This window comes from Triticum urartu, chromosome 2A, assembly GCF_056163025.1.
Source record: "Triticum urartu cultivar PI428250 chromosome 2A, HENAU_Tu73, whole genome shotgun sequence".
Taxonomy (NCBI): domain Eukaryota; kingdom Viridiplantae; phylum Streptophyta; class Magnoliopsida; order Poales; family Poaceae; genus Triticum; species Triticum urartu.
This window is the reverse complement of record NC_141874.1, coordinates 23,792,246-23,936,110: the sequence shown is the minus strand read 5'-3', so window position 1 is coordinate 23,936,110 and position 143,865 is coordinate 23,792,246. Positions and strand designations below refer to the sequence as shown.

Genomic DNA, 143,865 nt, shown 5'->3' with positions numbered 1-143,865 from the left:
CTAATCAACTACCCTAAACCCTATACACTTAATTATTAACATCTAGCTAGCTAGTAAGCAAAAACAGAATTTGTAGTACAAGACAGTGTGACTCACAAGAAGTTGTAAGGAAGTAGTATATCTTCATTGGTATTGAGGTGCTTCAATAACTCTAGCATGCTTTCCTCTAAACTTGCTCGATAACTTGGAATATTCCATGTGTACTCATTAACGGTATTTGGGTCAATGAACCCAATGCCATAGCGTCCAGATTTTTTTATTTCATACATCTTCATCCTGCATAATACCACAGAAAAGAATATAGTGAGGATAATTACAGGTAATGATTGATCAAAATGATCACTACATGCTAGCTTGAGAATTGAATTACAGAAAGAAATCACTTACAGACAATAGCAACTAACGATAGATTTGTCGAGTGCATCTTGATTGAATAACTGAAATAATTCTGAATACTCAACGGACACAGCTTTCTCATGGAAGTAATGATCCCCCTTGACATTCACCATGAGGGACTCTCGATTGGAAATCTTGGTAATGTTCATGTACCATTGATGCAATTCATACATTCTCGTTGGGAGGTTCTTGATCTCGTCTGGCTTGACCAAAGGTTGGACCCGGACATATTTCCGTTTTATTTCCTCCTCTCTAAGCGGAGACATGGGCTCGATATCAAGGAGTTGTCCAACAGTGATCTTGAGCATTTCAGCCTGCATTATATGCTCCTCGGTTATTACCACATTGCCTAGCTGGGGAACATTAACATTTTGCCCACAATAATATTGGGCGCGCGTACTCTCATGTGTTGTTGGCACAACAAGCGGGGGGATCGATTGCGCCGCCTATTCTCCCAACTGGGGAACGGTTTTCCCGCATTTTTTGACAGCTGCTTGTAATTGGCTCGAGCTCGAACTCGCTTATTTCTGTAGTCGACTAGTCGTGCTCGATGTGCCTTCCTTATTTGGCGCTCATAGTCTGAGTCAACGGGCTTGGGAGCTGGTGATCTAGCCATACGAATAAAGTGGTCAATCTTTTCCTTAGGCACCTTCTCCCTTGGCGGTGGTGCCGGTTTCGGTCCAAAATGGGCGTCCACTTGGGCCTTCACTATGGCTTCGTTTTGCTCCTCGGTCATGTCGTAAGGCCTCTGAGGAAGAGGAGCGAGGCTTGGACCATATTTATATCGCTTGCCTCCGCCTGTACCTCCTGTACTACCTCGACTCGTACCGCTACGCACCATAGCTGCGGTGTGTCTCTTCCCCGATTGCTGAGGCGGCGGAGAAGGCTGACGTGGCTGAGTTGGAGCAGGAGTCTGCTCACGCATTGGTGGACTTGGAGGAGCGGGAGTCTGCTGACACAGTGGCGGACTTCGAGGAGGAGCCGGCTCACGCGTTCGTGGACTTGGAGGAGCGGGACTCTGCTAACACGATGGCGGACTTCGAGGAGGAGTCGGCTCACGCGTTCGTGGACTTGAAGGAGCGGGAGTCTGCTGACTCGGTGGCGGACTTCGAGGAGGAGTCGGCTGACGCGGTGTCAGTGGCCTTCAAAAGATGATACAATCCTTTCTCCATAGGATGATACGATGTATGGCCTCTCCCAGTGTGTGCTCGTCGTCACCTCCAGGAATGTCAAGCTCTAGCCCCGAATATTAGTCCACCACCTCATCAACCAAGACACGAGCATAGCCCGCTGGAATCGGGGTGTAATTGAAGGTTGCTTCGGGGGTATTTGTAAAAGCAACGGCCTCCGCCACCTTGATGGATATGTTCTTCATTTTGAAGTGTAGCTCACAGTTAGTGTTCTCTATGATGTCATCGACAGGGTATGTATCCAGCAGTGCGTCGCTCGGGGTGGAACCAACGCTGCTTCTCGGCATGGATGGGACGGTGCTATCCAATGCTGGACGATCATCCGCTTACCGCTGCCGCTGCTGAGACCCCCTTTCCTGGCTAAGTGAGTTGATCTGCTGCTGCTGCTGGAATTTGAGTGCCAAGTCCGCGTGCCTTGCTTCTAGGCCTTGAAGGCGTTCTGCGTCCTGCTTCCTCTGCTCCTCCTCCAGCTTCCTCTTCTTCTCCTCCTCCATCTTCTTTCTTGCACGGCTCCTGTAGTCGTCGTTCCATTCCGAAAAGCCCTCATACCAGGGAATAACGCCCTTGCCTCGTGTTCTTCCCGGGTGTTCAGGATTTCCCAGGGCGCGCATAAGCTCGCCGTTCTCTCTGTTGGGCGTGAACACCCCCTTTCGAGCATCTTCTATTGTGTCAAGTAACTTTTGTTTGGCTCCTTTTAGACTTGCATTCTTCGGAACCAGGCCTGTCTTCGGGTCCAATGCCCCCCATGCGCATAGAACCAAGTTCTGCACCTGGGGGACCAGCTCCTAGTAACCGGAGTGACCCCTGCATCCTCCATCTCTTGATCAGACTTATCCCACTTAGGCATTGCCATCGCGTAGCCACCTGGCCCCAGCCTATGGAACTACGTCTTTTTTGCGGCATTGGCCTTGTTTTTTCTCGACCGTTCCTTAGATAATTCTAATTCCTTGAATTTCACGAAAGCGGGCCAGTGTTCTCTTTGCTTCTCCAGTGTTCCCTTGAATTCTGGAGTCTTCCTTTCTGCAGCGACGTAGTTGGCCCATACAGTTTTCTTGTGGGTATTGAATGCAATTGTCATCTTATTAAGAGCAGCGACCTTGACTTTCTGCACATCTGCATCAGTGAAATAATCTGGTAGGGTGAAATGTTCCATCAGAGATTCCCAAAGCTTTTCTTTTGCTCTGTCGTTGACCCAAGTAACATCTGGACGTTTAGTTTTTGGCTCTTTCCATTCTTGAATGGAGATCGGGAGTTGGTCCTTCACAAGAACTCCGCACTGACGAGTCCACTTGTTCGCAATGTTCTTAGGCGTGAGGGGTTCGCCACTAGCTTTGATGGAATCGATGTTGTACTTTACACCCTCCTTCAACTTTTTGCCCGGGCCTCGCTTTGTCCTGTTGTCTGTAGAAGCATATTTGCTCGATCCAGAGGGCTGAAAGAAGAAAGATCGATTCGTTAATATATCTTCAAACAAAAAAACATGTGATGATCACTAGATGCCTGCTTATATAAATGTACCTCGCCGGTAGTCTTTGTTATTTAAAGATCAACATTGTATTCGTGACCATAATCATTGTCTGCGTCATCATAATCATAATCATAGTTCATGACTTCATCAGCTCGGTCGTCGAGATCGAATATCTTATCATACTCTACTGTAGCAAATCACTCAAAATTATTATTCAACATTGCATACTAAATGCCTCTACATATTTAATAGTCCTATCCTCACATAGAATCATTGAACAAGCAAACATATGCAAACAATGCAAACATAACAGCAATGTGCCTAAACAGGACAGTCTGTAAAGAATGCAGCAAGATCCATACTTCCCTAGCTCCAAAAATTATGAAAGAAAATTCCCACTGTAGTAAATTTATCAGAGATTATTATGAAAAAGGTTTCAACATTTTATCACATTCTGACTTTTCTAAGGAATTTTTGCAAGAGCGGTAAACTTTCTGTTTTCGAACAGCAACAAGTAGACTTGTAAAATAAGCATAGTAAAGGCTATCAATGCCACTTTTATTGAAATAAAATATGCAAAACATTGTTCTTAATAACATCAAGCAAAAAAAATGACGCTCCAAGTAAAACACATATCATGTGGTGAATAAAAATATAGCTCCAAGTAAAAATACCGATGAACGAAGACGGAAGAGGGGATGCCATCCGGGGCATCCCCAAGCTTAGGCTCTTCGTTGTCCTTGAATATTACCTTGGGGTGCCTTGGGCATTCCCAAGCTTAGGATCTTGCCACTCCTTATTCCATAGTCCATCGAATCTTTACCCAAAACTTGAAAACTTCACAACACAAAACTTAACAGAAAACTCGTAAGCTCCGTTAGTATAAGAAAATAAATCACCACTTTTGGTACTGTTGTGAACTCATTCTAAATTCATATTGGTGTAATATCTACTGTATTCCAACTTCTCTATGGTTCGTACCCTCCGATACTACTCATAGATTCATCAAAATAAGCAAACAACACAATGAAAACAGAATCTGTCAAAAACAGAACAGTCTGTAGTAATCTGTATCAAACTCATACTTCTGGAACTCCAAAAATTCTAAAATAAATTTCCAGACGTGAGAAATTTATCTATTAATCATCTGCAAAAAGAATCAACTACATATCACTCTCCAGTAAAAAGTTGTAGCTAATCTCGTGAGCGCTAAAGTTTCTATTTTTACAGCAAGATCAAAAAGACTTCACCCAAGTCTTCCCAAAGGTTCTACTTGGCACAAACACTAATTAAAACCTAAAACCACATCTAAACAGAGGCTAGATGGATTATTTATTACTAAACAGGATCAAAAGCAAAGGACAAAAATAAAATTGGGTTGCCTCCCAACAAGCGCTAACGTTTAACGCCCCTAGCTCGGCATGATGATTTCAATGGTGCTCACATAAAAGATAAGAATTGAAACATAAAGAGAGAATCATGAAGAATATGACTAGCACATTTAAGTCTAACCCACTTCCTATGCATAGGGATTTTGTGAGTAAACAACTTGTGAGAACAATAATCAACTAGCATAGGAAGGCAAAACAAGCATAACTTCAAGATTTTCAACACATAGAGAGGAAACTTGATATTATTGCAACTCCTACAAGCATATGTTCCTTCCTCATAATAATTTTCAGTAGCATCATGAATGTATTCAACAATATAACCATCACATAAAGCATTCTTTTCATGATCTACAAGCATAGAAAATTTACTACTCTCTACATAAGCAAAATTCTTCTTATGAATAGTAGTGGGAGCAAACTCAACAAAATAACTACCACGTGAAGCATAATCCAATTGAAAATTAAAATCATGATGACAAGTTTCATGGTTATCATTAATCTTTATAGCATACATTTCATCACAATAATCATCATAGATAGGAACTTTATTCTCATAATCAATTGGAACCTCTTCCGAAATAGTGGATTCATCACTAAATAAAGTCATGACCTCTCCAAATCCAATTTCATCAATATAATCATCATAAATAGGAGGCATGCTTTCACCATAATAAATATTCTCATCAAAACTTGGGGGACAAAAATATCATCTTCATCTAACATAGTTTCCCCAAGCTTGTGGCTTTGCATATCATTAGCATCATGAGCATTCAAAGAATTCATACTAACAACATTGTAATCATGCTCATCATCCAAAGATTTAGTGCCAAACATTCTAATGCATTCTTCTTCTAGCAATTGAGCACAATTATCGGAATCCTTATTCTCATGAAAGATATTAAAAAGATGAAGCATATGAGGCACCCTCAATTCCATTTTTTTGTAGTTTTATTTTATAAAGTAAACTAGTGATAAAACAAGAAAAAAAAGATTTGATTGCAAGATCTAAAGATATACCTTCAAGCACTCACCTCCCCGGCAACGGCGCCAGAAAAGAGCTTGATGTCTACTACACAACCTTCTTCTTGTAGATGTTGTTGGGCCTCCAACTGCAGAGGTTTGTAGGACAGTAGCAAATTTCCCTCAAGTGGATGACCTAAGGTTTATCAATCCGTGGGAGGTGTAGGATGAAGATGGTCTCTCTCAAGCAACCCTGCAACCAAATAACAAAGAGTCTCTTGTGTCCCCAACACACCTAATACAATGGTAAATTGTATAGGTGCACTAGTTCGGCGAAGAGATGGTGATACAAGTGCAATATGGATGGTAGATAATGGTATTTGTAATCTGAAAATATAAAAACAGCAAGGTAACTAATGATAAAAGTGAGCACAAATGGTATTGCAATGCTTAGGAACAAGGTCTAAGGTTCATACTTTCACTGGTGCAAGTTCTCTCAACAATAATAACATAATTGGATCATATAAATATCCCTCAACATGCAACAAAGAGTCACTCCAAAGTCACTAATAGCGGAGAACAAATGAAGAGATTATTGTAGGGTACAAAACCAAATCAAAGTTATCCTTTCTGATCGATCTATTCAAGAGTCCGTAGTAAAATTACACGAAGCTATTCATTCCATTCGATCTATCATAGAGTTCGTACTAGAATAACACCTTAAGACACTGAAAGTGCAACTGTCCCTGGGTGGTTTTGGTAATTCCTAACAACATATAGCTCATTGAGCTAACATTATTCCAAGATTAATATTTCAGGAAAAGCTTAATGTATGGCATGGCATGGATGAGGAAAGTGGATCCCTCAAAATTCTAAGGACAAAAAGTTTGGCTCAAGCTTGAAGCTCAAGACTCTACATTTCATATTTTAGTGATCCAAGATCACATTGAGTCCATAGGAAAAGCCAATACTATCAAGGAGGGATGAGGTGTTGCTTAATGAGTTTATTGCTCTTCAGTGCTTAGTGATATGCTCCAAAACCCTTAACTACCTTCCCACATCCACATATGACCTAAACCAAAAGTCAAACTCGGCCCCACTGATTCTTTCTATTCGGCGCCACCGAGTTTCAAATGTCATAGCCACTGCCACAAACCCTAGGCAAATCGGTTTCACCGATAGGGATCTCGGTCTCACTGAGATGGGATTGAATCTCTCTGTTTCCCTTCGCAACGCTTCGGTCTTATCGAGATGAGCGATCGGTCCCACCGAGATTGCAATGTAAACTCTCTGTTTCCCTTTTGTAACATTTCGGTCTCACCGAGATGAGCGAATCGGTCCCACCAAGTTTACCTGACCAACTCTCTGGTTAGCTTATTACCAAAATCGGTCCCACCGAGTTTGTGTAATCGGTCACACCGAGACTATGTTATGCCCTAACCCTAACCATATCGGTCCTACCGAGCTGCATCTCAGTCCCACCGAAAATCCTAAAGGTCACTAGGTTTGCTGAATCGGTCCGACCGAGTTTAACCATTCGGTCCCACCGAGTTTGGCAAACTGTGTGTAATGGTTAGATTTTGTGTGGAGGCTATATATACCCCTCCACCCACTCTTCATTCATGGAGAGATCCATCAGAACATACCTACACTTCCAATACACATTTTTCTGAAAGAGAACCACCTACACTTATATTGAGGTCAAGATATTCCATTCCTACCATATGAATCTTGATCTCTAGCCTTCCCAAGTTGCTTTCCACTCAAATCTTCTTTCCACCAAATCCAAATCCTGTGAGAGAGAGTTGAGTGTTGGGGAGACTATCATTTGAAGCACAAGAGCAAGGAGTTCATCATCAACACACCATTTGTTACTTCTTGGAGAGTGGTGTCTCCTAGATTGGCTAGTTGTCACTTGGGAGCCTCCGACAAGATTGTGGAGTTGAACCAAGGAGTTTGTAAGGGCAAGGAGATCGCCTACTTCGTGAAGATCTATCGCTAGCGAGGCAAGTCCTTCGTGGGCGACGACCGTGATGGAATAGACAAGGTTGCTTCTTCGTGGACCCTTCGTGGGTGGAGCCCTCCGTGGACTCGCGCAACCATTACCCTGCGTGGGTTGAAGTCTCCATCAACATGGATGTACGATAGCACCACCTATCGGAACCACGACAAAAACATCCGTGTCTCCAATTCCGTTTGAATCCTCCAAACCCTTCCCTTTACATTCTTGCAAGTTGCATGCTTTATTTTCCGCTACTCATATACTCTTTTGCATGCTTGCTTGAATTGTGTGGAGATTGCTTGACTTGTGCTAAGATAGCTAAAATCTGCCAAGAACTAAAATTGGGAAAAGGCTAGATTTTTATTTGGTCAAGTAGTCTAATAACCCCCCTCCGGATCGTCCTCCTCGTCGCCAGCCGCCGTCAACGGAATTCCTTCCTACCGTTGCCGCCGTAGCGAGTTCATCGCCGAACTAGGGTATGGACTCGATCACAGTGCTATCCTCGTCCGATTCCTAGCACATTGTGTTCATTATGATTCTTACCACGATTGAAACGCCTCTATCCAGTCAAAACACTACGTAGATTAGAGTTGAATCGAAAATTTAGGGTTAGGTTTCCGCCGAAACCATCTCGGACCCACCGGGTTGCAGAACTCGGTTCCACCGATTTGGCCAAGGCCATTGCACATGTGGTTCTCGGTCTGACCGAGAATTGCAAATCGGTGTGATCGAGTTCAGGACTTTGTGAAACCCTAGCAGTCTCGGTGCCACCGAACTGTGACTCGGTCTGACCGAGTTCACTAGTTTTGGTTCCAATAGCTGCTTCGGTATCACCGAGTTTGCAAATTGGTTGATCCGAAATGCTTTCTGTAGAAAACTAAAACTAAGTTTTTAACTCATTTTTTTGCAAAAATCTCTGTATTTTGTGATGCTCATCCACTCTATCTCATCTACAATCTATTCACAGGGTCTGCAGTTAGTGTTTGCAACATGTCTGACCAGAGTGACAGCCAGAACAAGTCAGAGGAGCAGGTGCACATGAGTGAGGGCACTAGTCCCTCTAGCAGCTCAGATGAGGGTAGCAGAAGCACCCCAATCAATTTGCCAAAGGCTGCCACTAGAGCAAGAAAGAAAAGAACTTTAGAGTCTGAGGATGAAGATTATGTGGCAGAGGAAGAGGAAGCCACATCAAAGAAGAAGGTGCTTAAGAAGGAATATGGCACAGCTGCAGCCACTAAGCTAGGTCTGAAGACCAAAAGGACAGCAGGAAGACAGCCAATGTCCAAAGCCAGGGCATCTTCTCAGAAACCCTCCAAGTCAACTATAGGAGATGAGGCTGCAAAAGAGAAGAAGGAAAGAAAGAGGGGCAGATGGTGCAAGAAAGTTGATCCAATGGCTGAATTTGAGAAGCACTCCTCTAAAGAAGAAGAGGAAGGGGAAGAGGTTGCTGCACCAGCACCCAAGGCACAAAAGCTGATGGGTGATGCTATAAAGTCAGGGGCTGCTTCATCAAAGCCCAAAGAAGCATCCAAAGCTTCCTCCAAGCCCAAGAGTGCACCTAAGAGGAATACCAGGAACATATCTGCTGCTGAGAAGAACAAGGCCCTAGTACCTGAAGTTGCTGCTGATGAAGATGATGAAGGACAAGTCCTAAGGAAGCTCAAACCCAAGATTCCAGACCACAATGATGCTCATCCTGTGGCTGAGAACATGAAGATCAGGAGAGACTCGGGACTGAGGAAATGGAGAGAGACAGATCCATATGCTACCAGGAGAAGGACTGTTGTTGATTACATGTTCCACACAAAGGAACATCAAGATTTCTAGGAGACTGTGCTGCTGGACAAGAAACCCATAGTGTGTGATATGAGGTGGGTCGACTGGACCTACATGAAGGAGAATGAGGAACACTATCCTGGTGTGTTTGACAGTTTCAGTGCTTGTGGAGTTGCAGACTTTGTTGGGTAGAAGCTCACAAAGTGGAATGAGGAGCTCATAATGCAATTCTACTCCACAACACACTTCTATCCAGATGGCAGGATAGTATGGATGTCTGAAGGTACAAGGTACCAATCAACTATTGACGAATGGGAAAATCTGATCAATGCCCCAAAGGAAAGTGAAGATGACTTGGATGTCTATGCCAAGAATAAGATGGATCACAATTCTATGTCAAACATGTACAAGGAGATCCCAGACAAAGCTCTTGAGACTTTCAAGTTTGGGTCAGTCCATTTTCTTCTGTCAGGACTGCCAATGATCAACTGGATCCTAAGGCACACTCTTTTGCCAAGTCAGGTGACCACAACATGATCAGAGGGCATGCAATTAATTTGCTACACATATTTGATGTGCCACAGAAATTCAAGGTCATGAGCCTTATAGTTGAGACTATCAAGAGGACAGCAGCTGACCAGAAGAGAAGTTGTGGATATGCCCCACAAATTCAGGAGTTGATTAACTCAAAGATGGGCACAGGCACATACTTATTGGATAAGGAACACCTGCCTATCTATCCTGACTTTGAGGACAATCAAGTTGTGATGAATGAGAATGAACCATCATCAGTACAAGCTCAAGCAAAGAAGGAGAAGGCAAATATGGAGAAAGCTGCCAAGATGCCAACTCAAGAGGAGGCATCTGAGTACTTTTTGAAAAGCAAGCAAGACCAGCTCGGTTATTTGATAGCATCAACTCTGCAGATTGAGAAGGGGTTGGCCACCCTAACTCAAAACCAGGAGAGCCTGGAAAGAATCATGGAACAAAAATTCTATGATTTAGATGTGAAAGTAACAGAGATTCAGTCAGTTGTGGAGCAGCTACAGGATGACATGCAGGAGAGGAAGGGCAAGACAACCACTGATGCATTTGCCAGAGTTCCTCGAGCTCAGAGATCAACTGCAGTGCCAGTATCAGACACTAGAGCCACTTCATCTGCACCAGCTACAGCTTCAGTGCCACCAGCTCCAGCACCTACCCCAGCAGCTCCATCTACATCTACAGAAGCCTTCGTCCTTGGCGTTATCCGGACTCCACCACCTGAAGATCAAGCCTGAGAGTCGTTTTAGTTCTATGCATTTTCTATGAACTTTTTGGTAACTTGTTGCCAAAGGGGGAGAAAAATGTATAGATCATAGGCTGAGAGAGAGAGAGAGAGAGTTTGCTTTTGTTCTCTCTTGTCTTCTTGGTTGAACTTTGTTTGCTTTTGATTGCTTGAGATACCATGCTTGTTTGTGATACTTGGATGATCATGTGTGTTTGATCATATGCTACATTAATGCTTGTTGGATGATACTATCATTTTATCTCTATTTGATCATTCACTTTGCTTGGTGATTAGTGCATGCATTTAATTCTTATCATTTTGAGCGCTCCACCAAGATGTATGTGACATGGAAGAGTAACCTATGATCCTAACTCATTGTGCATTTGCAGTCCAAAGCAAATCTTAAGATATGCACAAATTTAGGGGGAGTTCTTGCTTTTCACATACTTCTCAAAGCGACAATATCTTTCACTCTTATTATCATTTGTCGAAGCTTTGATCTATATGTTGTCATCAATTACCAAAAAGGGGGAGATTGAAAGTGCAACTATCCTTGGGTGGTTTTGGTAATTACTAACAACATATAGCTCATTGAGCTAACATTATTCCAAGATTAATATTTCAGGAAAAGCTCAATGAATGGCATGGCATGGATGAGGAAATTGGATCCCTCAAAATTCTAAGGACAAAAAGTTTGGCTCAAGCTTGAAGCTCAAGACTCTACATTTCATATTTTAGTGATCCAAGATCACATTGAGTCCATAGGAAAAGCCAATACTATCAAGAAGGGATGAGGTGTTTCTTAATGAGTTTCTTGCTCTTCAGTGCTTAGTGATATGCTCCAAAACCATCAACTACCTTCCCACATCCACATATGACCTAAACCAAAAGTCAAACTCGGCCACACAATGGTGGTATCCGGCGCCACCGAGTTTCAAATGTCATAGCCACTGCCACAAACCCTAGGCAAATCGGTTTCACCGATAGGGATCTCGGTCTCACCGAGATGGGATTGTAATCTCTCTGTTTCCCTTCGTAACGTTTCGGTCTTGCCGAGATGAGCGATTGATCCCACCGAGATTGCAATGTAAACTCTCTGTTTCCCTTTTGTAACATTTCGGTCTCACCGAGATGAGCGAATCGGTCCCATCGAGTTTACCTGACCAACTCTCTGGTTAGCTTATTACCAAAATCGGTCCCACCGAGTTTGTGTAATCGGTCACACCGAGACTACGTTATGCCCTAACCCTAACCATATCGGTCCTACCGAGCTGCATCTCAGTCCCACCGAAAATCCTAACGGTCACTAGGTTTGTTGAATCGGTCCGACCGAGTTTAACCATTCGGTCCCATCGAGTTTGGCAAACTGTGTGTAACGATTAGATTTTGTGGAGGCTATATATACCCCTCCACCCACTCTTCATTCATGGAGAGAGCCATCAGAACATACCTACACTTCCAATACACATTTTTCTGAAAGAGAACCACCTACACTTGTGTTGAGGTCAAGATATTCCATTCCTACCATATGAATCTTGATCTCTAGCCTTCCCAAGTTGCTTTCCACTCAAATCTTCTTTCCACCAAATCCAAATCCTGTGAGAGAGAGTTGAGTGTTGGGGAGACTATCATTTGAAGCACAAGAGCAAGGAGTTCATCATCGACACACCATTTGTTACTTCTTGGAGAGTGGTGTCTCCTAGATTGGCTAGGTGTCACTTGGGAGCCTCCGACAAGATTGTGGAGTTGAACCAAGGAGTTTGTAAGGGCAAGGAGATCGCCTACTTCATGAAGATCTACCGCTAGTGAGGCAAGTCCTTCGTGGGCGACGGCCGTGATGGAATAGACAAGGTTGCTTCTTCGTGGACCCTTCGTGGGTGGAGCCCTCCGTGGACTCACGCAACCGTTACCCTTCGTGGGTTGAAGTCTCCATCAACGTGGATGTACGATAGCACCACCTATCGGAACCACGACAAAAACATCCGTGTCTCCAATTGCGTTTGAATCCTCCAAACCCTTCCCTTTACATTCTTGCAAGTTGCATGCTTTATTTTCCGCTGCTCATATACTCTTTTGCATGCTTGCTTGAATTGTGTGGAGATTGCTTGACTTGTGCTAAGATAGCTAAAATCTGCCAAGAACTAAAATTGGGAAAAGGCTAGATTTTTATTTGGTCAAGTAGTCTAATCACCCCCCCCCCTCTACACATACTTTCGATCCTACAGACACAAATCAACCAAAACCCTAATGTCACCTAGATACTCCAATGTCACCTCAAGTATCCGTGGGTATGCTATGCATCACACAATCTTAGATTCATCTATTCAAACCAACACAGAGTACTTCAAAGAGTGCCCCAAAGTTTCTACCGGAGAGTCAAGACGAAAACGTGTGCCAACTCCTATGCATGAGTTCACAAGGTCACTGAACCCGCAAGTTGATCACCAAAACATACATCAAGTAGATCACTTGAATATCCCACTGTCACCACAGATAAGCACATGCAAGACATACATCAAGTGTTCTCAAATCCTTAAAGACTCAATCCGATAAGATAACTTCAAAGGGAAAACTCAATCCATTACAAGAGAGTAGAGGGGGAGAAACATCATAAGATCCAACTATAATAACAAAGCTCGCGATACATCAAGATCGTGCCGAATCAAGATCACGAGAGAGAGAGAGAGAGAGATCAAACACATAGCTACTGGTACATACCCTCAGCCCCAAGGTGAACTACTCCCTCCTCGTCATGGAGAGCGCCGGGATGATGAAGATGGCCACCGGTGAGGGATCCCCCCTCTGGCAGGGTGCCGAACAGGGTCCCGATTGGTTTTTGGTGGCTACAGAGGCTTGTGGCGGCGGAACTCCCGATCTATTGTGTTTTTCGATGTTTTAGGGTATATGGACATATATAGGTGAAAGAAGTCGGTCAGGGGAGCCACGAGGGGCCCACGAGGGTGGGGGCGCGCCCAGGGGGGTAGGGCGCGCCTCCCTGCCTCGTGGCTTCCTTGAAGCTTTCCTGACGTCTACTCCAAGTCTCCTGGATTGCTTCCGTTCCAAAAATAACTCTCCCGAAGGTTTCATTCCGTTTGGACTCCGTTTGATATTCCTTTTCTTCGAAACACTGAAATAGGCAAGAAAACAGCAATTTGGGCTGGGCCTCTGGTTAATAGGTTAGTCCCAAAAATAATATAAAGTGTTTAGTAAAGCCCATAAACATCCAAAACAGATAATATAATAGCATGAACACTTCATAAATTATAGATACGTTGGAGACGTATCAAGGTCGAGCGTGAATCATATAGTAGATATGATCAACATAGTGATGTTCACCATTGAAAATTACTCCATCTCACGTGATGATCGAACATGGTTTAGTTGATATGGATCACGTGATCACTTAGATTATTAGAGGAATGTCTATCTAAGTGGGAGTTCTTAAGTAATTTGATTAATTGAACTTTAATTTATCATGAACTTAGTACCTGATAGTATTTTGCATGTCTATGTTGTTGTAGATAGATGGCCCGTGCTGTTGTTCTGTTGAATTTTAATGCGTTCCTTGAGAAAGCAAAGTTGAAAGATGATGGTAGCAATTATACGGACTGGGTCCGTAACTTGAGGTTTATCCTCATTGCTGCACAGAAGAATTACGTCCTGGAAGCACCGCTGGGTGCCAAACCTGCTGCAGGAGCTGAACCAGATGTTATGAACGTCTGGCAAAGCAAAACTGATGACTACTCGATAGTTCAGTGTGCCATGCTTTACGGCTTAGAACCGGGACTTCAACGACGTTTTGAATGTCATGGAGCATATGAGATGTTCCAGGAGTTGAAGTTAATATTTCAAGCAAATGCCCGGATTGAGAGATATGAAGTCTCCAATAAGTTCTACAGCTGCAAAATGGAGGAGAATAGTTCTGTCAGTGAGCATATACTCAAAATGTCTGGGTATAACAATCACTTGATTCAACTGGGACTTAATCTTCCAGATGATAGTGTCATTGACAGAATTCTTCAATCACTGCCACCAAGCTACAAGAGCTTCGTGATGAACTATAACATGCAAGGGATGGATAAGACAATTCTCGAGCTCTTCACAATGCTAAAGGCTATGGAGGTAGAAATCAAGAAAGAGCATCAAGTGTTGATGGTCAACAAGACCACCAGTTTCAAGAAAAAGGGCAAAGGGAAGAAGAAGGGGAACTTCAAGAAGAACGGCAAACAAGTTGCTGCTCAGGAGAAGAAACCCAAGTCTTGACCTAAGCCTGAGACTGAGTGCTTCTACTGCAAAGGGACTGGTCACTGGAAGCGGAACTGCCCCAAGTATTTGGCGGATAAGAAGGATGGCAAGGTGAACAGAGGTATATGTGATATACATGTTATTGATGTGTACCTTACTAATTCTCGTAGTAGTGCCTAGGTATTTGATACTGGTTCTGTTGCTAATATTTGCAACTCGAAACAGGGACTACGGATTAAGCGAAGATTGGCTAAGGACGAGGTGACGATGCACGTGGGAAATGGTTCCAAAGTCGATGTGATCGCGGTCGGCACGCTACCTCTACATCTACCTTTGGGATTAGTTTTAGACCTGAATAATTGTTATTTGGTGCCAGCATTGAGCATGAACATTATATCTCGATCTTGTTTGATGCGAGACGGTTATTCATTTAAATCGGAGAATAATGGTTGTTCTATTTATATGAATAATATCTTTTATGGTCATGCACCCTTGAAGAGTGGTCTATTCTTTTTGAATCTCGATAGTAGTGATACACATATTCATAATATTGAAGCCAAAAGATGCAGAGGTTATAATGATAGTGCAAATTATTTGTGGCACTGCCGTTTAGGTCATATTGGTGTAAAGCGCATGAAGAAACTCCATTCCGATGGACTTTTGGAATCACTTGATTATGAATCACTTGGTAATTGCGAACCATGCCTCATGGGCAAGATGACTAAAACTCCGTTCTCCGGAACAATGGAGCGAGCAACAGAGTTGTTGGAGATCATACATACTGATGTATGTGGTCCAATGAATGTTGAGGCTCACGGCGGGTATCGTTATTTTCTCACCTTCACAGATGATTTAAGCAGATATGGGTATATCTACTTAATGAAAAATAAGTCTGAAACATTTGAAAAGTTCAAAGAATTTCAGAGTGAAGTGGAAAATCATCATAACAAGAAAATAAAGTTTCTACGATCTGATCGTGGAGGAGAATATTTGAGTTAAGAGTTTGGTCTTCATTTGAAACAACGTAGAATAGTTTCGCAACTCACGCCACCCGGAACACCACAGCGTAATGGTGTGTCTGAACGTCGTAATCGTACTTTACTAGATATGGTGCGATCTATGATGTCTCTTACTGATTTACCGCTATCGTTTTGGGGTTATGCTCTAGAGACAGCTGCATTCATGTTAAATAGGGCACCATCTAAATCCGTTAAGACGACTCCTTATGAACTGTGGTTTGGCAAGAAACCAAAGTTGTCGTTTCTTAAAGTTTGGGGTTGCGATGCTTATGTGAAAAAGCTTCAACCTGATAAGCTCGAACCCAAATCGGAGAAATGTGTCTTCATATGATACCCAAAGGAGACAGTTGGGTACACCTTCTATCATAGATCCGAAGGCAAGACTTTCGTTGCCAAAAATGAATCCTTTCTAGAGAAGGAGTTTCTCTCGAAAGAAGTGAGTGGGAGGAAAGTAGAACTTGATGAGGTAACTGTACCTTCTCCCTTATTGGGAAGTAGTTCATCACAGAAACCAGTTCCTGTGACGTCTATACCAATTAATGAGGAAGCTAATGATGATGATCATGAAACTTCAGATCAAGTTGCTACTGAACCTCGTAGGTCAACCAGAGTAAGATCCGCACCAGAGTGGTACGGTAATCCTGTTCTAGAGGTCATGTTACTTGACCATGACGAACCTACGAACTATGAGGAAGCGATGATGAGCCCAGATTCCGCAAAATGGCTTGAGGCCATGAAATCTGAGATGGGATCCATGTATGAGAACAAAGTGTGGACTTTGGTTGACTTGCCCGATGATCGGCAAGCCATCGAGAATAAATGGATCTTCAAGAAGAAGACAGACGCTGATGGTAATGTTACTGTCTACAAAGCTCGACTTGTTGCGAAAGGTTTTCGACAAGTTCAAGGAGTTGACTACGATGAGACCTTCTCACCCGTAGCGATGCTTAAGTCCGTCCGAATCATGTTAGCAATTGCCGCATTTTATGATTATGAAATTTGGCAAATGGATGTAAAGACTGCATTCCTAAATGGATTTCTGGAAGAAGAGTTGTATATGATGCAACCCGAAGGTTTTATTGATCCAAAGGGTGCTAATAAAGTGTGCAAGCTCCAGCGATCCATTTATGGACTGGTGCAAGCATCTCAGAGTTGGAATAAACGTTTTGATAGTGTGATCAAAGCATATGGTTTTATACAGACTTTTGGAGAAGCCTGTATTTACAAGAAAGTGAGTGGGAGCTCTGTAGCATTTCTATTATTATATGTGGATGACATATTGTTGATTGGAAATGATATAGACTTTCTGGATGGCATAAAAGGATATTTGAACAAGAGTTTTTCAATGAAAGACCTCGGTGAAGCTGCTTATATATTGGGCATCAAGATCTATATAGATAGATCAAGACGCTTAATTGGACTTTCACAAAGCACATACCTTGATAAAGTTTTGAAGAAGTTCAAAATGGATCAGGCAAAGAAAGGGTTCTTGCCTGTGTTACAAGGTGTGAAGTTGAGTAAGACTCAAAGCCCAACCACTGCAGAAGATAGAGAGAAAATGAAAAGTGTTCCCTATGCTTCAGCCATAGGCTCTATCATGTATGCAATGCTGTGTACCAGACCTGATGTGTGCCTTGCTATTAGTTTAGCAGGGAGGTACCAAAGTAATCCAGGAGTGGATCACTGGACAGCGGTCAAGGACATCCTGAAATACCTGAAAAGGACGAAGGATATGTTTCTCGTTTATGGAGGTGACAAAGAGCTCGTCGTAAATGGTTATGTCGATGCAAGCTTTGACACTGATTCGGATGACTCTAAGTCACAAACCGGATATGTATTTATATTGAACGGTGGAGCTGTCAATTGGTGCAGTTATAAACAAAGTGTCGTGGCGGGATCTACGTGTGAAGCGGAGTACATAGCTGCTTTGGAAGCAACAAATGAAGGAGTCTGGATGAAGGAGTTCATATCCGATCTAGGTGTCATACCTAGTGCATCGGGTCCAATGAAAATCTTTTGTGACAATACTGGTGCAATTGCCTTGGCAAAGGAATCCAGATTTCACAAGAGAACCAAGCACATCAAGAGACGCTTCAATTCCATCCGCGATTAAGTCAAGGAGGGGGACATACAGATTTGCAAGATACATACATATATGAATGTTGCAGACCCGTTGACTAAGCCTCTCTCATGGGCAAAACATGATCATCACCAAGACTCCACGGGTGTTAGAATCATTACTGTGTAATCTAGATTATTGACTCTAGTGCAAGTGGGAGACTGAAGGAAATATGCCCTAGAGGCAATAATAAAGTTGTTATTTATATTTCCTTATATCATGATAAATGTTTATTATTCATGCTAGAATTGTATTAACCGGAAACTTAGTACATGTGTGAATACATAGACAAACTGAGTGTCACTAGTATGGCTCTACTTGACTAGCTCGTTGGATCAAAGATGGTTAAGTTTCCTAGCCATAGACATGAGTTGTCATTTGATCAACGGGATCACATCATTAGAGAATGATGTGATTGACTTGACCCATTCCGTTAGCTTAGCACTTGATTGTTTAGTATGTTGCTATTGCTTTCTTCATGACTTATACATGTTCCTATGACTATGAGATTATGCAACTCCCGAATACCGGAGGAACACTTTCTGTGCTACCAAACATCACAATGTAACTGGGTGATTATAAAGGTGCTCTACAGGTGTCTCCGAAGGTACTTGTTGAGTTGGCATAGATCGAGATTAGGATTTGTCACTCTGATTGTCGGAGAGGTATCTCTGGGCCCTCTCAGTAATGCACATCACTATAAGCCTTGCAAGCATTGTAACTAATGAGTTAGTTGTGGGATGATGTATTATAGAATGAGTAAAGAGACTTGCCGGTAACGAGATTGAATTAGGTATTGAGATACCGACGATCGAATCTCGGGCAAGTAACATACCGATGACAAAGGGAACAACGTATGTTGTTATGCGGTTTGACCGATAAAGATCTTCGTAGAATATGTGGGAGCCAATATGAGCATCCAGGTTCCGCTATTGGTTATTTACCAGAGGCGTGTCTCGGTCATGTCTACATAGTTCTCGAACCCGTAGGGTCCGCACGCTTAAAGTTCGGTGACGATCGGTATTATGAGTTTATGTGTTTTTATGTATCGAAGGTAGTTCGGAGTCCCGGATGTGATCACGGACATGACGAGGAGTCTCGAAATGGTCGAGACGTAAAGATTGATATATTGGACGACTATATTCGGACACCAGAAGTGTTCCGGATGATTTCGGAGAAAACAGGAGTGCCGGAGGGTTACCGGAACCCCCCGGGAACTAATGGGCCTTGTTGGGCCCTAGTGGAGAGAGAGAGGGGCCGGCCAAGGCAAGAGGCGCGCCCCCTCCCCTTGAGTTAGAATAGGACAAGGAAGGGGGGCAGCGCCCCCCTTGCCTTTCCCCTCTCCCACTCCTTCCTTCCCCCTCCTAGTGGGACTAGGAAAGGGGAGTCCTACTCCCACTAGGAGGAGGACTACTCCTCCTGGCGCACCCACTAGGGCCGGCCGGCCTCCCCCCTTGCTCCTTTATATATGGGGGCAGGGGGGCACCTCTAGACACAACAATTGATCATTGATCTCTTAGCCGTGTGCGGTGCCCCCCTCCACCATAATCCACCTCGGTAATATCATAGCGGTGCTTAGGCGAAGCCCTGCGTCGGTAGCATCATCATCACCATCATCACACCGTCGAGCTGACGAAACTCTCCTGTGAAGCTCTACTGGATCGTGAGTTCGCGGGACGTCTCCGACCTGAACGTGTGCAGAATACGGAAGTGCCGTACGTTCGGTACTGAGGATTGGTCGATCATGAAGACGTACGACTACATCAACCGCGTTGTCATAACGCGTCCGCTATCGGTCTACGAGGGTACGTGGACACACTCTCCCCTCTCTTTGCTATGCATCACCATGATCTTGCATGTGCATAGGATTTTTTTTTGAAATTACTACGTTCCCCAACACTAATTTCTCCCGAATTCTTTCTTTTTTCCTCGAATTAGGGTGGTGGATCTGGGTGGTGGATCTAGGATTCATGCGCCGCCGGCCCCCTATTTTTCAGGTTTTGGAGAAATGTGGGCATTTTGAGTGGCTCGATGACTATGTTGAAATGTTGAAATTGGAGGCATCAACCCCAACCCAAGAGCTCAATTTTGGGGGGCGTGTTGGGGATATAACTATTTGTGTAAATCGCCCATAAGGGGCCAGGTTACGCAAAGAGGGATTCATCTAAAGAAGCCCAAGACCAAGCATGAAGATGGCGGTTCAATAAAGGGTCTAGAGCCCACTGGCGACTTAAGGCCCATAGTAGTAAACCGCCGTAATGGCTTGACTTGTATCGTAAGATAGATTTAACTAGTCACCGAGCCGCACACTGTTTATGAGCCGGCCGGGACTCTGTAGACCGCAGGGCGTCAACCCGTATATATAAGGGGACGACCCGCTGGCGGCTTAGGGCAAGAAACAACTCATCAAGAACCGGGCATAGCGTATCTCGCTCCCTGGTCATCGAAACCTTATCAATACCAACCCAACTAGATGTAGTCCTTCCTTCACCGTAAGGGGCTGAACTAGTATAACTCTCTCGTGTCCTTTGTCCCGATAAACCCCTTTAAGCTTCCTAGTTGCGATGGCTCCACGACTAAGTCCTTGCAAGAGGACATCTGCCGTGACAATTCCATGATAGTTGGCGCCCACCGTGGGGCCCGCACACGGTGGATTTGAGTTCTTGAAGGGCAGCTTCGAAGGGCTCAAGGGATACGCGGTCGGCCGGATGACCAAGAGTCGTCGCGGCAAGATCTACATCGACGGTGAAGGCTGGGGCCCCGACGCCGGCTCAATTGAGTACGGGTACCGGGTCCCCTTCGATGGAATCCACGTCTTCATCGGCCGGATTGGTGAGCCGGGCCCTAAGTCGGACTACTGCACCGACCTCGTCGAGATGGCTCAGCGTGCGAAACCCGCCCGAGCTCAACCCGTCATGAAGCGTGCCTTCGTGGGTTGCATCCACGGAGGGGAACTTTCTGAAGGATCGAAATATGGTGGTGAGACGGTCGTCCTCTCCGACGGTGATTCGTCTGCCGGCTCAACAGATTCGCTGTATCCGTTACAAGACGGAGGGCTTGGGGGCTGTTCCAATGGCAGCAGTATTCCGGACCCCTATGAGCCGCTAAGCTGGGCAGGAGTCTTCATGGCTGGTACTCAACCCGGTCAAAACTCAACGGCTACAGCAGCAATAACGTCCGGGTCAGGAGCAGCCGGGGCAGGAGGCCCTGTGCGCCCGCCGGCTCAAGTGCTGATGGATCTCATGGATAAACTGACGGCCCTGTTAACCGCCACAGTCATCCCTGCGAATCAAGATGAGCATAACGTGGAGGTGGCACAGGTGCGTGAGGAGATAGCTCGGGCCAAGGAGGCCTTGGCAGCTGAGGACACCAGGTTAGCCACAGAACGGGCGGCTTTGGACGCACGGGCGCAACAGCTACAGTCGGAGGCTTTCCAGCTTACAATGAGCCTGAATGCATCTAACGAGGTGATGAGGAGGAGACATCAGAAAACCCAATCCCGTTTGCCTCCGGTTTACGATCCACGAAACCTCTTCGCTACACCCAGAGCCGGTCCAAGTAACCCGCCAGAAGTCAATCAGTTCATGACATCCGGGGGACCGGTTCAGCCTTAGGTGACAATACCTCCTCATGGGAATATGGCACCGCCCCGTTATGTGCCGATACCACCGGGTCACTTTTCCAACCCCATGGAGAACTTGATCGCAGCATCCGCACGTCTGGCGGCTCTCCCAGTGGACAGTGACGATCCAACAGCAGTAGAGACCCGGAGGATCAGAGACCTCGTTCAGACAGCCCTGGCTCAGCAAGAGACTTATTCTTACAGCCGGGACAGGATTCATTCAACTCCTCCGCCTTGGTTGGCACCGACTCGTCCAAATCGGAGTCCGAGTTACAGCAGGCACATGGAGTCAGAAGCTTTGTCAAGCAACGCCCAGCGCCGTAACCAGCCCAGTGGTTATAACCCGGTGCAGGACCGAATACGTCAGGAGGACGAGCGGGCGGCTCAGCTAGCGGCTCAACAGACGGCTCATCAGGACTTTCCAGATTATCCGACGACTTCCGTTGAGGCGGGAGTAGCTACCAGAACCGGCGGTGTTCCTTGTTTGGTGCCGGCTCTATGTAATGTACGTTTACCCAAGGACTTCGAGGGACCTCGGAAGGTGCCGAATTACACGGCTGACTTACAGCCCAGAGCGTGGATCGAAAGTTATGAGATGGCCATGGAGCTATTGGAAGTCAGCGACGCAGCAATGGCTAAGTACTTCACCATGATGTTGGATGGAACGGCCCGGTCTTGGTTAAAGGGTTTGCCACCCAATTCCATTAGTTCATGGGCAGAGCTAAAAGCCCGATTCATCCAGAACTTCAAGGACACTTGCAAGCAATCTATGTCGATTGTGGACTTGACAAATTGTAAGCAGGAGGAGGGTGAATCCACAACTCATTGGGTGCGCCGGGTCAAGGAGATAATACATTCATCTGACAAGATGGATGTCGGCTCTGCAGTCCTCATGTTGGAGAAGAATTGCCGCTTTGAGCCGCTGAGACAGAAACTGGGGCGCCTTAAACGTGATTGCAATAATATGGGTACGCTGATGGCGGCTTTAGTCAAATACGCCGACTCTGATAGTACCAAGGATCCCGCGTCTGATGAGGAAAAGACGGGGAAGGGAAAGAAGAACGGCAATGGAAAGGGTCAGCAACATAACCCAATCAATCAAGGAGGCAATAAGCATAAGGCGGAGGGTAACCCAGAGTTTGCGGCCAACGCCAATGCACAGGGTAACAATCAGAGGCGTAAGGGAAAACCGCCCCCTCGATCTGGCGGGTCAAGCCCATCTCTTGAGCAGTTACTCAATGAGCCTTGCCCGAGACACGGCACCCGGGAACGGCCCGCCACCCACTTGTGGAAAGATTGCGCGATCATGAAGGCTTTCAAGAATTCCAACACGTTTGACGGTAATCATGGGTCGGGCGGCGGCTTAGGTGCCGGCGGCGGTTCAAGTTCCGGCTTTCAGGGGAATCAAGGCGGCTATAATCAACAGCAGTCTGGTCAAGGGGGACAATAGCAGCAGCAGTCGGGTTATCAAAGCCATCCGAAGCAGCTAAATAGTGGGCAGTATCATGTGTTCACCACTAGCTTATGCAAGCGTGACCAGAAAGTTCATAAGAGGGCCGTGAATTCTGTTGAGCCGGCGGTTCCCCGTTATTTGAGGTGGTCAGAATAGCCCATTGTCTGGAGCAGGGAGGATCACCCCCTCCGGGTTGATAATCCGGGTCAGTTAGCCCTAGTGGTAGCACCTCAGGTTGGTGGATATAAATTCACTAAGGTACTCATGGACGGAGGTAGCAGCATCAATATCCTCTATTATGAGACCTTTCGACGCATGGGGTTGACTGATAAGAATTTGAAGACGTCCAACACTTTTTTCCATGGAGTGGTGCCTGGTAAGTCGGCTTACCCAGTCGGCAAGATTGAACTGGAAGTGGCCTTTGGAGATGAGTATGATTCTAGGGCTGAGAAATTAACTTTTGAGGTGGTCAAAATCAAGAGTCCATATCATGCTCTGTTTGGGCGGCCGGCTTATGCCAAGTTCATGGCACGGCCGTGTTATGTTTATCTGTAGCTTAAGATGCCGGGTCACAAGGGCACCATCACCGTGCATGGAAGTCGAAAGGTAGCCCTGTAATGTGAGGAGGGCGATGCGGCTTATGCTGAGTCTATTTGTGCAGCAGAGGAGCTGAAATTTTATCAAGACAATGTTGACCCGGCGGATATGACCTCCCTGAAGAAGCCAACCACGGAGCACGACCCAGCAATGAAGTTTAAGTCGGCTGCTGAAACTAAGCTCATTGATTTTACTCTGGGTGATTCATCTAAGCAGTTCAGTATCAGTGCCAATTTCGATCCTAAATAGGAAAGCGCTCTCATCGAGTTCATCCGTGAGAACCTGGACATCTTTGCATGGAAGCCTTCTGACATGCCGGGTGTACCGAGAGGACTCGCTGAGCACACTCTCAATATTGATCCTAAGTATAAGCCGGTCAGGCAGTTTCTTCGGCGGTTCAACGAAGAGAGACGGAAAGCTATTGGAGAGGAGGTCGCCCGGCTCTTAGCGGCCGGGTTCATTGTTGAAGTTTTTCACCCGGAGTGGTTGGCAAACCCGGTGCTTGTCCCCAAGAAGAACGGCACCTGACGGATGTGTGTGGACTACACGGACTTAAATAAGGCTTGTCCGGCTGATCCCTTTGCTCTCCCCCATATTGATCAAATCATTGATGCTACGGCGGGTTGCGAGCGTTTGAGCTTTTTGGATTCTTACTCTGGTTATCATCAGATCAAGATGGTAGTTAAGGACCAGCAGAAGACGGCTTTCATCACTCCGTTTGGAGCCTTCTGCTATGTATCTATGCCATTTGGGCTCAAGAGTGCCCAGATCAGCGATGTGTACAGAACTGTGTCCACGATCAAATTGGGCGCAATGTTCACACCTATGTGGATGACATCGTGGTGAAGTCCAGAGAGAAGGAAACCTTGATATCTGATTTGAAAGAGACCTTTGATAACCTCCAGGTCTATAAGATGATGCTTAACCCGGCCAAATGTGTATTTGGTGTACCTGCAGGCAAGCTTTTGGGTTTTCTGGTCTCAAACAGAGGCATTGAAGCTAATCCGGAGAAGATCAAGGCAATTACCTCTTTGGCTAAACCGGCATGCATCAATGATGTTCAGCGACTGGCGGGTCGTGTTGCTGCTTTAAGCCGGTTCATAAGCCGGTTAGGTGAGAAGGCCCTACCGCTGTATCAGATGATGAAGAAAACAGACACCTTTGTCTGGAGTGATGCTGCTAATATTGCCTTTGAAGATTTAAAGAGACAGTTGTCTGAGCCGCCAGTCCTTGCGGCTCCCATTGATAGAGAGCCATTGCTGTTATATGTGGCTGCTAACTTACGAGCCGTCAGTGTTGCCATCATGGTGGAGCGCAAGGAGGCCGGCAAGGAGAATCCGGTTCAACGGCCAGTTTACTACATCAGTGAGGTGCTCATTGAGTCTAAACAAAGGTATCCACATTGGCAGAAACTTGTTTACGGGGTGTTCATGGCAAGCCGGAAGCTGAAGCAGTACTTCCAAGGCCATCCTATCACTGTGGTAAGTTCTGCCCCCTTGGGAGACATCATCCAGAATAGGGAGGCCACAGGACGAGTCGCCAAGTGGGCCATTGAGCTTGGGCCTCATGGTTTGAAGTACATGCCACGTACTGCTATTAAGTCTCAAGCCTTGGTGGATTTTATCAATGATTGGACAGAGTTGCAGGCACCTGAGGAGAAGCCAGATAACACATATTGGACTATTCACTTTGATGGGTCCAGGCAGTTAGAAGGCTCGGGGGCTAGAGTTGTTTTAACTTCCCCTCGAGGTGACAAATTTTGTTATGTGCTCCGGCTTATGTTTCCTTGTACTAATAATGCAGCTGAGTATGAGGCATTACTCCATGGTCTCAGGATGGCCAAAGAGATGAATTTGAGCCGGGTAAGGTGCTTGGGTGACTCAGATCTCGTGGCTCAACAAGTGTCAGGCAAGTGGGACTCCAAGGACCCCCTAATGGCGGCTTACCATCATGAAGTTGATGTTGTGGCTGGGCACTTCAAAGGTAATCAAGTGGAGCACATTGATCGAAGGAAGAATGAGGCGGGTGATGCTTTAAGCCGGCTGGGATCTCAGTGTAAGCCAGTGCCGCCTAACACCTTTCTTGATGTTTTGCATAATCCTTCTGTCAAGGTACCCACAGAGGAAGACCTAGCAGTGCCAGACCCGGAGGCACAGCTGGTAGCAGCTCTTCACGTTATCCCGGATTGGACAGTGCCATATTTGGCTTACATGGCCCGGGGAGAGTTGCCTGAGGATGAGACCTTGGTGAGACAAATCATCCAGCAGTCCAAATCCATGACAATTGTTCATGGCGAGTTACATCATCGCAGTGTCACTGGGGCGTTTCAACATTGTGTATCACCTGCGGAGGGCCAGGAGATACTTCGTGAGATCCATGAAGGGGATTGTGGTCATCACGCCGGCTCAAAATCTCTTGTGGCCAAGGCTTTCCATCATGGCTTCTATTGGCTGATGGCTCATGCTGATGCGGAGGATCTGGTCAGTAAATGTGACAGATGTCTGAAATTCTCAAGACGAGTTCATGTGCCGGCTCAAGAGCTGAGGATGATTCCAATTACTTGGCCGTTCGCAGTCTGGGGGCTTGATATGGTCGGGCCTTTCTAAAGGTCTAAGGATAAAAAGACACACCTCCTGGTGGCAGTGGACAAGTTTACAAAGTGGGTTGAGGCAGAGCCGGTCAGTAAGTGTGATGCAGCCACGACGGTTCAGTTCATGAAAAAGGTGATCTTTCGTTTTGGTTTTCCACACAGCATCATAACTGATAATGGCACTAATCTCTCCAAGGGTGCCACGGAAGAGTTCTGTCAGCGAGAACATATCCGGCTTGATGTTTCGGCTGTTGCTCATCCTCAATCCAATGGTCAAGCAGAAAGAGCAAATCAGGAGATTTTGAAGGGTATCAAACCCCGGCTCTTGGTCCCCTTACGGCGGACGCCGGGTTGTTGGGTGGAGGAGCTACCCTCTGTGCTTTGGAGCATCAACACTACGCCCAACAGATCTACGGGTTACACACCTTTCTTCATGGTGTACGGAGCAGAGGCGGTCCTGCCAAGTGACACCCGGCATGACCCACCCCGCGTGGCGACTTAGGTTGAGGCTGATAACGAAAAAGCTCGTCAGGATGCACTTGACTTGTTGGATGAGGAGCGAGACTTGGCAATAGCCCGCTCGGCCATTTACCAGCAAGACCTGCGCCCCTATCACAGCCGCCGGGTTAGAAGCAGAACCTTTTAGGAAGGCGACTTAGTGCTCCGGCTCATCCAGGATCAGTCTGATATGCACAAGCTATCCCCTCCTTGGGAAGGACCTTTTGGGGTCAGCAAGAATCTGAACAACGGGTCATACTACCTTATCGATGTTTGAGAGCACAAAGACTCACGTAAGTCGAAGGAGGAGACCCGCCGGCCGTGGAATATCGCTCATCTTTGGCCTTACTATACTTGAGCCGCCGGCTCTCAGGATGTATATATTTTGACGATGTATATATTATATAAAGCAATAATGCAGGACCTCTGTCCTTTTCACCCTCAAAGGTTTACATGTCTTCTTTATCAGGTGATGGAAACAACCAACAGGGAGCGGATCATATCTGAATCCGGCTTTCCCTTTGGTCCGGCTTATGATCATATCTGAATCTAGCCATGATCACTTGGGGGCTTCCTGTTCAAACATAGGTCGTATTCAAACCAAAGAGAACATAGCTGTCGATACCCACTTGATCGACATACTGCCAAACCCACTTGGGGGCTTCTTGATCATATTTGAATCATAGCTTAACCCCTTTGGGTCTGACGTGGATCGTATTCGAATCAGCGTCATTAAACAACTGATATGGTCACTTGGGGGCTTCCTGTTCAAACATAGGTCGTATTCGAACCAAAGAGAACATAGTTGTCGATACCCACTTGATCGGCATCGCCAAAGCCACTGGGGGCTATATGATCGTATCCGAATCTTAGCTTAACCCCTTTGGAACGGTTCACTGATCATATTCGAATCAGAAGCCTTTGAATTTTGTTTATTACTCATCATACTTTGTAAGTGTAAGTATTTAACTATCTTAAGGCCCTCTTGAAAGTACTATGGAGTGATACTTGTTCCACCGGTTTAATATTGGTCACCTCAGGTTGTCAAGTGCCAGATGAACATTATATGTGCCAACTTTCAGGGGTTAAATTTACCCTCATGGGTCGGGTCATATAAGCCGGCGAAATTACCAAAAGGATCGCAGGTATGCTGTTGTGATTATGTTAATAGAGGTAATCGTAAACCGACCTTTATGTGATGTTTTGGTTCACACTCCGGGTTATCAGTACCTTATGTGACCCCTGGTGCGATAAGTCGCCAAGGGAATTCTATTTGTGTTATATGTAGGATAAGGCAAACAATTTTTTGTTTAAATGACATAGAAGATCAATATAAGCCAGAAGTGTATAGCGATGGCGGCTTAAGAAAGTATTGAGCGCCATAAACATGCGCGAAGGCATGGCAAAATCGAGAGGTTTTTCTACCCTATTACAAGACTCCCCGAGTCTGAATAATGAAGTATTGTTTTTCATAAGGACATAAACATATGACGCCTGGCGGTTCACTCCTTTGGTTGGCTTGAAGATTCCGGGTTATCCTTCTCCGCCTCTCCATCGGCTGCCCTGTCCTGGAAGGTGGACGACGCCCAGTCAATGCCACTCAAGGCTTCAAACTCAGCTTCATCATCTATTAAACCGGCTGGGTCGACTTCAGGGGCAAATGTATGCTTACGAGTTGGAGGGATCAGGCTGACTTCATCATAGTGAGGTGTTGGAATTCTCCAGTTCTCGCTGTCATATCCCGGCTAATACTTGGTAAGGTCAGTATCGTTCCCAATGAGAGTAGCCACAGGGCGTATGTCTTTCACACAGGCGGTGAAGTCTGTCTCATTGAATAAGGTGTCGTCTTCCTTCAAGCTGGGATACCCAAGAGCAATGTCTGTCGGGTCTAGCTCTGGAAGCCACGCCTTGGCCCGGCTCAATGCGGCTATAGCTCCGGCTCTTGCAGATGCCCGTCTTAGTTCTTGGACCTGCTGAGGCAGAACAGCAAGCCGTTTTAGCACATCTTGCAGGAGATAGGGATCATCGTTTTATAAAGCCACAACGGCCAAGGCACGTTGTGACCCGGTGTAGAGTTGCTCCACCAAAGTATAAACCGCCTTCAGTTTGATCAACATGTTCTGCTTGAGGTTTGTACTCCTGGGGCCTGCAGTCATAAACATAAGATAAACCGGGGATAACAATTGAAATAGTCATCAAAAGAAGGTTTGCAGTATTTAAAAGTTTATATAAAGTGACTTACCGAAGATTGCTGAGACCATCTGAGATATCTGGTGCTTTAAGCCGGACAGCTCGGCTGTTACTTCCGCAAGTGATGTTTCTGCTGTTTCAGCCCGGGTCATCAGTGAGTTTTTTTCATCAGCCCAAGTTTTCTTTTCTGAGTCAAAGTTCTTCTTCAACTTCTCTTGTTCAGAGACGCTGAATTCAAACTTGGAATTGGCTTTTTGGATTTCAAGTTCTTGAGCTGCCAGGCGGCTCTTCAGGTCAGCAATCTCCGACTCAAATTGGCTCATGGTGGCCTGCAGTGATGCCGGGTTATAGTCAGGGTCATTATAAAAGAACATTAAGTCCCAAGCACTTTACAAGCAAAGGTACTTGACACTTGGGGGCTAATGTGTGCTGAAGAACTCAAAATTACTACGCCGGCTCATGAAAATTAAGTCCCAAGCACTTTGCAAGCAAAGATACTTGGCACTTGGGGGCTAATGTGTATCGCAAGTTCAAAATATCATGCCACAACTGGGTTACATATCTTCTTTCTAAACCGGACAAGCAGTGCTAGGCAGTTTTCTAAACTCTATAGCATATTTACTTATAAGCAATAGACTTGGGGGCTGGTACAGTAAGTATGGTTAAGGAAAAGCATACCTCAGATTTTTGCTGTATCTGCTTCACCATGTCAATTTCCAGGTCACGGCTGTTATGCACTTGACTGATGTAGCCAGAAACGATCTCCCCAATACTCAAGTGAGTGTAGTCAGCAATGTCTAACATGGCCTTTCGGCGCTCCAAAAGCTCTTCTTTGGCAGAGCACTTGGCAAGGACAGTGGGCTGACCCGGCTCAACAAACTGAGTCTTGAGAATCTCAACTTCGGGATCAATCGTCTTGGCCGGGCTAGGAGCTTCCGGGTGATCAGAACTGTTGAGAGTTTCTTTGGCGGGCAAATCAGAGTTTGGTGCTGGAATGTCATAAGCCGGTTCAGGCGGCGGCTGATGGGTAGAACTATCAAGGGCAGCCGTGCCAAGCTCCGGCCCAGTCACGACCGGCTCTTGGGACGGCTTACTCTTTTTTGCCCTCTTGCTGGGCTTCACTTGTATGATGTGGACAAGGCAGAAGGATGAGTACAAAAGCATGAGTAAGGTAAAGCATAAAGTAAACAAATTTACATTACCCGGGGGCGGTTTTGAAAGCCGGCATGTTTGATTGCATAGACTCGCCGGAGGAAGGAGAGGTATCCTGATAATTGGAGTCAGAGGAATTGAGAGGTTGACGAATTAAACCCGCCAAAGGTAAAACAGAATGTAAGTCGGAGGTAACCTCATTCCGACGCTTCCTGGTTACGTCAGGTAAGCCGGAGGAGAGCTCTGCATCCTTGTTGGTCCGGGTCTGCCTCCGGCTTTCAAATTGTTGTTGCTTCAAAAGAAATTAAGGATCTTGGTAAGCCAAAGGATGTGAAAATCTTACTTTCCGGGTCACTCTTCGAATTTTCTGACGCGGTAGAGGCTCGGAGTTGGAGGAGATTATAGTCACCTCTTCCTCGATGGCTTGGCTGTTTCCCGTGTCTTCCTGAAAAGACTTGAATGTCAGTAAGGTGATGATAAAAGAAGTCAAGGGAGTTAAAGTTACCTCTTCTTCATCGTCATCAGTATCATCAAGTTTAAACATATCTGAAGCACTTGGCTTCCTCTTCTTTGAAGTTCCAGTCTTGGTGGCCTTTCTTTCGGCTCTCTTGGCCGCTCTGGCTTGCTTGGCCGCCTCATGGTCATACTTGACCTTCCAGAAGTTGTCATTGGCCTGTGAAAAATGATAAAGGGTTACGAGTAAAAGCAAGGTATAACATAACTAAAGACTATTTACTGAGGTTGGTTACTCACTGCAGGGGCCGGGTTCTTCTTGCAGAAGGGAAGTAAGCCAAAGGCATTACTAGTCACCGTGCCCTCTTTCAACAAGGTCTGGGTCATAACTTCAACCATGTCATCTGGTAAGTCATCTGAGCTATGGCGCAGTGGGTCATCCTTCTCGCCAGAGTAAGAGCACATTAAGCCGGGGCGGCGGCTTAACGGGATCACCCGCCAGGAGATCCAGACTCGCACCAAGTCAATGCCACTCAAGCCATTGCCTAAGAGGGCTTTGATCTTCTTGATGGTAGGGGCAAGTGATAGACGTTCAACTTCGGTTAATTTATCTGGCAGCGGGTGATTGGATTCAAGGCGTAGAGCGCGGAAGCCGGGCAGAGGGTTCTCATCAGCCGGAGAAGTGTCCTGGCAATAAAACCATGTCTGGTTCCAGTCCTTTGGGTGGCTGGGCAGTTCGGCATAAGGAAAGAGGCAGTCTCTCCGCCTCTGAATTGAGATGCCGCCGAGTTCCAGACTGGGCCCGTTGGCACGTTCGTTCTGCCGGTTTAAATAGAACAACTCTCTGAACAAAAGTAGATTGGGCTCTTCTCCAAGGTACACTTCACAGAAAACTTGGAAGTTGCAAATATTTGACACGGAGTTGGGTCCAATGTCTTGAGGTCTGAGGTCAAAGAAATGCAAAATATCCCTGAAGAATTTTGAACCGGGTGGAGCAAGTCCCCGGCTCATATGATCCATAAAAACAATCACCTCCCCTTCTTTGGGTTGAGGTTTCTCCTCGGACGGGCCAGGAGCACGATAAGACATGACTTCCTTCTTGGGTAGATGGCCAGACTTCACAAATTCAGACAGCTTGCTTTCTGTGACAATGGACGGGACCCAATTACAGGTCACAGGAGCCTTGGGAGCCTTAGGTGCCATGGCGTAAGTGGAAGCCTATGACAAAGTAAAAAAATTCCGGTTTAACTCATAACCCGGAGGAGAGCATTATTAATTTATTCAAGGTGGCGGCTTAAGAAGGGGCCTAATGACATATGGTAACTATGCAGTGGTATTTAAGCCGTTACAGGTTTCAGAAACAGTTAAATTATTTAAAGTCGTCAGAAGCAAGCAAGACTGACAACCGGGTTGTCTTAAGCCGGCCACATGGACTACCGTGGTTAAACAGATTCAACAGAGGCAGTTTTTTGGCTAAGTATGGAACAAACAGGTTTCACAAGCTGCGGCTATTATTTTGGATCAAATGGTCGTTCTAAATAGAAAAATTTCTAGACCTAAAAACAGGGCAGAGAAGTTCATACACTCTAAGGAGGCTTCTAAACAGGGGGAAAGAGATCTGTTTGTATTCGAGATAAAGCAAAACAATTACCGCAGCAGTCCTACGCTATTTGATGATCCGAACAGAGCATCGGAGGTGAAAACGATCAAGGTTTTGGCTCAGACGTGGACGAACACCGACGAACTCGAAGAAGCTCCAATGTAGATCTAAGAAAGGGAAAGAAGGGAACTTACGTATGTGGACGGGCTGCGGAAGTTTGCCGTTGGTTTCTGGTCAGATTCAGGTTGATGCAGCGGCCTGAGTCGGTGAAGACGAGGAGCTCGACGGCGGCGGCGGCGGAGCTCGAGTGGCAGAGAGACAGCGAGAGGAAGAGGATGACCGAAAGGGGGAGAATGAAAGAGCTAGGTCATGCCTATTTATAAGGAAGACCGACTGAGACGGCGCGAGAAACGAGGAGACCAAACATCATTATCCAGCGGCCCCGACGCCTCGGTTTTCGGAATGTCAGTAAAGGCAAAGATCCATTGGAGGATATGACGGAGTAAAAATATGAATTTAATTGAAGATGACGTCACGACGGGTTAACACGGATCCAGAAGATGATTTCATGGCGGGTTAAAACCTTTGTGCAGACAGACGACTGAAGGCTTGTTTCTTTAAGGTATTTTAAGATTAACATGAACCGGTTCAAATCAATCTGGGGCCTAATGTTGGGGACATAACTATTTGTGTAAACCGCCCATAACGGGTCGGGTTACGCAAAGAGGGATTCATCTGAAGAAGCCCAAGACCAAGCATGAAGATGGCGGTTCAATAAAGGGTCTAGAGCCCACTGGGGACTTAAGGCCCATAGTAGTAAACCGCCATAATGGCATGACTTGTATCGTAAGATAGATTTAACTAGTCACCGAGCCGGACACTGTTTATGAGCCGGCCGGGACTCTGTAGACCGCAAGACGTCAATCCGTGTATATAAGGGGACGACCCGCTGGCGGCTTAGGGCAAGAAACAACTCATCGAGAACCGGGCATAGCGTATCTCGCTCCCTGGTCATCGAAACCTCATCAATACCAACCCAACTAGACGTAGGCCTTCCTTCACTGTAAGGGGCTGAACTAGTATAACTCTCTCGTGTCCTTTGTCCCGATTAACCCCTTTAAGCTTCCTAGTTGCGATGGCTCCACGACTAAGTCCTTGCAAGAGGACATCTACCGTGACAATTCCATGACAGGGCGGCTTGCCATGGAACAAGCCCCCATTTTGGCAGACAGAGCCGATCCGATGATGCACAGTGCAGAACTGAAGTGTGAATTGAAGAAAATGGGAAAGCAACTAAAGCATCTGATCAATTTGAAGCAGCAAGCAAATATGATGGCTAGAGCATTTTATTGTTGTGTCATTGCTATGGGTTTATTTTACTTGATGTTCACCAATCGCTAGAATTTGTTAGAGTTTCAGTTAGTGTGTCAGCTAGTTTCAGGGGTTCTCTAATTTCAGTTATTGTGTCTATAGCTAGTAGTGCCTAGTAGTTTGAGTTAGCCAGCGATCATTTGTTAGATGAATTTGAATTTGTGTGAAGCAAAACTTGCTTGAATTATTGTAATGATATTCTCAAGGGCCCTATTCAGTGTTCATGCTCTGTTTCCTCTGTTTTTGTTCTTCAATTAACAAAGTACACACCCAAATTCAGTTTCTAGTAAAAAATAAAACTGGGCTGCCGAATAGATGTTGGGCCTTGAGAAAATAACCATGCCCAAATAGAGACCAGCCCATCCGCGTAGGGGCACTAGCCCACCCGCGTAGGGGCACCAGCCCACCTCTAACTTCAGCAAATAAAAGGTTACTTGTTTTTACTTTAGCCTTTTTCTTTCACTAAATTTTGTGATGGGTCATTTTTGATGCACTAAAACTAAATGTTACCTGTTTTTATGCATGTCTACGGTTCCATGAACTAAATGAGTTGCATGCTTGCATGAAGTAAATTAGTTTGCATTTCCTAGTTGCATGTCCATAGTGGGTTTGCATGGGGCTCCTAGTTGCATGTCCATGGTTTGGGTCATGACCCATTATTTGGCCAATATTTTGAAGATGGTGTGTGTGGTGATCGGGGTGCAGCAACCCAGGCCCGTAGCAACCCATAGCAATACACAAATAATAGCAAGAACAACCCATAGCAATCTACAAATAATAGCATGAAACACACAATATATATAGTAACATAACGATTATATAGAAGCATAACGATTGCAACCCATAGTTCCACGATAGCCTTACAACTTAAAATAGTAATACAATTTAATAATAGTAGCATAACGATTACAACTTAAAATACTAATATGATAGATATATAGCAAGCTAGATAGATCGGGGGGCACCAAACGTGGGTTCTTCTTCGAGTTCTTCTTCTCCTCCTCCTCCGGGTGAACGCCACCTCGCTCCTCCGGGCGCCCTTCACTCCTTCCTGTTGTTGATGGGGTACGGGAGCATTTGCATAATGCCGTTGTTGGGGAAGATGATGTTGAAGTCGGTGAAGATGTTATGGGTGGTGAAAGCTATGAACTCACAACCAACCCAATACACTCGCCTGAGGAGGTGGAAAGCATCGAAGGGGTTAGTGAACGTAGCGAGGAGCCCAACCACAACGCCATTGTGGTTAACCTCCTCAACATGGTACATCCTTGGAGAGCCGGGGGGAGGTGGCAGAAGCTGGCCACAAGGAAGAACTCTGTTAACTCCCTTGCGCCCCTCCACCTTGAGATCGCCCACACCCTAAGGGTTCTCTCCACGTAGACTCTGGCCGGGTAGAGCCTTTCCGGCACAGTTGGGGGGAAGTGGTAGGTGGGGGCGTTGTACTGCATGGTGGCTCGATCGGGTTTGATTTGTGGAGAAGAAGGAAGAAGGAGGGCAGAGGAGGCAGAGGATGGGGTATGGATGAGAAGGGAGAGGAAGACGATAGTGCCCAGCTTAAATAGCCCAAGTGCAACGTGGTTTTTGATTTCTTCGAGTGGTTTCACCGGGTAGAATTAATGGGCGGGCGGCGTTTGGTGGCGCCCCATCGAAGTGTGTACACGAGCGTGGGAAACAAAGGCTGCCATCAAACACTGGATCAATAGCCAGGCTGCGACGCTTCTGTGCCACTGGTCGCGGGTGAAGGGGTCACGCCTGCCCTTCTTCTATCCCGTGCATCAATTGCCATGCTACGACGTCCCGCACACGTCTGTGCCGTCGTGGGTCAAGGGGACACGCCTGCCCAATTTTCTCTGTGTGTGCCTCCCGTGCATGCATGCATGGCAATGTAGCCTGCTTGCTAGGGCCTGGCTAGAGGGCAACGTTCGCTCGGGTGGGCTTGTTTTACCAGAGCCCAATGGAACAATAATGGACGCGATGGGAGACGTGACAATAATGGACGCCTTAATTTGCCCATCTTGTAACGAGCAGTACACCATTTGAACGTCCTTTGAGCGGCCCCTTTGAACTGCATCGATACCCATCATGCCAGTATTGTGTCGCTCAAAGAGGAGCACGCCATGCACCGTTGGCTTTTTGGTTGTCTCTGCATCGGGGTCTACCTGCTGCATTGTGACCGGGTGCATGCTTTGATGCGACGCTGCATCGGTGCTAATGGTAGGCATGCGACAGCTTACTGCGTCGAGAGGGGTGGCGGAGTAGGGCTACGTTGAGCGCATGCATGCAACGCACGGGCGCAGTGCTGCGGGTGGGCATGCATGCTGCAACGGGCGCCGGTGCTGCGGGCAGGCATGCATGCAATGATGGAAAGGGCACTGCGTAGGCTTGGTCCATGCACCGCATCAACTCGAGCCGTTGGATTCAAATGAACGGTCCTGATGCCCCAACGAGAGAGGCTGATCCAAACCCCACTGATTCAACCAATCAGCGTGTCTCATGCGGATCGAAGGACACTGTAGCTAACCCTAGCACCTGATCTCAACCTTCCATGCACAACGATCGACGACCCGGGAGTGTGCGGGGTTTTGAGGGGTTTTGAGAGGTTTTGAGTGATTAGGGTTGAGCATAACTAATTCGAAAAAAATCAAAAAATATAAAACTTGCGCACATAGTCTTATTATGTCGTATAGTAACGAGAAAAATATATGTATGGTTTACATACATTTTTACGAAAAATCCTTCACTAAATTGTCATTCCTCGAACAATGTAGTATGGAGTTCAAGGGAGAGAGTAGTGGGCACCCGAGAGTAGGTGGGGTTTTGAAAATGAGAAGTGTGAAAACCTCACCAAAACTTCATTTTGGATTGACTAAGAAAGATCTTAATTTACTTTCTCATTTTCATGTTTTAAACTTGTTTTATATTTAATTTTCTATTAAACCTTGTTTTTTCAAAAAGAAAATAAGATAATAGAAAATTAATTCAGTAAATAGTGAGACTTTAGGTTTACACTATATAGGTAGAATAGATGTGTAGAAAAATTATTTGGCTGGTTTAGACAAGGTGCCAAAAAAACTTGCTTAAATATGAGGCCGTTTACCCTACCTTTGGAGGTCATTTGAAACACACTTTTCATGACTATGAGTTCAACTTACCAAAAGGGCTCGGATTCAGCAAGCAAACATATTTCAATTGAGGTACTTTAGATAGCATTAAAACATCAATACCCCATCCCTAACTCAAATTTGAGCCCAAATTTGAATCCAAATTTGAATTTAAAACAATGACCAACAAACAAGTTCGAATAGAAATACGGGGATACATAGTGACTACCAGTACACACCAAGTTACAAATATTATTACATGACGCAAATTTTCAAACAGTTCTATGTTCTACCTCTTCCTACCACGTCATGTGCCCTTCTTCGCCTTAGCACTTCTTGTTTTTGGTTCTACTACACACACAAGTTCACTGATCATCTTGGTTTTCTTCACTGGTCTTTTCAACACCTCGCCAACACCCTCGAGATTAGTGTCTTCAGTCTGAATGTTGAAAGCAGTTTCAGTTTCTTCGGTGTGTACCTCAACATGGGTTTCTTCAGTCTGAACCTAAACACGCTCAGGTTCAGTTTCAACCTCAAGAGCAGTTTCTTCAGTCTGAATGTTGACTGCAATTTCAGTTTCTTCGGTGTGCACCTCGACATCAGTTTCTTCAGTCTGAATGTTGACTGCAGTAGGATTTTCTTCAGTCTGCACATCCACACGCTCAGGCTCAGGTACACTTCTCTTCTTTCTACTGCCACTGGCTCTTGCTTTTTTTGTTGGCCAACACTGTTCAACAACAAGGGGTTCACTTGCGCGCTTCCTCCTGGCCATTGGGAAAATGTTATAGATATAGTAATTGGAAAAAAGCACCAAATCAAAACACAGACAAGTAAACAAGAACATACTTTGGCTTTTCAGGAGTGTAACGGCATTTGATAGATCCCACTCTATGCCCAAGTTCCTGGCACAACTTGCATCTGTTTTTGTTACCTTTTGGGCCCTTTTTGGCTTTCCATCTTTCTTTCCCTTCTTAATACTCCCACCTTTCTCAAACCATGCCTTGAATCTACTCTGTTTAGGCCTGCCAGCCTTTCTTTTCGTCAAGGAAGGACACATGAAAAATTCAATCTCCACTTCAGGCCACTGAGACTGATCTGTAAGTGCTGGAATTAGAGTAGCATATGCAGCTTTGAATTTTGCTACCGAATAATATTCATGCAAATATGGGTGCATGTTTATCTTCGGTTGGGATGCTAAGAAAAGAATGGCATGCTCACATGGTTTACCAGTGTGTTGCCACTCGAGGCAAGTGCAATCATGCAATTCAGTGTTAACAACATGTCTCCTTCCAGTTTTTTTATCTCTAACTTCAGCACCCCAAGGTGAAGATTTTTCAACAAACAAATGTGAAAGACTTCTTCTCCTATTGACCACCTGTTGTACCACTGCTGGAAGCTTATCACCTTGCAGACAATCACCTATCCTTCTTCTCAATTCCCACAACCGCATGAGCATGATCCTGATTTGGTCAACCATGTCATCCACAGCCAAATGTTTTAACTCCTTCACCTTGTTGTTGAAACTCTCTGCCAAATTGTCACACTTGATGGCAGTGTTGAATCCTGACCTGTACCATAACAAAGAATGGTAGGTGTTCATCCATGGACCAAACTCATCGCATGCTTCCATTATCTTATCAAGATGATATTTATGTGTCTATCTAGTGTAAGATCTTGCTGCTGGCCACATGCGCCCAAATTCTTCTCCTCTAAATTTTTTGATCAAACTCATCCACAAATGACCGAAGCACTCCCTCTGCTCAGCATGTGGGAAAACATTTTTCACTGCATTTTCCTGCCCCTTACATGCATCTGTGTGTATAGCCAAAGGTGACACTAGCCCTAGGCATCTTTTCAACTAGATCATGAACCATGTCCATGAAGCCTCTGTTTCTGACTGAAACAAGCCAACAGCAATAGGAAACATCCAGTTGTGTCCATCTAGAGCATTGCATGCTACCAACTGACCATTCCACTTGCCAGTCAAAAATGATGAGTCTATGCTCAAATATGGACGGCACCCTTCTTTGAAGCCATCGATGCAAGGCTTCAAATCCATAAAAAAAACTTGGAGAACTTGACTTCACCTTCGGCTGATACCTTAGTATCTATCTCCACAACACTGCCAGGTGACCTCTTTTCCACCTCTTCTTTGAAGTTGTAAAGCATCCTAAATGTATTTTCCCAATCACCATATAAATTTTTCATTGCCCTTTGTTTTGCCTTCCACACTGTGGTATATTTCAGTCTAATGGGGTACATCTTTTCCAAGTCTACTTTGAGTTTCTTGGCAGTAGTGTTTGGTGTTTTGGCTACAATTGGGGTGATCTTTTCTGCAACCCAAAGTTGTGATGTCATGGTTGACACTCTCTATGAACTTGTAATACAAGTATGTTGATTGGGGATTTGGTTAACCCTAACAGTACTTCCATCAGGTTGCAGTCTAGCAGATATGTACCAATTGCAAAGCTTGACACTACCATCAAATTATCTTCACCTCGCATAAAACTTCTTTTTATCAGTCCAAACAGTCTTGGCATCAAACTCATGTTTCACTGCATAATTCTTGAAACACATTCTAAATTCATCCATGTTTGGCCACAACTTCCCCACTTCAATGACAGGGTTTTCTTTGTCATACACATGCACTAGCTCATCATCATGTGCATCATCTACTTCATCTGCAGCTTGTTCCATCAACTGTCCATCTACATCTTCATCAGCATTAGCAGGCAAACTAGATTCACCCCTCTCCTCCTTATCTCTGTCATCGACTGGAATGCCAAAAAGTTTGGTCATCTCAATGTCAGGCATTGGTGCAATGACCAAATCAGTAGGCTCATCTAATTCAACTACATTCCAATCAACAGTAGCTGCAGTTTCAGTTCCAATCACCTGTCCCTCTCGGCTATTACTGTAAGTTCAGTACACATGGGAATCATGGCCTCTGTGAAGCCCAATCATCATCTACCATCTGCGCAACCAAGTGTGATGACACATATCCAACCTTCGAAAAAAATATTCAGATCAACGAGCTCAGCAAAAAAATTAGCCCGTTTGCTTGTCCAGCCGTTTTCCGATCGATTTATTCAACAATCTGTTCACCATCTTCTATTCTCGCATACTCTCATTTCCAATCATCAAACCGCAACAGTGATACTTCTTGCTCTGGACACCAAACAATATTCTCCCCAATTTTTTCCACCCATTTCTTCACTGCCTTCTCTTCCATGTTCTGTAGAACTTGTGGATCAATCTCTGTAAACTCAACCTCCCATTTAACAATTGTGTCTCTCTCAATGTTTTGTATGCTACCATCAACTAATTTTGCCTTTGATGGAAAGAAATTGACCGTCAATTTGAACGTCCGAGCGGCAGCATCCCCTCTGTCAGTGGTGGACAATGTGAGCCCGTGAGAAAGAGTAGACGAGGCCCTAATTGCATTCAAAATTGGATCAGAGAGAGGCGCATTACCTATTCGAAGTTGAATCTTGTGGCTCCATCTCAGTATGCCCACGGGCTCCCCTCACAACATATCGATTCAACAAGCGAAAATAAAGGAAACGAGTTGAGATCTACGTGCCCGAGAGAGAAACGGGACTAGGGTTCGAATTCACTCACCATTTTCTGAGGACGAAGGGAACGGGCGCCCGGTGAGAACGAGGGCTCTGCCGCCGCCGCCGAGAATGCAAGATCCACCGCCGCCGGAGAAGAAGTAGGGTGGGGGGGCAGAGTGGCAGTGGGGGCGGACGGGGGTGGCAGGGCACGATCAGCTATTTTGAGGACCAATTAAGTTGGACCCACATGTCCTAACATAAACGGGCTTGGTTGACGACCAATTTAACCCCATTTAACACCCCATGTGGCCCTGGGCTATTTACACGCTAAAATGTGTCGCACCACAGCCATTCATTCGAACTACATCGCACTCCTTCCAATTCACATGAAAAACGTCGCACAAGAGCTATTGGCCCAGGATCGGTCGGGCCGTGAAGACGTACGACTACATCAACCGCGTTGTCATAACGCTTCCGCTTACTGTCTACGAGAGTACGTAGACAACACTCTCCCCTCTCGTTGCTATGCATCACCATGATCTTGTGTGTGCGTAGGAAATTTTTTGAAATTACTGCGTTCCCCAACAAAAAGCCACATGTCCGGCGATCAGCGGCCCAGTTCGGCGATCGCCACAGTTCAGTTCAGCGATCGGATGAAAAGTTTGGCGTACAAAAAAGGTAAGAACCACCATGTACCACGCATCAAACGGTGTGGTCGTCCTCTTGCATCGGCGGAGTTGGCGTGCGCGGGCTTGGCGGAGCTGCTTCGGTGCTGGGCGGCGCCGTCGAGGGCGGATGGTTCAGGATGAGGGCGCACCCCGCCAGGTACCACGCCCTGACCTACGGGTCTTCACTCCGGAGCATGTACGCCCCGCCCATCAGGAAAGCCAGGTCGGTGTTCCTCTTCTTCACGGCGACGGTGGTCCGGAGCAGGTTGAGCTTGACGACGCTGTTCGTCATCAGCGCCGACCACCGCGCCGCGATCTTCTCTTCACGCAGGACGGCCCAGACCTGTGCGTCGGTGAGGCAATGCTCAATGGACTCATGCACTCGCGCCGGCTCGTCCTCCTCCTCTGGCTTCGCCTCCTTCTCGCCGTAGTCGAGTTCGCCGTCCATGTTGTGTCATCCTGGGTAGTGAACCCGGGGGACACGGCGGCGGCGGCCGAGCCGGCCGTGATGATGTCGTCCATGTCGACTTCGGCCGCGTCGGTGTCGCCGAGATGCGACGTGGAGGCTTGGGAAAGGGCAGCGCACCACGGCGGAGAGGGGGCGTCGGGGAGGATGCGAGTAGTTGTAGGGAGGATACTGCATGCCGGCGAAGGCGGGCGAGGGCGTGCGCTGGGCCGGGTGACCGTGTGGGAAGGTGATGTTGGGGTTGAACCCGCCGTGCGCGTCACCGTCGGTGTAGCCCGGAGACAGCGTGCAGCACCAAGGTTGGGGCGACGACGAGAAGCCGTCCAGGAGAACCGACGCTTTGCTGGATCCAGGGCACGTACGAGGCGTGACCGACGGGGGGATTCATCATCCCCGCGCGGGCCGCCTCGGCTTGTTCGGCCGAGCGCTCTGCCTGCTCCGCCGCCGTCGCAGCCGCGATGTCCCGGGCCTTATTGGCGTTGGCCCTGTTCCGCCGGTCGGTGGTGACGGCCTCCCGGCGCTGAACTTCCGCCCTCCAGTCGGCGTTCGACATGCCCGGTGGCTTGGACGGCGGCGCCCTTGGCTTCCTCTGCTTCGGCTGGGCTACAACGGCGGTGGCACTCGTCGCGGCGCGGGGCACCACGTACTTCTTCGGCGGCATGGCGGCCGGCTGCGAGGAGGAGTTTGGCGGGAGAAGTGGAGAGAATGGAGGGAATGAAGAGAGAAGCCGGGGGAAAAGTGGCAAGAAATGGCGGGAAAAGGCCCTCCTCTCGCCGACACATTGGCCCCACGCCCCTTTTCGCTTGTGCCGACGCCCCCAGGCGCTCCCCAACACGCCGGGTTCCGCTCGGATGTGTCGGCTGTTATTTCGGCCCAACCCGGCGAAAAAATGACTTCTGAGGATGTGACTGGACCGATTTTCGTCCGCTAATGCTATAAATTCGCCTACGAGGGTCTGTTGGGGACACGACCGAAGATGCTCTAAGCGAAGAAGCGATCGTGGCCTAGACCTCACACGGAGTCTCTCCGGAAAGTTCCCATCTTGAAACGTGATACGTCCTAGTTCCAATCCGAGCCGTTTACCTACCATTAATGTGTACGTGCTAGTAATCATATTTTTCTAATTCATATTTAGATGTTTTTTAAAAATGTTACATCTAAGCTCTCACAAATATATAATATAGTAATAAGAAATAAAAAAACTAGAACGAAAAAAATAGACCACAAATAAAGTGGATATCAGTTTAGATGTGACATAGTTATGTCACATTTAGATGTGTCCTAAACAGACCCGTAATCATAATCAGTATATAAACAGATAAGACACGTTCCCGTCCACTAGTGTTCCGATCCCACGCACGTCAACTAGCTAGGGTTAGATGGGAGCAAATCATAAGCCCCTTGGGCGGCGCCGACGCGGACGCGCGGACGCTGGAGTTGCGCTGCCGCCCGAGTTGGTCCTGGAGATCCTGGAGCGCGCCTCGCCGTCCGCGGCCGTGCGCTGCGCCGCCACTCGCAGGCCGTGGCGCCGCCTGGTCTCGCGCCGCTCCTTCGTCCGCCGCGCCTCCCGTCCCCGCCGCGCCCTCCTGCTCGGGTTCTTCGTCTTCGACCACACCGCCGGCGACGACGACGAGGAGCAGGACCAGCACCAGCCAGGCCGCTTCGTCCCGAGACCGGGCGGCTCGGCTGATTGGGGATGCCCCTGCAGCCCGCGACTGGACCCTCGCTGCCTAGACCCGGACCTGGACCGCGTCCTGTCTCGCAACGGGTACCTCGTGCTCAGCCGCGTCGCCCTGGCCAAGCCCGGCGACCGCATGCCGACCGCCGCCATCAACTACTGCGTCTGCAACCCCGCGACGGGCAGCTGCTGCTTCCTCCCGCCATACCACGTCGACGCGGACATCGGCTTCTGGGAGTACACCTGCGCGTTGCTCACCGGCAGGGACTTGAAAAGATTGAACCGGGACGTCTCGTCGTCGTCGTTCGAGCTCGTGGTCGCAGCGATCCGCCCCGGGCGACAAGAGCTGTTGGTCAGCATTTTCTCCTCCCGCACGATGCAATGGAGCTCCACGCGCACCCTCGAGATCCCGCCGTGCTTCGTCGACAGCGAGCAGGCGCGCCACCCGGACATGGTTCACGGAGACGGCAGAGCGTGGTCGGTTCTGGAGATGCACCCACGGAACCCCCCGGCCGTCCGCGGCGGCAGCATCATCTGGCAGTGCACCTGCGACTGCACCGAGCGGGCCATGCTCGCGTTGGACCTGGACGTGCGAGGGCCGCGGTGTGTCACCTTGCTCGATCTCCCCAACGACAGCCGTTGCTCTGGAAGGTACTGGGACTTCGGGCTCGTGCTCGGCTGCCGCGGCGGCGACGACGACGTGCTTCGCGCCTACTCCTTGGAGGAGGGCGGCTTGTGGCTCGGGATATGGGCCTGGGCGAGCGTCGCGTCCAGGTATGGGGACGTCTGGATGTGGCGCCAGAGCGGCGAGATTGGCCTGCGCAGGGCTATCTCCTCCGAGCCCGAGACCTTGGAATTGGGCGGCGACCTTGGCATCAAGCTCTTGTGGTACTGCGACAAGAGCAATGTGTTGGTGTTCACCACGGCTGCCTTGGGCAGCTTCGCCCTCGATCTCGATACCGGCCGTGCCGACTCGCTCGGCAACATCTTGCAGTGCAAGTCGGAATTCTGTGCCAAGAATGCTTGCATATGGTGGAGGGCTTGCCCGTATGAGATCGACTGCCTACCTTGCTGGATCACTCCAAAATGATTTTTTTCTTCTTCTTTTGCGTGATTGCTACGGACTGGCCAGCAAGCTCCGAGCAGCGCCGACACACACACACACTATTTACTGTTCACGCACTGTTCTGACCCGATTTGTCTTTTTTACCGAGAGCTACTCAGATGTCCAGATGAGTTGAAATTTGGAGCGGACCTCACACGGCAAAATATCTATCACACAAAAAAAATTGAATTTTTTTGAATTTCTCAAGTATTTATTTTGATTTTTTTCTGAGCGGGAGCAGATGAGCCTGGGCACCGAATTGGATATCCGGCTAATTAGTTCTTTCTTTCGGGTAAAAACTTGTACTACCTCCGTTCAGGATTGTTGTCACTGAAATGGATGTATCTAGACATATTTCAATGCTAGATGCATCCGTTTGAGCGATAATTAATTTCGGAAGGAGGGTACTCAACTCATAATAGTCTTATACAGTCATCAGCAGCTAGCTGGACAGTTTCTCAGGTCCAGAACCAATCCATGTGACGATGGTTTTTCTTTCGATATGCGCAAATTTAGCTAAACTGCCACTAACTCTATTTTAGGAACGAGAAATATGAGTAATACAAGAATCATGAAGACTCAAAAGATGTCTAATTTCTATAACTAGCGACGAATAAACTAATCTATCAACTTCTTTAGCTTAAACCATCTTGACTGCCATAATTGAGTCCATCTCCTTAGCAACTAGAAGATCACTTCTCTGCAAGGAAAAGGAAAGACCATCTATGCATGCACACGACTCCGCTTCAAGAGCACCATGCCTGCTCCAGCAGTATCATCATCGGAAAATGAGCCATCACAATTAACTTTGACCCAGCCTGAACAAGGAGGACGCCAAGTATCCAAAGATCGATCAGGACAATCCGTCCGAATGTATGAGACGGGTTTGAAGCTGTAGATGCTCTTACAGAGACAAATCCATGTCGAAACACTCGTCACTCATCCTCCCATCATTTGACATCATGAGGGGGAGGGGTGGTTGGCCGTCGAGGTGGCGTAGCTATTCGGTGCCTCTGTTTGTACTGAACAAATTGTTTTTTGAGGGAACTGTACTGAACAATGTTTGATTTTGGTTTCTCAAAAAAAAGTATTTGATTTTGGTTTATAATGGAGCAGCGGTGTTTTTTATCAGAAAGGGAAAAAAGTGGTTGGTGCGTTCTGGTCCGGTCCGGCGCTCCCTCTCCGTTTCGGACCCAAGCCATCACAGCTCGGCTCTATATATGTCTACCGGTGGGTGCTTGTACCTCTCTGTACGTGTAAACTCTCGCGGCATCCGCTGCCTGTCGTTCCGAGAGGCCGAGAGAGTACACAAGTCACGCCTCGCCATCCCGTCCCACGATCCACGGTCGCCAGCGATGAACCAACCAGCGAAGTCCATGTTGTCGCCGACGTCAATCCCGCCGTGGTCTGAGCTTCCCGAGGAGCTCCTAGGCCTTATCATCGACCGCCTCCCCGGCTCCTCCGGTGACCGCGGTCTGCTATCCGCGGCGTGGTCTAAGGTTCGGCGGTTTCTTCTCTCCATGGCCTCTCCCCGCGCCCAGTTCCAGGAGGCGTGCCGTCCTTGTCGGCACTCGGCCTCGGCCGACTGCGCTCGGTTCCGGGCGGTGTGCCGTTCATGGAAGACGGCGCTACGCGAGCACATGCGGGTTCCGGCGCCTCGGCAGGTGCCCTGGATCGTCTTGTCGGATGGCTACTTGTTGACGCCCGACGGCACCGATCTCCTGTACCGGCTGCCCTCTTTGCCCGAGGATGCAACGTGCATCGGCTCCACGGATGAATGGCTCGCCATCGACTGCATCGGCGCCGGGAACCAGCATAGTTACTCCATGCACAATCCTTTCTCCGGCACGACGGTGCCGCTCCACGAGCTGCAGAATATCATCCGCGAGCGTTCCAAGTTTTTCAAGATCCACAAGGTGCTCATGCGGTCGACCCCTGATGACGTCATCGCTGTCCTGACCAACAACTGGAATTACCCACTCATCTTAATCCGGCCAGGAAAAGGGGCGTGGACACCCAAGCCACGAACGCCTCCCTATGTGTACATAATCGACATTGCCTTTCTCGGAGATGAACTTTATGGCATCACCCAGGCCTATGACCTTGTCTCCCTCAGTATCGCCTTCGATAGCAATGGGATACCCGGTGTTGCTGGCATTGATCGTGTCATCATGCATATAGAGGATTATGATTTTCATTTTCATGTGTGGGATGACAATGAAGACGACGGTGAGTATGAGCGCAAGATGGCCACGAATCCTGAGGCGAGTGAAGATGATGATGACAGGCATGCCGTTTACGAACTGAGGAAGAGCACTGGAGATAGCATGATTATGGACGCCGTACATTGGTGGGACGATGAGGAGGTGCCCCACGAACCCAAGGATCTCGTCACCGTAAGCTGGCACCTTGTGGAGTCGTGTGGAAAGCTACTCATGGTGATGCGTCAATTGCAAATACCTGAATATACCATGAAGTTCACTCGCAAGGTGGAAGTATTCGAAGCGAAGGTCAATGCAGACGGGTGGTTGCCAGTTACTAATGGGCTTGATGGCCAGGCACTTTTTATCAGCAGGCGCTTTTGCAAATCTATTCCTGCTCATGGGGAGATAGAAGCGGATGTTATCTATTTTGTCGACACGGGCGATATGTTCAACATGAGATCTCAAACCATGGGCCCACCAACGAGGGCCATTGATCATCGTTCCTCGACTTGGATATTTTTCTCAGAGCTGGTGGTTTAAGAATTATTTACATCACAATATAAGATTAGATGTAAAGGCAGCATGATGTGCTGGGCTTGGGGACATGTAAATTGTTTCTCTTACTTCAGATCTTCTAGGCTATGTCAAACTAATGAATCCTACCACGTTGATTTTACGGTTTTGCTTTTCATTCGACTGATTACAATTCGGCTTCAGTCAAATTTTATAGCCATTTGATCTTGCGTTGTGATCTCGATCGATGGAGGATGTCTGTTTTTCCTATCGGGCCGATTACTTATTCCAGTAGCTATTTACCGCCCGTTATGTCGCGGGTATCTTTTTTGCCTTTATATTATAAGTTTCATTTCCGGACGCTTCACTTGGTGCCAAGTAGCCATTGTACAACGGGGAGAGAGGAGGTGAGGGGGAGCGGGATATTCTCTCGGGGTTTTTGTTGCAACTTCCATGGCGATTTCGAGTACGAGGTTCCACTCCATTCGTGATTGCTGACTTTTGCTTTGCTCCCGTTGTGGATTGAACAACTGACGTACTATTTGTCGTTGTTGGCTGCTCTAGCTTGTTCTTTGATTAGTGACGTTCTTCCTTTTTCTACATCTTTTCGTTCCAATTTTACTTTGTTTGCCTTCCCCAACTCCCCAATCATAGCTCTGTGTTCATGTTTATGAAATATTCGTGTTTTATAGCTTAGCAAATGGATTTTTTGGCCCCTGGTGGAGGAGCGACAAAGGTGGATGCGCTGGACGCGAGGTCGCAGCCGCCGGACAGGCGTGACGGAGTTGGATGGGGTATAGAGATAAACAGATGCTTCATATGCAGCAACTATTGTATACTCTCTTATACGCTCAGCATAAAGCAATTTTGCTTGCTCTGTTGTATCTTGATGTTGCTCTCCTTTGTTTGTGTGTTGTGCTATTGCGGTACAGATAGAAGATACAATGAGAGAGATGGAGATGAATTGCTAGATTTTTGTGCTGTTGTAATTGCTATTTTTCTGGTTATGGCTTATTGTTTGTTGGTTATTGTTGCAGATTTTTAAAATTGTGTCTGTGTTTTGGCTTGTGTCCACCTCATATCAAGATCCAAAACATGAAGTGTTTTTTTCCTAGGCCCTAGCGGCGGCTAGGTTACACCTTCCCACCAAGTAACACCGACGAGTCCGTGGATTCGCCTCCCCTCTAACCCGCCGCTCCGGCAGCCAGCGGTGGGGAGGTGACTTCCAGTGCCTCGGCTCCCACTACTCGTTTAAGTTAGGGTTTTAGTCGCGGGGGGGGGGGGGGGGGCAGCGTTCAGGCAGATGGAGGCGCTTCTCCTATGAGTTAGTCTTTCGGGTTCCGATCCTCCTTGAGTTCGCCTGCCTTTACAGAACCAACAGAGCTCCAGTGTAAATTCCCTTCCTCTATGGCACGGTGAAGTTAGGGTTCCTCGCGTGTGCGACGGCGAGATACAATGTCAGATACTTCAGATCGATTCAAGGGTTCAACGACGGTGACAACGGCCCCAGGGCGCTACTCCTTAGGGATAGTGCACGAAGACTTGCCGATTGTCATTGACAATGTGAGGCTGACTCCAACAGGGGAGTGGCAACAGTGGCGTGTCGGCGGCTCGTTCTGACGATGGTAGTGGTTGTTCGGTGATCCAGAGGCATCGATGCAATTTTTATTATATTTTGGGTGCTTTATACTTCTTGTGAACTTTTTTTGATAAATTTGAATGTTTTCTTCTGCAAAAGGTGCTCATGTATTTCTGATCTTTTTTGCGGTAATTTCAGTGGTTCTCTAACGAAATAGGCTCTCGCCTGTTTTATAGATAAATCACGGATACGTCTCTAACGTGTCTATAGCTTTTGATTGTTAAATGCTATTATATTATCACTTTATATGCTTTCTATGTCATTTTATATTATTTTTATACGTCTCTAACATCTCTCACCCCATTTTACATGCCTTTTATGCCATGTCGACGAATATTCAGTGTATAGGTTGTGATACAGTTGGTCTTGTAAGTTGTAATTAGCGGTAGGTTAGTTCTTTGAGTCGGACATGTGTAACCCGAGACTATTATATATATATAGTCACCACGGGTAGCCAAATAGACTAGACATAAGTTATAGGCTAAGATAGAAATCACAAGAGGGATAGCCCAGGCATCCGTGACAGGGATGGCCGGACCCGCTGTGGCGGTCGGAGCACTGTCTCGTGGCCTTGGAGGCTAATCGTAGATTGTATCATGTGATTTGGTACATGGGGAGGTGTGCCTGTAGTCATGTTGCGAAGATGTAGCCATGTTGGTGAGTCTCGTTAACAAATCTAGGTGTCATTGCTCGTGCTTGTGTGATTGTTTGTCCTGGACGGATCGACGATGTCCTCGCAAGGTATGGTCAGTAGATTGAAAGAAACTTGTATCTAGTGTTTTTTTTTACTTTCAGTTTCAGAAATATTACCACCACAACCGAAATCACAGAAACACTGTGAGTTTTAGTGTTTTTAGTTTGCATTTTGCCGAGAGGGCTGAAACATTCACCTGAAATTCAACAAAATATTTGGAAACTTTAAAAATATCTGAATTCCTGTGTATTGCTAAAATTGATAAAATGTTGTCCAAAAGGTAAATATTTCGGTGTCCACTAAAATTACTTGAATTCATCGACGTTTCACTTAAAGTGAAAACCAACTATACTTCAACTAGTGGTATGGTTCCACTGGCTCTTCCGAATAGATATTGGTCCCCTAAAAAATAAACAATAGATGTTGCTGTAGCAAGGTGTCATGAATACACAATGAATCAGTCTTGAAATAAACATCTTGAGGATACAAGACACGTAGGAGACTTGAGCCAAGCATCAATTTATTTCTTCTGCCATCATCCTGTCATGAGATCGCACCTTAAAGACTTAGTACAAAGACACGCATATGTACGTATCATAAGAGGGATCATGTATATCTATTGGACAGTGATGGCTATCTTCATGCCATTCTCACAGTGTAAAGGAGTTTTCACATAACATATGAAGAAGAATCTGCCACTGCTGGTGACCTTAATGTGGTCATTGCCGGAGCGGTAGGTCGGCGATGGGCGAGAGACCGTGCATGCGTTGTAGTCTTCTTCTGAGACCTGCACCACGTTGTGTGCAATTGCCTTGTACTTGAACACTGCATGCATCAGTATTAGTTACAAACACAAGATTACATATCAGAATTAAAAATAGCTAATCACTTGATTTAGAGTTCTCACCAAGCACATCGCCGACCTTGATTGGCTTGTCGTCCCCCCAATTGGAGATGCTGAAGAACCATCCGTCCTGGCGACCGACGATCCATTCCTTGCTGTGGACGACGGTGGTCGCGCAAAAAATAGCCAGAAGCAGCACTAGAAGGGTGGGTACCATGGTTCCTCGTGCCATCAATGGTGTTTCCCTCGACTTGTTCTCGTTACCGCAGATCACAAGAACAACAAAATGAAACAGTAGTCGATTCCTCAATTGATTGCTTGCATTCGGTGAAGGACGTCTCCTTATCATATATACAGGCCTCATCGGCTAGTAGTATTTTATGAGTATTGTTCCTAATGAGGTAATTCTTAATGTTCTCAAATAAATAGTGATGATAATATTCCTTCAAATGAGACGAATCCGATGTGCAATATTAATTTGTAGACTATCAAATCCTATCAATGCAAATGGATGAGGATGCATTTTATTTCCTTCTTGAAGATAGAGTGAATTTTTTTTACATGTGTTAATTGTATGTCAAATATTTATGTATACTAGTAGTATTTAATGATATATTTATAGTAACCCAAAATTTGGAATGCAGAAATATCTTTAGTACACAGAGGTTGCTAAGGTCGACATTTAAAACGTGCTAACAAAGGATGGTCGGAAACCATGAGTTGCAATTGTGTACCCAAATCAGTTGACATTGACATAAAGATTCTAATAAATGGAGTTTGAATAACGTGTCGGGTTCATATAAGAATTTTATACTAGGGTAGTTTGGAATGTTGGGAATAAAAATATAGATTAACTTTATTTTAAATTATTATATGATTTTTCCCTCCTTGAATGGTGAAATATGCCACATAGTTTTACCGTCAACCAGTTGAGCACTTGTAAGGAACAAAATACAGATTCACTCAAGAAAGATCAATCAACATTTATACCATCTCATCATGTAGCAGTGCTAACGAAGAATAATTGCTTTATACTCCCTCCGTCCGGAAATACTTGTCATCAAAATGAATAAAACGGAATGTATCTAGATTTTTAGTTCTAGATACATCCCTTTTTGTCCATTTTGATGACAAGTTTTTTCGGACGGAGGGAGTAGATCCTTATCTGAGTTATGGTTCTAAGATGCATGTGCAAGTGCGAACTAAGTGTAGCTCAGATGATCAGGTTTCTTGTGATGAAACCAACCCACCAAGCTTCAAGTCTACTGTTCATATTTTTCTGAATTTATTTCAAATTTTTCAATGATATTCATTCAGTGGTAGAGGACATTCTAGTCAACTATGGGATGTCTATGATGAATTTTTCAAACTTAACATGTTGTGCCGACTCACTATCTTGAGATGGAGTGCTCATAGGATAGGGCTCCCGAAATAAATTTATATGGACTACTTGGACCATTGCGTACATGGGCTGAAAGCATGAAGTCTATAATGGGCTTGTCCATTCGTACTATAAACAACTGTAGATCCAGAATCTCCGCTCACTCCACTCACGAGCAATGAGCAGCGAACTGCCGCCGCCGCCGGCGACTGCGCCAGCGAAACCTCCGTTGATCCCCGCTGCCGCCGCCGCCGCCACCACCACCACCACCCTCGCCACCGCTGGCGACGGAACCACAACCATATCCTCGCTCGGCCAAGACCAGCTCCTCGAGATCTTCCTCCGGCTGCCGAACCTGCCGGCCCTCGTCCGCGCCGCGCTCACCTGCCGCTCGTGGCTCGGCGCCGTCCGCTCCTCCCGGCGCTTCCGCCGCCTCTTCCGCGCCCTCCACCCGGCGCCCCTCCTCGGGATCTTTCTCGAGGTCGACAACACCACCGCCCCCTCCTTCGCCCCCCTGCGCCGCTCAGATCCGGACGTCTCCGCCGCCCTCCGCCGCGGCGACTTCTTCCTCACCTCCCTCCCGCCGGACGACGGCGCGCGCACGTGCTGGACCGTCACGGACTGCCGCGACGGCTACATCCTCATGTGGAACTCGCTCTGGGCCGTGGCCGTGGTGAATCCCATGACCTGGGCTGCGGACATCATCTCGCTGCCCGACGATGTCGCGGTCGGGAGCCTCACCGGCTTCGTTTTCCTTGGCTTCCATCTGCTGTGTCCCGAGGAGAGCTCCAGGTCGTTCGGCGTGGTCTGCGTCGGCGCCGACGTGTCTAGGGTTCGCGCCGCCGTCTTCTCGTCGGCGACGAGGGATTGGGTCGTCCACCCGTGGGTGGAAATCGGCGGTGAGTACGGCCTAAATTACGGTGCTGGGGCGCTGGTGAATGGCTCTGTTTACTGCCCTTTCTATGAGGACAGACGTGTGATTAGGATAAACACAGCCACCATGGATGTCTCCTCTCTGGATCTGCCCTCATTACCCTCATGGATAATTGATTACGGGCAGGTCGATTTCATCGTTGGGGACACTAAGGATGGAGAGCTCTGCATGCTATATGCATCTGATGATTTTCACCTCCATGTTTGGATCCGTGGTGTGGACGGTGATGGAATTGGGGTTTGGGTGCAGCAGCTCATACCCTCTTTGAGCGCACAGATTGAGCGGACAACCGGGGAATCGGAGGGCAAACTCAGAGTTGTGCAAGCTAGGTCTGGATGTGTGTACTTGTACATGACATGCATAACCCCTGCTGGCAGACAACGCAGCTGGTTATTCTACCATTCATTGGGGACCACGGAGATTGAGTTACTGATCCATGGGACATTTCATGACCGTGCCTATCCGTATATTATGGCCTGGCCTCCGTGTTTGATTGGTGATGATGAGGGCACTGGGCATGAAGTTGAAGGTTCTCACTGAAATCTGCAGCTGTTCGTCGTATGCGGAAATGAATGTAAAGTTGTCAGTATGAATTTACAATTATTAGTTACTTTGTTGATGCAAAATAAGTATCTAGTTGGCATTGAAATCTGGAAGATAGTGCCTTTGTATATTAAGTAATGGTTATGCTCATACAAACCTTTAGGTGCTTTAAGACTATTGCTACAAATCTGGAGATAATGAATCTTGTTGTAGATTGGATTTTCATCTGTTGTAACTTTCTATGGAATACTGCTATGGTATCTTTGCTTCTAAGTCCCATTGCTTAATTTGTGTCTACCGTTTGTGTTCTTTATTTACAGAGAGAAAAACACAGGACTGCTAGTTCTGGGAAGTAATCATAATAAACTCTGAATGAAATGAACTTTCGGACATGCATATGTGATTCTAACAAGGATCCCGTCATAAACTTGTTCTTTTCGCTGTAAAATCTCTTTGTCTTTTAGGTTGCAAATTTTATTTTATTTCAACCTTTGTTGTTCTTTGTTGCGTGCACAGCTAATAATATAAATCAGCTTTTAAGTGCTTAATTATTTTTTAGTATGTTCCCGACCTAACTTTAGTGGTGATATAGTTACTTGCTACTCCCTCTGTAAGGAAATATAGTTGTATTCCAGTTCACAATGTTAGGCAGTTGGTCCCTTGCTTGACTGGACATCGACGAGTTTAGAAAAATAGTTATTTGCCTTAATTCTGCATCTGGTGTAGCTCGGCGGTACTGTCTTGCTCTTACCTGCAATTTACGTCCAGTTCTTAAAATGGTCGTATAAGAGATCACATTGTTGCAAGAAAACTGAATTTGAAAATGTCAAGTGTCAACTATGTTCCAGTTTCTTCAGAGTATAAATCACCTTATTGCAAGAAATTTGTTGCGTTTTTCAATTGGTTGTTTAGAAGAGTAGAATCGCACAAGTTGCATCCTAAAGCATTGCACCAAAAGGGTAGGATTTGCACAAGATTAACATGTCGCTTTGGTGTAGACTAACACACTGCTTTTGTGACAGCAGCAGCAGCAGCAGCAGCAGGGGAGATTTACGTGTAAGCTGCAAGGTTGTCGTGCTCGGTGTCGAACGCATTCATGTTGACTGATCATGGAAAGTTGGGAATCAAATCATGCATTTGATTTGATTGGTTTGTATGAAGAATGTATTGCCAGATTGTCTCAGGTAGTGAGTGGTCAATGCTTAGATGATATAGTGAGCCTGCTGCTTTGCCAAATATCATGAATCGTGTAATCTACTGTCGTTTCAGAACATTCGGTTATATAGCAAGTTCAAGCTTCAGTATGTTGTTTTCAAATAGAACATTTTTTGGCAAAGATTTCAGAATGGTACACAGACGGGTTCAGGGGAATAGTGATTTCACTTGCAGAGATGTGAATTTGAGGGAATTCTCACCTATGAATCTGTGATATTCAGATACGTCGAACTTATTGGCGCGATACAGGAGTTTAATGAGTTTTATGGAGGTTTGCATATTTTTTGTTTCCATCTGCTGCATACTTTGTGTGGAACACTGCTATGTTGCATTGGCAGCTATGGCTCATTGAATCTTTGAACATTCATGTGTGCTTTTAACAAGAATCTTTGAACATGCATGTGTGCTTTTTAACAAGAATCCCTTCACACATATTATTGTTTTACTAGCAAGATCTGCTAACTTGAGGCAACAACTTCCTTGTGACTTCTTATACTTGTATTTCTGGTGGCTTTTGTTGTGACTAGTTCTAATTTTCATTTCAGCAGTTGATTGACGCATTGGTGGAATAGATATCAAGCTATCTTGGAAGTTATAGCAAAAATTGAGTTAAATGGAATTCTAAACATGTATCCGTGCTTCTAACAGGAATTCTAAATATACCATTTACTAGCAAGAATTGTGAATTGTCATCTTTGTATTGCAGAAGCTCTTGAATTCTTTAGCATGAGTTTCTTCAAGTTTGGTTGTTCCTGCTGCACATGCCCAGCTAATATCATGATTTAGCTTGTACCGAGTGCTTGACTAGTAAAATTCGAATATCATGATTTAGCTTGTACCAAGTGCTCTTGCCGAGGCTTATTGGTGACTTGTCATACTCCCTCCAGTCCGAATTAATTATTGACGCTAAGTCGGTACAACTTTGTACTAAAGTTATACCAAGTCAGCGTCAATTAATTTGGATCGGATGTGGTACTTGTATTTGGTGGCTTTTCATTTTTTTTCCGCATCTGTATGTATATGTAGATATCTTTAGGGATGAAATCCATGCCATGTGTTGTGACAGATATGTATTTACAAGAATTGTTTTATTTCCCCCTCAAGTAGGTAGTTTTGAGGTGCTATACTGTTTGTACTGCTTTGCTGACCAGCATGTGATGTATCTATGTAACCTATCACTCTTTTAACGCTGCAGCTAGGATTAATTGTTTGTTTCATTTCTGTTGAAATACAACAGTGGGAAAGGGCCATATTATCCCATTTTAAGTTGCGAGATCAGTTCTTGGATGCCCCTTCTCGGCGGCATCCACCTGTAATGGAATGATGATACTGAACCTGCTAGTTTTTTGAGAGACACTTATGAAATGATTGAAACTGCAATGGAATGATACTGAACCTGCTAGTTGCCGTTGGTGGCTCTCTGAAGAACAGGTACGCTGGATTCTCTCGATCAATCTCGTGCACATCAACGCTTTATGGTATCAGTCTTTTTATTGAATTCGATCCTCAACTTGCGGTCAGTTTTTATTTTGAGTAATCTGCGTCAGGCCAGGATGTGTTTTTTTTTAGGATCCTGCTTCAGGTCAGGTCGTTGAGATGGGAGAGCGCGCGAGTAAATATATTGGGCCAGCCCATTTAGCGATAGCATGTACCACAATGTTCCTGTTTTTAATTCTAAAAAAAACAATGTTGCTGTTTTTTTCTCTAACGTCCCAGTTCAATTTTTTTCATTACTGCCTTTTCTGTTTTATCTTATTATTTATTCTCACATTTGTATTTCCAAAAAATGTTCACAAAATTTTGAAAATATTCATGTTTCAAAAAAGGTTCCCAAAGTTTTGAAAAAAGATTCACATCAATGAAACATATTCACAAATTTTACGAAATGTTTAAATAAACTAGAAAACCATTTTTAAGTAAATTTTCAGATTTTTTATTAAATGGTCATAAAAGTTCTAAGAAATTTCATGTTTTGCAAAAGAAAAGTTCAAACACATCTTAAAAAATGTTCCCGAATTTTACAAAATGGCTTAGAAAAATTCTTACAATTTTAATGAATGTTCATTTTCTAAAAAAAATGAACTCGAACTATTTTAAAAAGTTCACTTCCATTAAATGGTCATAAAATGATCCCAAATTTTATGAAATGATTGAAGGAACCAGGTGAAAACAAAAAATCGATAAAAAAACAACCAGCGAAAAAAAAATGAGGCGTTAACCAACTCGACTGAGTCGCTACAGTACTTTGAGCGCTTGGTAAGGCTCAAGTTCCAACTTGCCAACTTTATCGATGACGTTAGACAAGATGATAGATTCAGATGTGTCAATAATATTGGTGAGCTCTCTATTATGCATGTTGAAACAGAAAAGTGTGTTCTTTATTATTTGATCTACTTGCATGTCAAATAGGTATTGATCTTACCAGTGCCGATCGAGAATCTTGTGAGAATATTTTCGGCGATGAGTCTAGTGGAATTGAAGTTGAGAAATAGTATGGGTGATGATCTCTTGGACCATTGCCCAATGAGATTTATTGAGTGAGATGTATTCTCGAGAGTAAATGAGAAGACATAGTTAGACCTTTTTATGGCAATGCGAAAGCGCAGAGTGGCATAGTGTTGTCGTTTCTACATGGTGTTGGGGTCGGGTAGGAGAGTATTAGAGAGATACAACGGTCATAACCGGTGGCTTATTAGAGGCACTCAACGCGGTTGTTGCTCAACATTGGGCGATTTTAAATAATTAGATTTCATGGTTAGACATCTGAGATGGTGATTCAGATATGCAATTTTGGTGCTTTTACAGGGGCATTTGCACGGGTGGATTTGGTTCTATAGGACTGGGCGACTGACCCCAATGGTTTTTGCAAGTCCTCCAATAAATGAACACTAAGCATAGTTCATTTGTTAACATAGAGCCCAATGTAATAGCCATACAATTTATTTTCCAGCTTTCCTGCCTCAGCTATTTGAATTTGAATTTTTCAAATATGAAATATATTTCCTAAATGATAACTTTTTTATTGCAAACACCTAAACTATAATATTGTGAGACTTCCTTGCGTTTTCTTAATAAAGACACCCAAAGTGCATCTTAAATGTATTTAATATCGAGTAAAACAAAGGCCGGTACAATGGATAGACAACTAGAAGTAGAACGACCAGTAAAAAAATAAAATTACATTAAAGGGCACATTATTCTTCTTCTTTCTCCAATTGAATGTCGACTGGCGGAGGTTGAAAGTTGCACCGAACCAACAGCAAAGGAAAGTGACACTGTGACACCTATGAACGCCCTCGCCGTACCAGGCGTTGAAGAGCGCAAGAGCCACTCGCCTCTTGAGATTTGATCTAAAAACCGTTGAAACAACATCAGTTGGAGCATCACCCCATGCAGAACAAGCTTCACCACCACAGAGGTTTGGAGATGCCGGGTGAAGCCACATATCAGCGCAAACAAAGATTTGTCGTAATCGCCACACCAAAAGCTCCGCTTTTACCAAATATCACCCTCCATTTTTGTTTCTGGGTCTGCCACTGCCACTACAAACGTCTCGGCCGGTTCAAAACAAATAATAACCTGATGCCGTGCTAGACGCCAGCGCGCACTCACCAACCCTGGAATTTTCTACGGGTATGGACAGCTGCACCCACCCACACACAAACCCAACTCGACCACTCCCACACGCAGCCTGCCGTTGCTTCCCTCCCTCTCCTCGCGCCAATTGTCTTGACCGATCCCGATCCCAACAACCCCACGCCACGACCGCCTCCATTATTCTCCCCACCCCGACAACTCGCTCGCCGCCGCGCTTGAACCTCTCCCTGCACATGCCCACGCTGCCACGGCCAGCGCCTTATGCACAGCCGTAGCCGCCATAGAGCACCATCCGTCTCTCTTCCTGGTCTGGCAGCCTGGCTACCTCGCTGCTGCGTCGCGTGCGCGCTTCGTCGTCGATGAAGTCGGCCACCTCCCTCCTCCTCGGCGCCGCGCTCGCCACTGCCTGCTTCCTCCTCTACACGTCCGTGGGCCGCGACCTCGGCGCGAGGACGCCGCCGGCGCCACGGTGGGCGCCGGAGAAGGGGGCAGGCGGGGCTGATCGGCCCAACCAAGAGGTCGTCGTGAAAGAGAAGGATGTGATTAAGGGCGTGGTTGCCAGCAACGACGGCGGCGGCGGAGATGGTTCGTCGTCGGAGCAGAAAAAGCAGCGGCAGATCGTGATGCGTGCGAACAAGCAACAGGTTCGTCTTTGCTTTAGCTATATCACACAATTATATCAATAAAATGTTACGTAATTAGGAAACATAAACTTTTTTATCTCTGGTTTATATTCTGCATAGCTTGTTTTGTGCTTGGTCAGAGTGAACGTTGACTAATCAAGTGTCATTCCGTGCTTTGTGCTAAGAAACTTAATTAACACACCCATTTGGCCATTTCTTAGTAATTAGATAACCCACACCTAGCATTAGGAGAGCATCTTACCAAACACATGGCTCTGGCTGCTTCTAGACAGGGAGTGCAACTTTTTCACGTAAGACAGATGAATTATTTTCGCTTTACTTATCTCCGGTTCTCCTAATTGCCACTTGCCGATGTTGACGGTCCGTCTAGTGCCACTAGCATCATGTTACCAAAAAGAATCAACCCTTTCGTTCTTCCCACTTGTATACATAAATGGAGCACTCTTAATCCCACTTGCGGATAGAACTGATATCACACCGCACCCTTAATTTTTTTTACAATTTTTCTGATTTATACTTCAAAAAGAGAGACATATATAGCACTATGGGTGTCCCGGTTTTTCAATGTGAAATACTTTGTTGATTGGGTGGAGATGGCTTGGACGGTCCGAGGTGCGACAAAGAAATCGCTAAACCAAATCTAAAAGGTTATTAATCGCGTCGGAGCATCATAAGGTGATCACGAAAGTCTAGTCCGCACATGCCCAAGTAGGGGAACACAAGCCTGGTTTATATAAGGCACATGGGTCCATGTGGAGGTGACACGTCACCTTTTGACTTGGTTTCTGTTACAACTTGAACTGCTTTGGCAATTGTGTCACGCCCGGATGGAATTTGGAGACCTGGTTGGGACCGTTGGAGACCTAATTCATTGTTGAATGCAGAAGTTATCATTGTTTGAACTCAAGACTATGATAGTAGTCTAAACTAGAATACAGTACATAGATCCTAAAAAAAAAGAATACAGTACATAGAAGACTTCATCGCTACCTCTTACCTTTGAAGCGACGTGAGAGAACTTCTTGTACAACATCGACATATGTCCCCCATTGCTTAGCCATCATGTCTTGATCAAATGTAGCCCAAGTAGTGGTAGGTGTGGTTGTATCCATGGTAGTAATGTCCTCGTAAGAGTATTTGTTGAAAATGCAAAGAAAAGTATTCCTAAAACTAGAATCTTTTTTAATACAAAAGTAGTTAGCACCTCCTTCACCAATGTTTTAAGAGTTATTATTGTTCTACCGGTGACAAAATTCTGGCTTTGACAAGAATGTGAAGCACCACGTGAAAGGTACCCAAAAAACAAGATGCCAATAGAAACAGACAGATCAAACAATCATAATAATTCACATGACCAACTAGCATGTTGTATCAGTCTAAACAAAGACGCTATGAATACCTGGTTTAGTTAATTAGTCAAACTGGACATTTCCCTTGTGTGTGTGCACTATGATTTCATTTTAGCAAATGCATCTATCATTGTTAATAAATTGGATATTTAAAATTAAGAATAGAAAATAGTATCTTTGTTGTGTGGAGCTGAAATATTTGTGTAGAAGAAATTTTGTTCAGGTATGCGTGTAATTTTGAATAGCAGTTGGGTTTATATATGTATAAGATATATTGATAGTTCACCACAAAAAGCAGTTTGTTTCTTGGTTGCCAAAACTATAGGAGAGGTTATATTATGCTTGAAGTTGAGTTGATGATGATTTAACTTTGAACATGTGTTGTTTCTTTTTTGTGTAATCTCAACATCATTATATAAAAAAAAACTATGTAATTATCTATCAGCTCTAAATGATTTCACTGAAACAGCAGGACAAGCCCCAAGATCTCGCCGACGTGCTCCGACGAGCCGCAAACGCAGACCGTACCGTGCTGATGACGGCGCTCAACGAGGCATGGGCGGCACCGGGGTCGTTCCTGGACCTGTTCCTGGAGAGCTTCAAGCACGGCGAGAACACGGCGTACCTGGTGAAGCACCTGCTCATAGTGGCCATGGACAAGAAAGCCTTCGACCGGTGCAACGCCGTGCACCCCTTCTGCTACTGGTTCAGGGTGGAGGGCATGGACTTCGCGGCGGAGCAGAAGTACATGAAGGGGGACTACCTGGAGATGATGTGGAAGCGGAACCGGTTCCAGCAGACCATCCTGGAGCTAGGCTACACCTTCCTCTTCACCGACGTCGACATCCTGTGGTTCAGGGACCCGTTCCCGCGCATACCGCCGGCGGCGCAGGTGGTGATGTCGTCCGACTTCTTCGTGGGCGACCCGGACTCGCCGGGGAACTACCCGAACGGCGGCCTCCTCTACGTCCGGTCCTGCGCCGGCAGCATCGGGTTCTACGAGCACTGGCAGGCGTCGCGGGCGCGGTTCCCGGGGATGCACGAGCAGTACGTGTTCGACAAGATCGTCAAGGAGGGCGTGCCCGGCCGCCTCGGCACCAAGGTGCAGTTCCTCGACACCGGCCGCTTCGGCGGGTTCTGCCAGCACGGCAAGGACCTGGGCAAGATCGTCACCATGCACGCCAACTGCTGCGTGGGTCTGGAGAACAAGCTGTTCGATCTCAAGAACGTGCTGGAGGACTGGAAGATCTATAAGAAGCGCGTCGCCGCCGGGAACACGGAGCACTTCTCGTGGAGGGTGCCCGGGAGGTGCATACACTGATGGATTAGTGGTTGCAAAACACTCAAATTGCAAACTGTGCTCTCTTGTTGTTTTTCTGTAGGATGTAAAGTTTCAAAGTTTTTTGAAAGATAGAGAGAACTGAGATCGTGTCAAGGCTTTGGGTTTGGTTTCTGTTTTTAGGGAAACACAATTGTGTTTTTTTTAAGAAGGAGAATTGTGCTTATCACCCCACTCGCAAAAAAGCATTGCTTCCTCACAAAAATCTTTCAAAACTTAGGGAAAACTAAAAAACCGCAAAGCCGAAAAAACCATTTGTAAAAAAAATTCTAAATCTGTGGGTGCGCCCAATGCTTGACATGTGGCGGAGCCTGAGCAGACCACTTGGCACGCTCTCGGGGCCCAAAAAGTGACATCTGTGAGAGGCCTCCTAAGGCTGGCTGTAATGGGGAGTATCATATAGTAGTATCATGCATATGATACTACTCCCTCCATCACGGTTTAGAGGGCGTATATTAGAAATCTCTTGAACCAAGGTGTTTCACGATTGGCTCTAGCTTTCTTTGCATGCGACTGAAAAATAGCAGCGTAGTTAATAGCACAGCGCCTAATTGTTTAAAGAATCAATGCGCAGTAACCCTCATGGCAGCAGCCCTCACGCATGCATTGGTGAAGACTGATTCGAGCGGGTATTTTTCCCTTGCATGCAAAACTAGTTTTTACACACACGTCACACCATGCATGCATCAATTACACCCCGATGTGAGCAGCGTATGATTCACACGGTCGCATGCATACAGTACTAATAGGAGTAATTGCATTGGCGCCTTAAATCTTGTCTATTTTGAAAACGCACGTAAATCTAGCTGTGCTTTCTAAACCGTGACGGAGGGAGTAGTGTATGATACTACCTCCCTAATGCATAGTATCATATATTAGTATCATGTAGCACTCTATTTATTGCCATGCATGACACAAAGTAGCATAGCATTTATTATGATACAGTATCATGATATGATACTCCATCCTCTTTTTCTTCGTTTAATGCTATGACACATCATCGAAATTGCCTAGTTGGCATGCATGATACTAGCTATGATACTACCATTACGACCAGCCTAAAGGGTACCCATTAACTAGTTGCTCCGCAAAACTGATTAAATAAATACAATTACTTTTTTTATAATAGTATAGACGCAGACACTTATATATACACATATACATTCACCTCTATAAACGCATGTATGCAACTCTTAACCCTATGAGCAGCTCCGAGAGATTGAGCCCTATATGACGCTCACTAAGTTAAATTGCTGGTGAAACGCACAGGAGATGACGGAATGGGCCAGCCCACTTGCAGTACGTGCGGGACACCATTTTTTGTTTTGTTTCTTCTTCATTTTTATCAGTTTTCTTGTTTCAAATTTCATTATTTTTCTTTCAATTTTTCTGTTTCTTTTACTTCTCATTTGTGTGTTTCTCTTTTGATTTTACTAAATTCAAAAAATCTAAGAAAACAAAATTTCAAATTTTTGAAGAACTTGATAATTCAATGTTTTCACATTTTTTGAAATTTATACAATTTTAAAACAATTGTATGGAATTTCAATTTTTTCTATAATTTTTAATAAATGTTCAAAATTTCAAAAATGTTTAGAATTTCAATATTTTGTTCATGTTTCCAAATTCGTTCCCATTTCCGAAAAATGTTTGCGTTTTGGAAACATTATTGGTTTTAATAAATTGCTTGGGTTTCACAAGAAATGTTCAGAATTTTAAAAGAAGTGTTCGCACTTTAGGCCTCATGGTTTATAATTTTTTTCATATTTTTCGAATATGTTTGATTTTTTTGAATCAGAATTCAAAAAAATAGATTTGCTTCCAACATGTTTGAAATTCCAAATTTTATTCACCTTTTTTAGATTTTTTTGGAATTTTAAAAATTCTTCATGTTTTTGAAATATTCGTCATTTCAAAATTTTCACAAATTTCATTTTTTTTGAAAGTTTTAAAACCTGTTTTCAAATCACAACGCTGTGGTGTGTTCTTAAATATTCCGCTTCTTATCATTCACCAGCAGCCATTAGTTTTGGTCACTCGGGTGTTCGGTAGTATGAGGTTGCGAGTTCAATTTCTTAGAAGTGCGCTGCGTTTTGGGGATTTTCTGATCGCGCAATTAAAAACAATTCTCTCGTGCACCCTAGTGGGTTGGCCAGGTCATATGACTCCTGTGTGTCGGGCTCCTATAATGCAGGAGGTCCCGGAAACTCACCTTGCGTTCCTTCCTTCTGGGTTGCTCTTCTTGGGCCCAGAAGCAAAATTGAAGGCCCGTGCTAGCCGGAAGTGGCATCTACAACAGGCCTTCCCAAACTGGCCGGGGCACGACCCGGTTAGCCTCCCCAAATTGGCCGCAGACGTCCGTACTAACAGGAAACCCCTCAAATCCATCTCAAATCTGGGGCGGACAAGGGAGGTCCGGACACACCCGGGCCCGTTCGTCATGTCGGACCAACCAACCCCACCCCACATATATCTCCACTCTAAACGAATTCTTGACCAGAGTCAAGTACTCTCTGCTCCATTTCTCGGTGTCTCCTCCTCACTTCGCCTCTCCCCTTCGGATCTATGGCGAGCGACGGCAGCAGCGCAACGCTCGGTGGTCGTCCGACGCCGACGACGACTCGGACTCGTTGCTGCCGCGGTGCAGAGCTGGATGACGTGGCAGAGCTCGCCATCTGCATTGCGCTGCGTCGATCACGGTTGAAGCGGGATGGCAACAGAAGCCTGGCTACGAGTCGTCCCCCGTTGATCGGCGCACAGTGAGGAGGACGGCACCGGGCCGTCGCGTCAACGCAGCTTCAGGCCCCTTCCAATGTGATGCCTCTCACGCCCCTCTCTGCCTTCTCTACTTGCCCCAGACAGAGTCCCCGACCATCGATCATTTGTCGTGCCCACACCAACGTTGACGAGGACGCGAATGCCCAAATCCGAGGTGCGGGCCGCATGCCACAAGAGGCAGCGGGCGATGGATAGGGCAGCAACGAGGGAGGCTTTGTCCGCCCGTCGGGCCTGCACGGACGCGCCGCGGTCCTCCGTCGTTCCCTCATCACGGTGGAGACCGACGCGTGGCGGCTCCGTCGCAAAACCACAAAGCCCTTCGGCTCGCCATCGAGCAGTCGCAGCGCGAGGCCAGGACGAAGGTGGCGGCCAAAGCAAAGGCCGCATGACGGGTGATTACGGAGCCTTCCCTTATATCCTCCCCCCCCCCCTTTGATTTTCAGGTGGGTGGGGCCCTTCCCTCCCCTTCTAAACTAATCATAATGTTCCAAGTCAAAACTACTCCGTAAAACGCCTGTATTACCACGTGCATGTAGCATTACTCTTATATTTATATAACCCTGTTAATGAAATATGGTACTCCCTTCTAAAGTAGTGATAGACGCTCTTATATTTCTGTAGCAGAGAGGACAGCATAACCTTTGACGCACATGTCGCAAAGTAGGAGTTTCATTGTGTTTTTCAAGTGTTGAGGGTTGCGGGTGTTGTTTGTTTAGAGGGCCGCTTAAGCGGTTTTGGTGTTTCCTACTTTGCGAGTAGTCCGCATTTGGGAGTCTGTATCGGTTTTCGCCCGGTTTTTCGTAAATTAACTAGGCAATTCTCTTCTTCTTAATTAATCGATGAGGCAAATATTTTTTCCTCCGTTTTGAAAAAAAAAACAAAGCGTTTGAAATAACCGGTCAGGCATTTGACTGAACGGATAGAAAAATTGAGTTGCAAAACAAATACTAGCAAAAGCGGTAAAGCTCCCTTGTACATTTGACTACTTGGTTAAAGGCCCGGATACGGATAGGATTGCCATATCTGTGGCCAGATTATAGTAGCACTACTGTAACCATTCTTTTTGCCGGGATATTACCATGACCATTGACCGCGCCGACGGACGGACTTGCTAACAGGTTCGTTGATTTACAATGGCGAACAACACGGTTTGTGTTCCTGCACCCTTTACACTACTCGTATATTCTAATGTGTAATCCTTGATCAGTCGATTGCGTTTGCGTGCATGCATCACATGGTAACGAGACGGCCGCAGACTCCGCACCAACTGAGACGGCCTGCCTGCCGGTCCAAGGTGGGCAGATGGCTCTGGAAACAACATGCTAAAAAGTGCGGATGGCTGTCAACGGGTGGATATAATTCTCGTAGCAAATCCACAGATCAGAAAGAATTGATCAGTAAACCTGCGCACGGTAGTTAGAGCAGCACCAAACATAGCCTCCAAATTTCCGCCACAAGAACCTATTTGATCCCCAACCTTGTGCTTATGGAAAAGAGCAGCTGGGAGTTCCTTGTGGAAATGATCACCTCAGGGGTTTCGCAACAAATGGATTACTTGGATCATATCTATCCTAAAACAGAGTTCTTTTTGTGTTAGATTAAATGACACCACTGGTCCCTATTTGGGGAAAAAGTTTAACAGCCCCCTATTGTGTTCAATCTAATTGCTGATGTTTTCTCTAAAATGCTTGCCAAGGCTGCTCGAGCTGGTATAATATCTGGGATTCTTCCCGGTGTCGACCTAGGGTGTTGTTAGTCTCCAATACGCCGGCGTTACCATCCTTTCTCTTAATCCCGACCCTATCACTGCTAGGAATGTTAAGTGGCCCCTTTCTTGTTTTGACCAACTTTCTGGCATGAGGATTGACAATAATAAATGTGATTTTCTTACAATTAAAGTTGAGGATGATGCCACTAAATTATTAGCTCAAATCTTTTGTTGTAAGATCATCACTTTCCCCTTAAGAACTTAGGAGTGCCTATGCACTATCTCAAGCTTAGGCGGAAAGATATTCAACCTATTATTGATAAAATCATTAAGAGGATTCGTGGGTGGAGAGATAAATTTCTCAGTTACGAGGCCAAAGTAGTGTTGCTTCGGACTTGCATTGCTAGTATTTCTTTATATCCGATGTCTACCATTAAGTTTCCTAAATGGTCCATTACAACTATTACTTCCTAAATGGATGTCAGTCCTTTGAGGGAATGTGGGAGATGTTCATAAATTTCACTTAGCCAATTGGGGGCTTGTATCCTAGAAAAAAGTTTATGGAGGTTTAGGTGTTCATAATTTGAGAGAGCTTAACATGTCTTTACTTGCTTCTTGGGCTAGTAGGAATTTTGCTGCTGGTGATAAGAACTGGTTGATCCTTTTGGATCACAAATATAATACTTGCAAGCCTAATCTTCTTTGGTCCAAACCTAATGTTGGTTCTCCCTTTTCTAAAGAGGTTACTTGTGACGGAACCTAAATTAGCAGATCTCAGGGTAAGGGATAGTCTAGGAGCAATGGCAACGAGGACACGGGACTTTACCCACCATGAGGAGATAATACCCTACGTCATGCTTATGTTTATTGCGATGGAGTAAGTACATGCCAGGCCGCTCGGTTTATTTAGGTACCGAGGGTCCTAGGTTTACAAGATCATAATCGGCTAAATCACGCCACTGGTCTTATGTTCATAAATTTCATTTAGCCAATTGGGGGCTTGTATCCCCGAAAAAAGTTTATGGAGGTTTAGGTGTTCCTAATTTGAGAGAGCTTAACATGTCTTTACTTGCTTCTTGGGCTAGTTGGTATTTTGCTGGTGGTGATAAGAACTGGTTGATCCTTTTGGATCACAGATATAATACTTGCAAGCCTAATCTTCTCTGGTTCAAACCTAATGTTGGTTCTCCCTTTTCTAAAGAAGCCACTTGTGACGGAACCTAAACTGGTAGATCTCGAGGTAGGGGATCCTAGGCTATGAGTCTAGGAGCGATGGTAATGGGGACACAAGACTTTACCCAGGTTTGGGCTCTCCTAGGAGATAATACCCTATGTCCTGCTTATGTTTATTGCGAGGGAAAACAGTGGCTGCACCCAACTTTGATGCACCCACATAGTAAACAATAATTTTGAAATAAATAGGAAAAACAATAAAAAAATTCTGTAACTTCGTGGATGTGATTATGAGAAAATGTTTTAGGAGCTTGCAAAGTTTGGTCACCAAGAAACATCAAATGATCTCCATACAAAATGAAATACAAAATATGCTCTGCATCCAAGTTTACTGTTCACATGTTTCAGCATAAACTTTGTCTTTTTGTACAGAACTCCTCGGATGCCATTTGGCTAACCAATATTTTGTATGTACCTAAGACATTTTGTCATAATCACGTCCACAAAATTTTATATTTCTTTGAAATGTTTTGCTAAGTTTATTATCGTGGGTGCACCCGGGGTGCAAAGTCCGTGGGTGCACAAAAACCAGTCTTATTGTGATGAAGTAAGTACAGTACATGTATCTACCTAGAGATTTCTTATGTTGTCTACGTGCCAGACCGCTCAGTTTATTTAGGTACCGTGGGTCATAGGTTTACAAGATCATAATTGGCTACATACGGATAGATAGAATCCTCCACGAATCCAGAGTCTTGGAGTATATGTGAAATCTTCTGGACCCTTCTAATTATAGACCATGGGCCGCCTGATGTACCCCGGGTCAAAACCGACAAGGGGTCCTCAACTCGGGATTCGACATGAGGAGAGACCCCTTAGCCGGAACATCCTCAGTAGCCCCTAAACCGGTCTTCAAGTCTGGACACACCTGGTTCATCTGAGGTCCACATTATCTTCGGTCGTCGGTCTTGAAACTAGTTCAACGAAAGCACACTTCTGCAATGAAGTCTCGGCGTCGCATTGCGGGGAAATGTCAGGTGATACCAAGATTTATGTGATACTGTGATACGACCTTCTTGGCCGTTGGATATGAGATCCGACTTTGAGGAGCTATTGTACCTATGCACAATTTTGAGACTCTCGGATGGCTTTTTTGCAAAATGTTCAAGAGTTCCCGGGAGTCGGATATGAGATCGAACGACTCCCAGAAGCCCGTATCATGGTATCACGTAAGCATGATATCTTCCCGTCGCATTGCATCCGAGATGACTAACACCAGCTCGGTTTTTGATAAGTGGTGAAAGAGCTTTAGCTGAGCTGCACGTCGGAAATATTTCTTGCGGCCACGAGGAGGATATGGACGTCTGCATGTCTCTCTGCCACTCCCGGGAGGAGTGCGCTTGACCGCGGACGGACTCGTTCTAGCGGGAATCCATTGCGTTTGCGCAAATGACGCTTGTATCCGCCGAGTTGGTGGCCCGAGGCATGTGACTGACACCCCCTAACATCGCAACCACAAGAATCGTGTGTCCACGTCCATCATCGATCTCACCTCCAGCGGCAACGCCGAGGCCACACGCTCCGACGAGGAAGAGTAGGACATGGGAGAGGGCGGCGCCTAGTGTCGTATGTGGGTCAGTCTGTGTCACATGTCCTCTCTACCTCGTCGGCGATCGGGACCTTCACTATGAGGGAATAATAAGGAGACGACGAAGATTTGACTAGATTTTACATTGCATATAGTTGTCTGAATTTGATGATTTACAATGAGGTATTCAACTATGGAACGGAACATTTGAGTGCTAACCGGTCAATGTCCATGGAAGCGCCCGTGTGCTTCCACCGATGTTTGGGGCCGGATTTTGTGAGGTCCGGTTCCAGTCTCGTTTATTTACCTAACTCAGCCAGAGCCCGTACTAACATATCCTTGTATGATGAGATTCTACCACCGTTTCCAAAATCACCTTTGTTTACCGAATCCAAAGTCACTCTGCTCCCCTGCCACCCTGCGATTGCCTGGAAGGAAGCACATGAGAGAGATTGACGTGCCGTACGTTTGGCGGTCAAAGGAGCACCTCAGTAGCACACATGCAGCAGCTAACCCATGCTACGTAGTATTTCCTCCGGTTTTTTTAGTTCGCATATAAAATTTATCTGAAATCAAACCTCGTAAAGTTTGATCAAATTTATAGAACAACGTAGCAACATTTAGAATGTAAAATTGACAACATTAGATGCGTCATGACTTTAGTTTTCATATTATATAAATTTAGCATCGTAGATGTTAATATTCTTTTATATAAATATGGTCAAACTTTACGATGTTTGACTTGAGACAATTTTTATATGCAGAGTAAAAAGGACCGAAGGAAGTACGCACAAACAAGACCCCAAGACGGTGGCGCCAATGTTGGCAAGGTCTTCCATAACGCGTAGGGGCTTGGCCTTTCCACAGGAGGAGAGCGGAGGCTTTTTATATACTACCAGGAACGACGAAGTAGAGAGGACGAGCACCAGCTAATTAAAGGTGGAAGCAAAGACATCAGTCTCTACAGGCAGAGATCAGAACATACGTGGTTTCTGGGTAGAGATCAGATCCACTACCCTTTCAGCCGTTGCTGTAATTTCATGGGGAACTGCTCGGCTCCAAGGAAACCGAATTAGATGGGGTGAACACACCGGGCCACCATGGACAACTCCAGCTCCAAGGTAGTAGTTACTTCCACTTCTTCATCCGAACATGCATTTATTGCTTACTTAACTACTCCCTCCGTCCCATAATATAAGATCGTTTCTCAAACTATGTTAGTTTGAAAAAAGTTTGATAAATGATCTTATATTCTGGGACGGAGGGAGTAATTCAGAACTTAAGGAGTTGAATCCTTCCAAATTCCTATGAAATTTCAATAAACCGAAGAGGCTTACCTGTTTGTTTATTGTCTTGAGAAAGGGTAGTATATTATTATTCATATGGAACTTCTAGCCTATTTGTTGTTGCAGCAGCTTGCCACCTTTTGCTAATTCAGCTCTCTCTTCTCTGTCTCACCGATCTCTTGTTTGCGCAGCAACCGCAAGCCACAGTCTTCCACCCATGTCTGCACCCAATGCCAGACAATCCCAGGGCTCGTCCATGAGCGTTATCACCAGCAGAAGTACTAATGGCGCTGGCAACATATCAGCAGCTTTCTTGGAGCCGGAGGAGGGCATGATCCTGGAGGTGCCCAACCTGCGCATTTTCACGTTCGCGGAGCTCAAGGCCGCGACCAGGAACTTCAAGCCTGACACCGTCCTAGGTGAGGGCGGGTTCGGGCGGGTTTACAAGGGCTGGGTCGACAAGAAGACGATGAACCCCACGAGCAGCAGCGTTGTCAGCGGCATGGCTATTGCCGTCAAGAAGCTCAAACCGGGGAGCAGCCAGGGCCTGGAAGAATGACAGGTGCTTACACATACACATGCTGACATCAGCATTGAACTGTTGAAGTGGAGTTCCTATCTAGAGAATAGACAAGGATAAGAACACAATTAATATTCTTGCAGTGTGAGGTGAACTTTCTCGGGAGGATGTCGCATCCGAACCTGGTCCTGGTGAGGCTGCTGGGGTACTGCTTGGAGGAGAGGGAGCTGTTGCTTGTCTACGAGTTCATGGCCAAGGGGAGCTTGGAGAATCATCTCTTCAGAAGTGAGTCCGCCCGGAGTAGGGCGTTTGGAGCTCGATCGGCCTCCATGGAGGCCGAATTTTTTGAAAAATTCAAAATTCACATTTTTCAGTTTCAAAAATATCTGAAAAAAAATCATACAAGTAAACAAGGATGTTATGTGTATGTATGTAAAATTTAAGGACGAAATACCCTAAAATACGATCTGTGCAAAAAAAAGACAAATTCATGGACCTTTAGGATGAATAGTGCATCTACTAAAAAGCCTCAGATTTGTTCTTTTTGTGTAGCACTCATTTTAAGGTGTTTTGTTCTGGAAATTTACACATATATGCTTTATGTCTCTAAGTATGTGTGTATTTGTTTTCAAATTTTTTTGAAATGTGAAAATTTAAATTTTGATCAAGTCAAACTCGGGCTCCATGGAGCCCGAGCTCTAAAGAGCATTTTCGGTCCGCCTGCAGCTACTTTATTAGTCTTGCATGCGTGTTTCTTTGTAACTTCGCTTGTTTGATTTCATGTGTATTGGAGTTGTGACTCTTTTTGACAACCGCTTTGGATTGGCTATTCTTAGTAAGTGTGGTGGGATGGTCTATATACACTTTTTTTTTGATCAAAGAAGGGCTTGCCCCCTTCCGATTTTCATTACTGAAAACCAACTTCGAGTAACAGAGTATTAACGGCTACATAACGAAGCATGACCAACATTCAGCCAGACCAACATCCCACTAAACGGCCAGCACAAGCCGCAACAACTCTTGAACAAGATCCAGAGCAAATAGGTCTTACACAAACCACTAAAGCGACAACAAAATAACATAGTAGCAGCTGCCAAACAGAGCAAGCAGAAACAAGAGACTGAGAACCGCAGCAGCAGCAACGAAGATGTCACAGCCGTTCATCCGGGAAGCCTCACCACGTTGAACCTCCAACCTTGCCCAGCTGCATACACCTCACTTGCTGCCCGCTCTAGTACTCTTGCTCCCAGCTCCAACATTTTTCTTGGCGGCTCCTTTATCTGCAAGATGGACCAATCAACCAACCATCGACTCATCAGTTTGATTATATGAAAAGGATCATTTATCCTTTCATTCTCAAATATAATTGCATTTCTACTTTTCCAGATTGCCCAGAATAAGGCAGAAACCCCAACCAACACTAATCTCTTATCTTCTTTGTTAAATTTGTTCATCCACCCCCCAAAACAATCTTTAACATTCGCAGGAATGGTCTTCAAACCACAAACACATCTAACCAAGCTCCACATCAAAGATGCCGCAGAGCAGGTGAACAGCAGATGATCAATTGATTCATCCTGCCCACAAAATACACAGCCTTCCTCCCCCTTCCACCCCTTTTTGAGTAGGACATCCCTGATTAAAATGCTTTTCTTATTTATTAGCCATAAAAAGACTTTGATTTTTGCAGGAACTTTGACTTTCCACAAGTATTTTTGTGGAAATTTCATTCCATTTGTAATCATTTTCTTATATAAGGATCTCACAGAAATTTTTTTATCAGCAGTGAGAGTCCAGGTAATCTTATCTTCCCCTCCTTTCATTTCTATTCTTTCACATCTTCTTTTCAGAGCATTCCACAAATCCAGAGTTTCCCCATACAGGGTCCTCCTAAATTTGAACCCCTTCCATCCTTTTTGGATGGCATCATCTACAGTGATCTTATGATCAAAACAGATATCATAGATTCTAGGATAAGCCTCTTTTAAAGGTTTATCATCTACCCAAGTATCTTCCCAGAATCTAGTGTTTTTCCCATCTCCTAGTTCTTTCTTAACAAATCTATAGAAGATATTTTTAATATTCAGTAGGCTACTCCAAAACTGAGAGTCACCAGGTTTCTTTTCTATTAATGCTAAACATTTTCCTTTTTTATATTTTCTTTTCAGAACATCTTGCCAAATTCCCTTTTCTGTCTCCATTTTCCACCACCACTTAGCCAACAAAGCTATATTCATCACTTCCAGATTGAGAATCCCTAGGCCTCCCACATCTCTTGGTAGACAACACTCTCTCCATTTGACTAAATGATATTTCCTGACATTTTCATCTTCTTGCCAAACCAACCTTGCCCTGAAGAAATCAGCCTTCTTAATGATTCCTTTTGGAACAGCATAAAAGGACATCATAAACATAGGAATATTAGTCAGGCAGGCTTGAACCAGGGTGATCCTACCAGCAATTGATCCTAGCAGTTTCCCCTGCCAACACCCACATCTTTTTTCAATTTTATCAGTTACACAGCTCCAGTGTGTATTCCTAATCCTGTTATCTGACACAGGCATGCCCAGGTACTTAATGGGCAGCTCTCCCATTTTACAAGTCAATATTTCCTGGTATAACAATTGTTTTTCTTTAGCTTTCCCAAATAACATCAGTTCACTTTTATGAAAATTTATTTTGAGACCAGACATTTGTTCAAAGGCACCTAGTATGAATTTAAGGTTTCTCACACTATCCAAATCATCTTTCACTAGAAAAATGGTGTCATCAGCATATTGCAACATGTTAACTCCTTTGTTGTCATTTTTACAAAGGACTCCCTTGACAATATCATGTTATAGGGCATTATTCATTAACATAGCTAAAGCATCAGCAGCCACATCAAAAAGTAGTGGTGACATAGCATCTCCCTGCCTTAAACCTTTAAAAGTTTTAAAGTAAGGACCAATTTCATCATTGACCTTAATTCCTACATGTCCCCCTCTCATAGTTTCCACTACCCAATCACACCATTTATGTGGAAAACCTTTTAGCTCAAGCATTTGTATAACAAAGGGCCATTTAATTTTGTCATATGCTTTTTCAAAATCAACTTTAAAAATCAGAGCATCTTCTTTGTCTCTATGAAATGTATTCAAAGCTTCATGCAATATGACAACTCCTTCCATAATGTATCTCCCTTTGATAAATGCAGTTTGTGTTCTGGAAATTACAGGGGGAACACACTTGGTCAGTCTGTTCATCAAGATTTTAGTAATTATCTTGAAACTCACATTCAATAGGCAAATAGGCCTAAATTTTTGAATTTGTTTGGCATCATTGGTCTTAGGTATCAGGGTAATGATGCCATAATTGAGCCTAGCTATGTTAATTTCCCCTTTGGCAAACTCATCAACTAAGGCTTTCAGATCCCATTTAACCAGGTCCCAAAAATCTTGATAAAAGTCAGCAGGGAACCCATCTGGCCATGGACTTTTGTTCCTCTTCATCCCAAAAACTACATGATGTATTTCATCTAAGGAAAAAGGGGATATTAGCCCATCTTTATCCTGTGGTTTTATTTTATCCATTTCCATACCCCTCAAAGATATGTTAGATTCTTCAGGGTGGCCAAAGAGGTTTTTGTAAAATTTGGTAATATAGTCCATCAGGTTACTATCACCTTCTATGGTCCCTTCTTCTTGTTCCAGAGAGATTATTCTGTTTTTCCTTCTCCTCCCATTTACTTTTGCATGGTAGTATCTAGTGTTCCCATCTCCATCTTTAATCTCATTATCTTTATATCTTTGTATCCACTTCATTTCCTCTTGTGTCATAATTCTTTTAAGTTGCAACCTAAGTTCTTTCTGTTCAGATCTGTCTGCAGCAGTCAGGCCCATTACTTCAGCTCTCTTATCTATATCATCCAGCTTTTTGATAATTTCAACTTTGATTTTCCTATACCACGCATCCATGTTTTTATTCCAACCTTTGGCTTTTCTCCTCAATTTTCTCATTCTTAATTGCCATCTTTTCTAACACATCCCCTCTATATATTTCATTCCATGTTTTACATATCAACTCCTTGAACCCTTCTCTCAAACACCAAGCATTTTCATATCTGAATGTATAGCTGCTTGTTTGTGATTCCCCTGTGTCTAAATATAGAGGAGTATGCTCAGATATTTCCCTAGCAAAAGCTTGTAAAATGGTTAATGTATATTTTTCCTCCCATGCAGGGCACATTAGCACCCTGTCCAATTTCTCATAAGTAGGGTCATCCTGGTTATTGGTGTTGGAAATATGGCCTAGAGGCAATAATAAATTAGTTATTATTATTATATTTCATTTTTCGTGATAATCGTTTATTATCCATGCTAGAATTGTATTGATAGGAAACTCAGATACATGTGTGGATACATAGACAACACCATGTCCCTAGTAAGCCTCTAGTTGACTAGCTCGTTGATCAATAGATGGTTACGGTTTCCTAACCATGGACATTGGATGTCGTTGATAACGGGATCACATCATTAGGAGAATGATGTGATGGACAAGACCCAATCCTAAGCCTAGCACAAGATCGTGTAGTTCGTATGCTAAAGCTTTTCTAATGTCAAGTATCATTTCCTTAGACCATGAGATTGTGCAACTCCCGGATACCGTAGGAGTGCTTTGGGTGTGCCAAACGTCACAACGTAACTGGGTGGCTATAAAGGTACACTACAGGTATTTTCGAAAGTGTCTGTTGGGTTGGCCCGAATCGAGACTGGGATTTGTCACTCCGTGTAACGGAGAGGTATCTCTGGGCCCACTCAGTAGGACATCATCATAATGTGCACAATGTGATCAAGGAGTTGATCACGGGATGATGTGTTACGGAACGAGTAAAGAGACTTGCCGGTAACGAGATTGAACAAGGTATCGGGATACCGACGATCGAATCTCGGGCAAGTATCGTACCGATAGACAAAGGGAATTGTATACGGGATTGATTGAATCCTTGACATCGTGGTTCATCCGATGAGATCATCGTGGAGCATGTGGGAGCCAACATGGGTATCCAGATCCCGCTGTTGGTTATTGACCGGAGAGTTGTCTCGGCCATGTCTGCATGACTCCCGAGCCCGTAGGGTCTACACACTTAAGGTTCGATAACGCTAGGGTTATAGGGAATAGATATACGTGGTTACCGAATGTTGTTCGGAGTCCCGGATGAGATTCCGGACGTCACGAGGAGTTCCGGAATGGTCCGCAGGTAAAGATTTATATATGGGAAGTCATCATACGGTCATCGGAATAATTTGGGGGTGATCGGTATTGTACCGGGACCACTGGAGGGGTTCCGGGGGTCCACCGGGAGGGTCCATCTGCCCCAGAGGGCCCTATGGGCTGTGTGTGGAGAGGGACCAGCCCCTTAGTGGGCTGGGCGCCTCCCCCCCTAGGGCCCATGCGCCTAGGGTTTGGGGGAACCCTAAAGGGGGGGGCGCCCCCCTTGCCTTGGGGGGCAAGGCAACCCCCCTGGGCGTCGCCCCCCTCCTCAGATTGGATCTGAGGGGGCCGGCCCCCTCTCCCTTGCCCCTATATATATGTGGGGTGTGGGAGGGCAGCCGCACCCAAGTTCTGGCGCAGCCCTCCCCCTCTCCCAAGTCCTCCTCCTCTCCCGCGGTGCTTGGCGAAGCCCTGCTGGATTGCCACGCTCCTCCTTCACCACCACGCCGTCGTGCTGCTGGTGGATGGAGTCTTCCCCAACCTCTCCTTCTCCCCTTGCTGGATCAAGGCGTAGGAGACGTTACCAGGCTGCACGTGTGTTGAACGCGGAGGCGCCATGGTTCGGCGCTTAGATCGGAATCAACCGTGATCTGAATCGCTATGAGTACGACTCCTTCATCCGCGTTCTTGTAACGCTTCCGCTTAGCGATCTACAAGGGTATGTAGATGCACTCTCCTTCCCCTCGTTGCTAGATTACTCCATAGATTGATCTTGGTGATGGATAGAAAATTTTAAATTTCTGCTACGATCCCCAACAATTGGCCCAGGTGTATTGTCTCCCATTTAAAGGCAGTTCCCTTAGACCAACTTGTTCAATTATGGCATTAAACATAAAAGACCACTGTTCATTTAGCATAGGTTTGTTTTTTTCCTTGTTATTTCTAATAATGTTGAAGTCCCCCCCCCACCAAACAGGGCAAAGGATTGTCATGATATAATCTAGCAAGCTCGGCAAGGAAATTAGCTTTTCCTTCCTTCTGTGCATCACCATACACAATGACTAGATTCCAATGCATTTTTATATTTTTGTCAAATAACAACACTCTTATAAAATACCGCCCTTTTTCAATATGTTCAACATCAAACATCTCTCTGTTAATACCAAGTAGGATCCCCCCAGACATTCCTCTGGGAGGATTCCAGCACCATTGATAATTTTTACCCCCACACAGGTTGTGCAATTCATTTTTAGTAAAATCTTGTTTGATTGTTTCTGAAATCCCAACAAAATCTAGTTTGTGATCCATGATCATCTCTCTAATATACCTCCTTTTGTGATCTTGACCTATACCTCTCACATTCCAAAAAACACCCCTCATTTTGAGTAGCTACTAAAAGGTAACTTCCAATTTTTATTATCCAGTCCAACTTTTTTTATTTTCCTGGGTTAGAGACTAATTAGTCTTCTTCCCTCTTTTCCTCCTTAACAAACCAACTCCAACTGATTGCTTCACACAGCTAAATACTGGTGAGCCTTTTGTACCCCCCTTTTTCCCAGAGAACATCTCTCTGATATTTTTGTATTGTTGTTCCTCAATCTCAGCGCCAGAATGATCTAAATCTGAACATAATCCATCCAAATCCACATCTCCAGTATTAATGTATACTGGTGTGTTTCCACATTCTTCCACAATCTCACCTGCTTTTCCCTTCTCACCTCCCTCTTCTCTTTTAATGTTTTGAAAATAAATATCTCTTCTAGCTTTCTCCATTTTATTAATAATGTCTATGTTTTTTCAATCATATCAATAGAGCATCCTAAATCAATTCCTACCATGGAGCTAATTTGTAGTAAGGAAGAATTAACAAATTCAGCACCAGAATCCTTACCATAGTTATCTCTTTCTTCAGCTCTGATTTAGCCATCTCTTCTATTTTCTGATATTCCTTCCCTTTGTTTCTGAGACTTCTTTTAATTTCTTTTTCCTCTTCTTCCTTATCTGTAACCTCAGCTCCATGCAAGTCAACCATTCTTTCACCCAGGGTCCCAATTGATTCCTGACTGGCATTATAATCAGTAGGTTCATTGTATTTTCCAGACTCAGATTCTCCTTTTTTCTGTTGGTTTTCTTTCTCATAGTCTTCCAAGTCCATATTGGCCAGTTCCATTTCATATTGTTCCCTATTAACAACTTCTTGTACTAACTTTTGGATTTCTTCCTGCTGTTGATTGATTTTCCCCTGCATTGCTTGTTGATTGCCCTCCAAATCCTTAATCCTTTGCTCAGCTTTAGCCCACAGTGCATTGTGTCTGGCTTTATCTTCTTCCAAATTCTTGATCTTGCTGAACATGATATCACTTTCTTTTTGCCACTTTCTTCTCTCAGAGTACATCTCATCTTGCCATTGCATCATATTTTCTTCCATTTGTAATTTCATTCTTGCCAATTTCCCATCCACTTCCTCACTTTGTCTGAGAGACAAACAACCTAGTGCAATGCCTTTGTGTTTAGCATCTTCCACCCTGGATCTCTTTCTATTGTCAATCTCCCCTTCCTCATCCTCTGGGTTATGTGTGTTTTCATTTTTTCTCTTATCCTATTTATACCATCCAATTTCCACCACCTTCTCCACTTCAACCCCAATCCTGAACATGAGTAGATCAGGGGCAGCAATTTCCACATGAGGTGGAGTTCTTTCTACATCTCTGATCCCACATTTGACCCTCACTTTTTCTTCATTAACTGTATCCATATCCACTTCCAGCACAGGCCCCACTGCAGCAGCCACTTCACACATGCCTAAGAAGTGTCTGAAACAATCAGGCACTTTGCTCAACTTGATCCAGACAGTATGCAATTTCCCCATTGCTTGGTGATCTAGAGACCAAGGCTGCACCTTGATGACCACCCCTGTCCCAAGAAAATTGAAATCATTAAATTTAGCCAGCTCCACTAGTTTTGCCTTGTTGGGGAATCTCATCATGAAACCATTTTTCCCAAATTCTTTCATTCTCCACTGCCATCCCCAGTCAAACATCTCCCCCATAGCTTTTATGAGCTCAGTCTCATTTATACTCCCCTCTCTAATGATCACCACACCTAAGGGATTTGTATGTTCAGCTACAAGCACATCTTTATAGCTTTGAACCAATAGAATCCCCAGTCCTTTCGCAGTATATCCCACATACTTCGGGACTGGTTTCATCTGTTTTAACAGGTTACATTCACTGGTAATATAGTTCTCCCTTCCACATATGCAGTGTCCCACTCTACACTCCCTGGTAGAGTGTCTTGGGTCTTTGCATTTACCACAGACTTGTTTGTTAAACCTCTCCCCCCCTTTCTTGTCGTCATCTAAATTTAGCTGCCAGTTGCCTCTCCCCCCTTGTTTCTTCATTTCCATAGCTACTTCTTGATCACCTCTCTTGTCAGTTTTCTGCATATGTTCTCCACTTTTCTCTTCTCTCCTGATGCTGTCTTTGCTAGCCTGGACCTCCATGGATTTTCCAACCATTCCTTCCAGTATCTCTCTCTCCTCCTCTCATACCCTGAACTAACTGAGAAAGAAGGGAAGTCAGAAGTTGCTGTTGTACATTTTGGTCTTTCTGAATCCTCAAATCCTTCTCATTTCCTTTCTCAACTCCAGAGCTCTCCCCTTCCTCATTAGCTTTTTCAACCCTACCTTCCATTATCTCTTTCTTCCCTGTCTTAGCTTGCCAAATCAAGTTTTCTTCCCCTCCTTCTTCGATGTTTTCTTCTCCACCTTCATTCCCTCTGCTTCCTCCATTTCCAACACCAAATCTACCACCACCTCTTCCAAAACTACCAAATCGATCAGTTGTGGTGAATCTCCCTCCATTCCATCCACCTCCTCTGTTGCTGTAGTTGAATCTCCCTCTAGCAAAGCCTCCCACTCCTCCACGATTGAATCTAGGGCCTCCAAATCCTCTCCCAAAATTTCCTTCCATTTTGTCTACTGGCGGCGGCGTGGGAGGAGAAGGGGGAAACCCTACACGATGGAAGTGCTCACCCATCCCCCCCTCACCAACTTTTATACCTGCCATCCCCACCCCTTTTTCCTGGGCTGTGTTGTTATCAGGCCCAATGGGCTTCCACCAGGCCAGGTCCACATCCAGGTCCACTTTCACATTTTTCCCATTGAGCCCCCAAAAATAATCAGAGGTCTCAAAGCCACTATCTCTTTGATTTTATCCCCCCTCCTCTTTTGAAGCACAATAGGCCCCAATGGGAGTCTTATGAATTACTAAATCTCCAAAGTCAACCTCATCTTCTTCATACTAGAGAGGAATAGGATGAATATTATCTTTTTTCATATGGTCATGAACAATCTGTGCATAAAAACCACTAATTCTATACTTCTTTTTCCAATTTTTCTCCCCCCAAACCCTTCTACAGAATTCATATTATCCCCACAATCAACACCATCAGAACCTCCATCGCAGTCATCTGCGTTTTGGGGCTTGAATTCTTTTTTCTTCTCACTCACATTACGTAATCTAATATTCCCTTTTTTCTTCCCAATTCTAGCATCATCCACCTCAATTGAAGCAGTAGATACTAAGTATTTGGGATTGGGAGACATACCTGAAGTGAAGACAGAGGACTCCCTCCCCTCCTCCTCCTCGGAGCCTTCACCGGCCGATAACCAGAAGCGGCCGCCAGCCGGCGAGCGCCCTACTGGCGGCGGATGAGGGCAAGGAGGCGAGGCGAGCGCCTCGGGAAGCGCGCGGGGGGGGGAGTGGCGGGGGAGCGTGGTTGGAGTCGCTGGCGTCCTGTTCCTGCGCCTTGGAGTCACCGCTATCACTTCGTCCTCCTCGATCTCGATCGGGAGCCATCTAGACCCAGGGGACAGAATCCCCATCACCACCGCCTGCGGTGGCGCCTGTGGCTGCATCGGCGGTGGCGCCCTTGGCTGAATCAGGCGGTAGCGGAGGGAGCGGAACGCCTTCCACTTCTCCCTCTGCTCTGGATCCAGCGACTCCGCCTCCAGCATCGCCCAGAGGAGCACCCCCATCACCGGCTGGCGCTCGTAGTTGGGGAAGCAGCGGGGGATCTCCTCTCCCCTGAGCTTGTCTCGCACCATCTCCGACGCGTCGTTGAGGGCCTTCGCCATCGGAAACCAGCGGTTGAGCTCCTGGAGCCTCCCCATCAGCACCTTGTCGCCGGCGGAGAGGGCCCACATCTGCTGCTCGCGCGTCGACATCGAACCCTAGCTCTGGGAGCGTCGCGCCGCAGCGGTTGCTTTGGATGAGATCCGAATGTGGGGGAGTGGTGGAGGAAGTGGCGAAGAGCCGATGCGTCGGCCAAATAACCTCTCTCCCTCCCCCCTCGCCGCCATTACTCACCTCGGGAACCGTCCTGGGGTCGCCCCACCGGTCAGCCGCCGCGACACGTGCCAGGTGACAAGGGAATTCCACCATTCCGCCCACCTTGACCGCATCTTCCTCGGGCCAACTTCGCGCGTCCACCACCACCCCATCGGCGTCGGCGAGCTCCAGGTGGCGTCCTCGCCGGCAGATTGATCCTGGTCGGAAGATCAGCAGCGTCGTGCCTAGATTCGGCACGTAATCGCATCGAAATCGTGCCTCACACGAGAGACGTGTGTCGCACGGGAGCGTGACGTACGGGAGCGTGTCGCGCGTGTCGCACGCCATCCTCCACGCAAATGCCACTTTCCCAACTCGGTCTATACACACTAAACAGAAACAAACTTTGATGTGGTGCCAAGGTCACATCTTTGAGTGAAAAAGTGAAAGAGATGGTAAACTTCTTTTTTTAGGGGAAAAGAGATGGTAAACTTTTTTTTCGAGAGTACGTCAATGGCGTACCATATTTTTATAAACGAAAGAGAGTTAATGTACAAGAAGCCCATCCCTGATGCGAACATCTAGGGTGGGTGACACACACCTACTCGACTCCGAAGCACAACTAATCTAACTTCTCGCAAAACGTTGTAGACGTCCCGCTCCAAGCCCTGCCGTATGCCATGCCGTGATTTCCTCAAACACAAGATTGGGGATGAGGGGTGCAGGTTTCTGCTGCTCCTGTCTGTTGAAAACCCTGACGTTTCTTTGCTTCCAAAGAGTCCAAGCCACCGCCGTCACGAGAGTGTCAAAGCCTCTTCTGTCCGCTCCACTGAACTTCTTCCTTTCTCTCATCCACCAAGCAGGGAAGGTGTCATTCGTAGTAGTGCCTACCACATTAAGTCCGAGCAGGTCAAACACACGATGCCACACCTCCTGTGCAAAAATGCACTTGGCCAGTATGTGGTCCACGTTATTCTCCGCTTGCAAACACGTGAAACATGGCGACGGCTGGTCTTGCAGGCCATGACGTGCCCGTCTATCCGATGTCCACAATCGATATTGTAACGCCAACCAAATGAACAGCTTGCACTTTAAGGTCGCCCAGCTTCTCTAAGTGCAAGCCGCTGTTGGTGATTTCTGCAGGCCCGAGCAAAGATGGTCATAGACCGATTTAGCCGAGTAGCTCGCCGTATTCATCGCCGGCCAAGTGAACCGGTCCGGTTCATTCGCATCTCTATGCACCGAAGCGATTGCATGGCAGAGGTGCATACACTGCAACTGGGCAGTGAAGGTAGCCGTGGCATCGCACCGTCTCCATCAAGCGCGGCGCGATATCTGCCACTCCAGCTCCTCGTATCCACTTATCTCTCCAGAACAGGACGCTGTCACCCCTTCCAACCTCAGTCCTAACCATGCTTTCAAAAACATCTCTTGCATCACAGTCAGCCGCCATAGATAAACCTTGCCATGGTCTGCTAGAATCAGTCCTTCTTAGCCACTCCCACCTCACTCTCAGCGCCAGAGCCTGGGCTTTCATGAGAGATGGTAAACTGAGCGGTATGTTTCTTGGTAGGAGAAGGCGGCTCCGTCCATCCAATCTCATGGGCCCTGCGGTTACGGATCGCCATCGGCGCCGCACGCGGGCTCGCCTTCTTGCACTCGGCGGACAAGCATGTCATCTACCGAGACTTCAAGTCCTCCAACATCCTCCTCGACACGGTACGCGTGCATATAAAACGTTCAGTTGCCTATATAGTCAACAAAAATGTTATTCCCACGCACACTTTCTACTAAGTTTTTTGTAAAACCAGTACGTAAGAGTAATAGTCAACTGACGCACGTACGTGCTGTGCCTTGCCTTGGGTCGTACGTCATGCAGCACTACAACGCCAAGATCTCCGACTTCGGCCTCGTCAGGAACGGCCCGGCCGACGGCGACAGCCATGTCACCACCCGCATCATGGGCACCTACGGCTACGCCGCACCGGAGTACGTCTCCACAGGTACGGCCGTACAGCTACCACTCGCCCACCATAGTTAGCCCCATCACCACTCAAAAATCCGTGTGTGTGTGCGTGTGCAGGTCACCTGTACGTGAAGAGCGACGTCTACGGGTTCGGCGTGGTACTGCTGGAGATGCTCACCGGCCTGCGCGCGCTCGACACGGCCCGGCCGGCACCGCAGACCAACCTTGTGAGCTGGGCCAAACCGTACCTGGCGGACCGCCGGAGGCTGCCGCAGCTGGTAGATCCGCACCTGGAAGGGCAGTACACGTCGAGGGCCGCCCTGCGAGCCGCACCAGCTCACCATGAGCTGCCTCGCCGGCGACCCCAAGAGCCGGCCCTCCATGCCCGAGGTCGTCATGGTGCTCGAGAAGATCGAGCGCATGAAGCCGCCACCGCACAGGCTTATCTCGCCTTGGGCCGCCGCGCGGACTGTGCACGGGCGCACGCAGACGCGTATACCTACACGTACAACTATACTGCACTGATCTTTCAGTTTCAACGTAAATTTCGATTTGTTTTTGTTGGCGTATAGATTATTATAGGCTATGATTTGTTGAGATTAATTGTATTCTTTCCTTATATGATTCTTATCTTATTTCTAAGAGAGGCGTCTTGCCCTTGTACTCCATATATACTTGCCTTTGAGGCTTAATAATACACCCATTGCATTACATTAATCCCTCTCTAGTCCTTTTACAATTTTTTTTGAGGGAAACGTAAATTTCGATTTTGGAGAGCCCCCACAAGGAGTAGGTTTGCAATGAGTCCTATTCAAGAATTCGTCCGACTAACCAGTTTACTTGCCGATTAATCCTTACTCGTAGGATCATTGAGTAGCCGATACTAGTTAAATCGGCCGATTAATTGATTAAATGGCTGATTAATCCTCTAGTCGCCAGCCAACCGAGCAGCTACCAGTTAACGATTTCCTCAACAATAGCAATGACACAAGTAGCTTAGGCGATACTACAGAACCACTTGTTTTTTAGTTAAGGTGGCAGAATCCAAGGTGTGATATAACTAGCCAGCTGACCGAGGTATTTGCGCCTTTTGATCATTTGTATTTTATTATTATTTGTGAAGGCTATTTTTAGCAGTTGAATATATTTTTCATTGTTGAAATCAACATAGTATGTTTTTTTTACTTCCTCACATGGCAGTTTTATTATTAAGAGCATGACATTTTAATAATTAATAATACAATATTTTTATTATTAAGAGGATTACAGTTTTATTGTTAATAGCATGCCATTTTTATTATTAATAACATGACATTTTTATTAAGAGCATAACTCTTTTATTATTGAGAGCATGGAGTTTACATATTAATAGGATGACAATTCTATTAGTGAGAGGGTAACGTTTTTATTATTACTAGCAAAAGAGTCCGTGCGTTGCAATGAGAGAAAAAAATACCACCTCCTAATCCAATAACCATGACCCAAGACCAAAGTCCTTTATTTTAACGCATGGCGTCTCATCTGTGTTGCCCTTATCCTCCTCCCCCCTTCGACGACGGTGGCCTCAATTCTCACACAATCACAAAAAAAGCTTGAATGTTGTCAATCCTAAGGCGTCTGTCTCTGCATAAGATGAGAAATCTGGTTTTTTCATGTGAGGTTTTCGTGAGGTATGCATGTGTCTTTATAGATGTTTGTTTCGTCTTCAATCCTAGTTTTGCTATGGCGTTCATTTACAATCCGGATCGGCACAGGTATGAAGAAAGATGGATCGTGCGCTATTGATTGAGGTTGCATTATACATTGCATTTTTTTAACGTTTAACATGCAAAATAACATCATATAAAACTGAGTCATGGGTTGAATACCAGAAACCATCAGGGGGTTCTCTTTGAAACCAAAAATCCGATGTAAAACTGAACAACAAGTTGATTATCAGAAACATCATGAGGTTTTATACAAAATAGCATGATGGACCAAGAGTACCTATTTCCTTTATTAGCAGGTATAGATTTGTATGACAAATTTATTATCAAGAGGATGATGGTTTTATTATTAAGTGGACGAAAATTTCATTTTTGTATTGACATGGCAATTTCTTCATTGACACAACATTTTTTATAAGTAATTTTTTGTGCAGTGGACCAAATAAAGCAAAAGTTTACACATGGACATTTTTGTTTATGTCTAGGCAAAAATAAGGAAATCCAAAAAACATAGCATTTTTGCACCGTGAAACATCTTCATGGCAAATTTCATAAATTTAGGCCTCCTTTGGTTTGGAGGAATTTCATAGGAATTCTAGAGGATAGGATTCTTATAGGATTTTTTCCTTTAGAGCCGTTTGGTTCATAGGAATGGATTCTTATTCCTACATAGGATTGGTTCCTATCCTCCACATTTCATAGGAAAATAAAAATGAGCCTAGACTCAATGGAAAAATTCCTTTGGTGTCAACCAAATGACATCTCGTTTCCTAATCCTACTCATAGGATTTGAGATACATGTCATCTCATTTCCTACAAAATTCCTATTCCTACGATAATCCTATCCTATGAACCAAAAGAGGCCTTATCTTTTTATAGATCCCGTGGCACATTTTTTAAACATACCATTGTAAATTTATAAATTAGAAAAAATGGAAGTTTTAGAAAGTAGCGGCATTTTTCATATTTTCATAATAATGACATTTTTATAAATTTATGATTTCCTTTGTTTTGATAAGAAACCATGTTTTTATGGCATTAAAAAAATAACTAGTCCTTTGGGCCAATCGTGGTTTGGCCTCCCCCCTCCCCAACGAGCGATCAAGAGGGGGCGAAATGTTTGTTGGTAGTTGCTTCCCTAGCTGCCGCGAAGCCTTTGCATTTGCAGTAGATCTTGGGCTCCAAAATAAAATTGTTGCATCGGACGCACAATACGTTGTGAAAGATATAGAAGGAAGGCACAGAGGACATCATGGAATTATTATTGAAGAGATTCACGCCAGGGTAGCTAATTTCAATTACAAGTTTTCCTTCGAAGGTCGGACAACCAATAAGGACGCCCATAGTTTAGCTAGATTTTCCCTTTTATTAGGCCAAAGTCGTCACCTGTGGCTTATGCAACCCCACGACCCGAATGCAACCCCATGGGCCGACTCTAACACTCATACGATTTTTTTGCGGTATGCTTATTGTTTGGATCGTGCCATATTTTAATCTTTATGTGGCATTATTTATATGGACACAAATTTGATGAATATGGGTGCGCACACACCTTTTATGAATAATAAATTTAAAAAAATGCTAGAAAAAATAAAAAAAATCTGAATTTATTTTTGTAATATACATAGTCAACCGGTATACTCGCATAGGAAGTTTTATGAAGAAATCACATCCGTGGTAATATGGGCAAAAATGACAAAATCGAAGCTAATCGAAACTATGTTAATATTAGATGAGTATTCGCATTTCTCGTACCAAATTTTACATATTGAATCACTATGCATGTAACTATTTATATTCTAAACGTAATTTATCTGGGAAGCGATTGTAAGATTATCTCGGATGAAGAATAACTTATTCTGCACCCTGGGCAATGAATATTAACACTAATATAAAAAAACACTGTTTAATGAATATTATGGTTGCATTTGTATTTTCTTCACTAAAAATATCATGGGTGTCAATACATCATGAAACTTCACACGTGAATGACTAAGTTTCATACCACGAAATTTCAGTATGTTTTTTTTAATTTTTTTTGTATTTTTAATGAATTTACTATGATGCTACGAATCAGCCGGATGATATCTCTGAGAAATCATCCGCCTGGGTAGCCATCCGATCTAGTGCTAGGTGGCCGTTCGATCCAAGCAAAACAGCCCCACCTCACGTCTTCCTCCTCTGATCCCCTTTCACCAGACCAACGCAGCACCCGCTGTGGCATCGAGGCCGTCTACGCGCACAACAACGCATCTCCAAGAGCCGCCGCTGACTGCTGCATCACTAACATCGCTCCATTGCAGCGCCGGGGGGCGCTCCGGGAGCACCGACCTGCTGCATTGCGGCCATGGCCGTGGCAACACCAAGCACAAAAAATGCATCGACGCTGCATCAACGACATCTCCGATGAAGCTTCATTGCAGCCACGGCAGGGCTCCATTGCAGCTCCCATGAAGCTCCATTGCAACCGCGGCGGAGCTCCATTATAGCCGCGGCGGAGCTCCGATCACCCCGGAGGCACTCCATTGCAAGCCGATGGTGCTTTCAATGCAACTCTGACGAAGTTTCAACGCCCCCTGCGGCGCGCACGCGCCGTCGCCGGCGACGCTTCACTGCAGCGCTGACGCCGGCGCGGAGGTGGTCCATCGATGTTCCATCGCAGCACCCGACGCCACCGACGATGTTTCACTGCAGCCCGCACCGGCATGGCGGACTCCACCGCCCCACCGCTGGTTGGTGCTCCATCGCAGCGCGACGACGACGCGGCGACGGGTGGATGTTGCTACACGCAGCACGATGAAGACGGGGGTTGCTGCGACGCGGCACGATGCGACCGCGATGGTGGATGCTTCATTGTCTGCGGCACCGGCGGCCGCCGTTGCAGTCCCCCCGGGTGGGAGCTTCACCATGCAGCACGCGTTGATATGGATTTGGCCGGCGTTGCCTCTTCCTTTCAGTAGCAGGTGGAGGGGAAAAAGCAAAGGAAGAAGATGAGGAGACCAACGAGTGGACGAGAAGGCGCCAGGAAAGGATAAGCTGGGGGAGGAAAAGCGTGGACTGATGGGGCACGTGGCACGCGTAGCAGACGGCTTACGAGGACAGAAAATCATCCGGTTTATATTAAACGTTTTCCATTTACTATTCACATGGGTGCATGCGAACCATGTTCACCTTTATATTTTCGTTATTTATACTATGCTACCGAACTCCTAAGATTGATTCCAGTTGTGACGCCCACCCAATTTCCCTTTTCCGACTTTTTTTCTGAGACAAATTTCCCCTTTTCCGACTGATCCAAGAAGTCGGGGTGACGGCCGATATCTGGCTCGCGGAGAGAATCCCGGCCCAACCCCAACCCCAACCCCGATCCTCGCGGTCCACAGCCATCACAAGCCTCCACCGTCCGATCCGCCGCAGCCGCGACCGAGACGAAAGGCAGACGAAACCCTAACCCTAGGCGGCGACGCCGCGCGGACGAGCCGAGGCAGTCGACGCAGCCGCGGCGGCCTCCTCCGGCCAAGCGGACGACGGGCGGCGGCCTCTTCCTCCCCAGTAAGCCCTCCCCCTCCCCTCCCCCGCGCCCCTCACTTCTCCGTGGCTCGTACGTATCACGCGCTGCTGGTCTGATGAGCTGCTGGCGCTGTCGACCGAAACCAATCTCGTTTTAATTAGGAAAAAAATAGTGTTTGTAGCATAGGCCGTGATTGTTAGTCGTACTTGTTATGCTCGCCCGGCCATTCTGTAACCAGAGTGTTAACTGAATGAGGATGGCATTGCTGATTACATGCTAGTGAACATCTGAATGAGGATGGCATTGCTGATTAAACATGAATGTGTCCTTTAAGGTCGTACATTTTCTTACTTAAATGATGCGCAGTGTAGTTCCTGGATGTGAAAGTCACATTGGTTTTACTTTTATTTAGCAATGCCAATCTTCTTGCTCACATTTTTCTATGCACATAATTCTTCTCCCTTATCAGTGGCTAGTTTCATGTGATATATTTTAGCTAGGAGGAAAAATTTCAGTTCTTTCAACTGGTTAAGCCTGGGATACAGTTTGTGTGCTTGCCGTTAGTCATAGTTTAATGGTTATAAAACTCATTTTAGTACAATGAACTGATTAGTATAAAGCCCTGGACAAATTTCAGTTCTTACAAGCGATTATCTAATGCTGCTTTCTATTGTATTAATATATAATAATTGCTTGGTTTTTTCTTGTTTATTACCATTGGCCCCGACCATTTATTGTATATGGGGTGGTTGTAGCTGCTGATAAGCCTGAAACTAACTTAAATATTTTGATTTTAAGTGATTTAGAAGGATGATGACGCAAACCCTGCAAGGGATCCAGCAGCAGTATGCACCAAGTGGCTTTACTGTCCAGAAACCTCGCACACAGACTGCAGCGCAAGTTCTTCAGCTGGATAATATGGATTCAGATACTTCTCCAGTCCGTCTCGTGATCAAACATAGAATGTAAGTGCTGAAACCACCAATATCCACAGCAATGCGTATTCTAATACCAATGGTTACATTGTAGGTCCTTTTTTTCTAGCTGTGTTGACAATTGTGTCATTGTTCATATTCTTGTGGTATGCATTGTTGTGTACTTCTTGAGAATGATTGCAATGCCTTGGGTCTTTTTCTACATATATACTACAATTTTCAGTCACTGGAGAAACTTTATAAAATTTGGGCAACGTGAATTGTCAGTTGTGTCTTATTGTACTAGTGGACATCAGCCATAGACGTCCATGCAAAATATGTTGACATACTATGTATGACAATATCGTCTCTGTACTTTGTTGTTTGATTGAAACCCATGCATAGTAGATAATTCGGGGTGTTAGAGAGGTGAAAAAATAATGAAGTGGTTCTGTCTGTCTAAATAATTTATCATTGACATTTCCTGTTTTCACACTACATCTTGATCTCTTTATCTATCCAGTGCAAACTACCTGCAAAGAAGAGAGGAGTTCTACAACTTGGACACACGTTATCTTGTGGCAGTTTCAAAAAGTATTGACGAGCAGCTTTATAAGGATGCTGAATCAAAGGTTTGTGTTGTGTCCTGTTGCAAATACAATTCTTTCCTCTGTTTCACTATAATTGTCCCTGACCTCACTCGGTGCTTTGTTTGGGGTTCTTCTGCTTTCTTGTTACATCATCTTTAGATGCTATCTTTAATCATGCTCTGCTGAACTTGGAACTGTTTGTCAATTTTTAAGCTATTCTTGTAATTTTTTATGTTTTCCTTTCATGGTACTGGTACTGTTAGATGATGTGATGTACTCATGGAATTTGGTCGTTTAAATCATATTATTATAATTCTGAATGACTTGCTAACACCTACTTTTTCCTCTCAGATCCAATACATGGATTTTGAAACTTTAGAAGTTAGGGTAAATGCTCTTCTCAGTTGTGGATCATTTGGCAACAGTATATATGCTTGGGCTTCTTCAGCAGCTTTACCGACATCATACCCAGGACAGCTTGGGGTAGAAGCAACAGATTCAAGTATACAGCATGTGTTTTATCCTCAGGGTGAGTTAAGATGATCAGTTTCGATCTTGACCTCACAATACAACTTCAGAATTTTAACTTTGGGTTTATTTTAGCAGGATTTGCACCAACTAATCATCATGAAGTTGCACCAACTAATCATCATGAAGTTGCCACCGACTTTGCTCATTCTTCAGCTGATAACATTAAACGGAGTCCTGAAAGCTTAGCAAACACCACTGCTGCACCATGTATGTCATCACTACCAAAATATAGTTCCTGTCTTGCTGGAGATTTCAGTGGTGGAGCGCCTACTGGCCATACAGAAAACCATTTCCCAGGTCAGTTTTTACTTACCTTGACTTGAGTTATGTATGAAACTTAGCTTAAGCTATTTTGCATCTTAAACATTATGATCAAATTGTATCAGGTGATGCTCATCAAGTTGGTAGTCCACAACCATCGACATCTGGTAGTTCCAGTTCTGTGTCTGGGATGTGTGACCGAACCACAAATTTTACAAATAACAACAGATATTCCACTGGCCAAGTATCATCGTCTCTACAGTACAGAGAATGCAAGGAAATGTTATATACTTGGAGTCACCCAATAGAGCAATCAGATCAGTCAAATATTACAGCTGGAGGCCATGACTTGTACTCTGGTAATTGTGTCACTGTAAGAGAGGTAGTGGGGAGAGCTGAACAGACATCAAATAGCACTGTATCAAAGCCAAATTCACCTGCTTCAGATGAATCTTCTGGCAAGCATCATCCGGCAAAACGATTAAAGGTTAATTACCCCATTCCTGTCCATGCCGATGAAATAGAGTTTCCAAAGGAACAGCAGCCTGCTGCCAATGGGCCTCATGCATCTTCTGAAACAGTAAAGTCTGAAACCACAGTATTATCTATGAAGTCGCCATCTGGCTGTTCCTTGCAGGACAGCAATGCTAGCAATACCATGGAGAATTTTAGGTTGCAAGAGACTGCTGTGCAAGCTGAAGAAGGGTTGTGTTATGAAAATGGTGACATCGAGATGAAGGACTCTAAGCTTAGCCCAGTGGATCAAACATCACTAGTAGCCAGCCTAACTACAAGGAAGAAAAGAGGGGGCTCAATACTTTATCCTTTAACTGCTGAGGAGCTTAGAGATCACATGAGAAGTCTGGGCCAGCATATTTTTCCGGTGAGTTCAGAGCCTGTTGGATCTCATCGGTTTTCTATTACTGTAATATCAGTATATCATTTGATCCTTAGTTGTGCTAGAATATCTACAGATTATGCCACTTAGTAATATGCAAAATTACGTAGTTATGTAATTTCACTTGAGTCAGGCTCAAGAATAGTTTTTGTTTTATCATGTTAGCTGGATTGCCTGTATAGTACATAATATTTAGTTATTTTGAGCTATAGGTCATATTCGTTGTCTCAATTGTTTTTCCTTCTTTCAGAACAAGGTGATTACAGAAGAGGACCAGTCAGGCTTGCCTGACCAAAATACATGCAACTTATGTGGGATGGAGCGGCTTCTTTTTGAACCTCCTCCACGATTCTGTGCCCTGTGTTTTAAAGTAATAAATTCGACGGGATCCTATTATGTTCCTGTGGAAAATGGAAGTGATAAGACTTCAATATGTGCCAAATGTCACCACCATGTTAGTAATGCAAAAGCTAAATATGAAAGGAGATCCAATTATGCAGAAACAGATGCCGAGTCTGAATGGGTAATGTGCTTTTCTTACATCTCTCTACTTATTCTTAATCATATACAAATTCCTCATCTTTTGTTCAACTTGTGCCATTTCAGTGGGTTGCGTGTGATAAGTGCAAAGCGTGGCAGCATCAAATATGTGCCCTTTTTAACCCTAAGGTTATGGAGGAGGGGGTGGAGTATACATGTGCGAAATGTTTATTGAAGGAGAAGGATAGCGGAGATAAAAATTTGCTGGAGTCATCTGCTGTTCTAGGAGCATTAGAGTTACCAAGAACTAAACTGAGCGATCATATCGAGCAGAGACTTTCAGTGCGGCTTGAGCATGAGCGGCTGCAGAGGGCAAGGGCTTCAGGAAAAAGTGTTGAAGAGGTATTTGTGCTATATTTGTGATTATCCTGTGGGCTTCTACTACATACAAAATAACTCCCATATTATCAGCAATTCTTGACCATACAACTAACCATAGACCTATCACATTCCTGTTTTAATACTTTATTATTATTTTCCAGGAGCTACTTGCTCTTCTTGATCCATGTCGTTCGAACTTACACATTAGCTCTTTCATTGTAAATTTGCAATCTTCCTCTGTCGACTTAGTAATTATCTGTATATATAATTGGGTAATATTTGTTGCATTTCGGGATCTTCTTTTCTAAACTATGTCAAGTTGTGTGGTTGAGTTTATTGGATTCGAATAGAGATAATTTGATTCATGTCATATTATAATGAAATGAGTTCTGATTGCTGATGTTTCCTCAGTCTGTCTGTGTTGATCTTAATATTATTTGCCTGTCTCTAGGAATTGTTTTGCAGTCTGATGTTAACTATGGAGTAAACTTATTGCAACTTTCTTTTTGCACTCCAATATTTTAGGTACCTGAAGTTGAAGGTCTTACTGTTAGAGTGGTTTCTTCTGCTGCAAGAGTACTTCAAGTCCTACCACGTTTTCGGGATTTTTTTAAACAAGGAAACTACCCTGGTGAATTTCCGTACAAATCGAAGGTGATTGGGTGATACCTTATTTGACAAATTCTTTCGTCCTTATCCAAGTTAACAATAATTTCAGCTATTTAGTACATAATGAGGGCTAACTTTTGGTGCCTTTTGTTCTGTACAGGCCATTCTCTTGTTTCAAAAGAATGAAGGCGTGGATGTTTGTCTGTTTGCCATGTATGTACAAGAGTACGGTTCTGCTAGCCCCTCACCAAATCAAAGGCACGTTTATCTTGCATATATCGATTCGGTCAAGTACTTCAGGCCTGAAATCAAATCTGCAAGTGGCGAAGCTCTCCGTACCTTTGTGTACCATGAAATTTTGGTATGAGAAATGCGAATACTCATCTAATATTAACTTTCTTGATTTCATGTTGAGCTCAAATTCTTCCGATATGTTTTTCCTTTAGATTGGCTATTTGGATTACTGCAAGAAACAAGGGTTTGTAAGCTGCTCCATATGGGCTTGTCCATCTACAAAGCGTGATGATTATGTTTTGTATTGTCATCCCACGGCACAAAAAATGCCGAGGTCTGACAAACTTCGGAGCTGGTCAGTATTTATAACATGATAATTACGATTTAATCCTTATTATTTGTTTATGGTACTAAATTGGGCTTTCTCATGAATCTTCTTAGGTACCAGAACTTGATCAAGAAGGCTGTTAGGGAGGGTGTAGTTGTGGAGCGTAACACGCTGTACGATTTTTTTCTTCAGCCTACCAGTGAATGCAAGGCCGTTATTTCTGCAGCATGCTTGCCATATTGTGAGAATGATTTCTGGCCTGGGGAAGCAGAGAAACTCCTCGAGAAGAAAGACGACGACACCTCGCAGAAGAACGACATACAAGCAGGAAGGGCCCTACGGGTTGCCAAACGTGATGACAGGAAAGGGAACCCTGAGGATATCTTGTTAGTGCACAAAGTTAGTTTACTTTAATCTTGTTTAATCCCCCTTTCACTATAACGTCAGCACTGACACCATATTTTTCATTGTTGGTAGCTTGGAGAAAAGATGAGAACAATGAAAGAAGACTTTATTATGCTTTGTCTGCAGCAGTTTTGCAAGCATTGCCACCAACCTATTTTATCTGGTAAAAGTTGGATGTGTACTTGCTGCAAAAACTTCCATCTTTGTGACCAGTAAGTATTTCATCCGATCACTATTATTTTATCTTATACTTACGTAATCTGCTCTCCTAGGTTATGACCACATTAAAGCTTAGTAAAGCAGCAGCAGTGAGAATGCCTTTTCTTATGAAAAATCCAACTGCACAGACGTATTATCATCTAGCGCCCAGGCCCTCCAGTTTCTTTTTGAATTGATCATCTGTCATTCAAATTGCAAATTGGACTTAACATGACCCCTGTTTTTTAATTTCTCAGTTTTTGTTCCTTGATAAATTACCCATTCCATTGAGATAGGACCCATTACTGATGATGTTTTTGCCTGTTCTTCCTTGTAGATGCCATGCAGAGGAGCTAAGTGCCCCACAAAAGAACAGGCATCCAGCTGCAACAAAACAAAAGCATGCCTTTCAAAGAGTACTATTATAAACTCTGCTATAGTTTTAAGTTCATTTCATCAGTCAAATAAAGCAAGCAAAATATTCACGTTGCTATTATTAGGTAAATTTATGATGAAATTTGTACTTACCAGAGTAACTAATTGTTCTACAGATAGAGGAAGAACCTCTCCCAGAGACTGATGATGGAGATCCAACAATGGAAAGCAAGTATTTTGACAGCAGAACAGATTTCTTGAAGCATTGTCAAGACAATCAATACCAGTTTGATACACTCCGACGGGCAAAACACTCAACAATGATGATTCTTTATAATCTACATGATTCAGCTTGCTCTGCTTGTCACCGGGCAATGGATCAACGCTTTGCGTGGCGGTGCCTGGTTTGCGCAGGCTGCAAGTTTTGTGATTCATGCTATAAACAAGACGGCGAAAATTTGCACATACATAAACTCAAACAGGCGGACAATCAGCAACTACTGCCAAACTACACTCTGCAGGTATCCGTTTTAAGTCTCAGTTTTGTGTTGGACTGTTCTGTGCTGGACTTATTCTGCAGTGTTGTGGAAAAATAGTTACAGAATTATGAAAAAGTTTATTTCAACAAACAGTCAAATATTCAAATTCTTGTTAAACAAACGGGATTATCACAATCCACCGCAATCCCAAAGGGATGTTAAATTTCTAACTGGATAGTCTAGTTCTCTTTTGTTTTGTTCTCTTACCTAATTTATGGACGATTTCTGTGATTAGTTTTTTTGTATTGTTTGGAATATGATCCTTTTTTTGGTACGGTTCTGTGAATGTGATGATTTTCCTTATTTTGGATTCTTGTGTAGTTCTAAAATAAATTTCTTTAATTGTCTTTTGTTAGAATGATATTTTTTCCCCGCTGTTCCATACTAATGAACTTCATGTTTTCAAAGCAGGACTACCTTGAGAGCTTGGTGCATGCATCAAAATGCTTCCACGATCCGCATAATTGCAGTTTCAAACTGTGTGTTACAATGAAGAAGTTGTTCTACCATGGTGTACGATGTGCTATCCGGAACCAAGGAGGTTGCAGGAATTGTGTCTTCATGTGGAGACTTCTGCTCACTCACTCAAAACAGTGTGATCACGGGGACTGCTCAGTTCCCAGATGCAGGTAAATTCACGCTTCATCCACATTATACAGCTGCTGTCTCCAAATGCATAGTTGCATCACTCAATATATTATCTCTTTTCGTGGGGTTTCTGATGATTTTCTGTAATTCCATTTTCAGAGATCTGAAGGTATTCATGGGCAAGGCCAAAATGGTTACTGCTGGGTGCTGGACCCTGTGCCGTGGAATGCTAGCGGATCAGAAATTAACCCCCTAGGTTTTCTTGAGCAGAAGATTTGTTGATGAAAATGCAATAAGTTGTTGGCCGTCGCCCGTTAACTGGATTGCAAGTTGCAAAATAAATAAAGCGGCGACCTGGTGGCGGCGGCAGCAGCAGCGGAGTTATTTGTTTCGCCGATTTTCCTGAGACTTGTGGGAAGAAGGCGGAAGCTTACATAGACAGGCAGCCTGACAAATGTAGTGGTGTAGGTACAATATACCTGTATATGTTTCCTGCAGGCCATAGATGATGGATTGACAGGATATAGGATTATTTTGTTTCTTATTTATTTTATCCCCCTCCCTCCCTTTTGACCCCATTGAATCGAACAAGGCCGCAATTTTGCTCAGCCATGTTAACCCAGGTTCAGTTAATGTGTATATTAACTATCCTGTCATCATCTTTGATGCTTCTGAAGCTGTGCTTGCTGCTGTAGAATTCTGAAGATGACGGCATCGGGTGCTTGTGACAAAGTTATTATTTTGTTACTCTATAAGCTTCTTCTTTTCAAAAAGATGGTCCAGTCGTAGTATATGTAATCTACATCGGGTGCTGTAAATTCATTCAGAACATTTTGGCGTAACACGTGAAGGTTCATTCAGAACATTTTGGCGTAACACGTGAAGGTTCATTCAGAACATTTTGGCGTAACACGTGAAGGTATAGTCAGCATATGCAGCGAATGATGTTGCTGGGCAAGCAAAGAAACTGGCAACTTAATGTGAACACAAAAAACACAGTGCTGCAGCATGTAGGATAGGCAAACACTTTAACGAATTATAGACAAAAAAGATGAAGCATAGACAAACAAGATGAAGCACCAAACGTTTCAAGGCCTTAATTTACAGCACACAAATGATTACATGTACTCGGCCCTCGCCTTAGAGGGCCAAGTTCAGTCCCGGGAACGGAGTTGTGTCTGGTTTCATGACACAAACAAAAGTTGGCTCAGCATAGCAGTGTTATTTCTTCTTCTGTGGCCCTGTCATGATGCTGGCCGCCCTGTCGTAGCACAAGAAGAAACCATGGTTATTTAGGGTTTACGGTAGCACCAAACTGAATTTTAGAAAACCAAAGAGAAGCTTTCGTAAACTGGAAATTCAGTGTCGATCAGTATTTTCATCTAACTAAATCATAATAAATTTCCATAACACAGTTTCATGTTTGACCATTTGTCTCGAGCCTTGTGCTTATCCCTGGGTAATCACTAAAAGGGAGTCTGGTTCTTGACAATAACAGTCACAATGGCATTAGTTCTTTTAAAGAATGTTAGTTTTTTTGTTTACCCTCAGCTGACTGAGAAGCTTGGTGCATGACGAGTGTTTTTTCAAGATGAAACAAACACCGGGGGGGGGGGGGGGGGGGGGGGGGGGAGAAGGAAAAACTGAAGCAAGATGTTCACAGTTCACAAACTGAAGCCAGGTTCCCTCACTTGCAGAGAAAACAGAGGAATTATGAGGTTTATGGCCTGTGACTGGCTCAAACATATCTTGTGCTCACTGCTCAATCTACATGATACTTCTAACTTTGGTTCAGATAACCAAGGAAGGAAACTGTAATTTTGTACAGGTAGCATCTTCCGTTGCATCAAAAGCATAGAAACAACTACTCATGGCTATTTGACTGACAACATCAGCTTAAAATTTAGTTACATCTTACAGCAATGGAAGATGAGAGATGGAAACCGCGTGACGTTCGGCAGGAAGAAAAACAAGAACCCTCCACGCGTTCCTGACACTCCCTGGCAGCACTTCAATCCTTATCCGTTCCAACCCACGCGCTTATCACTCTACTCTCTTTCTCTCTAGCGACGTTGGACTGCAGGGCTCGCTCGAGTGCAGCTCTGGCGAGGTTGTGCCAAGCCGGCAGCCGGGGATGGTGGACGCGGTGAACATGTAGTCTGGCCTCCTCCCCCAGCCGCAGAGCATCTTCTTTCATCGTGGAGGCACGGCGAGTGCGGCAGAGGGCGAGGAGCACGTGCCCACGTGGGCTGCAGCGGATGCAGCTAGTGATCTGCTGGTCCGCCTGTGTACTTGACTTTCAGATCTGAAGCCAGGTAGAAGAAAGAGTCGGGGACATCTTTAGGATATTTTAATGCTCCTGCTGCTGCAGTACGTGTATTTTACCAATTGTAGTGTTTTGCTCATCATGTTGCAGCAGTTTTGTTTGGAGTAGCACAAGATTGATGTTGCTTACTCTAGTACTTTCTCTTTTCTTTTTTATTTCAATATTCGAAGTCAATGTTGTAGTTTTCAGATCATGACGCCACACCACTTCGTATTGCACATAACCGATCAATCTTCGGCGTCACAACGTCTTATTTCATGTTGCTGTAGTATGCTGGATTTGGTGGTGTACAATACGGTCACAAGCGTCAACACTAAACTTCACGTGAGGTTGTGCATACTTATCTATTACTCCCTCCGTCCCATAATGTAAGACGCTTTTGCAAGCTATGTTAGCTTGTAAAAGTGTCTTATATTATGGGACCGAGGGAGTATCATTTTTTAGTGTTTGTAAATGACGTTTAATGGGTACACCATGCCTTTGATATGTACGGGATAATTTTTTTGAAACAACACTAGCTAGTATACATCTATGGTTGGATTGGAGCAGAGCAAGACGCGGGAGGCAGGTCGGGTAGAGGTACAAGAGGAAGAGGTGAGAAAGATAGTGATGAAATTTTTGATGTTGGACATGATGCTTCTCCTTCTCAGGGCCAATATAGTCCCTTCTTCAGCCCCCAAGCACAAGCACAAAAGGGCTCAACAAAATAGCAAGTCTCATGCGGTCCCTTGACTTGACGACGTCTCTTGTGGGTTGTGTTCCCAACACACAAAGCAAATTGGTGTGTTGCGCGAGTGCACTAGATTTACGAAGCGTTTGATTAATACAAAAAAGATTTTTTTTTCTGATTCTAGATTAACCTATTAAGAGAGTATACCGAAGATCTGTCGATGGTTTGAGTAGTATAGCTTGGAGATGCAATTGCCATCTAATCTACTAATATTACCCTACCATATAGTGTAGCCTGCCAATGGCACACCAATTAATGGCACAAACCACGAAGCTTGATATCGTTTTCTTAAAGAAGCAGATCCAGGGAGCTTAGGATCGACCAAGCATCATCAACCTAGCATGTCCGTTGGTTAGTCTGTAGTGACATGCACATTTGATCTTTCCACCGTGAATTGCATGTTTCGCTGTTGGCTAACCACCGGCTCCTCTTCTGGGCCACAAAATCGGCTGGTTTCGGACCGGCGCGTGTTGCTACCTGGTTGCAAGCCTGCAACGTCTCTCATGCCCAACCAGTATGTGACTACGTATACACCATCACCTGTGAATTGTTACTGATTACGAGTACTAGTTAATACTCCCTCCGTTCAACATTACCTATCATGGTTTTAGTTCAAAACCAGAATAGGTAATATGAAACGGAGGGAGTATAAAACAGTAACCCTCTCGAATTGAAGGGATCATTAATTAGCCACCGGCTGACGAGGCTCCACCTGGATGATTAGCAGCTGTTGATACTTGCCAACTTGCCCGAGTTCGAGTGCCAGTTGCTCACATTCTGAGTTGTGTCGTATGAATCTTAAAAAATGCCTGTGGGCTGTGTAACCCTCAACCCTAATTAGTTAGGCATGTTAATTAGTCCTCTAGTCAACACTATAACCACATGCATTTCAGTCCCAAATTATAGTCAAACAGTGTCTTGAACTGGAAGGATCATTAGTCAGCTGAAGGTAATTACTCCTCTAATCAAACTTTGTATTTAGCTAGGGCCATTTCAGTCCCAAATTATACTCAAATCAATGCCCAGAATTAGAAGAATCCTTAATTAGCCTATGGTAATTATATTTATACCCCACAAAAAAATTATACTCTAATAAAAAATTGTAACTAGGGGCATTTCAGTCTAAACTATACTCAAACCACCGTCAAAAAGGGATGCATGGGAGTAACACATATCATCATTCACATGGTGACTTAGCAGGTGAAAACCACCGTTCAGTGCAAATCTGAAACTTTCCCACATAACCACCGGATCTCAAATGGATAGATTAGGTAAGAGGTGGGATACATTTTATAATCTGGACGTAGAACTGAACCTTCTACCACCTTCCGTAGTTCCGTTGGACATAATCACCGTAGAGCTCACCGGAGATCCAGCGCCTGTGACGGCGGGCTCAAGAGAGTATCGGCAACAGGATCTTGTTCATCCCACCCCATGAGAAAACTCCAGATTTCCTCCCCCAAGATGTAGCCCAACGTCTTTGGCGTCTCTGCCATGACACCTGAAGCGGAGACCAGAGCATCACCGGGTGGTATGTAGTACATGTCTCCATTTAAACCAACAACCAGTTCACCAGGGACCGGATCAACATCCCATAGCGGAGTACCTTTGGCAAATGCATCCCACCGGAGCCTACAAAACAGTAAATACATGTAAGAATTAATGCAAGCAGCGACAATCTATTTTCGGTAATCGTGGTTGATGCTCGCTCCACTCATCCATGGCGACCGACCACGGTAGGAGGCACCGCCGCTGAAAAGGCCATGGGAACAACCAGGCGTCCGGCCCAAGCTGCATGTTGCAGGAAGGCCTCACCTCCGCCGTCCGCCCGGTGGCCGGTGGTTGCCTCACAGGAGGTTAATGCTTGGATCCGACCACTCATCGATGAGTAGTAACAATCCATAGAGCGGAGATATTTCGTGGGGGTACAAAACAGAGAGATGAGGAGATAACCGTTTGCATGGTGGAGATCGACGTACGTCGTGTGGTGAGCCATGAGGCCGCCGCTGCGGGAGAGGAGGAGCTCGAGGTTGCGGGGGGCAGGTTGCCGGCCGACACACACAGGGCAAATGAAGAGAGGGAGGAGGGCAGGAGGCAGTATGGTCGTATGGATACTAAGTACAGTACATAACATAACATGGTACACGCTGGAGCGCGCCATTTCGCCTACTCGATCGCCGCTGTTCGTTTAGACCAAGAGATCAATTATTGACGTGAGCATTATGGGGTGCAAGTTAGGATGAGAATACGTATGCTACTAGAGAATAATTTGGCTGTTGGGAACGAACAAGCTGTTTGTACCTTTTCCCCCTTTCATTCAACGGAGACCGTAGGGCTCAATCCATTGATTACGTGGGTTTGTGAGAAGAAGGGATCAGATCTCGGTAGGATGGTGCTAGCGTGTTTCAGTACTATACTTTGCTAGTGGAGGAGGTCAACTTCTTGCCATCTCCACAAGCACAAGCGATGCATGTGATAAAGTTTGTATTCTTTCTCTAAAAAAAGAGCCCCGCCTTAGAATGGTCTTCGGTTTCTCAAATAACAAAAACCCCAACGGCTGCCGGTAGCAACCCGGCCATGTCGAGAAAGGATTGGGATGATGCGTAGAACCTTCCCACCATGGTAACAAAACATATATGAGATCTCGCAAAAAAAAATAACATAAGCTTTTTTGATAAAAAATATATATGAGTGCCAGGTCAAATGAATTTCTTATTGTCAAGTCGTTTGCAATTTGTAGCAAACGTGGTTCAGTCAGCATGAAGTGGCCACGGCTAAGCAAACAAGTAGTAGAATCTAGCTGGCCCCGACGTTGCATTGAACTGCGTGGCGGCGCTACTGTACAACATCACCGATTGAGCAGCGTCACACCGGCGTCGGGTGCTACGATGGAGCACCGATGCAACCCTGTCATGTGGTGTTGCAGTGAAACATCGCCGGCGGTGTCCAGCGCTGCGATGGAACGCCGCCGCGCCGGTGTCTTTGCTGTAGTGAAGCGTCGTCGGCAGCTACCCGTGCTCTGACGCAACGCTCACCGGCGGCTCCGCTGCATTGAAGCATTGTCGGCGGCTACCCGTGCTCCGACACGGCGCTCGCCAGCGATTCTATCGCGAGCGAGCAGCCATGCATGGCTGTGACGGTGTTACATTACAACACATTCTCTGTTGAAAGGTCTATCGCGAGAGAGCGGCCACGCGTGGCTCAGATGGCACGTGCATCCTGTCGCTGAGATGCGACCAATCGGATGGCTCTGCAGGTGTCTCAATTCTGTATCAAATTAACCGGTTGATTTGTAGCAGCCGCCTTTTTTAACTGTACATTACAAATCCTACTAGTACTACTATGATTAGGAGTTTAGGACACGCCTGGCTCTACCTTAACTAACTCAAGTAGTACAACTCAAACACGTTGTAGACACTACGTAGCTAACACCCAGTACTACTCAAACACGTAGACACTAGCTAGGAATCTAACCCTAAAAGCATCTCCAACAGCTGCGCTAAGCGCCGCGCGTAAAAAATCTGTTTGCCGCGCACGCTTCGGCTGGTTTAGCGCGTTCGCCTGTGCTGGCTCCAGCAGCCGCGCTATAATGCAGCGCGTGCGCCGCTCCAGCAGAGCGCAAAAATACAGCGCGCGCGCCGCAGAAACCACATATACATGTATTATGAGCAAAAATGATCAAACAAACAAAATAAATCAACAATAAATAGTTCAATTTCGTTATCATTACAACTCAAACAAATAGTTTATCGTTCAGTACAACAAATGCAATAAACACAACAAATAGTTCATGAACAATACAATGTCGAATACAGATATCATCATGCTCTTTGTCGTCCATGCCATGCCCACCACTCTTCAATCAAATCATTCTGAAGTTCATTGTGCGTTGCGGGACGCCGAATGGCATGATAGGAGGCAATAAAACGGGCTACCCTTTCAGCCCTCTGTCGCACTCGCACGGGATATCCCAAGAGCTCATACTGTGAGTAGTCTAAATCTTGGCCACGCTCATTCTCGATGATCATGTTGTGCATGATCACACAAGCGTGCATGATGTACCAAAGCATTTTTTGATCCCAAAATCTAGCCGGTCCTCTCACAATAGCAAATTGGGCTTGCAAAATCCCAAATGCTCTCTCCACATCTTTTCTAGCCGCCGCATGAGCATTGTGGAAATCAAGATTTTTCTTACCTTCCGGCTTTTTCAACGGCTTCACGAAGGTTTGCCACTTTGGATAGATGCCATCCGCTAGATAATAGCCATAGTTGTACGTACGGCCATTTGCTACAAACTGCACCGGTGGCAACTCACCGTTTGCAATCTTATTTATCAGTGGTGACCGGTTGACAACATTGATGTCATTCAAAGATCCAGGCATTCCAAAGAATGTATGCCAAATCCAAGTCTCCTGATCGGCCACCGCTTCAAGGATTATAGTGGAACCCTTTTTTTGGCTGTGGAATTGCCCATGCCATGCCTTTGGACAATTCTTTCAACTCCAATGCATGCAATCTATTGAGCCAATCATGCCAGGAAAACCGTGAGCTTTGTTCATCGCCAATAGCCTTGCGACGTCTTCAGCATTGGGAGATCTCAAATACTCCTCGCCAAACACTTGCACAATTCCCACTGCAAAGCGCTTGACACACATGATGGCTTGGCTCTCACCCATAGCCAAGTGATCATCAACAAGATCAGCCGGTATACCGTATGCCAACATACGCAAAGCGGCTGTCACCTTCTGAAAGGTGCTATGCCCGAGCTCTCCGGCGGCATTCCTCCTTTGCTGAAAAAAACGGTCATGGTTCGCTAGTTTCTCTGCAATGCGCCTGAACAACTCGGTGCTCATCCTAAACCGGCGACGAAAATACGACTCGGGATATATGGGATTCTCCGCAAAATAATGCCTGATCAATCTGTTGTGGGCATCGATCCTATCCCTTCAAATTTTCTGCCGACCCATAACCGAACCACCGTGCTTCGGTTTTTTTTATATATGCATAGCTAGGATCATTGCAAGATCCTCCTCTTCCATATCAAATTCTTCTTCGGAAGAATCATTCGACGAACTCATCTACAATGTTCAATACTATACTATAAAAACTACAATTCAAAACATGCATCAAATTCATGAAGTTTGAGCAATACATACCTTGTAGGCATTTTGTCAAACACCTTGCGGGCGCGGCGAGGCAGCGAGCGCTCGGGCGCTGTTCCTCGGACGACGGAGGCGCGCGAGCGCCGGCGAGACTAGGAGGGGATGGGGCGGAAGCGCGGGCGCGCGGGGATAGGCCGGGGAAGCCTGAACGGTCGCCGGGGGGCGCGGACGGCGGCGGCGGCGCGGCCGGACGGGGGGTGGAAGTGGGAGAGGAAGTGCGGGCGCGAGCGCTGGAGTATACAGCGCGCTGCAGCGGGCGCCCGAAATACACCGCGCGTCTAAGTGTTTTCGACCGCGCGCCCGACCCGTTATAGCGCGCGCGCCGTTTTTGCGCGCCCGCTGGAGCGACCCGCCGTGTTGCGCGCGCGCTAAAACGGCCTAATTTACGGCGCGGCGCTAGTTTAGCACGGCTGTTGGAGATGCTCTAACAAGACACGGGGCGCCCAAACCGAGTCTAACTCAAATACCAACTCGCGACGTAGCCAACCTGGATCTCTCGCCGTTTTAGATAAGATCGAGCCATCATGGGCAGCCATCGATCGGGGCATCATCGGAAGCCACCACAGCCCAGAGCAATTAAGCGCACAAGGAATCGATGGCGGCGCACGAGCAGGAGAACCAGCAGGGTGATGATGCCTCGGCACAGAGATCGCCTTTGCCACACAAAGTCGTCACGGAAATCCTTGCCTACCTGCCGGCCAAGTCCGCGGGGCGCTTCCGCTGCGTCTCACGTTCATGGCAGGCCACGCTCTTGTCGGCGTGCTTCCTCGAGCTTCACCTCCGGCGGGCAAACTACCAGTCAGCCGCCGGCCGGCCAAAGCTCTTCTTCAGTCCTACGGAGGAGCCCTCGGACGACTACTTCTTTTATGCATGGCAGCCCGGCGGCGCGACGACGAAGCTGATGCGTAACGACTTGCTGCGTCCCGCCCTCCTCACCAAGCCGCTGCACGGCCTCGTCCTCCTCCGCTGCGCCCGGAGTGGCGGCTATTACGTCTGCAACCCGTCCACCGGCGCGGTGCTTCCTCTCCCCGACACTCGAGTGCCGTCCAAGAAGACTTTCCGGCATCCACTCCCGTACTACATGGATGTGGTTTACGGCCTTGGTTACTGCTCGGACACCCACCGGTACAAGGCAGTCCGTATCTTCAGCAAAGAAGAGGTTAATTCCGTTGATGCCCCGTGTTGCGACGTCTTCGTTCTCGGCGGTGACACGCCGGCGTACTGGCGGCCTGCCACCTCCAAGCCTCCGATGTGCGTTGTCACGGAGGCGAACCCGGCCGTGTTCTTGAACGGCCACCTGCACTTCCTCTGCCGCTACGATGGTGGCATCCTCACTTTCAACGTCAGGGACGAGACCTTTGGTTCCCTGCCATTGCCCCCATGCCCTCCGGGGCAGGATCCTCTCAGTCTCAGGACGACGGAGCTCGATGGGTGCCTATGCGTCTTCAGCGGCGGCGACCCGTGCCATGTATGGCTGCTGCGTGATTACAAGGCCCGACGGTGGGAGCAGCTTTGTTGCATCGACCGGGCGGCTTGGCCGGAGCCACAGCGGTCGCAGCTGCAGTCGAGGTGGATAGCTCCTCTCTGTTTGTCTAATGGTGCCAATGGATTGGAGAAGAAGATCATGTTTGGCACGGGCACTTGCAAGGTGTTCGCGGTAGACCTTAATGGTGGAGGCGTACCAGAGATTCTTTTCCGGCCAGATGAGGCCATCGCCGGCAGTTTCCATGACACGTATGACTACCCGGCGCTCGGCCTGTTCGAGGAGAGTCTTGTGCCTGTGGGCCGCGACGTTGAGGAGATGGTCTCCTCTTCACCGGTGATGGAAGCTTGGTTCCACGTCCTCAAGTGGTTGCCAGCATGGTCCGTCTCGAGACTCAGCCTCGTGAGCAGGGCATGGCGCGCCATGATCACCACCAACTCTTTCATCCTATCGCACGCCGCCGTCCACGCAACACGCCCGCGGATCAAGTTTGTCCTCAACCCCTTGGTGGGTTCATTCAGTGACCTGGATGAGCACATGAACAACACCTTCTTATATGGCCTACCATTGGATAATCTTGTCCAATGTTCTCAGCCATGCCATGGCCTAAACTTAGGGAGGTGGAGCTTTGGTGACTACCTATACAACCCTACCTTGGGCCTTAGTGAGAGAATACAACAAGTCAAGAGAGACGCAGTCTTGTTGGGTAGCTCAATCGTGTTGGGGTACGACTCCTAGGTGGAGGACCATGTCATAGTATCTCTTGCATACGAGGAGAAGAACATGGCAACACGAGAGTACAAATTGAGGTGTGACGCGCGTTGGCTGCGGACAGATGATGACTGGTGTCCGCATGATCCTCCGCTCCGCCAGCCTACGTGAATGGCAAGATTTATTGGGTGGTTGAACCTATGCTTGGGCCGGAATCTGCGGTGTGCGAGCTCTTGGCATTCGACGTCATAAACGGAGAGTTCAAGGTCATGCATGGTCCTTCGTGGAGCAGCCATGGCGGCGGCCGTACGTCCATCCTCGAGCTCTATGGTGCTATCTCCATGGCATGGTTCGACAAGGACAAGAATGCCATTGACGTATGGAGGATCAAGGACATAATGGACGGGGCTTGGTGCGTGGCGTGTCGTATCGAACTTGATAAGTTCTCACCGCAATACTCATCGAGGGAAGTCATGTTGATGTGTGCTGACACAATTGATGGACGGATTTTGCTCAACACGGGGAGGTCATTGGGCTACTATGATCCCAAGACGGCGGCGCTTGAAACCATCTACACTGTTGGTAAGCCACAAGGTTACAGGGGGTTCTCTGCCACAACTGTCCAGGACAGTCTAGTTCGCCCTTTTATGAAGTGGTGGTGGTGAACCATATATAAACTAATTACCTACCCACCTCATTGTGCTCTTTGCTTACTACTGTTAGATTTTTTTCATTAAAAAGACAATATTGCTGTTAGAATTTTCTCTCTCGATAATTTACTCTGATTAATTTTCAATGAGATGATATTACGATTGTCAGTACAAGTTTTGTCACCGAGAATATATGGATCGGAGACACATAACGCTGAAGCACTTGTAGGCCAAGGAGCACATTTCCTATGAGATCACATAAAAATGATGAACTTCCAAAAAGATGGAGTCGGCATATTCAAAGGGTAGTGTTAGACGCCGGTTGGCCGGCCCGGTCCTGTTTTCCACCCTAGTCGTCTGATGTGTGTTGTCCTTCCTCATCACAAACGAAAAAATAGAGAGGCACAAAAGCCCATGTGACTACCCGTCCCCGCAGTTTCCCATATAACAACGCAGTCAACGAGTTGACCAAGAAATGCCCAGCCGATGTCTGTCTACCGCGTACGTACATCACGCGTCGACCCGCTGATGTACCGGGTGGTCACCTCCCGCCCGCTGCTGACGGCCAGAGCAGATGGATCGAGCTCGTTGACGTGCACCTGGACGCGACGGGGGCATCGTGCATGCATGAGGCGGCGAGACGCGACGTGCGAGCGCGTCGAAAGTACATATACTGAGTACCATGATATACGAGGAGGATAAACAACTCTCTCTCTCTCTACCTCTACCTCCGGAGATACGCAACGTACGTTCTCCACCTAGACAAGGAATCGTCCATGGGCGACATGTGTCCCGCCCAACCCCCACTCGCTCTGGACGCGGTACTACGTACGTAGTGCAAACCTACTACAAATAGGGAGGCCTCTGGCTCGAGCTTTTGGGCAAATTCAAGCACCAGCAAGCCAAGCACGTCTCCTCCTTCCTTCCGTTCAACCGCAGACAGACAGAACCAGGACCCCCCCCCCCCCCCCCCCCCCCCCCCCTCTGCAACCACGAGGTAGGTCCGGCCGGGAACTGACCGACCTCATCGGACAACGTCGTGCAACGGTACTCTTCCAAGTTCCCCTTCCTTCTTCTTTTCTTTCCGTTTCCACTTTCCAGCGTTCTTACGCTATATGTTGTTGTCTAGAGCTGCTCGTTCTACATAATGGCGCCGCCACCGACTCCGACTCCGAGCTACGACCCTATTCTTGTTATCATTGTCGATTCTGATGGAGGCATCAGGATCATCTGTATTCAAAGCGAGGCCACGCAATAGCAGGTGCACATCTCTCCTTACTAGTAGTAACTTGGTAGCATCTTTATTCTTTACCCAATTAGCTAGCTCAAGTTATTTGCATGGTAGGTATATATTGGTACGCACAAAATCGACCATCGATATGGTTAGCAAACAAAGTTTATCTTGCTTGTATGCATATGTGGAGGCTCGGTTTTCCGGTGTGGACGTGTCTTTTTAGTTAGAAGTCTCCTAGTAATTGATTAACCAGGATGTGACCAGTTCCTAGCGATTGATTATCCACTATGAATGTGACCAGTCCTCTCTGTGACATTTTTTTAGTTGTTGTTACATGCTTGTTAGTTACTATACTTTGGTGAGTTGTTAATTAGGGACAACTAACAAATGTACAGAGAATATTAAGATGATTTTCTTCCCTTTTATAAGCCTGCTTTGTGCTCAGTTTAACGTCTCTTCTATAAACTATGGGCTTTCAGTAATTACAATTTGTTTCATTCGAAGGTATGGAAGCATTCTATGCGACGCTGCTACACAAAGTTGCATCCGACACCGATATAATCATGTGTGACAGCAACCATGCTTGAACCGGGCAAACTGAGGGCTATCTGCCTAAAATCAAGGCCAAGACCAAGACGAACCTCTCTCGTGCGCAAGAAATTGACATGTAGAACTTGAACGGGTTGTTTCTGTACTCATGTTTCCCGCATATGAACTGCTTGTGAATCCATCAGTTTGTGACAAACAAAGATGAAGAATTGTCACACGATGTTTGATAATATACTACTAGCTACTATACTTTGCAACATGATGTGACCAGTTCCTAGCAATTGATTATCCACTATGAATGTGACCAGTTCTCTCTGTGACATTTTTTTTAGTTGGTGTGAGATGCTTGTTAGTTAGGGACAACTAACAAATGTACACAGAATATTAAGATGATTGTCTTCCCTATTATAAGCCCGCTTTCTGCTCAGTTTAACGTCTCTTCTATATACTATGGGCTTTCAGTAATTATTATTTGTTGCAGTTGAAGGTATGGAAGCATTCTATACGACGCTGCTACACGAAATTGCATGCGACACCCATATAATCATGCGTGACAGCAACCATGCTTGAACTGGGCAAACGGCCGGCGGGCTATCTGCCTAAAAATCAAGGCCAAGGCCAAGGCCAAGACGAACCTCTCTTGTGTGCAAGAAATTGACATGTAAAATTTTAACGGGTTGTTTCTGTACTCATGTTTGCGGCATATGAATTGCTTCTGAATCCATCAGTTTGTGACAAACAAAAAGAAAGATTTGTCACACGACGTTTGATAATACTCCTATACTACTACTTTGTCACAAACAGAGAGGAAGAATTGTTACACGACGTTTGCAAGTTAGTATAGTGCACACCACATCCATGCAACCGACTCTGGAATTTAAGTTAGGTACACAGCCCCTCATCCTCCCTCCCAATACCCGCCCCACTACCGCCATCTCCTACCACCCCATCGTCCTCTCCCCTCGCTGTCACTAGAGACCAGTGGCCAGGCTAAGTCCCGAGTCCCAACATAGGTCAATGAAGGCGGCGGCGAGGATGTCTTTGCCCCTATAGTCTTCGATGGTGAGACGGAACACTCCGTGTCGACTATGTGTGTACTAAGGGCTTACCCATTCCGTTTACACTACCAGTGTGATCTAATTACATTCAATTACGTTACCTTTTTCTGAACTAAACACCTTTAAGTAGAAGCAACAATGAGATACCAGAATTCGCTCCTGACAAGAGTGAAACCCTGGTCAGCATGAACACTCCACCAAGTCCTCACCACTAGGTATACACACCAGCTCTTAATTTGGTATCCAAATAATTGTTACGTTTTGAAGCATGGCCAAACATTGCAATCTATCTCTACTTTCCATATAGTATGCCACCAATTTTCCCTACTACAGCAGGCAACAAGAAAGATGTGAGCTGCAGAATAGCCAAAGAGCGAGCACACACAATATGCAGCAGGATATCATGGCCAAACAGTCGAATGAATTCAGGAAACAACTTGAGCTAGCGAAAACAGACAATAACAAATACTTGGAAGGGCTTAATTATTGTAAGTTATGTCCTTAACTCCTTATACGAAGGTCCTTTATTATTTATCTTTGTATAAGCTGCAGAACGCACAAATAAGATAGTATACCACACTATCACTCCGGGGACACAGGAGCATCCGCAACTGAATTTTCTTCACGCCACCACATAACATAACTCCAAATTTTCTCCAATAGAGTTTGTCCGGAAAGATTCTCCTCCCTCACGGTGTCATCCAACTTCTGTGCCGTTTCTGCCCAAACACAGTAACCATGGTTAATAACGATAGTAGCAAGCTATAATTTGTAAACTCAAGACACGCTTGTGTGTACTGAAGAATCTCTCTCAACGCTCAAGAATTTCCACCTAACTTAGTCACGACTCACGAGATCGTTCAGAGCACAGTTGCAGAACATCACAACAATCCCCTTTTCCTTTCTCTTTACTACCAGCAGCAGCGTACACTACATCTAAATCTAGATTATGCAAACACGAAGATGATATATAAAGCAAGATCAGAGATGAGGTATATCACCAGGTGGCATATAATACGTGTCTCCATTTAAACCGACGAGCAATCCACCGCCGGCCGGATCATCTTCCGATGACACCCATAGCGGAGTGTCCTCATCGAGGAGCGCACCCGTGGCGGAGAGCCTAGAAAGCAAGAAGTTAGTAAAGATTCAAGCAGCCACAAGGAGACTGGAGGGAGCAATATGGTCCTGGAGATCATGCGATCATGTCGGGAGATCTCCCTTGAAACCCCTGATGCTCGATCATTCCACAGCTCCAACCAGCCATGGCGACCAACCACGATGGGAGGCACAAAGCACAGAATTTAGGGGAGAAGGAGGCATCACCACTGATGGATGTCCGTCGCATGATGAGCCATGAGGCCGTGGTAGAGGCTGCTGGGGGCGGGTGAGGTCGATCGGCACCAAGGTGGAATGAGGAGAGGAAGGAGAGGGGATTGAGCAATATGGTGCCGGAGAGCCACCGTTGTTTGATTCGATCAATCATTGCTGGTTGTTGGGACTGAACAGTTATTACTCTATCGTCCAAAACGGGGACCAAAGACCAGACACATAGAGTCCATTGACTTAGAAATAAAGAAGTGCTCTGTTAATTGGCGGATAAACCAATGATGGCAACATTCGGGGCACACTTGTGTGACCTGGCTCACAATAGACAAACCGCATACCGCGAACAAGAAGGCAACACATAAATTTTATCATCAGTACTCATCAACTCTGAGTTTGCCACGGATGACTATTAAAGAAGGCATCACCGCACTAATTGATCGAAGCCACGCTAAAAAATGCCAAATAGTCGGCACTGACAAAGGAGCAGCTTCGAGTATGAAGGTGAGCTATAAAGGAGAACTAAGCAATTTTGACACCGGGAGGATCACCGGCCCCAGAGTGGTGCACGGTATTGCTAAAAATTGGCAAAAAACACTAATATTAGAGCATCTACAAATGGATTGAGGAAATCTTACCATCTAAACGTCCGCGGGCGCGTCCACGGACATGTTGGCCCACCGCACATTCGTCCTTCGGAACAACCACACCCTTCATATTCAAACCTTCATTTTCATGAAATAAAAATCACTAGATCATATAGCACAAAATGATTCATCGATCAACCATTCAACACACCAAAATAAAACACGATTCAACAATTTAAGAATTCATACGTAGGAGATACACGAATGAATCAACCGCTTCTGGTGTTGCGCTCGTGGATCTTCTTCTTCTTGCTTTTGCCAAAAAGAAAAAGATCTTCTTGTTGAGCAATCACTGGTTGTCTTTTTCATCCAAGAGTCTAGTGTCCCACAACATGATTGTTGAGTATGTATTTTGTGTTGCATGTATATTGGAGTTGTGACTCATCTCCTAGTCTTGTATAGTTGAGATAGAAGCCTTTTCTGTAATTATATATACGTGCACCCCATCAATACAACGTTTATTGTATTGCAAACTTTCCCGTCTACATGGTATCATCTTGGCCGTTCCTCTCCTAGGGTTCACTACCGCGCCCTCCCCGCGTGAGCAATCGCACCCCGCCACCGCCGCACTACGCCGCCGCCACGCCCTCCCCCTCTCCTGTCGCGCCGCCGCCGCTCTGTGCCGCCCGCTTCCGCCTCCCTGCCGCGTCGTCCGCCGCCGCCGTGCACCCCCTGCTTGCACCGCTGCCGCCCCGTTGCACCGCCCCCTCGCCGCTGCTTCCTCCCTGCAGCGCGCCCCCGCACCCGCCCTGCCGCCGCTGCCTCTCCTCTCCCGGCCCTCCAAAACCCTAACCCGACCTGCGTCGCGCCCCTGCCGCCGCCGCGTTCCAGCGCCGCCACCGCCCCTAACCTTACCCGTGCGCCGCCATGTCTTCGCCCGGCTCATTCACGACTAGCTCGTCCAACCCGTTCGCCAGCCCCGAGCCCTCCGCCACTGCCATCCATGACCTCAACATTGAGGCCCGGGTCCCTATCCATCTCGACAGCTCTAGCACGTCGTACTACGCATGGAAGACCTACTTCAACCTCATCTTCCCCTAGTACTATCTCACCGAGCACATCGACGGTTCCGTGGACAGCGCGTACATGCGCGTCGATTCGGAGTGGTCCGCCATCGAGGCCACGATCATCCATTGGTTCTACTAGACGGTCTCGAAGGACATCTGCCACACGGTTGTCGCCGAGGACGACGACGCCTGCGACGTGTGGGCCAAGATCAACGCGCTCTTCACCGACAACAAACTTCAGCGCCTTGTTTTCTTGCAGCAGTTCATCGGCTGTCACCAGCAGGGGCGGAGCCAGGATTTCACCATGGGGGGGGGGGAGGAACACATTGAAGCACACATGAGACATAACACAAAAATATTTCAAGTCTTGGATATTGTATCGATATCAAACATGTAACAGTATAAGCTTTACAATAAAAAGACTACATTTCTACTAGTTTGAATGCAGATCTATGCCCCCTAGCCGGTCGATCAAACAAATCAATAATCTCATTAACATTGAACTTTGCAGCTATTTCCTTCCCAATGTATACAACCATGTAAGGTCGAAGAAAATCGTCACCCATTTTACTTCGGAGACGTGTCTTGATAATCTTCATTGCTGAAAAAGCTCTCTCCGCAGTTGCAGTTGACACCGGGAGAGTGATGACCAAGCGCAATAATCTATCAACCATTGGATACACAGAGGCTTTACCTGTTTTATGCAATGCAACGGTCAAATCAGCCAGTGATGACGAAGAATTCAGCTCTGGATGGTTGCAAACATCTAACTGATAGTGTGGAAGTTGTGACTCCAGGCGAGCCTGCTCTTGACTAGAAAAATCCGCTGGATAGAATTTGTCCACAAGCATGCAAATCTTTGATATGTCAAACGAGTCATGCCTTGGATCCAAGGATGCACAGAGTGTCATTAGCTCTGTTGTCTGAACGCTAAAACGGTCATTTAGCTCAACCAGTTGTTGATCTATCGCCACATTAAACACATCTGCTTTGTAGTGGTGAAGCACCGTGATGTTATTATGTTTATTCCGAGACTTAGTCACATCAACATACCTGTAAATTACAAATACAGTATATGTGTTAGAGTAAAGCATATGTGATCAATATTATTCTATTATACAGTAGAGGAAAGGGAGTAAGGGACATACTTGCGACTCATATCGGGGATCTCAACTTCATGCTTCACACAAAAGGTCTTAACCTCCTCTATGAGAGGTTCCCATCCTTCCTCTCTTAGATCAGCGAGGAGCACCTTAGTGTTAGAGAGTGTATCTAATGCATTCAAAATGTCCATAGATTTCTTCTGAAAGTGTTTGGCACAAGACATCTGTGATTTTCATAATCCTCTCCATGAGGTGCAACATGAACACAAAATCAAAAGAAACAATTATCCTTAGGGCGCCTCCAGCATCTCCACGGGAATATTGTGTCACCGAACAATCATTCGCTATACTTCGTAGGACTGTAATTGTGGCACCAAACATCTTCCTCAAGCTCCGAATTGACTTGAAGTGCGAACTCCATCTAGTGTCTGCTGGTCTCTGTAAAGAACCTATCTGGTTTGCCCCTTTTCCCGTATCAAGATCCCCCAGTTCAATTTCACGTGCAATTTCGGCGGCTTGATTTGCTAGTAACTCATCATTGCGTTTAGGTGAAGCACTAACAACATTTATGACAAAATTGGCATGTTGAAAAAAATTATGCACTTCATGTACCTCTCGTGATGCTGCAACAAGGGCCAATTGAAGCTGATGCGCCATACAATGAATGTAATATGCATAAGGGCACGCCTTCAGAATTAAAGCCTTCAATCCGTTCGACTCCCCTCTCATATTATTGGCCCCGTCATAGGCCTGACCTCTGATATCTACCACATTTAAATTGTTATCTGCTAGAACAGTGCAAATTGTCTCCTTGAGAGTCAATGCAAGAGTGTCATTCACATGAATGACATCAACAAAACGCTCCTGTATGAACCCTTCGGTGTCAGGAAACCGAAGGACCAACGCCATTTGCTCTTTCTTGGATTCATCGCGAGCTTCGTCAACCATTATACAAAATTTGCTATCACCAATTTCTTCTCTAATTGTTCTTTGCACCTTTCGAGAAAGTATAGCAAGAATTTCCTCTTGAACCTGATGAGATGTGTACTTTGCGTTTCGAGGAGCATTTTCCAAGACAACATCTTTCACCTCCTTGTTATAAGAAGCCAAAAGTTTTACCAGTTCTAGGAAATTACCCCGGTTAATGGATCCCGGAGATTCATCATGCCCTCTAAAAGCACAAGCCTGGAATGTTAACTGAAGGAAATATGCCCTAGAGGCAATAATAAAGTTATTATTTATTTCCTTATATCATGATAAATGTTTATTATTCATGCTAGAATTGTATTAACCGGAAACATAATACTTGTGTGAATACATAGACAAACAAAGTGTCACTAGTATGCCTCTACTTGACTAGCTCGTTAATCGAAGATGGTTATGTTTCCTAACCATAAACAAAAGAGTTGTTATTTGATAACGGGATCACATCATTAGGAGAATGATGTGATTGACATGACCCATTCCATTAGCTTAGCACCCGATCGTTTAGTATGTTGCTATTGCTTTCTTCATGACTTATACATGTTCCTATGACTATGAGATTATGCAACTCCCGTTTGCCGGAGGAACACTTTGTGTGCTACCAAACGTCACAACGTAAATGGGTGATTATAAAGGTGCTCTACAGGTGTCTCCAAAGGTACATGTTGGGTTGGCGTATTTCGAGATTAGGATTTGTCACTCCGATTGTCGGAGAGGTATCTCTGGGCCCTCTCGGTAATACACATCACATAAGCCTTGCAAGCATTGCAACTAATGAGTTAGTTGTGAGATGATGTATTACGGAACGAGTAAAGAGACTTGCTGGTAACGAGATTGAACTAGGTATGGGATACCGACGATCGAATCTCGGGCAAGTAACATACCGATGACAAAGGGAATAACGTATGTTGTTATGCGGTCTGACCGATAAAGATCTTCGTAGAATATGTAGGAGCCAATATGGGCATCCAGGTCCCGCTATTGGTTATTGACCGGAGACGAGTCTCGGTCATGTCTACATTGTTCTCGAACCGTAGGGTCCGCACGCTTAAGGTTTGGATGACAGTTATATTATGAGTTTATGAGTTTTGATGTACCGAAGGAGTTCGGAGTCCCGGATGAGATCGGGGACATGACGAGGAGTCTCGAAATGGTCGAGACGTAAAGATCGATATATTGGACGACTATATTCCGACATCGGAAAGGTTCCGAGTGATTCGGGTATTTTTCGGAGTACCGGGTAGTTACGGGAGAAGCAATGGGCCTTGATGGGCTTTAGTGGAAAGAGGAGAAAGGGCCAAGGGGCTGCTGCGCCCCCCTTCCCCTCTAGTCCGAATTGGACTAGGGAAAAGGGGGCCGGCCACCTCTCCTTCTCCTCCACTTCCTTCTCCCTTCCTCCCCTCTTGGTGGACTCCTACTAGGACTTGGAGTCCTAGTAGGACTCCACATCCTGGCCGCACCTAGCCTGGGCCGGCCTCCCCTCCTCCACTCCTTTATATACGGGGGCAGGGGACACCCCATAGACACACAAGTTGATCTCCGTGATCGTTCCTTAGCCGTGTGCGGTGCCCCCCTCCACCATATTCCACCTCGGTCATATTGTAGCGGTGCTTAGGCGAAGCCCTGCGATGGTAGAACATCAAGATCGTCACCACGCCGTCGTGCTGACAGAACTCCTCCCCGACGCTTTGCTGGATCGGAGCCCGGGGATCGTCATCGAGCTGAACGTGTGCCAAGAACTTGGAGGTGCCGGAGTAACGGTGCTTGGATCGGTCGGATCGTGAAGACGTACGACTACATCAACCAAACGCTTCCGTTGTCGATCTACAAAGGGTACGTAGATCACACTCTCCCCTCGTTGCTATGCATCACCATGATCTTGCGTGTGCGTAGGAATTTTTTTTGAAATTACTACGTTCCCCAACAGTGGTATCCGAGCCTAGGTTTTATGTGTTGATGTTATATGCACGAGTAGAACACAAGTGAGTTGTGGGCGATATAAGTCATACTGCCTACCAGCATGTCATACTTTGGTTCGGCGGTATTGTTGGACGAGACGACCCGGACCGACATTACTCGTACGCTTACGCGAGACCGATTCTCCCGACGTGCTTTGCACATAGGTTGCTTGCGGGCGACAGTCTCTCCAACTTTAGTTGAACCAAGTGTGGCTACGCCCGGTCCTTGCGAAGGTTAAAACAGAGTCAAATTGACAAACTATCGTTGTGGTTTTGATGCGTAGGTGAGATTGGTTCTTACTTAAGCCCGTAGCAGCCACGTAAAACTTGCAACAAGAAAGTAGAGGACGTCTAACTTGTTTTTGCAGGGCATGTTGTGATGTGATATGGCCAAGACATGATGCTAAATTTTATTGTATGAGATGATCATGTTTTGTAACCGAGTTATCGGCAACTGGCAGGAGCCATATGGTTGTCGCTTTATTGTATGCAATGCAATCGCGATGTAATGCTTTACTTTATTACTAAGCGGTAGCGATAGTCGTGGAAGCATAAGATTGGCGAGACGACAACGATGCTACGATGGAGATCAAGGTGTCGCGCCGGTGACGATGGTGATCATGATGGTGCTTCGGAGATGGAGATCACAGGCACAAGATGATGATGGCCATATCATATCACTTATATTGATTGCATGTGATGTTTATCTTTTATGCATCTTATCTTGCTTTGTTTGACGGTAGCATTATAAGATGATCTCTCACTAAATTATCAAGAAGTGTTCTCCCTGAGTATGCACCGTTGCGAAAGTTCTTCGTGCTGAGACACCACGTGATGATCGGGTGTGATAGGCTCTACGTTCAAATACAACGGGTGCAAACAGTTGCACACGCGGAATACTCAGGTTATACTTGACGAGCCAAGCATATACAGATATGGCCTCGGAACACGGAGACCGAAAGGTCGAGCGTGAATCATATAGTAGATATGATCAACATAGTGATGTTCACCAATGAAACTACTCCATCTCACGTGATGATCGGGCATGGTTTAGTTGATTTGGATCACGTGATCACTTAGAGGATTAGAGGGATGTCTATCTAAGTAGAAGTTCTTAAGTAATATGATTAATTGAACTTAAATTTATCATGAACTTAGTCCCTGATAGTATCTTGCTTGTTTATGTTGATTGTAGATAGATGGCTCGTGATGTTGTTCCGTTGAATTTTAATGCGTTCCTTGAGAAAGCAAAGTTGAAAGATGATGGTAGCAATTACACGGACTGGGTCCGTAACTTGAGGATTATCCTCATTGCTGCACAGAAGAATTACGTCCTGGAAGCACCGCTGGGTGCCAGGCCTGCTGCTGGAGCAACACCAGATGTTATGAACGTCTGGCAGAGCAAAGCTGATGACTACTCGATAGTTCAGTGTGCCATGCTTTACGGCTTAGAATCGGGACTTCAACGACGTTTTGAACGTCATGGAGCATATGAGATGTTCCAGGAGTTGAAGTTAATATTTCAAGCAAATGCCCGGATTGAGAGATATGAAGTCTCCAATAAGTTCTATAGCTGCAAGATGGATCACGTGATCACTTAGAAGATTAGAGGGATGTCTATCTAAGTGGGAGTTCTTAAGTAATATGATTAATTGAACTTAAATTTATCATGAACTTAGTCCCTGGTAGTATTTTGCAAATTATGTTGTAGATCAATAGCTCGCGTTGTTGCTTCCCTGTGTTTATTTTGATATGTTCCTAGAGAAAAGTGTGTTGAAAGATGTTAGTAGCAATGATGCGGATTGGATTCGTGATATGAGGTTTATCCTCATTGCTGCACAGAAGAATTATGTCCTTGATGCACCGCTAGGTGACGGACCTATTGCAGGAGCAGATGCAGACGTTATGAACGTTTGGCTAGCTCAATATGATGACTACTTGATAGTTTAGTGCACCATGCTTAATGGCTTAGAATCGGGACTTCAAAGACGTTTTGAACGTCATGGAGCATATGAGATGTTCCAGGAGTTGAAGTTAATATTTCAAGCAAATACGCGAGTTGAGAGATATGAAGTCCCCAACAAGTTCTATAGCTAAAAGATGGAGGAGAATCGCTCAACTAGTGAGCATGTGCCCAGATTGTCTGAGTACTACAATCGCTTGAATCAAGTGGGAGTTAATCTTCCAGATAAGATAGTGATTGACAGAATTCTCTAGTCACCATCACCAAGTTAGTAGAACTTCGTGATGAACTATGATATGCAAGGGATAACGGAAACGATTCCCAAGCTCTTCGTAATGCGGAAATTGACGAAGGTAGAAATCGAGAAAAACATCAAGTGTTGATGGTAGACAAGACCACTAGTTTCAAGAAAAGGGCAGAGGGAAGAAGGAGAACTTCAAGAAGAACAGCAAGCAAGTTGCTGCTCAAGTGAAGAAGCCCAAGTCTGGTCCTAAGCCTGAGACTAAGTGTTCCTACTGCAAAGGGACTGGTCACTGGAAGCGGAACTACCCCAAGTGATTGGCAGATAAGAAGGATGGCAAAGTGAACATAAGTATATTTGATATACATGTTATTGATGTGTACTTTACTAGTGTTTATAGCAACCCCTCAGCATTTGATACTAGTTCAGTTGCTAAGATTAGTAACTCGAAACGGGAGTTGCAGAATAAACAGAGACTAGTTAAGGGTGAAGTGACGATGTGTGTTGGAAGTGGTTCCAAGATTGATATGATCATCATCGCACACTCCCTATACTTTCGGGATTAGTGTTGAACCTGAATAAGTGTTATTTGGTGTTTGCGTTAAGCATGAATATGATTTGATCATGTTTATTGTAAAACGGTTATTCATTTAAGTAAGAGAATAAATTGTTGTTCTGTTTACATGAATAAAACCTTATATGGTTACACACCCAATGAAAATAGTTCGTTGGATCTCGATCGTAGTGATACACATAATCATAATATTGAAACCAAAAGATGCAAAGTTAATAATGATAGTGCAACTTATTTGTGGCACTACCGTTTAGGTCATATTGGTGTAAAGCGCATGAAGAAACTCCATGCTGATGGGTTTTTGGAATCACTTGATTATGAATCAGTTGATACTTGCGAACCATGCCTCATGGGCAAGATGACTAAGACTCTGTTCTTCGGAACAATGGAGCGAGCAACAGATTTGTTGGAAATCATACATACTGATGTATGTGGTCCGACGAATATTGAGGCTCGCGACAAGTATCATTATTTTCTGATCTTCACAGATGATTTGAGCAGATATGAGTATATCTACTTGATGAAACATAAGTCTGAAACATTTGAAAAGTTCAAAGAATTTCAGAGTGAAGTGAAAAATCATCGTAATAAGAAAATAAAGTTTCTACGATCTGATCGTAGAGAAGAGTATTTGAGTTACGAGTTTGGCCTTCAGTTGAAAACAATGTGAAATAGTTTCACTACTCACGCCACCTGGAACACCACAATGTAATGGTGTGTCCGAACGTCATAACCGTACTTTATTAGATATGGTGCTATCTATGATGTCTCTTACCGATCTACCACTATCATTTTGGGGTTATGCATTAGAGACAGCTGCATTCACGTTAAAAGGGCATCATCTAAATCTGTTGAGACGACACCGTATGAACTATGGTTTGGCAAGAAACCAAAGTTGTCGTTTCTTAAAGTTTGGGGTTGCAATGCTTATATGAAAAAGTTTCATCCTGATAAGCTCAAACTCAAATCGGAGAAGTGCGTCTTCATAGGATACCCAAAAGAAAATGTTGGGTACACCTTCTATCATAGATCCGAAGGCAAGATATTCGTTGCTTAGAATGGATCCTTTCCAGAGAAGGAGTTTCTCTCGAAAGAAGTGAGTGGGAGGAAAGTAGAACTTGACGAGGTAATTGTACCTACTCCCTTATTGGAAAGTAGTGCATCACAGAAAACTATTTCAGTGACACCTACACCAATTAGAGAGGAAGCTAATGATGATAATCATGAAACTTTAGATCAAGATACTACTGAACCTCGTAGATCAACCAGAGTGAGATCCGCACCAGAGTGGTACGGTAATCCTGTTCTGGAAGTCATGCTACTAGATCATGATGAACCTACGAACTATGAAGAAGCGATGGTGAGCCCAGATTCCGCAAAATGGCTTGAAGCCATGAAATCTGAGATGGGATCCATGTATGAGAACAAAGTATGGACTTTGGTTGACTTGCCCGTTGATCGGCAAGCAATTGAGAATAAATGGATCTTCAAGAGGAAGACGGACGCGGATATTAGTGTTACTATCTACAAAGCTAGAATTGTCGCAAAAGGTTTTCGACAAGTTCAAGGTGTTGACTACGATGAGAGTTTCTCACTCGTATCTATGCTTAAGTCTGTCCGAATCATGTTAGCAATTGCCGCATTTTATGAAATCTGGCAAATGGATAAACAAAACTGCATTCCTTAATAGATTTATTAAAGAAGAGTTGTATATGATACAACCAGAAGGTTTTGTCAATCCTAAAGGTGCTAACAAAATATGCAAGCTCCAGCGATCCATCTATGGACTGGTGCAAACATCTCGGAGTTGGAATATACGCTTTGATAAGTTGATCAAAGCATATAGTTTTATACAGACTTGCGATGAAGCCTGTATTTACAAGAAAGTGAGTGGGAGCACTACAACATTTCTGATAATTATATGTGAATGACATATTGTTGATCGGAAATAATGTAGAATTATTCTGCAAAGCATAAAGGAGTGTTTGAAAGGAATTTTTCAAAGAAAGACCTCGGTAAAGCTGCTTACATATTGAGCATCAAGATCTATAGAGATAGATCAAGACGCTTGATAAGTTTTTTCAATGAGTACATACCTTGACAAGATTTTGAAGTAGTTCAAAATGGAACAGTCAAAGAAAAAGTTCTTGCCTGTGTTGCAAGGTGTGAAATTGAGTAAGACTCAAAGCCCGACCACGGCAGAAGATAGAAATAGAATGAAAGTCATTCCCTATGCCTCAGCCATAGGTTCTATAAAGTATGCCATGCTGTGTACCAGATCTATTGTATACCCTACACTGTGTTAAGCAAGGGAGTACAATAGTGATCTAAGAGTAGATCACTGGACAGCGGTCAAAATTATCCTTAGTGGAATAAGGAAATATTTCTCAATTATGGAGGTGACAAAAAGGTTCGTCATAAAAAGTTACGTCGATGCAAGTTTTAACACAGATCTGGATGACTCTAAGTCTCGATCTAGATACATATTGAAAGTGGGAGCAATAAGCTAGAGTAGCTCCGTGCAGAGCATTGTTGACATAGAAATTCACAAAATACTTACGGATCTGAATGTGACAGACCCGTTGACTAAAATTATCTCACAAGCAAAACATGCTGACACCTTAGTACTCTTTGGGTGTTAATCACATAGCGATGTGAACTAGATTACTGACTCTAGTAAACCCTTTGGGTGTTGATCACATATAGATGTGAACTATGGGTGTTAATCACATGGTGATGTGAACTATTGCTGTTAAATCACATGGCGATGTGAACTAGATTATTGACTCTAGTGCAAGTGGGAGACTGAAGGAAATATGCCCTAGAGACAATAATAAAGTTATTATTTATTTCCTTATATCATGATAAATGTTTATTATTCATGCTAGAATTGTATTAACCGGAAACATAATACTTGTGTGAATACATAGACAAACAAAGTGTCACTAGTATGCCTCTACTTGACTAGCTCGTTAATCGAAGATGGTTATGTTTCCTAACCATAAACAAAAGAGTTGTTATTTGATAACGGGATCACATCATTAGGAGAATGATGTGATTGACATGACCCATTCCATTAGCTTAGCACCCGATCGTTTAGTATGTTGCTATTGCTTTCTTCATGACTTATACATGTTCCTATGACTATGAGATTATGCAACTCCCGTTTGCCGGAGGAACACTTTGTGTGCTACCAAACGTCACAACGTAAATGGGTGATTATAAAGGTGCTCTACAGGTGTCTCCAAAGGTACATGTTGGGTTGGCGTATTTCGAGATTAGGATTTGTCACTCCGATTGTCGGAGAGGTATCTCTGGGCCCTCTCGGTAATACACATCACATAAGCCTTGCAAGCATTGCAACTAATGAGTTAGTTGTGAGATGATGTATTACGGAACGAGTAAAGAGACTTGCTGGTAACGAGATTGAACTAGGTATGGGATACCGACGATCGAATCTCGGGCAAGTAACATACCGATGACAAAGGGAATAACGTATGTTGTTATGCGGTCTGACCGATAAAGATCTTCGTAGAATATGTAGGAGCCAATATGGGCATCCAGGTCCCGCTATTGGTTATTGACCGGAGACGAGTCTCGGTCATGTCTACATTGTTCTCGAACCGTAGGGTCCGCACGCTTAAGGTTTGGATGACAGTTATATTATGAGTTTATGAGTTTTGATGTACCGAAGGAGTTCGGAGTCCCGGATGAGATCGGGGACATGACGAGGAGTCTCGAAATGGTCGAGACGTAAAGATCGATATATTGGACGACTATATTCCGACATCGGAAAGGTTCCGAGTGATTCGGGTATTTTTCGGAGTACCGGGTAGTTACGGGAGAAGCAATGGGCCTTGATGGGCTTTAGTGGAAAGAGGAGAAAGGGCCAAGGGGCTGCTGCGCCCCCCTTCCCCTCTAGTCCGAATTGGACTAGGGAAAAGGGGGCCGGCCACCTCTCCTTCTCCTCCACTTCCTTCTCCCTTCCTCCCCTCTTGGTGGACTCCTACTAGGACTTGGAGTCCTAGTAGGACTCCACATCCTGGCCGCACCTAGCCTGGGCCGGCCTCCCCTCCTCCACTCCTTTATATACGGGGGCAGGGGACACCCCATAGACACACAAGTTGATCTCCGTGATCGTTCCTTAGCCGTGTGCGGTGCCCCCCTCCACCATATTCCACCTCGGTCATATTGTAGCGGTGCTTAGGCGAAGCCCTGCGATGGTAGAACATCAAGATCGTCACCACGCCGTCGTGCTGACAGAACTCCTCCCCGACGCTTTGCTGGATCGGAGCCCGGGGATCGTCATCGAGCTGAACGTGTGCCAAGAACTTGGAGGTGCCGGAGTAACGGTGCTTGGATCGGTCGGATCGTGAAGACGTACGACTACATCAACCAAACGCTTCCGTTGTCGATCTACAAAGGGTACGTAGATCACACTCTCCCCTCGTTGCTATGCATCACCATGATCTTGCGTGTGCGTAGGAATTTTTTTGAAATTACTACGTTCCCACCTGCATCATGTCATATAATTGTTTTGTTAGGATACTACAAGATATAATATTTTAATTATTGTAACTTAAGATGGAAGAAAAATATTGCTTACCGGATGGAATCAATTGTAACTTTGAGCCTTAGCCTTGCATCTAAAATCGTTTTTGCGGTTGCTTTCCCATACACCTTATCAATATGAGTCATGCTGTTTTTGAAATTATCATAACAACGAACTGAGAAGTTATGGGCTGAACCGGCATCTTTACCCATATGAGTTAAAAAAGCACACTCTTTCCCATTATTCACCTTCTTCCACCTATCAAAGCCCAAAACAGTAAATGTTTCTGAGCCGCACTTCCCAATCGGCTTTCTTGAGAAGAGGAAACAATGGAAGCAATATGCACGCTTTGTGTAAGGTGAAAACTCAAGCCATTCAAAATCCTTGAACCAACTGTACTGGAAACGCCGACGATGTTTTGGTGGATCATCATTCTATGGATACTCTCTCATGTATGGCATGTATCGGCCTTCAGAAATATAGAATTGGCGTGCTTCATTTTGCTTATCAAGAGGGAGTTCCCAAATCTGTTTGCGCTTTCCAGGGTCTCGCTCGAATGGTGTGCTTCCGACTCTTTGTTGTTCTAGAACTTCTACTTCTACAGATGCCTCAATATTTTGCTTGGGGGGTGGCATATCAACTGAACTGAGATTGGGGACACTGTTATCAGTGGGTTGCTCTGTGACATCGACCTCCACGGTTGCATTTGCATTTTCAACTGTAGAGTTTGAAGCAATTGGCTTGAAAAAATTACTTATCGCCGGTGGTGTCTTCCTCTTCCTCATGACCTATGCAGTTCTTATATAAGTACAAAGCAGATATGTAATCTGGAATTGATGTGACAAGTGCCAAAATATACTAAGTCACTAACCACTAAGTAGTAAGTACTAACAGTTGATCAATTGATTTATTGAATCAAACTGACGAGTAGTATGAACCTGACAATAATACCTCCTTCTCTGATCACGGGACAGGATCAGTTAGGAATTCGGTGTGGGCTTGTGGCGATTCCGTGCGGCTGCCTGTACTGGATTGATGCGCGGTCGGCGGCAGCTTCGCGAATCAGCAATCGACGACGGGCGAAACACGGCGCGACGCTCGGCGGCCGACATCAATGAAGCCCTAGCGCCAGCGGCTAGCGGCGCGTCGCGGACGAAAGAGTCCAGGTCTCCAGGAAGCTAGTCGCGTGCTACCAGCGTATACATGCGTAGTATGCAGGCTGCAGCCTCGGCCCTTGGCCCTTCTTGCGTTTTGGGCTTGACATGTGTTTAGCCCATGCACTAATGGCCTGATGGCCGGATAATTATGCCTAAACTATTAGTACTAGTCCCCGCTGGAGTTCGTTGTGGGGGGGGGGGGGGGGGGGGGCGAACCATGGGGGCGGGGGGTCTGGCCCCCGCTCGCCCCCCCACTGCCTCCGCCTCTGGTCACCAGGACAACTCCACCATCGACGAGTACTGCATGAGGCTCAAGATGCTCGCCGACGAGCTTCGCGACATCGGCGCTAAGGTCTCTGATGACCTCAGGCTGAGCACCCGCACCGACGGTCTTAGCGAGGATTTCGGCAACGCGGCGTCCAACCTCACCTTGCTGCCACAGCCCACATTCCAGCGCGTCGTCGCGTACCTCAAACATGAGGAGCGCCGGATGACGAAGCTGAAGCAGCGGGTCCAGCACACCGCCCTCGCCGCCGGCACCACCCGCGGCAGCCCTGCTCCTCCGACCGTGTCCCATCAACCCGCGCCGCCCGTGCCCACTGGCTATTACCTGCTGCCGTCCGCACCGCCCGCGCCCCCCGGGCCTCCCTAGCAGCCGCAAGGTGGCGGGGGCCGGCGCAACCGGCGGGGCGTCGGGGGCCGCCGCCAGCAGCAGCCGCAACAGCAGGCGCCGGGCGCAGGGGGCGTCCCGCTACCAGCAGCGGCCCCCGCCGTGGGCCACCGGGTAGAAACTGTGGACGGGCGTTGTCCATGCCTATCACATGCCCGTCCAGCGGGCCCCTGCACCGGGTCTTCTTGGTCCCCGCCCCTATGTCGGTGTCTTAACCACTTCATCCTCCCGCACAATGAGCAGAACAGAGCAGCGGTTGCAATTTACCCATTGATTTCTTGGAGTGATTCAAACCTAGGAAGCCTGCTACTTGTGCAAGCAACAGGGTAAGAAGTTTCAGTTTTCTAACTGATGCACCTCAATTTGTAAGGTTAGAACAATATCAGTTTGGTTTATGTTGTTTTTCTAATTTCTACATATTCCTTCAGGCAAATCTAATTATCTAGGTAGTATGGAAAGCATGCAAATTACTTAACTATTTGGGTGTATTCATGCTCTGTTGTGTCAGATTGAGGAGCAAGAATTATTTTTTTCACCCATGCTATTTTTTATCTATAATGGTGATCACTTTTTCCATCTTGTGATCTTCTTTGCTCCATTTGTGCGAATACTTTGTTTGCACGCCAGGGGGACTGGAATTTTCCTGCTACCATGAGTCATGGTAGTAGGCTGCTGCGACAAAAAACTGGTAAGCCCCCTAAGAGAAGAAAAGTGAAAAAAGTCCCATCCTGCTTACCATGTTTTACCTTAAAATGTTGGCTTGAATTCTGTTTCTATATAACCTATATCTCTGCATGGTTACTTTCTCCAGACATGCTTTAGCTGCAGCATTGCTGCATTGGTCAACTGGCTTGAACACAGCTCACATGAGTCATCGCCAAATAGCCCTTTTCTGAAATTCCTTCACTTATGCACTGAGAGAGGAGTTACTCCATGTCAGTATGTATACATACAGATGCAAGCAATGGAGAAACTCATGCAGATGATGACTGAAGAATTTTTCATGAATTTTCCAACCTGAATTGGCTACAAAGGTTGGGAAAAGAGGAGTCCAGGCTCCGATGAACACATCTTCTTTTGTAGGTGACTAACAGTTAGCATCTCTATCTTTACATTACATCAGGCCAGCGCTACAAAGCCATGTATGCCTCTACCTGGCTGCTCAATGGAAGATATGATCACAAAAAAGTGGATAAAAAATACTCATTAGTTTGTCAAAATACATGTTTGTTATCTTAGGAACGAGTATAGCTATCACCAGAGTACAAGCAAATATGTTTCAATTTTTCCATGAAGCAAACTTATATTATGATTATCACATTTTGATCTTGGAGTAATGGTCGACAAAAGTAGATGGTTACTGCAGTCTGCACTAGTCCAGTATTTCTAACTACAAGTTTGAGCTAATGAGCTCCATAGGGATAATCTGATTAGTGTACCACCAGCTTCTTGTTTCTAATTGTGCAAAGTCTGTAGTTATTTTAGTTTTTCGCAGAATGCATAGATTTCCAGAATAGAAAGAAGTGGATGTATAACCTGATTTTGCTTTATTATTTGGTACCAGTTGGCTTTGGAAATCCCAGTTTCTCCAGTATTGCAACTCTCTGTCAAATCGTCAAATTAAACTGATCTTTCTATTTGGACAGCTTGTAATTTGTAATATTATGATTTTCCTTTTCAGAAACCAATTCAACTAGACCAGGACTATGTTTATTAGTCCTCCGGTGTTTGTTGGAATGAGATGATACATGGTATGTCACGTAACAAGCAACTGAAGCAAGAAGATTTTTGTAATTTCTTGGAAAGAATGAGCCCCTGAACCCGGGATGGCGAATGATCCAATATGTCAGGACCAATGAGGGAATTGCAGAGCTTCATATTCAGTTTAGGTGCTTGCTTACTTCAAGTGTCTAGATTACTGGAAACATGTTTCTTCAAGTGTCTACACACAACAGGAAGTAAGTTTCTTATAGAAGTAGTCAGTTTGATTCCTTCAAAATAGTTATTGCCTGATAATTTTTATGACTAAATAGCAGTACCTCAAATTTTGCTTCAGCTTCTTAAAACAGAGTAATTCTGTAAATCCTAATATAACTCTATCAGTCTAAACCAATTTCTCGTAAATCTACAATACAACATCGCCTCATCTGATCGAATCATTGGTTTCAGATCAATACATCCTTGTGCATTCCCATAAGATCAATAAACTCAGGTTGATTGTGTCAAAAACTTGCTGCTTGACAATCTGTATGCCTAGATAGCTATACCTTAAAATTGCTTTTGGTTTTAAACTGAACAGAACTCGGTTTGGGCTGAACTGAACTCTGTTTGGTTCTACAAAATACAGGGTTGCATTCTATAAAAACTGAACTGAACTGAACGGTCAGTGAGCAAAATAATTCGATGGACTGTAGTTTCTTTGAATTTTTCTTGTTAATTCTAAACTGGACTTAACTCAGTTTGATAAAAAGATATGCAGCGGTCTTTCGCCAACACTCAAATTAGATGGGCATGATATGTAAAAGAAATCGACAGACTATAGTTTTTGTAAGAGAATATGGCAAGAAACTCGGAATCGATGGACTTAGGCTGCAGTTTCTATCAAATTAGATGGCCAGACTTGTGAAAAAATGAAATCAATGGACGACTACAGTTTATATCAAACATAGAATCAATGGACTTACGCAATGCAGGCTTGCCCTTACCATTTACCAGGTGGTGACTTGGCGGAGGAGCCGGTGGTGCCGCTGCGACCTTCTCCGGGCGATGGTGCATGATGCAAGCTAAAAGAGAAAGGTGTGGCAGCTCCCGGGTGTAGGTGCACCCGCATGAACAGTACACTTGAAAAAAAAATGAAACAGAGTAAAAAATCCGATATTTTTGACATCAAACTAGATCAAAAGTTTTAGCTTTCTGCAAAATTTCGTGACCAAATAACATTTGAGGAGCCCTCAACAAAAAAAACAAAATCACTCCTGAAAAGTGAACAAAACTTTGAACACAGATTTTGTTATTTTTGCTGAGGGCTCCTCGAATGCTATTTGGTCACGAAATTTTGCAAGAAGCGAAAACTTTTGATCTAGTTTGATGTCCCAAAATTTCAGAATTTTTCAATTTTGTTTTGTATTTTTTTCAGGTGTACTGTTCATGCGGGTGTAGGTGCACCCGGGAGTAGAAAATCCAGTCTCAAGCTAAAACCGGGGATGGGATGGCGGCTCCGAGCGACAATCAGAGGCGAGGCAGCGCTGCGGACCGAGGACAAAGTGGTTGCGCCGGGGCGACGGCACGGGGCGAGGAAGAAGCAGCGGATGGGGCTACACATGGGGGAATTGGGGTGACGGCTCGGTTCAGCGGACGGGATCAGATTAACTCTATTTTCTCCTAGGTACCTGCGCCTGGTATCGTTTCTTCGTAGGGTTACCAAATGATTCTCTCTCCTCCTTAATTATGCCACATTAGTTTTCTGCTTACATGGTAGGCTTAGCGCCTATCCGGCTATCCAGGATGGAGCACTAGGAGCAGCCTTATAGAAGCAGTGCAATATATTCTCTCTCTTATGTCTACTTGAAATACTATTGTGGGTTTGTACTTTGCCTCTCAATTCTCATATTGCAAGGATAACACATTGTATGCCTATTCTCTTAACTGTAGTAAGGATGAAGCAGGAAAGTGTGCTGGACCTTCTAACATGGATATTGTACATGTACCAGCTACGGGCCACTATTGTTTATCATATGGATTGTAAATGTAATGACACTGAAGTTTATAACATATTCTTAAATGACTTTATTTTAGCAGTGATTATATACTGACACATTATGTTATCTAAAAATATGGTAGCCGTGACCTTGATATTCCCTGTAGAGCCACACTATTGTTTATCATATGGATTGTAAATGTAGTGACACTGAAGTTTATAACATATTCTTAAATGTCTTTATTTTAGCAGTGATTATATACTGACACATTATGTTATCTAAAAATATGGTAGTCGTGACCTTGATATTCCTTGTAGAGCCAACAAAAAATAGAATAAAAAGGTTCATTAGAGAAATATTACGATTGGCGATTGAATGTGAAATGGCAGTGATTTTATATCTATGTGTGGGAGGTTGATGAAAGATTGCATGCAGAGTATACCAGTGAAAAACATCATTTATTTAGATGAGGTATTACCATAGCAGAATAAACTATATTTCTAGCTGAAGTTAACATTGCTAAAGTATTTCACTGGGCGGCAACTCGAGGGCAAGAAACATACATATAAGCCTATTCTGAAATGTCTGGAAATATTGAAGCCTCAGCATTGCGCTCCAGTTCCGTGGAGGAGCTGCACCGTTTTGGACGTGTTGGTCAGCTTCTTGGTTGAGGGGTTGACCATGAACATAGCATAGGCCGATGGTGGGGAGGTGGTAAATGTCGGGGAAGAGGGTGACGCTGGGGAGGAGGCCAATGATGTGGAAGAGGGTGATGGAGGAAGGAGGATGACGGTAGGAGAGGGAAGCAATGGCGTGGTGGCGAGCTAAATAGAGTGAGGTGGAGGGTTGGCGGTTCGGTGGTGGCAGGCTTGTGAGAAGGGAACAATAGCGACATCATGGATAGCGCTTCGACTGGGTTCGTCAGAAGGGGGATTAATAACTAAGTTACGCCACTTGGTGATGACATTGTCGTCATAAATATATTAAGTGAAGGAAATATGCTCTAGAGGCAATAATAAAGTTATTATTTATTTCCTTATATCATGATAAATGTTTATTATTCATGCTAGAATTGTATTAACCAGAAACATAATACATGTGTGAATACACAGACAAACAGAGTGTCACTAGTATGCCTCTACTTGACTAGCTCGTTAATCAAAGATGGTTATGTTTCCTAACCATGAACAAAAATGTTGTTATTTGATTAACGAGATCACATCATTAGGTGAATGATCTGATTGACATGACCCATTCCATTAGCTTAGCACCCGATCGTTTAGTATGTTGCTATTGCTTTCTTCATGACTTATACATGTTTCTATGACTATGAGATTATGCAACTCCCGTTTGCCGGAGGAACACTTTGTGTGCTACCAAACGTCACAACGTAAATGAGTGATTATAAAGGAGCTCTACAGGTGTCTCCAAAGGTAGATGTTGGGTTGGCGTATTTCGAGATTAGGATTTGTCACTCCGATTGTCGGAGAGGTATCTCTGGGCCCTCTCGGTAATGCACATCACATAAGCCTTGCAAGCATTACAACTAATGAGTTAGTTGCGAGATGATGTATTACGGAACGCGTAAAGAGACTTGCCGGTAACGAGATTGAACTAGGTATTGGATACCGACGATCGAATCTCGGGCAAGTAACATACCGATGACAAAGGGAACAACGTATGTTGTTATGCGGTCTGACCGATAAAGATCTTCGTAGAATATGTAGGAGCCAATATGGGCATCCAGGTCCCGCTATTGGTTATTGACCGGAGATTTGTCTCAATCATGTCTACATTGTTCTCGAACCGTAGGGTCCGCACGCTTAACGTTACGATGACAGTTATTATGAGTTTATGCATTTTGATGTACCGAAGTTAGTTCGGAGTCCCGGATGTGATCACGGACATGACGAGGAGTCTCGAAATGGTCGATACATAAAGATTGATATATTGGACGACTATATTCGGACACCGGAAGGGTTCCGGGGAAGTTTCGGATAAAATCGGAGCACCGGGGGGTTAATGGGCCTTATGGGCCTAATGTGGAGAAGAGGAAGGGGCTTCCAGGGCAGGCCGCGCGCCCCCTCTCCCCCTAGTCCGAATTGGACAAGGAGGGAGGGGCGGCGCCCCCCTTTCCTTCTCTCCCTCCACCTCTCCTAGTTGGACAAGGAACGGGAGGGGAGTCCTACTCCCGGTAGGAGTAGGACTCCTCCTGCGCGCCTCCTCTAGGCCGGCCGCACACCCCCTTGGATCCTTTATATACGGAGGCAGGGGGGCACCCTAGAACACACAAGTTGATCTTCGTGATCGTTCCTTAGCCGTGTGCGGTGCCCCCATCCACCATATTCTACCTCGGTCATATCGTTGCAGTGCTTAGGCGAAGCCCTGCGCCGGTAGAACATCTTCATCGTCACCACGCCGTCGTGCTGACGGAACTCATCCCCGAAGCTTTGCTGGATCGGAGCCCGGGGAGCGTCATCGAGCTGTACGTGTGCTAAGAACTCGGAGGTGCCGGAGTAACGGTGCTTGGATCGGTCGGATCGGGAAGACGTACGACTATTTCCTCTATGTTGTGTTAACGCTTCCGTTGTCGATCTATAAGGGTACGTAGATCACACTCTCCCCTCTCGTTGCTATGCATCACCATGATCTTGCGTGTGCGTAGGATTTTTTTTTGAAATTACTACGTTCCCCAACAGTGGTATCAGAGCCAGGTTTTATATGTTGATGTTATATGCACGAGTAGAACACAAGTGAGTTGTAGGCGATATAAGTCATACTGCTTACCAGCATGTCATACTTTGGTTCGGCGGTATTGTTGGACGAAGCGGCCCGGACCAACATTACGCGTACGCTTACGCGAGACCGGTTCTCCCGACGTGCTTTGCACAGAGGTGGCTTGCGGGTGACAGTTTCTCCAACTTTAGTTGAACTGAGTGTGGCTACGCCCGGTCCTTGCGAAGGTTAAAACAACACCAACTTGACAAACTATCGTTGTGGTTTTGATGCGTAGGTAAGATTGGTTCTTGCTTAAGTCCGTAGCAGCCACGTAAAACTTGCAACAACAAAGTAGAGGACGTCTAACTTGTTTTTGCAGGGCATGTTGTGTTGTGATATGGTCAAGACATGATGCTGAATTTTATTATATGAGATGATCATGTTTTGTAACCGAGTTATCGGCAACTGGCAGGAGCCATATGGTTGTCACTTTATTGTATGCAATGCAATCGCGCTGTAATGCTTTACTTTATCACTAAGCGGTAGCGATGGTCGTGGAAGCATAAGATTGGCGAGACGACAACGATGCTACGATGGACATCAAGGTGTCGCGCCGGTGACGATGGTGATCATGACGGTGCTTCGAAGATGGAGATCACAAGCACAAGATGATGATGGCCATATCATATCACTTATATTGATTGCATGTGATGTTTATCTTTTATGCATCTTATCTTGCTTTGATTGACGGTAGCATTATAAGATGATCTCTCACTAATTATCAAGAAGTGTTCTCCCTGAGTATGCACCGTTGCGAAAGTTCTTCGTGCTGAGACACCACGTGATGATCGGGTGTGATAGGCTCTACGTTCAAATACAACGGGTGCAAAAAAGTTGCACATGCGGAATACTCAGGTTATACTTGACGAGCCAAGCATATACAGATATGGCCTCGGAACACGGAGACCGAAAGGTCGAGCGTGAATCATATAGTAGATATGATCAACATAGTGATGTTCACCAATGAAACTACTCCATCTCAAGTGATGATCGGGCATGGTTTAGTTGATTTGGAAACTTCAAAAAGAACGGCAAGCAAGTTGCTACTCAAGAGAAGAAACCCAAGTCTGGACCTAAGCCTGAAACTGAGTGCTTCTACTGCAAGCAGACTGGTCACTGGAAGCGGAACTGCCCCAAGTATTTGGCGGATAAGAAGGATGGCAAGGTGAACAAAGGTATATGTGATATACATGTTATTGATGTGTACCTTACTAATGCTCGCAGTAGTACCTGGGTATTTGATACTGGTTCTGTTGCTAATATTTGCAACTCGAAACAGGGACTACGGATTAAGCGAAGATTGGCTAAGGACGAGGTGACGATGCGCGTGGGAAACGGTTCCAAAGTCGATGTGATCGCAGTCGGCACGCTACCTCTACATCTATCTTCGGGATTAATATTAGACCTAAATAATTGTTATTTGGTGCCAGCGTTGAGCATGAACATTATATCTGGATCTTGTTTGATGCGAGACGGTTATTCATTTAAATCTGAGAATAATGGTTGTTCTATTTATATGAGTAATATCTTTTATGGTCATGCACCCTTAAAGAGTGGTCTATTTTTGTTAAATCTCGATAGTAGTGACACACATATTCATAGTGTTGAAACCAAAAGATACAGAGTTGATAATGATAGTGCAACTTATTTGTGGCACTGCCGTTTAGGTCATATCGGTGTAAAGCGCATGAAGAAACTCCATATTGATGGACTTTTGGAACCACTTGATTATGAATCACTTGGTACTTGCGAACCGTGCCTCATGGGAAAGATGATTAAAACAATCACTTGGTACTTGCGAACCGTGCCTCATGGACAAGATGATTAAAACACCGTTCTCCGGTACTATGGAGAGAGCAACAGATTTATTGGAAATCATACATACAGATGTATGTGGTCCGATGAATGTTGAGGCTCGTGGCGGATATCGTTATTTTCTCACCTTCACAGATGACTTGAGCAGATATGGGTATATCTACTTAATGAAACATAAGTCTGAAACGTTTGAAAAGTTCAAAGAATTTCAGAGTGAAGTTGAAAATCATCGTAACAAGAAAATAAAGTTTCTACGATCAGATCGTGGAGGAGAATATTTGAGTTATGAGTTTGGTGTACATTTGAAAAATTGTGGAATAGTTTCGCAACTCACGCCACCCGGAACACCACAGCGTAATGGTGTGTCCGAACGTCGTAATCGTACTTTACTAGATATGGTGCGATCTATGATCTCTCTTACTGATTTACCGCCATCATTTTGGGGACACGCTCTAGAGACAGCCGCATTCACGTTAAATAGGGCACCATCAAAATCCGTTGAGATGACGCCTTATGAACTATGGTTTGGCAAGAAACCAAAGTTGTCGTTTCTGAAAGTTTGGGGCTGCGATGCTTATGTGAAAAAGCTTCAACCTGATAAGCTCGAACCCAAATCGGAGAAATGTGTCTTCATAGGATATCCAAAGGAAACTATTGGATACACCTTCTATCACAGATCCGAAGGCAAGAATTTTGTTGCTAAATTCGGAAACTTTCTGGAGAAGGAGTTTCTCTCGAAAGAAGTGAGCGGGAGGAAAGTAGAGCTTGACGAGGTAACTATACCTGCTCCCTTATTGGAAAGTAGTGCATCACAGAAAACTGTTTCAGTGACACCTACACCAGTTAGTGAGGAAGCTAATGATGACGATCATGAAACTTCAGATCAAGATACTACTGAACCTCGTAGATCAACCAGAGTGAGATCCGCGCCAGAGTGGTACAGTAATCCTGTTCTGGAAGTCATGCTACTAGATCATGATGAACCTAGGAACTATGAAGAAGCGATGGTGAGCCCAGATTCCGCAAAATGGCTTGAAGCCATGAAATCTGAGATGGGATCCATGTATGAGAACAAAGTATGGACTTTGGTTGACTTGCCCAATGATCGGCAAGCAATTGAGAATAAATGGATCTTCAAGAAGAAGACTGACGCTGACGATAATATTACTGTCTACAAAGCTCGACTTGTCGCAAAAGGTTTTCGACAAGTTTAAGGGGTTGACTACGATGAGACCTTCTCACCCGTAGCGATGCTTAAGTCTGTCTAAATAATGTTAACAATTGCCGCATTTTATGATTATGAAATTTGGCAGATGGATGTTAAAACTGCATTCCTGAATGGATTTCTGGAAGAAGAGTTGTATATGATGCAACCGGAAGGTTTTGTCAATCCAAAGGGAGCTAACAAAGTGTGCAAGCTCCAGCGATCCATTTATGGACTGGTGCAAGCCTCTCGGAGTTGGAATAAACGGTTTGATAGTGTGATCAAAGCATTTGGTTTTATACAGACTTTCGGAGAAGCCTGTATTTACAAGAAAGTGAGTGGGAGCTCTGTAGCATTTCTAATATTATATGTGGATGACATATTGCTGTTTGGAAATGATATAGAATTTCTGAATAGCATAAGGGATACTTGAATAAGAGTTTTTCAATGAAAGACCTCGGTGAAGCTGCTTACATATTAGGCATAAAAATCTATAGAGATAGATCAAGACGCTTAATTGGACTTTCACAAAGCACATACCTTGACAAGATTTTGAAGAAGTTCAAAATGGATCAAGCAAAGAAAGGGTTCTTGCCTGTGTTACAAGGTGTGAAGTTGAGTCAGACTCAATGCCCGACCACTGCAGAAGATAGAGAGAAAATGAAAGATGTTCCCTATGCTTCAGCCATAGGCTCTATCATGTATGCGATGCTGTGTACCAGACCTGATGTGTGCCTTACTATAAGTTTAGCAGGGATGTACCAAAGTAATCCAGGAGTGGATCACTGGACAACGGTCAAGAACATCCTGAAATACCTGAAAAAGGACTAAGGATATGTTTCTCGTATATGGAGGTGACAAAGAGCTCATTGTAAACGGTTACGTTGATGCAAGCTTTGACACTGATCCGGACGATTCTAAATCGCAAACCGGATACGTATTTACATTAAACGGTGGATCTGTCAGTTGGTGCAGTTCTAAACAAAGCGTCGTAGCGGGATCTACATATGAAGCGGAGTACATAGCTACTTCAGAAGCAGCAAATGAAGGAGTCTGGATGAAGGAGTTCATATCCGATCTAGGTGTCATACCTAGTGCATCGGGTCCAATGAAAATCTTTTGTGACAATACTGGTGCAATTGCCTTGGCAAAGGAATCCAGATTTCACAAGAGAACCAAGCACATCAAGAGACGCTTCATTTCCATCCGGGATCTAGTCCAGGTGGGAGACATAGAGATTTGCAAGATACATACGGATCTGAATGTTGCAGACCCGTTGACTAAGCCTCTTCCACGAGCAAAACATGATCAGCACCAAGGCTCCATGGGTGTTAAAATCATTACTGTGTAATCTAGATTATTGACTCTAGTGCAAGTGGGAGACTGAAGGAAATATGCCCTAGAGGCAATAATAAAGTTATTATTTATTTCCTTATATCATGATAAATGTTTATTATTCATGCTAGAATTGTATTAACCGGAAACATAATACATGTGTGAATACATAGACAAACAGAGTGTCACTAGTATGCCTCTACTTGACTAGCTCGTTAATCAAAGATGGTTATGTTTCCTAACCATGAACAAAAATGTTGTTATTTGACTAACGAGATCACATCATTAGGTGAATGATCTGATTGACATGACCCATTCCATTAGCTTAGCACCCGATCGTTTAGTATGTTGCTATTGCTTTCTTCATGACTTATACATGTTCCTATGACTATGAGATTATGCAACTCCCGTTTGCCGGAGGAACACTTTGTGTGCTACCAAACGTCACAACGTAAATGGGTGATTATAAAGGAGCTCCACAGGTGTCTCCAAAGGTAGATGTTGGGTTGGCGTATTTCGAGATTAGGATTTGTCACTCCGATTGTCGGAGAGGTATCTCTGGGCCCTCTCGGTAATGCACATCACATAAGCCTTGCAAGCATTACAACTAATGAGTTAGTTGCGAGATGATGTATTACGGAACGCGTAAAGAGACTTGCCGGTAACGAGATTGAACTAGGTATTGGATACCGATGATCGAATCTCGGGCAAGTAACATACCGATGACAAAGGGAACAACGTATGTTGTTATGCGGTCTGACCGATAAAGATCTTCGTAGAATATGTAGGAGCCAATATGGGCATCCAGGTCCCGCTATTGGTTATTGACCGGAGACGAGTCTCGGTCATGTCTACATTGTTCTCGAACCGTAGGGTCCGCACGCTTAAGGTTTGGATGACAGTTATATTATGAGTTTATGAGTTTTGATGTACCGAAGGAGTTCGGAGTCCCGGATGAGATCGGGGACATGACGAGGAGTCTCGAAATGGTCGAGACATAAAGATTGATATATTGGACGACTATATTCGGACACCGGAAGGGTTCCGGGGAAGTTTCGGATAAAACCGGAGCACCGGGGGGTTACCGGAACCCCCCGTGGGGTTAATGGGCCTTATGGGCCTAATGTGGAGAAGAGGAAGGGGCTGCCAGGGCAGGCCGCGCGCCCCCTCTCCCCCTAGTCCGAATTGGACAAGGAGGGAGGGGCGGCGCCCCCCCTTTCCTTCTCTCCCTCCACCTCTCCTAGTTGGACAAGGAACGGGAGGGGAGTCCTACTCCCGGTAGGTGTAGGACTCCTCCTGCGCGCCTCCTCTAGGCCGGCCGCACCCCCCTTGGATCCTTTATATACGGAGGCAGGGGGGCACCCTAGAACACACAAGTTGATCTTCGTGATCGTTCCTTAGCTGTGTGCGGTGCCCCCATCCACCATATTCCACCTCGGTCATATCGTTGCAGTGCTTAGGCGAAGCCCTGCGCCGGTAGAACATCTTCATCGTCACCACGCCGTCGTGCTGACAGAACTCATCCCCGAAGCTTTGCTGGATCGGAGCCCAGGGAGCGTCATCGAGCTGTACGTGTGCTAAGAACTCGGAGGTGCCGGAGTAACGGTGCTTGGATCGGTCGGATCGGGAAGACGTACGACTACTTCCTCTACATTGTGTTAACGCTTCCGTTGTCGATCTACAAGGGTACGTAGATCACACTCTCCCCTCTCATTGCTATGCATCACCATGATCTTGCGTGTGCGTAGGAATTTTTTTTTGAAAGTACTACGTTCCCCAACATTAAGCTATGTGATTCAACTTCAAGAAGCCAAGCTTCGGCAACTTCACCAAATTATGCTATGAGAGGCCTCCGATTTTCGTAGTTGGTGAAGGACGGAGTTGAAGGAGATCCGAGCAATCCCTGGACTAAAATTCTGTTCTTGAACATAAACATATCAATCTGAAACAAGACTGATTGATGCGCCTACCCTATCAGTCATTGAATAAAGTATCTACGCTTTTCATCCTCAAGAAGTCATACGTGTAACTTAATCATTTATTTGATCCATTTAATTGCATTGTCATCTGTAGCAACGCACTCTCCAAAGTAGTGATCTGAACGCTCTTATATTTCTTTACGGAGGGAGGACTTTTCATCAGGAAAAAAGGAACACATTGGCATTTTAATTGGTTTTCTTTCATGTTGGCCTTAACTAACAAACATGTTCTCAGCAAGTTCTCCACCTTTGCCATGGGATGAGAACCATGCTTACACAAGAGAGGCTATTGAGTTGTAGTTCCTCTTTTTTAAAGACCAGGTTCCTCTTTCTTGCATGAATTATTCTTAATTATTGATTTGATTTGTAGGACTTACATCAGATTGGCACAATTTGATGAACTTGAATTGTTTTAAGCTGGCCATTATAATTTTTAAGAGTTTTTATTGTTCGCCTGTTGCAACACACGGACACTTTTACTAATAGATATACATATACATAAACAAGGCAAGATAAATATGGGCTTGGAGAAGCCACCAGTGTGGTATGGGTTCTTGGGCTAACCCCTATCGTTGGTTCAGGAGAGTCTGACGGGATTTGAAGGTACTTTCTAAAAACGGCAAAGGAATAAGAAAGCTCCGAAGCCAGTGTTGAGACAGTTAAGCATCCAGAATACCCTAGCCCCCGCGTCATCCCCCCGCGGGCGACTCGGGCGGCGGCGCACCCTCCCCCCCTCCTCTCCTCCTCCCTGCCCTCCCCCGCCCTCGCCGTCGGCCGCAGCCGCCGGGGCAAAGCCCCTCCTGGTGGCTGGCGGCGGGGCCCCTCTCTCCTCCGCTCGAGGGTGGCCGGTGCGGGGCGGCCTTCTCTGGCGGCGGCGTCGGGCGTGCGTGGGGATCGGTGGTGCAGCGGCGGTGGCTCTTGACGGCGGCATGCTTGCGGCGACGTGGTGGGCGGCGGCCGCGGCGCGGCGGCTACGTGCCCGTGATGGCGGCGGTGGTTCAGATCTGGCCATGGGCTGCAGCGGGCGGGTTCTGGCGGGCCCCTTCTCTACGGGCTCCGTCTCGGCCTCCCTCTCCTATGTCGGGGCTAGAGGTGGGCTGGTGCTGGTGGAGGTGGGAGGCGTGTCGGCCGGATCTGACATGATTTTTCCGGCCGGCGGCGCGGGTTGGGGCAGCGGTCGGGCGTGGCTGCCGCTCCGGCCGTGGGCGGCAGCGCAGGGAGGTCCTGGTGGTGGCCTCCCGGTGGTGCAGCGGCTACACGGTGGCTGGCGGCTCTGCCCGCGACGGCGGCCGGCTTCTCCGGCGTCGGCTCGTCTGCGGTCGGGCCGTTTCGACCTTCGCTTCCTCTCCTCGTCGGTTGGCCTCTACTTACATCGAAGGGCTGGCCCGCTCCTAGCTGCAGTCCATCGCTCGTCTCGCGCCCGGTGTCGCAGGACCGAGCTCGTCTCGCGCCCGGCCGCAGGGTCAAGCTCGTCTCGCACCCGGTGCAGCAGGACGGGTCGATGGAGGCCAATTTAGGCCGGCCTTTTGGGTCTCGGCGCTGGGGGCCGCCCAGGGGTGTGAAAGGCGCGGCCTTTCCACTCATCTCTGTGGTTGGGGTAGCGACGGGTCTCGGGTGAGGTGGTGTCAAGGTCTTGGATGCCGGGGCAGCGGCCTTGGTGGTGGTAGCGCGGTGCTCTTGGGCAGAGGCCATTGCTTGGTGCTGCCTGGTGACCATGGCCGTGTGGGCGACATGGTGGCTGGGGTGTGGCGTTCGGTGGCGATGAGTGTTAGCTGGGGTGTGGCGTTCGGTGGCGATGAGTGTTAGCTGGGGTGAAAACCTGCTCTATCTTCGGACGGACCGGCGGTGGCGTAGCGCGGTACCTTCTTGAAGGCGTCGTCGCGGCTCTCATCAGTCATCATGTTGCTCCAGAGGAAACTCTGACCCCCGGGTCGGGCGGTGGCGGCGCGTTGGCGTCGTAACCTTCTTGGAGGCGCCGCCTTGGAGCTCACGGTTCGTCATATGCGGCTCCATCTCTTCGCGGTGGCGGGTTCACGGTGGAGGACCCCGATTGCTCTTGTAGTGGTAGGGGTGGTGTTGCTGTGCTCAGCACCTATGTATCCCGTTTTGGGTGTGTGCGTGTATCATGAGTTGCGTTTGTACTTGGATTATGATGGATCTTTACTTTATATATAAAGCAGGGCGAAAGCCTTTTTCAGAAAATGGCAAAGAAGGAACAACCGTGGCATTCTCCGGAAGGGCCGACCTACCTCTTTCCCGTCACCATAGTTCTTAGCGTCTTTTAGGAATGCCTCGATAGACTTTTGGAGGCGCTTTTGGAGCTTTCAAAGGCATTTTTAACGGCTCCTAATTGCTACTCCCTCCATTTCATATTTTTGAAAACTTCTTTCGAATACGAATTCAAAGGTATAAGTCATGCTCCCATCGCAGTCGCTCATATTGGTTAAATTTATGATCAAAGTTAAATCTCAAAAAACATGAGCGCAGTACATTATGAAATAGAGGGAGTACCATGTTGTAGTTCAGGCAGCCCGTACGTCTAGCATTATTTACATTTTGATGTGATTCCCTCCCCCTCCAATCGGAACAGATGTTGCCACCTCATCCTTATAAATTTAATCCCATAGGATTAGTCCGTAAGTGTAGCAAAACTTGCATTTAGTTCTATAATAAGTGAGATCCTGGAGAGGAGAGCGGCGTGCTGCGGCTTCAGCAGGATCTGCCCCGGCATGCCACTAGATAGCAGCAGCTCCCTTAATCTAATCAACTTGCAACTGCAACTTTAGTCTAATCTACAGTGTACCATAGTACTCCCTTGGTTTCTTTTTACTCGGTGTATTAGATTTATTTAAAGTCAAACTTTATAAAATTTGACCAACTTTACATTAAAAATATCAACACCTACAATATCAAATAAATATAATATTAAAATATATTTCATGATGGATCTAATGATATTAATTGTGTATTGCGAATGTTTATATTTTTTTTGTAGATTTCATCAAACTTTGGAGAGTTTGACTTTGGAAAAATCTAATACGCAAAGTAAAAAAGAAACGGAGGAAGAAATAATTTTAATAAAAAATAGAAGAGATTGTACTAGTGTACTGTCGGTGTCAAAACCGGCGGATTTCGGGTAGGGGGTCCCGAACTGTGCGTCTAAAGGCGGATGGTAACAGGAGGCAGGGGACACAATGTTTTACCCAGGTTCGGGCCCTCTTGATGGAGGTAAAACCCTACGTCCTGCTTGATTTATTCTTGATGATATGGGTATTACAAGAGTTGATCTACCACGAGATCGGATAGGCTAAACCCTAGAAGCTAGCCTATGGTATGATTGTATGTTGTATCTCTCTATCGACTAGCCTGGTCTCGGTTTATATAATGCACCAGAGGCCTAGGATAACAAGAGTCCTAGCCGAATACGCCGGTGGGGAGGAGTCCTTGTCTTGATCACTAAGTCTTGTAGAATCTTCCATGTATGCGGCAGCTGTCCGAACTGGCCCATGAGTATACGGCCATGGGGGTCCTCGTCCCAATCTAACAGATCGGGAGATGACGTGGTGAGTACCCCCTAGTCCAGGACACCGTCAGTAGCTCCCTGAACCGGTCTTCAAGTTAGAGACGCTTCTCGATTCTTCCGAACTGTTCTTCATCTTCGGTTGTCGGTCTTGGAAACTGGTTCAACAAATCTTCCCATCTTCGATCTTGAGGATCGCCGAAATGCATTCGACGAGTTTACACGTCGGGTATCCGAGGAGCCCCTTTAAGTTTCCGGCCTTTACCAATGCCTTGCTATTTTTATGCCACACCTCGGGTTTGAAGTTGTTCCCGGGAGGCAGTGTCCTCTTGCATCCGAGCTCTAACGCCGGATAGCATTCGAGGTATCTTTTGCAGCCGAGCACTAATGCCCGACTGCTTCCGAGCTCCAACGCCGAAATGTATCCGAGCTCCAATGCCGGACTGTGTCCAAGCTCCAACGCTGGACTATATCCAAGATGTCATAGATCATCTTGGTCCAAAAAAGTTGAAGGAGTTTAGCCGAGCTTAATGCTGGAAATGCCCTCTATGGAGCCAGCCACTAGGGCCCGAGCTTTATGCCGGACTGCTTCCGAGGTGGTGCACCACCCCGACTGTGGGTCGGTTTTTTTGTCAATATTTTTGATTGGTGCAATTTATTCTCTGCCGAGATATATAGCCAGTAGCCCTCAAGGTGTGTATCGGTTTAAAATCCGAGATGCACCTGAAGGATGACGTAAGACCGCTGATCCCAGTAGCCGCTGAGACTCAGGTTGATTTGTAAAATCGGCCTGAGGATCAAGTCCTAGCTCGGCAGGATACTTCGGGACACAAAAAGCGGCGTGCTCAGTCCTCGAGACTCAGGTTGGGTGCGGCCGATGTTGTGGTTCTAACTCTGACAGTGATGTAGGGGGGTGAATATGGAGAGGCTAGATCTTTGCTATTGGGAAGTTGTTACACGCGAGGTTTTACGAGTTCAGGCCCTTCTCAGAGGAAGTAAAAGCCCTACGTCTCGGAGCCCGGAGGCGGTCGACTGGATTATGCGTGTATGGATACAGGGGTGCGAACCCTTCATACTGGGGAGGGGGGTGGCTTATATAGAGTTCGCCGGCCCTCTCCTGCCGTCAGTAATGCAGGGTTTAAGGTACATTTAAGGTTGGGCGTTACTGCTAACGCCCCTAGTAAAGTGCTATAATGACCATAAAGACTACTTAATACCCGACCGTTTGCCTGCGGAGTGACTCCGGTCGAGTGGCTAGCTTCATGGTCGAGTGATAGCTTCTTGGTCGAGTGTCTTGAACCCGTCGAGTGGGATACCTTCGAGCCGAGGAAAAGGTGACTTCTCCTAGGGGTGTTCTAGGGTAAGACCCTTTGGTCAGGTCCGTGTCCCTACCCTAGGTACATGTCTTCATCATTAGCCCCCGAATGGATCGAGGTTAGAGTGGGGAAAGAGTTGGAGATCTTTCCGACTGGTTCTTCGGGCTACGTGAGCGCCTTGTTTTGGGTCAATCGTCACGGATGACGTTGCCAACCTTTTTCAGTCGCCTTGATCCATTCCAGGCCTTTCGTCGAGTGAATTTCTTTGTTTGTGACATACCGAGCACCGGCGCGATCGGGGTCTTCTGTTTTGACAAGTCGTTTTTGTGGCCCGCGGATGTCGCGGGATTTGGATTTTGGGAAGCGCGCGGGACGGGAGCGGCCACAGTAATCGGAAGCGGTAAAGAGGAAGCTCCTCGATCCCCGCGTCGCCTTTTTCTCCACGTACTGCGCGCGCGTCTGATGCGGGATTTGACTGGATAGCCTGGGCCTACCAGTCAGCCACTCGGAAGCGGTCCCTTATAAATCGCCGGCTCGGGGTTTCCAAGCAGTGCGCTCTCTTCTCCTCCTTTCTTCCGCCTCTCTCCCTTCACAAGTCCTTCCACCACCTCCGTTCCCGCCCCAGCGCAGCAGGCCCGTGCGAGACTTCACCGGCGACGATGACGAAGAGCAAGACCTCCGCTCTGGAGCGCTCGAGAAGGCGGCGGCAGCGGGGAAAGGGAAGAGGTCAGCTCGGGGCGGATCTTCCTCCAGGACCACTCTGCCCAAAGGTTGGATCCAGGGCGATTGGATGCCGTCGGTGCTCCGGCAAGAGGATCTCGACGACATGGTCGAGGGGGGAGTCATTCCCCACGAAGCTGCGCGTCTTCCGGGGGAGAGATCGAACCTCAACCCCGCGACGGTGAGTGCGTGCTCCTAGCCACCCACATCGACCGAGGGTTTTCTCTGCCGCCCCATCCTTTCTTCCGGAGTTTCCTGAATTTCTTCGGAGCGCAGCTCCACCACTTCACTCCCAACTCCATTGTCTACCTTGCTGCTTTCATCTCCATGTGTGAGGCTTTCTTGGGTTGTCGACCCCATTGGGGACTCTTCAAACACATCTTTACCTGCCGTTCTCAATCGGTCAAGAAGGCTAAGTCGAGTGACGAGAGGACACAGGTGATCTAGCTGTGCGGGGGCCTGGCGATCCAGACGAGGGGGAAGAGTTGTTTT

At 45.7% G+C, this 143,865-nt stretch overlaps 7 protein-coding genes, 2 long non-coding RNA genes and 5 pseudogenes across 13 annotated transcripts; 7 read left to right on the top strand and 7 right to left on the bottom strand.

The window, feature by feature from the left end:
* Window positions 1-28,341: 28,341 nt before the first annotated feature.
* Window positions 28,342-31,594, bottom strand: LOC147983072 (uncharacterized). The gene is made up of 9 exons (XM_087540631.1): window positions 30,692-31,594; window positions 30,444-30,611; window positions 30,348-30,383; window positions 30,135-30,230; window positions 29,989-30,053; window positions 29,465-29,915; window positions 28,839-29,115; window positions 28,681-28,742; window positions 28,342-28,566 (listed from the first exon to the last, which is right to left on the bottom strand). The coding sequence occupies exons 1-9, from the start codon at window positions 31,592-31,594 to the stop codon at window positions 28,342-28,344; spliced, it is 2,283 nt and encodes a 760-aa protein (XP_087396757.1).
* Window positions 31,595-36,968: 5,374 nt separating this feature from the next.
* LOC147983071 (uncharacterized) lies at window positions 36,969-38,632 on the bottom strand (annotated as a pseudogene).
* A 6,660-nt stretch (window positions 38,633-45,292) lies between these two features.
* LOC147983070 (uncharacterized) lies at window positions 45,293-46,681 on the top strand. Its single transcript, XM_087540630.1, has one exon. It carries the CDS (start codon window positions 45,293-45,295, stop codon window positions 46,679-46,681), a length of 1,389 nt encoding a protein of 462 aa, XP_087396756.1.
* A 2,809-nt stretch (window positions 46,682-49,490) lies between these two features.
* On the bottom strand, window positions 49,491-50,136 carry LOC125540713 (basic blue protein-like). Its single transcript, XM_048704294.2, has 2 exons — window positions 49,895-50,136; window positions 49,491-49,812 (listed from the first exon to the last, which is right to left on the bottom strand). Exons 1-2 carry the CDS (start codon window positions 50,061-50,063, stop codon window positions 49,604-49,606), a joined length of 378 nt encoding a protein of 125 aa, XP_048560251.1. The 5' UTR covers window positions 50,064-50,136; the 3' UTR covers window positions 49,491-49,603.
* A 1,208-nt stretch (window positions 50,137-51,344) lies between these two features.
* On the top strand, window positions 51,345-54,087 carry LOC147983069 (uncharacterized). Of its 4 annotated transcripts, none has more exons than XM_087542824.1 (2): window positions 51,345-52,720; window positions 53,721-54,087. In XM_087542824.1, exon 1 carries the CDS (start codon window positions 51,391-51,393, stop codon window positions 52,684-52,686), a length of 1,296 nt encoding a protein of 431 aa, XP_087398950.1. In that variant the 5' UTR covers window positions 51,345-51,390; the 3' UTR covers window positions 52,687-52,720; window positions 53,721-54,087. The 4 variants fall into 4 exon arrangements, with proteins under 4 accessions (XP_087398950.1, XP_087398949.1, XP_087398948.1 ...); XM_087542823.1 differs by having other exon boundaries at window positions 53,715-54,087; XM_087542822.1 differs by having other exon boundaries at window positions 51,345-52,732.
* A 3,473-nt stretch (window positions 54,088-57,560) lies between these two features.
* Window positions 57,561-60,929, top strand: LOC125535216 (uncharacterized protein At4g15970). 2 transcript variants are annotated; one of them, XM_087542820.1, is made up of 2 exons: window positions 57,561-58,145; window positions 59,967-60,929. In XM_087542820.1, the coding sequence occupies exons 1-2, from the start codon at window positions 57,861-57,863 to the stop codon at window positions 60,813-60,815; spliced, it is 1,134 nt and encodes a 377-aa protein (XP_087398946.1). In that variant the 5' UTR covers window positions 57,561-57,860; the 3' UTR covers window positions 60,816-60,929. The 2 variants fall into 2 exon arrangements, with proteins under 2 accessions (XP_087398946.1, XP_048554219.1); XM_048698262.2 differs by having other exon boundaries at window positions 57,563-58,145; window positions 59,964-60,929.
* A 7,012-nt stretch (window positions 60,930-67,941) lies between these two features.
* LOC125534773 (putative serine/threonine-protein kinase PIX13) lies at window positions 67,942-82,900 on the top strand (annotated as a pseudogene).
* Window positions 76,911-79,056, bottom strand: LOC147983068 (uncharacterized; annotated as a pseudogene).
* A 4,413-nt stretch (window positions 82,901-87,313) lies between the features above and the next one.
* Window positions 87,314-95,574, top strand: LOC125535214 (putative histone acetyltransferase HAC-like 3). Its single transcript, XM_048698260.2, is given in 18 exon segments — window positions 87,314-87,633; window positions 88,391-88,557; window positions 89,030-89,138; window positions 89,448-89,625; window positions 89,703-89,924; window positions 90,014-90,771; window positions 91,037-91,309; window positions 91,393-91,668; window positions 92,173-92,301; window positions 92,417-92,617; window positions 92,703-92,845; window positions 92,932-93,217; window positions 93,296-93,435; window positions 93,759-93,837; window positions 93,973-94,317; window positions 94,747-94,964; window positions 95,083-95,131; window positions 95,133-95,574. Coding segments are annotated over 17 exon segments (3,585 nt in total). The 5' UTR covers window positions 87,314-87,633; window positions 88,391-88,402; the 3' UTR covers window positions 95,157-95,574.
* A 3,566-nt stretch (window positions 95,575-99,140) lies between these two features.
* On the bottom strand, window positions 99,141-100,190 carry LOC125540711 (uncharacterized). The gene is made up of 2 exons (XM_087539427.1): window positions 99,914-100,190; window positions 99,141-99,611 (listed from the first exon to the last, which is right to left on the bottom strand). The coding sequence occupies exons 1-2, from the start codon at window positions 100,138-100,140 to the stop codon at window positions 99,341-99,343; spliced, it is 498 nt and encodes a 165-aa protein (XP_087395553.1). The 5' UTR covers window positions 100,141-100,190; the 3' UTR covers window positions 99,141-99,340.
* Window positions 100,191-103,698: 3,508 nt separating this feature from the next.
* On the top strand, window positions 103,699-106,101 carry LOC147983067 (uncharacterized; annotated as a pseudogene).
* Window positions 106,102-107,085: 984 nt separating this feature from the next.
* On the top strand, window positions 107,086-108,025 carry LOC147983066 (uncharacterized). Its single transcript, XR_015614937.1, has 2 exons — window positions 107,086-107,246; window positions 107,724-108,025. It is a non-coding gene; the product is annotated as an uncharacterized LOC147983066 (long non-coding RNA).
* Window positions 108,026-109,225: 1,200 nt separating this feature from the next.
* LOC147983065 (uncharacterized) lies at window positions 109,226-110,323 on the bottom strand. The gene is made up of 3 exons (XR_015614936.1): window positions 110,153-110,323; window positions 109,828-109,949; window positions 109,226-109,545 (listed from the first exon to the last, which is right to left on the bottom strand). It is a non-coding gene; the product is annotated as an uncharacterized LOC147983065 (long non-coding RNA).
* Window positions 110,324-112,228: 1,905 nt separating this feature from the next.
* Window positions 112,229-123,648, bottom strand: LOC147983064 (uncharacterized; annotated as a pseudogene).
* Between the last annotated feature and the right edge of the window lie 20,217 nt (window positions 123,649-143,865).

Coding starts and splice junctions, on each gene's coding strand:
- LOC125540711 (XM_087539427.1), bottom strand. CDS start 100,140: ATGGCGCGCTCCAGCGTGTACCATGTTATGTTATGTACTGTACTTAGT. Junction 99,612..99,913: donor GGTTATCTCCTCATCTCTCT/GTTTTGTACCCC, acceptor ACTGTTTTGTAG/GCTCCGGTGGGATGCATTTG.
- LOC147983072 (XM_087540631.1), bottom strand. CDS start 31,594: ATGGCACCTAAGGCTCCCAAGGCTCCTGTGACCTGTAATTGGGTCCCG. Junction 30,231..30,347: donor GCCAAGCCATCGAGGAAGAG/GTGACTATAATC, acceptor TTTCTTTTGAAG/CAACAACAATTTGAAAGCCG. Junction 30,054..30,134: donor CCAGGAAGCGTCGGAATGAG/GTTACCTCCGAC, acceptor TCCAATTATCAG/GATACCTCTCCTTCCTCCGG.
- LOC125535216 (XM_048698262.2), top strand. CDS start 57,861: ATGAAGTCGGCCACCTCCCTCCTCCTCGGCGCCGCGCTCGCCACTGCC. Junction 58,146..59,963: donor TGCGTGCGAACAAGCAACAG/GTTCGTCTTTGC, acceptor TCACTGAAACAG/CAGGACAAGCCCCAAGATCT.
- LOC147983069 (XM_087542824.1), top strand. CDS start 51,391: ATGAGCAGCGAACTGCCGCCGCCGCCGGCGACTGCGCCAGCGAAACCT.
- LOC147983070 (XM_087540630.1), top strand. CDS start 45,293: ATGAACCAACCAGCGAAGTCCATGTTGTCGCCGACGTCAATCCCGCCG.
- LOC125540713 (XM_048704294.2), bottom strand. CDS start 50,063: ATGGCACGAGGAACCATGGTACCCACCCTTCTAGTGCTGCTTCTGGCT. Junction 49,813..49,894: donor CAAGGTCGGCGATGTGCTTG/GTGAGAACTCTA, acceptor TGATGCATGCAG/TGTTCAAGTACAAGGCAATT.